The 144,179-nt window shown below is 37.4% G+C and overlaps 6 protein-coding genes across 8 annotated transcripts in view; 2 read left to right on the top strand and 4 right to left on the bottom strand.

The window, feature by feature from the left end:
- Nucleotides 1-41,642: 41,642 nt before the first annotated feature.
- On the bottom strand, nucleotides 41,643-63,550 carry LOC121413554. 2 transcript variants are annotated; one of them, XM_041606411.1, is made up of 3 exons: nucleotides 63,359-63,550; nucleotides 56,141-56,568; nucleotides 41,643-48,324 (listed from the first exon to the last, which is right to left on the bottom strand). In XM_041606411.1, exon 3 carries the CDS (start codon nucleotides 48,290-48,292, stop codon nucleotides 46,652-46,654), a length of 1,641 nt encoding a protein of 546 aa, XP_041462345.1. In that variant the 5' UTR covers nucleotides 48,293-48,324; nucleotides 56,141-56,568; nucleotides 63,359-63,550; the 3' UTR covers nucleotides 41,643-46,651. The 2 variants fall into 2 exon arrangements, with proteins under 2 accessions (XP_041462345.1, XP_041462346.1); XM_041606412.1 differs by lacking the exons at nucleotides 56,141-56,568; nucleotides 63,359-63,550 and adding an exon at nucleotides 51,736-51,849.
- A 4,175-nt stretch (nucleotides 63,551-67,725) lies between these two features.
- Nucleotides 67,726-76,079, bottom strand: LOC121412851 (cell adhesion molecule 4-like). The gene is made up of 3 exons (XM_041605612.1): nucleotides 74,933-76,079; nucleotides 71,797-71,903; nucleotides 67,726-67,815 (listed from the first exon to the last, which is right to left on the bottom strand). The coding sequence occupies exons 1-3, from the start codon at nucleotides 76,077-76,079 to the stop codon at nucleotides 67,726-67,728; spliced, it is 1,344 nt and encodes a 447-aa protein (XP_041461546.1).
- Nucleotides 76,080-82,667: 6,588 nt separating this feature from the next.
- On the top strand, nucleotides 82,668-93,617 carry LOC121412850 (glutathionyl-hydroquinone reductase YqjG-like). Its single transcript, XM_041605611.1, has 8 exons — nucleotides 82,668-82,704; nucleotides 83,325-83,497; nucleotides 86,251-86,323; nucleotides 86,711-86,909; nucleotides 88,793-88,886; nucleotides 89,416-89,532; nucleotides 92,042-92,158; nucleotides 92,961-93,617. The coding sequence occupies exons 1-8, from the start codon at nucleotides 82,668-82,670 to the stop codon at nucleotides 93,057-93,059; spliced, it is 909 nt and encodes a 302-aa protein (XP_041461545.1). The 3' UTR covers nucleotides 93,060-93,617.
- A 4,138-nt stretch (nucleotides 93,618-97,755) lies between these two features.
- LOC121412849 lies at nucleotides 97,756-101,884 on the bottom strand. The gene is made up of 6 exons (XM_041605610.1): nucleotides 101,758-101,884; nucleotides 101,330-101,458; nucleotides 100,010-100,157; nucleotides 99,509-99,628; nucleotides 98,854-99,075; nucleotides 97,756-98,696 (listed from the first exon to the last, which is right to left on the bottom strand). The coding sequence occupies exons 3-6, from the start codon at nucleotides 100,032-100,034 to the stop codon at nucleotides 97,756-97,758; spliced, it is 1,308 nt and encodes a 435-aa protein (XP_041461544.1). The 5' UTR covers nucleotides 100,035-100,157; nucleotides 101,330-101,458; nucleotides 101,758-101,884.
- Nucleotides 101,885-127,740: 25,856 nt separating this feature from the next.
- Nucleotides 127,741-133,844, bottom strand: LOC121413553 (protein DGCR6-like). 2 transcript variants are annotated; one of them, XM_041606409.1, is made up of 5 exons: nucleotides 133,475-133,844; nucleotides 131,039-131,218; nucleotides 130,318-130,478; nucleotides 129,555-129,661; nucleotides 127,741-128,894 (listed from the first exon to the last, which is right to left on the bottom strand). In XM_041606409.1, exons 2-5 carry the CDS (start codon nucleotides 131,176-131,178, stop codon nucleotides 128,676-128,678), a joined length of 627 nt encoding a protein of 208 aa, XP_041462343.1. In that variant the 5' UTR covers nucleotides 131,179-131,218; nucleotides 133,475-133,844; the 3' UTR covers nucleotides 127,741-128,675. The 2 variants fall into 2 exon arrangements, with proteins under 2 accessions (XP_041462343.1, XP_041462344.1); XM_041606410.1 differs by having other exon boundaries at nucleotides 133,756-133,839.
- Nucleotides 133,845-134,105: 261 nt separating this feature from the next.
- LOC121413552 (importin subunit alpha-1-like) overlaps nucleotides 134,106-144,179 on the top strand; it is a 13,684-nt gene continuing 3,610 nt past the window's right edge. Inside the window, exons 1-11 of the mRNA XM_041606408.1 lie at nucleotides 134,106-134,171; nucleotides 138,428-138,609; nucleotides 139,364-139,492; nucleotides 140,298-140,386; nucleotides 140,560-140,655; nucleotides 141,025-141,197; nucleotides 141,643-141,725; nucleotides 142,148-142,342; nucleotides 142,545-142,613; nucleotides 143,453-143,509; nucleotides 144,086-144,179. The exon at nucleotides 144,086-144,179 is cut by the window's right edge and continues 83 nt beyond it. Of these exons, the coding sequence (XP_041462342.1) occupies nucleotides 138,550-138,609; nucleotides 139,364-139,492; nucleotides 140,298-140,386; nucleotides 140,560-140,655; nucleotides 141,025-141,197; nucleotides 141,643-141,725; nucleotides 142,148-142,342; nucleotides 142,545-142,613; nucleotides 143,453-143,509; nucleotides 144,086-144,179 (1,045 nt within the window). The 5' untranslated portion in view covers nucleotides 134,106-134,171; nucleotides 138,428-138,549. The remainder of the gene's footprint in view (nucleotides 134,172-138,427; nucleotides 138,610-139,363; nucleotides 139,493-140,297; nucleotides 140,387-140,559; nucleotides 140,656-141,024; nucleotides 141,198-141,642; nucleotides 141,726-142,147; nucleotides 142,343-142,544; nucleotides 142,614-143,452; nucleotides 143,510-144,085) is intronic.

Here is a 144,179-nt window from a genome sequence, read left to right as displayed (position 1 = left end):
AAAATATCTTTCTACCTCTTCTTTCTGTACCATTTTTACTAGCATATAACTTTTCATAAAAAGAAACAACCTCATTTAGTAGCTCAATTCTTTTCGTGATAATCCTGTTACCTTTTCGCAGTCTAGTAATATTTTTTTTCTGAGCATTTTTCTTTTCTAAGCTCATAAAATATTTTGTATTCCTTTCACCTTTTCTCCAACCATTTGACTCGAGAACGTATACTGGCTCCTTTACATTCTCTTTTATACAAATTATCTAATTCACCCTGAATTCGAAAATACTCTTTTTTAGTCTCATCATCAACATAATTTTGTTCATCCAGTTTCTTAGTTAAGTTTACAAGACTTTCTTCTAACCTTCTCTTTAATTTGTTAGATTTACATTTTTTTTCCAACACAGTATGTTTGCGTAAATTCACGACATTTAATCTTTGTAAGTTCCCATCTTTCACAGAAACTAAGATTCATCCTTTCGATGTTTTTAATAATGTGTCTTACTTGATTTTTATAACAGTCATCTTTAAGGATGTTTGTATTTAATTTCCAATATCCTGGACCTTTCTCTAGCTTACCTGTCAAAACCTTTAAAAAGATGGCATTATGATCACAACGTACAGATGGACGTATGTCACACATCATTATTTTTGACTTAAAGTTCTCATTTACCATCCAATAATCAAGGCGGGATGCCACATCTAAAAACACGTTTCTCCATGTAAACTGTTGTTTTTTTAGGATTTAAATACCTCCATATATCGCATAAATCGAGACGCTTAATAAAAATCTTTAAATTTCGTGGCGTCTTATAATAAGCGTTCGGGTTCTTTTCACGTCTTTGTTTGGACAAAGAGTAGAGTTAAAATCTCCCCCTATTATCACATCGTGATGTGGAAGTCTATTTGATTCTATCCATACATATAATTTTTTAAAGAATCTATCTTTGTGTTTCTTTTCTGTTGGTGCATAAATATTTACAATGCATACATTACAATTGTTTATTTTAGCATTCAACATAATCATCCGTCCTTCTTGACCGTGAATAATATTGTTGACAACAATTGGTAAATCATTTGATATAAGAAAGGCAACTCCTCTAGCGTGGTTTGACCCATTACAACAAAAAAATTGACCCCTCCATTCGTTTCGAATAATTTTCAAAATATCATCTGTCCAATAAGTTTCTTGTAGTAACAGTATATCCGTTTTTTGTTGCTTGCTCCATGAAAGGATGGCGTCTCTTTTCTCTTTGTTTCTGATACCTCTAACATTCAAACTAACCAAGTTGCAGCATTTGTTTTTTTATTCCGTCATATATCTATTTACACTATATACACTTTGCACTGATTAGAAGCAGGCAGTAAATACTGTCTATTTTTTTTGCAGCTTTGCTTTTGGTTTTTGTTTACGTTTAGCACTGGCGAACTTCTTCCCATCTTCAGGGAGTTCGGTGAATCTGCCGACATATCAGAGTACTCTTCTTCAACTTCAAGTGTGTTGGCTTCTTCACTATCACTCTCTGAGTCACACCATCACTCTCCGCATCTCTCTGAGAAGCATTTTCGCGATCTCTCGCCCTTTCTTTCTTTATTATACTTCTTCTTCTTCTTCCTGTTACTGCAGGCAAACTCCTCAATTGGGATATAATTGCTGCAGGCGTGTGTGGCTAGTGGTGAATTTGAATTAATGATGTGCCCCCCGGATGAAAGTAGACATTTGAATTTTGTTAAGCCTTGTCTTAAAACCATCGACCGATTTAGCTTCACGTATGTCTACTGGTAGCAGATTCCATTCTGCCATGGTCCTTGGAAGGAAAGAGTACTTAAAGCAATCTTTTTTTGTTGTTGGTCGGGAAAAAGAGATTGACGATGATTTCCGTGTCCTAACAGAATCTTGAGAGGGAGCTGTTAAGTATCGACCTACGTCGACCGAAGCACTATGATTTATAGATTTTATAAAAGTGTAAGTCTTGAGATAGCCCTTCTATCTTCGAGAGATTTCCATTCAAGTAACTTCAGCATCTGGGAAACACTACTGGTTCTCCTGTGATCTTTACAGACAAATCTAGCGGCTCTTCGTTGAACTGCTTCTAGTCTACTTATCTGGTCTTTCGTGTATGGGTCCCACACAGAAGCACAATACTCCAACTTTGGACGTACTACTAACACTTTATAGGCTGTTTCTTTTACATTTCGGGGGCAAGTATACAAGTTTCTTCGAAGGAGGCCTAAAACCCTATTCGCTTTAAATATGGTAGTATTAACATGGTCCGACCAGGTTAAGTTGCTATTTATCTCGACACCTAAGTAATTGTGACTTGTGACAACGTTTTAGACGTTTCCCATTCATATCGTAGGTGATTAGAAGGGGTTTCCTTTTATGAGTGATGTGCATAACATGACACTTATCGGTGTTAAATCTCATTTGCCATGTAGCTTCCCAATTACACAGAGTATTTATGTCCTGTTGTAGAACTTTCCCATCATCCTGTGATTTTATCTCCCTTCTGAGGAAAATGTATATATATATTATATTCCGAAGGTTCGTATTTCAAAAGGTTTGTTAGTCCGAAAAGGAAATGATTAACGAACCTTATTTCGTTTTCGGACACGAACCTCGGAACAACGAGCCTTATTCCGTATCAACGAACCTTCGGAACATCGAATCTTATTTCGTTTCCGCATTATCGAACCTTCAGAATAACGCCACAAATTTTCGGATTAACGAACCCTTTTACGTTTTCGGATTAATGAACATCGAGGTATATGTTATAGGCAATTTACGTGTTTTGGAATTACGAACCTTCGGAACAAAGAACCTTTCAGGCGCGGATCCAGGAGGGGGCCGAGCCGGCCCAACCCCCCCCCCTATTTTTTGACAACCTGCAGAAAAAAGTGTACTCTTTACATTGATAGAAATTACGAAAACAGAAAGAAAAGTAATAAAGAGGTATTTTACCCATGATGTGTAATTTACAGCCTCGTAACGACTGGCCCGACCCCGAAAGGAACACAAAAAAGGTGGGGGAAGAATTGAAAAAAAGACTTTATATAAAATTTTTCGCTAGTGCTTCGCGCTCGCATTGCCTGTGTAATGTATCCCATTCAAAAGGGTTAAATGACACTAATAAAGATCTATATAACCAATATATATATATATATATACAATATAATAGTTCTGATATCAATTTGCACACAATTTTTTAGCTCGCACATCAAGCTTTCATTATGTTGTTTGATTTACACAAATTGTTAATGTTTATCAAAATGTTCAGCTCGCGCTGCGCGCTCGCATTGTTTGATTTCTGAGAAACCTATGCTCTTTGGAAATTCTTACCAAAATTTGTCAAAATGCTCCTTTATCATGTCAGTATATCAAAAATTTAGCTCATGCTTCGCGCTCGCATTTAATTGTTTGACACACACAGCTTGTTTATTTCAATAAAAACGCGCTTAGACTGTTCATTTTTTTCAGGTCGGAATATCAGAAATTTTGAACTCGCGCTTCGCACTCTCATTAATTAATTGGTGATACTTGTATCGTCTTCATTAATAACTAAAAACAGTCCCAATTGAGTCATTTTTCACGTTACTATGTGATAAAATTTCGGCTCGCGCTTCGCAATCGCATTGTTTAGTTGGATACTTATCTTTGTTCATGATTATAAAAACTGCTCTAAATCTTCAGTTCTAAGGACATAAAATATCAAAGATTTTTAGCTTGCGCTTCGCGCTCGCATTATATATTAAGACCACATGAGATACCTTATATTGTTTATAGCAATAAAAACTAACATATACTTAAAACTTCAGTGTTTAGTTAGGACTACCCCCTGAAAAAAAAAGCCAGATTGTAGCGGCCAATCGAGAAAAATGTTGATCAAAATATTTTTCGGCCCCCCCTATTGGCGAAAGCTGGATCCGCCCCGCCTTTTGAATTACGAACCTTCGGAACTACGAAGTGTAACCAAAAATATTGACTATGAATCTCAAAAGGGTGGCATGGCCGGAAAAGCCCCACCCCCTCTGGATCCGCCACTGGAACTTATATCAATCAAGCATGGGCGGAAATGCCTGTTTTACAAAAGAGAATTAGGGGAGAGACAGATGGAATATTTTAATTAAGCTCTGAGCTGCAGTCATATCAAATCATTTTTTTTTTCTTTTTCCCCCTTTAATGTTCGATGCTATATTAGACCTATTCTAAAAGCATCCCCCCCAAAAAAAAAAGCAAAAGGGTTAGATCTGGGGTTTTTTTCATCAAATTTGATTTTTTTTCCCCCCCCCCCCCCCAAATGCATGGACTTTTATTAGCTCTATAAAATGATACCAATTTTCCATGAAAAAGTGAACAAAAATGGCAAAGAAAAATCACTTTTGTCAATAGGGTTATATCCATTTCCGATTGGTTGCAACAGGGATATTAGATAATTATTGAAAAAATAAATGTATTTCAAAAATTGAAAACAGGTAGATTTCTTTTATACCCAAATTTTTGTTCACATGATAGGGTAGTACATCATGACAATTATTTAGTTTCTCATAAGAATATTGCACTGTGGGAGAATAAAAAACATGATTTTTCTCGGAATGGTCCAAAGTGCAGCTAAGCCCTTTTGCAAACCAATGTCTTCATATATAAATAAATAAATAATAAATTAATCAAATAAATAACATGTCTATAGTATTCAGACGGGTCAGAGGTGCAACTGATTTTTTTTATTGCATGTCTGGAAATTTGCAATGGGCCGTCGCCCGCCACCCCTAAAAAAATACAAAATAAAAACTAAATAGATAAATAAATAATAGATAGATAGTCTGATAGATAGATATGTAGATAGATAGAAAGATGGATGGATGAATAAATAAATAGATAAATAAATAAATGAATAAATAAATAGATAAATAAAGAAACAAATAAATAAATAAATAAATGAATAAATAAATAAATGAATAAATAAATAAATGAATAAATAAATAAATAAATAAATAAATAAATGAATGAATGAATGAATGAATGATTGAATGAATGAATTAATTAATTAATTAATTAATTAATTAATATATAAATAAATTGGAAAGTAAATATGACAAAAGAAAGAAAAGGTTTCCTTGTTTCCTTTTCTTTTTTGTATGTGATATAATTAGATTGAGATACAGCATTCAGCATTCCATTTTGTTTCTTAAAATTATCAGATTTGAATCAGATTCACGGACAGTTTTATCAAATTCGGCTGGCAAATAACAAATTTTCAAAGGTTTGTCTCATATGAAACATTTCTGTGCCTAAATATGCAGTGCTGTAGCTGATGATCTCATCTCCCCGTTTTTGTGTATTTCATTATCTGGATATGTTTTTCAGCTTTTTCCTCCAAGAATGTAAAGATAAAGATTTAATACTATTGAAACTTATTTTTAAATAAGAATTATATATGATCGAATTACAAATTAACCTTCGTATAATCTGATTCACAAATTATTGCTAAAATCAAAATTCAAAAATCTTATTATTTTACAAAATATTTCAGTAAATTTGCGGCGTAAGTTCAGTTGCCCATTAAAGCTGACGCGGCTTTCTCCTTATTACAATGCTGGTTATCATGAATGAAGTACATTTATTTTCCAATAATAAAAGCAACAATACATTTTATAAACTTGAACAAAACGAAGGAGGTAGCAACTCAGAAAGCACAGCTTGTGATGAGTGCACATAATTATAGTACATGAGAGAAACTTATCTACAATACAAAATAAGGGGGAAAGGGGGGGGGCATGCAGGGCAACTTTCTATAAAATACTAGTATGTCGTTTGAATCAGAAAATAAATCGTCAAACCAATCATCCCACAACTAAATAAAGGAAAATCACAAAGTTTAGGGACCAGACGTTATTTTCTTATTTTCTTAAGTTTTGTCTGAAAGTTATTTAAAGTTGATGCATTTCTGATGTCTGTATAGGTAAATTGTAAACTTATTACAATACGTATAGGCCTCCGGTCTGCTAAATATCCATAGTCATGTATAGTTCACCAGAAATAAGACTATAATAATTAACATCAAGCATGTAACGTCGGCCTAATACTTTAAAAGAAATACATGTGACAGTAGCAATAAATGTTTTCTCAATAGGCCTATTTGTTTTCGCGATCAGTCAATGGAGAAAGAATATGTAAATAGCAGCATGGGCACAGAGATACTGAAAATGTTTGCCTATTTACATACCACAGACAGTACAAAAGAAAGTGACAAAAGAAACTATCGACTTTTTTCACTAGAAAGGGTTCATCTGATTGACGTGATGAGGTCTGAAAACTATAGCAAAGCGCATGAAGGTTTACCAAAATATGTAAATTTCATGATTAGGAAAAAAGAACGACGGTTTTCTCAAGTTGATTTTCTCGCTCGCTTCGTTCGTTCGCAGAAACAGAATGGCTTGAAACACAAGTAAATAGACAATTGCAATACATTACTCCACTCAGCGCCCTCACATTTTATTTTGGTTGCCCTTTTCTTGAATCAAAGTATTATGGGGCCCTCTCTTTCTATAGGGATACCCATCATAATTGACTTTCCTGAAAATGGGGGCACCCATAAAGTTTCACGACCATTCAAGGGAGAAACAGTTCTGAAATCAAAGGAAAACTGTGAACTATTTGAACATTTTCTGAATATCATGTCAAATCTAGGTTTAAAAATACATATTTGCTCGATAGCATTTCTCCTCCATCTGCCATATCCACATGTCTAGCCCCTCAAAATGTTTGGCATACTACGTCACTGATTGACTTCGACTGAATAGCGATCACTTGGCGCTTTTTTCAGTTTTATTGAAAATGCAAGTTTGATACCAATATCATTACTTCTTTTATACTCATACAAAATCAAATCGTCCATTCATGTTGGAATTGATTTGCCTTATACCATTTCTCTTTTTCTCGTTCTCCATGCCGCGCACAAAATGGATGCATTATTAACCTCATATATGAACACGTACTGTATATACCGGCACATCGCATGACCCCTCCCACTATTATTACTGCATGTCGTAGAGGAAAGTGTAGGTTGCCCAGCAATACTACCATAAATGTGAGCTGATTATTTACGACACATTTTACTCATGGTATCATATATCTTTGTGAGGTCGTGTGTGTCTTCTTTAAAAATCAGACATCTTTGCTGCTGAATCAATCCGACTTGTCGTCTGCTCCAGATTACACACAAGTCTATCACCATTCAACAACATGGCTTCCGACCAAGGCAAAGACAACGGAGATGTGAAGGGAAAATTCAAGCAGACAGAGACTACATTTAGAATTGGGTGACTGGTGAGTGACAATACAATTACTCGTGTGCAAACAAAATTTGCTATTTTGTAGCCAAATTAGGACGGCACATACTGGCAAGATATTGCACGTACTGTTGTGTATATACACGTTTGCTGTACATGTTGAGTATAGTCACTCTATATGTTAATAATCATGGTAGTATTCGCTGTGGGATGAATGTCATCCGTCATCATCACCACTGATCGCCGTTCTCAGATTCAGAAAGTATGTGAGTACGATCTGGTACAGGTATTAATCCAATTTCTACTATTCACAAACAAAAAGGCCACAATGATTTACTATTCTGTATACAAACTATCGAGTGATTGGGTCGGGAGGGGGTTCGAGATCGAGGAGATGCCCCGGAGATCCCCTGGAAGATCCATGAAACATTGTGACAGTGTATATAGGGGCACACGTACGTTCCCCCCCCCCCCCCCTCATGGCAATGGAATCATGTCCAATATTTTTATCTTATCCCCAACCCATCATCTTTTTTGTATCTTTTTATTTACTTCTAAACTTTGTTTTGGGACGTGGCCATATTTTTTTCCCCATGCAGTTGTTCAATTAGTATCTTATTCATCTAATTATTTTGTATGTTCTTATCTTATTTTTTGAGGGGGTACCATCAAAATTTTAGAAATTTATCTTAAATAGGCAAAGGGAACCGAGCTAAATCATGATCAACATGAATTGTATTTTAGAAAAATAAAATCTTCATTATAGATACATATGTTGATTTAGTAAATATGTTTGGTTTTATGAAATGAATAGCAAGAATGATGTTTGAGGGGTACTTTTTGAATGGTGCATGATATCCCTCACTATATCTGCATTCCGTACCCTGTTTTGACTCTCCAATTACCCCCCCCCCCCATTTGTCTCTCCATTCTCTCCCCCCTCTTCCTCTCACTCTCTTCCCTAGGGGGAGTCCCGGCCCTCTATCTTTGTATCTGACTCTACCTGTGTGTGTGTCTCTCTCTCTCTCTCTCCTCTCTCTGCACCAGCCCCCCCCCCCCCCTCGCGCCTTCTTCCTCCCCTTTTCTCTCTATAATCTAACATTTCCTTAAACCCTTTTTCTACAGTCACTGCCTATTTCTCTTTGCATCTTTGTCTCTATCCATGTTATATCTATTTATATACTAATATATATATATATATATATATAATATATATATATATATATATAATATATATATATATTATAATATATATATATATACAAAATCTCTACCCCTCTTTATCTATATGAGTATATTTCTTTTACTCCACCATGAAATTACCAAGTTCTCTGCTTTCATCTAGTTCAACCAGGGAATTCGAATTTCCAGGTTCGATACTCACATACGCCACATCATTCCAAAATCGGGTCCAGAGCACCCCCACCCACCCGAACTCTGGCAGGCCATACTTGTTATCAGTTATGTTTAGAATATTAGTATAACTCTGATATATTCAATCACTTTCCAGAAAAAAATACATGTTAACACAAATACCATTTAGAAACACTCATTATTATTTTGTACTGATTAAGTTTAACAGTTTGTGGGGGGGAGCTAGTATTGCCGGAAGTATAACAGTGTTTCACAATATAAATAAAACATGAATATCGGAGTAATTGCGGATAATTTTGGTCCATTGATCAAAATACACACTAGATTGCATAAAGTTAGTATTCTGATAAAGAACTCTAAGTTTAGAAACTTATCAACATTGTACAGTATATATTTGAATCGGGAACTTTGTTTTTTTCAATAAAAATTTAGGATTACACAAGCTAGAGTAACTCCGTGTATGTATAAGGGACTTTTGTAGATGACAAGCAGTTTGTTTTGTGTTATCTGCTTCCTTCTTTAAAAGATATTCGTTCTCTTTCGTGCTATTACCTAAGATAATTTTATCATTCATTAAGTTTCCGATTATTATATTTCTTTTCTTCCAATCAAAGAACATGCAGCTCGTATCTAATAACTAGATGTAATAAATATGATATTATAAAATGTCAATATAAATAGTTATCATAGTTTAAATCTGAATTCCATTTCATATTAAATTTGTAATTTCAATTATCAATTGGTACACAGATTTAACAGCTATTGTATGTCCATCGAGTCTACGTGAACCTAATCATATAATTTACACGAATTATATACACAACGAAATATAAACTTAATATTATTTTTCAAAAATTCTTAAAAGATACTAATAAAGAAGATATCACCTAAATACAAGGAATGGTTTAAAGAATTAATTATAGAGAGGTTCCAGCAAAGCAGACATCATTACAAAATTGTATAATCATTGGACTCTACTGTTTCGACTACACAAACTTCACTCCCCGGCTTCACTCTTCAAAATTTCGTCGAGGCGTTTCTGAAATACCCTCTCTCGATACCGGAAGTGCTTTGTTCACACGTCTGAACGGCAGCAGACAACGACTTATAAGGGTTTCGACTACTTTGTCGCCTGGGTTGAGCAAAAGGTAGAGCCAGGGAATTATCACCCGGAGTGTAAATCACCCTTGTACATGCTGCCTGAAGTGATCTGTTAACTTTGATGCGAGATAAACAAATTGCCATGGCAACCAAAGTGAACACAAGAAAAATACCCCCTGTGGCGCCCCCCACGATTATGTACTTATTGCGTACCAAAAGGTTCGCATGAGTAGGGCCCATGCCATGAGATATCGTCTGAGTTTTCATGGTTTTGGGGACAGACAGGTTAGAACTGATTGATTGGTAATGTTGTGTGGTGTAGGCCTATCCGTCTGTTCAGTCGGGGTTGATTCCAACGTTGCCTGTGGAAGGAATGGTATGAATAAACGCTCCTCAAATGGTGAATAAGGAAGGGAACCGGGTTCAACAACCTCTGGCTCAAAGACGGTGATGTTTGAATAGGGCGATGTTGAATTAGTCTCTGGGAGCTGTGTCGTTGAAATATTTGTTTCTGGAGTGGTGAATTGGTTGGTGGAATTCACCTGGTATTGTGGAGTTGAGATTGTTTCATTTTCATTTGGATATGGTAACGTTGTTCCTTCAGGGTCTTGTGGATTGGTGAGAGACTTGTCCGAATGTTCCGGTGGAAGATAGACGAATGCATGAGCCATGGCACTTCCAATTCTGTTCGTGACAAGACACGATATGTCAACGTACATGGACTCGTTACTGAGACTGCTGAGGACCATCTCTCTTCCGCTCTTTTGGATGACTACACGATTGTCAGGCTGTACAGTCCATCGTATGATGACTGGTGATGGGCTCGCATCAATGTTGCACCTGAATCTCACCCCACCATCCGGCTGTAAGTTTTGGGATGATGTCACCATGGAGATATAAACCAGCGGCTTGTACACGGGTATGAGATGCACAACAATGGAGGTTGATGCCATCCCAATTTCATTCGAAGCTTGGCAGGTGATATTGATAAAGTTCTGTGGTGACGAAGCCTGGTGAATCTCTATCTGGTGCCCATGAAACGCGATATTCTGAGGAGGAGTGACTACCCACTCCATTTCATTCGCGAAAGGATTGGCATCAACAGAGCAAAAGAAGCTTATGTCATCACCAGCATAGATTTGTGAAGTATTTGCGAGGGGCACGATATTCGCAATTGGCTTGTACAAGATAGTGAGTGGGGGCAAAGCACAAGTTCTGGTCAAAGTCGGAAATACTGAACTGCGCATCTCACACTCAAAGACATCCCCATCATCTAAAGGTGTTACTGTTCTGTTGTAAACCAAAGTTTTGATTCCTGAACCAACCTGTCCCTGAGTGTCTTCCATCATATTTTCATAGAGGTTTGTTGAAGTCGCGCTTCTAACCCTCCAATTCAGATGAAAGTAATGGACCTCAGTGACACTACAGATGAAAGACGTTAGTGTACCCGATGGGATTGTGGGTTTCCCACCATTTTGTAAGTCAGGTTCAAGAGAACATACCGGTCGTTCATCCGGAAGAACTTTCATTTCAGCCGAACGAGTCGCTCCTACAAACACAGGCACAATGTGCACTCCGCCTCCTGGAATCTGTACCATCACGGAAATGTAGATACCACAAGTGTAGTTCCCAGAGTTCATCTTTGAGGCTGATGGGAAGGTGATGTCGTACTCGCCCAAGGCGGGATTTCCAGTGAGGAAGAATTCCTCAGATTCTGCTGATGAAGATTCTGACGATGAAGATGATACTGATGACAATGATGATGATGATGCTGTTGAACTGATAGATGATGAGTTTATCAAAAGCACATTGTCTTGTTTCCAAGCAACGATCATTTGATGGGTATTGTTGGCGAAAGCAACCAGATTAACTTGACATTTCAGTGTCACAGCATCTCCTGCAAAAGAAGCACTGTCCGTTGGCTCCTGCAGAAACATCTCAGATGATACAGTTTCCATGACAACGCACAGCACATATAAAATCGTAAAAAATCTTGAAGCTCTGTTAGAAGATTCCATTTTTGCTACTCCTTGTATATATTCACAATATGTATGTTTAACTGAGCTCCGTTGCGGTGTGGATGATCTTCGTGGATAGAGCTTTTGGTATAAAGGCGGATAAAGTCCCTTTGGAAACAACTCGGTTTAAGTATCATACAGACAAACACATCTCCTGCTATTATATACTAGTATTCAAAATGTTGAATATGCCAAATGATTTCAGATTATAGTGCTCGTGACTTTTCAATAAAATGCAAGCGTTTTACTCAAGGATTCAAAATTGATTAACCAAGTATCGTAGTTCACAGATCAGTCTCCTCAAAGGGTTCAAGATAAGTGTCCAGTAAATATTAGAAATCTCTCATTATTCTGCTATCCACTGCATAATTAATGATAGAAGCTCTTGCATTCCAGTATATCAAGGTAGTTCCAATGAAGAAGAAAAAAAATCATATTTTTCCATGTTGAATATCCAGGATCAAATTTACTCAGAACAGTTGTAGATTTGAAGATTACGCGGACTTTAACTATAAATTATTCATTCAGATCTGGCGAAATTCTGTTGAGTACATGCATATTGGTCCACGACGGAGAACTGTGTTACTTTCGAACGCCACCAAAAATGTACTGAAACCAATAGAGGATAATGCACCCGTGGTGATTGATGCACGAAAGATTGCTTTTTTGTTCATCAGAGGAAATTTTTAATTGTGAAAATTCGAAGTAGTAGGAAGGAGTGATTATTGTGCTGATTGCAAGATGGACTCGGAGAAAAACAAGAGTCATAGAGGAAATTGGTGTTATAAACACAGCAGGAAACAATTGAAGAGGAAGACTTGGGTGTGTTTGGTGCTTAGATGGATCATGACTATAACTTACGTGTTAATACGTGTTAACGATTTTCTTTTTTATTTGGAAATGCATAAAAGCAAATTACCTTCCACCCCCCCCCCCCCCCCCCCCCCCATACAACAACGGTGTGACATAGGACCTATACGGTATACATAGTTGTAGGTGTAATTGTACGAGATTTGAACAAGCCTATAATACAAACATTAAATCAATGCTTTATTTCTTGCCTGCACTGATTTGAAAAAATTGAGAATTAAATACTGATGCATAGGAGACTGAACATTGATGCGTATAAGGAGGGCATTAAGTGAATACTGTATGTTGTGCTCGATATGTATTGACACTCAATGTATTGTGATTGTGCTTTGGGGAAAAGCCCTCTATTGTTAGGCAGAAAAGATTATTATTATTATCGAGATAAAAAAAACTAAACACAAAACGATATGGTACAGGACGGAGCCTTACGGAACGTTATATGTCAACATACAGCGAAATATTTAATCTTGCAAGTCGACTTATAAAACTTTATATGTCCACATGGCAAGATAATAATAAGTCGACTTGGCGAGGTAAAATATCTCGCCATGTTGACATATAACTTTTGATAAGTCAACTTGGCAAGATAACGTATATCTCGCCATGTCGACATAATAAGGTTATTATGACAAGGCAAGATAAAGTAACTCGCTAAGTCGTCAAGTCGATGGCACTTTAAAGGCTCATTAGTACCTCCATAAACTGACATTTTCTAACCCTTCTCTCCCTCTCTCTCTTTATACAACATTGTATTATATATCCCCTCTTTCTGTAGAGGTGTTGTGGCTCAGTGGATAAGTCTTCGGACTTTGAACCACAAGGGCCGGGGTTCAAATCCCACCACAGCACTAATGTCCTTTGGCAAGGCGTTTATCTACATTTGCCACTCTCAACCCAGGTGTAGTAAAATGGGTAACCGGTATAGGAATTCCTTGAATACTCGGTGCGCCCGATCAGGGTAGCCGTGCTAAAGCCGGGGTAATAGTATGCAGCGCTTAGAAACATTTGTATTAAGCGCTATGCATGATATTATTATTTTTCCCTCTCCCTCTTTTTCTAATGTTTATTGAACTCCTTCATAATTTTGCCGCTCAACATGACACGATTTTTTTTACTCCCTCCCCCTTTCCCGTATATGTTTGTATTATTTTTTTACATTGATACAGGTGAATTGATTTTGAATAGAGTCTTATTATATCATTTATATAGTACCAACCGACCACATCCGAATTTTCAGTCTGCCTTTGGCGCTCAAGGCACAATATTGGTTTCATGGTTATATTATTTCCAGTTCATCACTCATTTTCTTTCTGTAGTAAAGTAAGTGTATCGCACAATGGTTTATTATGCTCATTATTTGAGGTTTTTCATGAAATTTATAAACAGGAAGCACTAATGAGGATGAAGTCAATATCTCAATTGTCCGTACATGGTTGAGTATCTCCCATTCAATGACAGGTTAGCATGTTGTTTGTAAACAATGTTCCTGGCTTGAAGTAATTAAGGATTTGTTTAAAGGAGGACGTGAGGACGCGAGTGGTTTTTTATTATATTTGCCTACGCAAATGTGTACTGAAAGGATAAAAAAATTATAAAAATGATAAATCTTATTGTTCGAAATAGACATGAAATGAAATACTCCAAAAATTTCTTTGCCCAATTGATCGTGGGCCCGGCAGCCGCTGTGCAGCGCCAGATCGACGAGGCTCTATCCCTTTAATTGTTGAACGCCAAACAGGGTAGCAGCAACTCCCATCTTTTAACGTCTTTTGGTCTGACGCGGCCGGGGTTTGAACCCCCGACCTCTCGGTTGTGAGACGGACGCTCTACCAACATGAGCCAACACACCGGTTTTGTTTCAATGTATGGTCATAATACAGAAACAAGAATCAATTAGAAAAAAGGTTTTGATTTCCCCTTATCCATATTTTATTTTCACCACACTCTCTTCCACACACATGTACACGTTCTACCACAATCTATTCTCCCTGTTTTTTTTTTCTATTTGACCTCATCTTTCTCTCTTTTCTCTTTTGACGATTTTCCGCATTTCACATGTCTCGATATTTATTCGCAAAGTTCATACTATAGTCTAATGTGTAAAAAGAATCGTTGAATGAATCATTTTGGGGGAAAAAGCTCTGAGACAATAATGTTATCATACCTGCAATGAGTTTCGGCCGTGAAGCAAACTCTGTAGAGCGAGTAAAAAAAAAAGAAATCAACCAATGAACAGAAAATGATAGCATGACAAAATTTGAACAGTACATGCGTTTTGTTTCAGTTACTGAGAACTGCGTCGCAGCCACAAATTCGTAGTCTGCCACATCAGACGTATCGCTTGCATTCAGCATAACAGCAAAGACAATAACTGCAGCGTCCGCCTAGATTATAGGCTACTGGATGCCAATCATGCAAGAGATGGCAATTGATCTAATAACAGTCAATGGAGAGCTTATATGAACGGGAGTCCTCCCCCCCCCCTCCTTCCCTCCTGCTGCATGCTTCTTCTGTAGTTCCCCTCCCCCAATCGCTGTTTCTCATCCTATCCCCCTTCCATTCCCCCCTCCCCCCTCTGATCCTCTATACCTCCCCTTCTTCACCCCTCCTCCTCCACCTCACAGTGCAATACCCCACCCTCCGCCCCCTTCCATGCACGCTTGTTGATGCTTTCTTCAACTCCATGTTGTTACTCTCATCCTATCATACCGGGGTGGGAGTCGGAGGTGCTAAGATGAGGATTATACCACATCTCCGGTGGTATCAGCATCCCAAGGGGTCGCAGGTTCCGCATCTTCAGTTCCCCCATCTACAGCTCAGCGGTGATGATGCGTGGTAATTATCGCTTGTTTCTTGACGTGAGCATCACACCTCCAAAGATATCCTCATAAATAGATGGGCCTCCTCCGTCTCTCCTCCAGCCAAATTATTAGCAATTCTTCGGGGGGATATCATTGGGCAATGCGAGAAGATGGAGACAACTGGCAACATCTCCGCTGCCGTGCTGTCGGACGCGGGGTCTGACAGGGGTAGCATCATCAGACCCTATAGCTTTGCCCCTCCCTTGGGATGGTGGTCCTATCATAATTATAGAGGATGAAATTAGGCTCCTGATCGAGTGTGAGTATTCTACTCCCATAGGTGCCCAATTTCACTCTTGTTTACATTTCACGGAACGATGATAGTAATTACTATGTCTCTGTCATAGTTTGACTTCTATAACGTGATGTCAGATATCATGCACACTCCAAGCCAGCATCTCACAAATGACTGTCAATGATGAGGGACCGGTTGTAGAAAGGGTTGCGTTTATGCGTAATAAAGAAAGATTAAGCGCAAAAGTACCTAATGCTCGGATCTGATTAGTTGAAAATCAAGTTATAACAAATGTGATATCTCGATTTGAACTTCAGTGCAACTGCTTCTCAATCGGCCCCTGAGCAAGTCGCATTTATGTCCGAACTTATTCAAAGTTCGATTTGATGTGTTATCACCCTCTCCCAGGCTCTTTTCAAACGATCACGATCTCATGTTTGTCATCCAGGAAAAAAATAAATGAACTTCATTTGAACTATAGTCACTTTTGTATATACCTCCCCAAAAAATAAATAAATAAATAAATAAAGAAATAAAGAAATAAATAAATAAATAAATAAAAAAAAGAAAATGGTAATACATATGATACTCAAATTGCTGTTCCTCAACTTATTGTTTTTAACATACAAAAACTTTGGATGTTCTATTAATATCTATTAAACTTAAATGGGTGAATGATTTGACGACAGAGTTGATAATGAAGAGGCAATGAAAAGTCCATGATTATAGTCCAGCATGTCATAACCCTCGATTCCATTTCACTTTTTACGGTATTTTTGTCGATGAAAGAAAGTTCGATGATATCTGTTAAAACTTACAGGAAATTGATTTCAGTTTCGTTTCATTTGTCTTGCATCTGATCATCGTTGAACACGATTTTTCTTGGTAAAAATATGTTTATATCATAACAATGATGGCTTTCCAGCAGTGTTTGGGGGGGGGGTCTAGTTTATGTGTTTTTCGGTTCTTTTGTTTAAGCATATAATGATATGCTTAAACAAAAGAACAAGCTGCGTGGTAAATCTCATTTGATAGTTGGTCTGTCGATCAATTGAAATGTGTGTATCATCTGTATTCTTTTCCAAATAACTGACTGAAATAATTCATGATTTCAAAATTAGCGATTTCCAAAGCAGGGCACAAATATCGAAAGTATAAAGGGAAAAGATGATGTTGGTCGAAATTTGCAAAATACACCAAAATTATCTCATTAATCAACTAATATGACCCCCTGAATCACCTTTTCCGGAGGGGAGGAAAAGGGTGGGCATGCTATATTAAGGAGATTCCTCTGAATGCCTTGACGGAATCAATAGCCCATTTGATGGGTCGTAGGTGTATTGGATTTAACATTGTAGCATGAGATCAAAATAATGAAGTACTTAAATTAAACCCTGGTTAAAAGTTATGGTTTAACTATGGAGAGCCAATTGGCTTACAAATCCCTAAGAGTACACATCCAATTTATCAACTCATATGACACCCAAATTGTCCGGAAATATTTTGAAGTAATGAAACAATATAGTAAACATAAGAAAAATACCATATAAACAGAATTGTTTAATTTTTGGCGCCCCATAATTTTAGCACAGAGTTAGTTCTGACTTCAGAATACGGGCCATAATGTCAAATGAAAGTAAAGTTTTTCTATAAGCATTTATGTTTGGAGGAATGTAACCAAACGGTTATTTCGTCCTTACATACATGCATGACCCCGTTGCATAAAAAGTTACTATCAACTAAATTAATCATCCGATGATAACTTGCATGGAATCCTCGATGTTGATTGCCTGCTGAGCATCGTTGCCATGTCATTTACCATTGGAAGGCGAAAAAGTAACTTTTATGCAACGGGCCCATAATAGTCGCGGTGGCAATGCGAAGAGAGACACAAGAGGAAATGGAAAGAGACGCTACTTTCCCCGGGAGCAAAATTCATCAAGCTAATACACAATCAAGGTCAAGCAGAAAAAAATGATGATTCCACCGTCACGCAGAACCTTCCAACAACCATAGTAATAAAAAATATCAACGAAAATTAATGAAAACTCCTCACACCCCGCGATGTAATTGTTTTCACCGTTTCTCCCTCAGCAATTATTAATCAAATATTGCGGGGGTGGAATTCGAATTTTGTTTGTTTTTTATTATACATGGTCAATTTTTCTCCTCCATTGACCTAAATTTCGACTCCCGCCACTATTTCATCGAAGTGTTTATAGGTTAATAAATAGAATGAAATAGATATCACATTTATTACAAATATATTAATAATTTTTATATTTTGACAATAAAGTAATTTCTCTTGCCCTTATGACTTGTAAGTCTATAATCACATTTCTCCCTTGTCATGTTTATTGTGGTAGGAAGAAAATCAGTCCTTGTACTTTTCAATCAAGTAAAAAAAATCATAATGAAAAGAGAAAAAGAGGATTGTTTTTAAGATGAGAATGTCATTTTTGTCAAGGTTGCTTACCCTGAGTCCTTCGTTTCAGGTCCAAATTCCCTGATGGTGCTTTTTAGAAAACACGTCCAACCTAATACGTGAACAACTCACATTTGAATTATTCAAACACGGCGAAAGAATACCGGGCCTAGCAAGGCAGTCGACCTTAACGTTTGAAATGGGATGCAGCAGCATCACAATAAAGACTATATCCACATTTTCATATCAACAACCGTCATGAATACCAGAGTGTTATATTTGCCGAATCGAATGAATCCGAAATGAAGATGCGATCCCGGGAAGAAGGTTTACGGTGTCGCCCTGGAGGATAGCCATAGAGATACCTGTATCTACCCACCTACGCTATGTAAACATACCCTTTTCAAAAGAAACATTTTTAGGTCGCGATTTGTTTTGGCAGTGATCAATAATTCCAATGTTTTCCCCTCTTCATGCCCATTGCGACCCAAAGGGGAGTGGTAATTTACTGACTTATCTTTACTAAAAATGGAAATTAAATTGACACTATCACTGTCCTGACATCTGAATTGCACTCTTACACTCGTAAATTGGTTAGTCTTTTTTACAAATGAATTCTTAACCAACACTGCACTCTATGCTGGCCATCAAACTATTTGCGATTTACCGCTTTTTTCAAAGGTTGCTTGTATTTAGATGTTTCATATAAATGTTATTCTGCTTTTGTTGCATACTATCATGACTATTGGGAAATATTTTTCTCACTCACTTCGATGGCTCCAAAGTCACAAGTAGGATGGTTTTGGACGCACAAAATTAAAGAAACGAATTTCTAAATTACTATATTAAAAGCAAGGCTGCCGGCAAAGAATATTCTAAGAATGTCATAAATATTTTCTAGAATTCTTGTCAAGCACCTTTCCTTTGTATAGCTTTATTACAGTTTATTAAAAAGTTTAGATTATTGCTTCACTCTCTCCCAAGAGGGTGATTCGTATCACAAGCCTCGGCACAGTCCCGGATGATGTTTTCGCCCCCAACCCCCCCCCCCCCCCCCTCGCCCAACTAATATAATTCGGGTGCATTTTTTTTATATACATATCGGGACGATTACATGCAAACATCATACAACTTTCACTGGTGTACGATAATCATCTACCAAGATTACACTCTAACATAGCAAAACAAACTGACATTCACTGGAGAAAAAAAAGATATTATACAAACAATATGAATTAAAACACGATGCAAGGCTCTACACCTATTATGTAACCCAGCCCTTTGGTAAAATGATATAATATTATCCGGACTATAATATCGGAAACTATTCCTTGAGGCGAAATTATGATTTGGCAAAGTTACATTATCGTAATAGATGGATGAATGGGATTTGGCACCTCTGGAACATACATTTGCAAGATTATTCTTGTGTCTGACACCCTACGTCATCAAAAATTCATTAGAAATAATTAGATTGAAGTAGTGATTTTGGATGTAAGCTCTTTCCGTACCTTGTCTCCATATTGTATCTCACGCAACAACCCAATCTCTTACATGTCTTACCTCCCTTTCTCTGTCTGCATGTATATACCCTCTCTCTCTCCCTCTCTCTCTCCCTCTCTTTCAGTTTCTCCCTCTTGCCATCTTTTATCTATCATCCCACGTGCAATTTTGGTTACTCCAAAAACATGCTTTGCAAAAAAGTCTTAACCATCCAAAAAATAAAGAAGTAAATAATGAATAAAAAAAATTAATGAAATAAATAAATGGCAAAAGAAGCTGCTGAAAACTGCTTATCTAAAAAAAGAGAGCCAATGGAGTAAATTAGAGAGTCAAAAGGGGCCTAAGCTTTCGATCCTATAGCAGAATCTTCTTCGGAGGCAAAATGACAAACATGTAATGGGAACAACCATAATATAGACCACAGACATTCAACATCAACACTGAAAACAGGGAGACAAAAGGGGCATTAGTGAGAAATAATAAGATAAGAATAGATAAATCAATAAAATTAATTGTGCTTGATTCCAGATGTAAAGAGAGTGAAAGATATACGTTTTATTTAATTCTTGGGATCTGATAGGTATTTTGATTGCAATTAATTTGCAGCTCAAAATGAGGTCCTTGGAAGCCTGGCCCACACACAAAAAAAAAAAAACCTTGTCCGTGAATTGTAAACATTTGCATCTCTCACGCTCTGAATATAACACTGTCATGAAACTGCCATCGGATCGCATCCCCTGCGCAGCGGAGCAGGAGGAAAGGCGAAGGAGACAGCTAGAAGGAGGAGGGTAGATAAGAACGCAGCAAAGCATGCAGATGACTTGTGACGGGATAATGGGATAGCTCAACCCTGACGATGAAATTGGAAATTAAAATGAGAGTAAATGATATTCGCTTACTTGAAGGGTTTGGGAGGGGGATATAAACAGTGATGTTCGGTCAAACTATAAAGGAGGAGAATCAAAGAGAAGGAGAGAGGGAGAGAGTTAGAGGAAGAGAGGGATCGGGGATGGAGAGAAAGATAGACAGAGACAGGGGCCGCGGAACGGTTTTCAAAGTGGGGGGGGCTGACCATGCAAAATTATCACAATCATATGGTATTTTTTACGTTTTTACACGGTTTTGAAAAAAAATGGGGGCCCCCTCCCGGGGTCCACCCGCCAGTCATAAGGACCACTGGTCATAATACCCGCTAGTTATAAGGACCGCTAGTCATAATAGTCATAAGGGTCGCTATTCATAAGGGGCTTTGTTCATAGAGGTCGCAAGTCATAATCAACGATGGGGTTCGCCATTCATAATCAAACAAGAGGGTCGCTAGTCATAATAAAGGAAGAGGGTCGCCAGTCATAAGGAGGAAAAGGGTTCGTTGATCATAAGGGTCGCCATTCATAATAGTGGATGAGGGTCGCCAGTCATAATAGTAGAAGGGGTTCGCCAGTCATAATGGTAGATGAGGGTCGCTATTCATAATAGTAGAAAGGGTTCGCCAATCATAATAATGGATGAGGGTCGCCAGTCATAATAGTAGAAGGGGTTCGCCAGTCATAATGGTAGATGAGGGTCGTTAGTCATAATAGTAGATGGGGTTCGCCAGTCATAATAATGGATGAGGGTCGCCAGTCATAATATTAGAAGGGGTTCGCCAGTCATAATGGCAGATGAGGGTCGCTAGTTATAATAGTAGATGGGGTTCGCCAGTCATAATAATAGATGAGGGTCGCCAGTCATAATATTAGAAGGGGTTCGCCAGTCATAATGGCAGATGAGGGTCGCTAGTCATAACAGTAGATGGGGTTCGCCAGTCATAATGGTAGATGAGGGTCGCTATTCATAATAGTAGAAAGGGTTCGCCAATTATAATAATGGATGAGGGTTGCCAGTCATAATAGTAGAAGGGGTTCGCCAGTCATAATGGTAGATGAGGGTCGCTATTCATAATAGTAGAAAGGGTTCGCCAATCATAATAATGGATGAGGGTCGCCAGTCATAATAGTAGAAGGGGTTCGCCAGTCATAATGGTAGATGAGGGTCGTTAGTCATAATAGTAGATGGGGTTCGCCAGTCATAATAATGGATGAGGGTCGCCAGTCATAATATTAGAAGGGGTTCGCCAGTCATAATGGCAGATGAGGGTCGCTAGTTATAATAGTAGATGGGGTTCGCCAGTCATAATAATAGATGAGGGTCGCCAGTCATAATATTAGAAGGGGTTCGCCAGTCATAATGGCAGATGAGGGTCGCTAGTCATAACAGTAGATGGGGTTCGCCAGTCATAATGGTAGATGAGGGTCGCTATTCATAATAGTAGAAAGGGTTCGCCAATTATAATAATGGATGAGGGTCGCCAGTCATAATAGTAGAAGGGGTTCGCCAGTCATAATGGTAGATGAGGGTCGTTAGTCATAATAGTAGATGGGGTTCGCCAGTCATAATAATGGATGAGGGTCGCCAGTCATAATACTAGAAGGGGTTCGCCAGTCATAATGGCAGATGAGGGTCGCTAGTCATAATAGTAGATGGGGTTCGCCAGTCATAATAATAGATGAGGGTCGCCAGTCATAATATTAGAAGGGGTTCGCCAGTCATAATGGCAGATGAGGGTCGCTAGTCATAATAGTAGATGGGGTTCGCCAGTCATAATAGTGGATGAGGGTCGCTATTCATAATAGTAGAAAGGGTTCGCTAGTCATAATAATGGATGAGGGTCGCCAGTCATAATATTAAAAGGGGTTCGCCAGTCATAATGGCAGATGAGGGTCGCCAGTCATAATAGTAGAAGGGGTTCGCCAGTCATAATGGTTGATGAGGGTCGCTATTCATAATAGTAGAAAGGGTTCGCCAGTCATAATAATGGATGAGGGTCGCCAGTCATAATAGTAGAAGGGGTTCGCCAGTCATAATGGTAGATGAGGGTCGTTAGTCATAATAGTAGATGGGGTTCGCCAGTCATAATATTGGATGAGGGTCGCCAGTCATAATATTAGAAGGGGTTCGCCAGTCATAATGCAGATGAGGGTCGCTAGTCATAATAGTAGATGGGGTTCGCCAGTCATAATAATAGATGAGGGTCGCCAGTCATAATATTAGAAGGGGTTCGCCAGTCATAATGGCTGATGAGGGTCGCTAGTCGTAATAGTAGATGGGGTTCGCAAGTCATAATAATAGATGAGGGTCGCCAGTCATAATATTAGAAGGGGTTCGCCTGACATAATGGCAGATGAGGGTCGCTAGTCATAACAGTAGATGGGGTTCGCCAGTCATAATAGTGGATGAGGGTCGCTGTTCATAATAGTAGAAAGGGTTCGCCAGTCATAATAATGGATGAGGGTCGCCAGTCATAATAGTAAAAGGGGTTCGCCAGTCATAATGGTAGATGAGGGTCGCTCGTCATAATAGTAGCTGGGGTTCGCCAGTCATAATGGTAGATGAGGGTCGCTATTCATAATAGTAGAAAGGGTTCGCCAATCATAATAATGGATGAGGGTCGCCAGTCATAATAGTAGAAGGGGTTCGCCAGTCATAATGGTAGATGAGGGTCGTTAGTCATAATAGTAGATGGGGTTCGCCAGTCATAATAATGGATGAGGGTCGCTAGTCATAATATTAGAAGGGGTTCGCCAGTCATAATGGCAGATGAGGGTCGATAGTTATAATAGTAGATGGGGTTCGCCAGTCATAATAATAGATGAGGGTCGCCAGTCATAATATTAGAAGGGGTTCGCCAGTCATAATGGCAGATGAGGGTCGCTAGTCATAACAGTAGATGGGGTTCGCCAGTCATAATAGTGGATGAGGGTCGCTATTCATAATAGTAAAAAAGGGTTCGCCAGTTATAATAATGGATGAGGGTCGCCAGTCATAATATTAAAAGGGGTTCGTTAGTCATAATGGTAGATGAGGGTCGCTATTCATAATAGTAGAAAGGGTTCGCCAGTCATAATAATGGATGAGGGTCGCCAGTCATAATAGTAGAAGGGGTTCGCCAGTCATAATGGTAGATGAGGGTCGTTAGTCATAATAGTAGATGGGGTTCGCCAGTCATAATAATGGATGAGGGTCGCCAGTCATAATATTAGAAGGGGTTCGCCAGTCATAATGGCAGATGAGGGTCGCTAGTCATAATAGTAGATGGGGTTCGCCAGTCATAATAGTGGATGAGGGTCGCTATTCATAATAGTAAAAAGGGTTCGCCAGTCATAATAATGGATGAGGGTCGCCAGTCATAATATTAAAAGGGGTTCGCCAGTCATAATGGTAGATGAGGGTTTCTCGTCATAATAGTAGCTGGGGTTCGCCAGTCATAATAATGGATGAGGGTCGCCATTCATAATCAAACAAGAGGGTCGCTAGTCATAATAAAGGAAGAGGGTCGCCAGTCATAAGGAGGAAAAGGGTTCGTTGATCATAAGGGTCGCCATTCATAATAGTGGATGAGGGTCACCAGTCATAATAGTAGAAGGGGTTCGCCAGTCATAATGGTAGATGAGGGTCGCTATTCATAATAGTAGAAATGGTTCGCCAGTCATAATAATGGATGAGGGTCTCTAGTCATAATATTAGAAGGGTTCGCCAGTCATAATGGCAGATGAGGGTCGCTACTCATAATAGTAGAAGGGGTTCGCCAGTCATAATAGTGGATGAGGGTCGCTATTCATAATAATAGAAAGGGTTCGCCAGTCATAATAATGGATGAGGGTCGCCAGTCATAATATTAGAAGGGTTCGCCAGTCATAATGGCAGATGAGGGTCGCTAGTCATAATAGTAGAAGGGGTTCGCCAGTCATAATGGTAGATGAGGGTCGTTAGTCATAATAGTAGATGGGGTTCGCCAGTCATAATAATGGATGAGGGTCGCCAGTCATAATAGTAGAAGGGGTTCGCCAGTCATAATGGCAGATGAGGGTCGCTAGTTATAATAGTAGATGGGGTTCGCCAGTCATAATAATAGATGAGGGTCGCCAGTCATAATATTAGAAGGGGTTCGCCAGTCATAATGGCAGATGAGGGTCGCTAGTCATAACAGTAGATGGGGTTCGCCAGTCATAATAATAGATGAGGGTCGCCAGTCATAATATTAGAAGGGGTTCGCCAGTCATAATGGCAGATGAGGGTCGCTAGTCATAATAGTAGATGGGGTTCGCCAGTCATAATGGTAGATGAGGGTCGCTATTCATAATAGTAGAACGGGTTCGCCAGTCATAATAATGGATGAGGGTCGCCAGTCATAATAGTAGAAGGGGTTCGCCAGTCATAATGGTAGATGAGGGTCGTTAGTCATAATAGTAGATGGGGTTCGCCAGTCATAATAATAGATGAGGGTCGCCAGTCATAATATTAGAAGGGGTTCGCCAGTCATAATGGCAGATGAGGGTCGCTAGTCATAATAGTAGATGGGGTTCGCCAGTCATAATAGTGGATGAGGGTCGCTATTCATAATAGTAAAAAAGGTTCGCCAGTTATAATAATGGATGAGGGTCGCCAGTCATAATATTAAAAGGGGTTCGCTAGTCATAATGGTAGATGAGGGTCGCTATTCATAATAGTAGAAAGGGTTCGCCAGTCATAATAATGGATGAGGGTCGCCAGTCATAATAGTAGAAGGGGTTCGCCAGTCATAATGGTAGATGAAGGTCGTTAGTCATAATAGTAGATGGGGTTCGCCAGTCATAATAATGGATGAGGGTCGCCAGTCATAATAGTAGAAGGGGTTCGCCAGTCATAATGGTAGATGAGGGTCGCTAGTCATAATAGTAGATGGGGTTCGCCAGTCATAATGGTGGATAAGGGTCGCTATTCATAATAGTAGAAAGGGTTCGCCAGTCATAATAATGGTCGCCAGTCATAATAGGAGAAAGGGTTCGCCAGTCATAATGGTAGATGAGGGTCGCTAGTCATAATAGTAGATGGGGTTCGCCAGTCATAATAATGGATGAGGGTCGCCAGTCATAATAGTACATTGTAAAAAATAAGGTGCTAATTTAGCGCTTACAGTGATTGTATAGTGATTGCACTGGGAGTGTTGGTTTTCTAGTTTAAATTTGAACTAGAAAATCAGCACTAGTAGTACAGTCACTATACAAGCACTGTAAGTGCTGAATTAGCAATTAATTTTTACAGTGTAGTAGGGGTTTGCTAGTCATAATAGTAGATGAGGGTCGCAAGTCTTATTAGTAGAAGAGGGTCGCTAACCATGATAGTGGAAGGGGTTCGCCTGTCAGTAGAAGGGAACTTTGCTACATAATAGCTGAGGTGGGCGCAAAGCGTGAGAACACAAAAAAATGTGATTTTCAAGCCTAATATGTATTATATTGTAGTTCAAAAAGGGTATTTAATTTCGAATAAGAGCACATTTTTATTTTGAAAAATGGGATTTTTTTTAAATCATAACCAGCAGGAGCTATTAAAAATGACACCCTTTAGAAAGATAAATTATCTCATGTTATTGACATTACTTTTGAAAAAAGAGCACATTTCATTTTGCCAAAAGGCTTTTTCCTTTTGAAAAAGGGCATTTTTTTTTACCTACGGCGATTTTTTTTTCATCATAACCAGCAGAAGTTGTTAGAAATGACACCCTCCCCTAAAAAAAAATCAAATTATCTTTAGGCGAAAAGGTGTAGATTGTGAATGATTCCAATAACAAGGAAATCTTCTTTGAATATATGCATTTAAGATAGTGTTGACCTAAACCTGTACCACAGTATTTTCTAAAAGCCTTTTTTTTTAATAGAGGTTTTTTTTTAAGAAAAATGTCTTTTCTATCTATATTATACTTTTTTTTAGTTGATGTTGAATATGATATGAGCATGAAATTATTCCTTCATATTATATATTTCATTTTTTGAAAAGGAAAAAAAACAAATATTCATTGTTTACAGGACACTCATTTTGTAAAGGATTTGGAAGAAAGCATCTTAAAGGAGTGGGAGGAAGGTTTTTTTCTCATATATATCATCTAATGCAATGCTATATTATTTGATAAAAACATACAACTTGTTATTAAGAGAGTAAAATGCGACACTGATGGAAAGTATGTTCCTTATTTCATTGATTTCATTGTATGGGCAAAATGACCCTAAATTTTTTAGATGTATTGAAAGTATCTTATTGGACTATGATGATCCTCATAAAATCCTATGTGGTGATTGGAACCTGGTCCAAAGTTTTGAGTCAGTGAGTTAATTTAGTTGATCCATGGCGTCAGTTAAATCCAAATCCAAAATGTTATACTTGGAGACAGCCCACACCATTGAAGCAAAGTAGAAAACATTATTTTTTTGATATCTTCAGATATTATTTCTTTGGTTAGAAAATGTGATATTTTTATTTATTATTTTTTTTTTTTTTTAAACAAGTGCACACCTAGTTACCAATAATGCATACAGCATTTCCATTTATTTGAAAGCAGGATAAAAGAGCATTGTAGATTAAATGCCTTGCTCACGGGCATAGCTGCTGCGGCCGGGGATCGAACCCCGGACTTTCCATGTATAGCCAGGCGCCTTAGACCACTCGGCCACGGCACCTCCACGATATCCTAAATATTGATTTAGGATATCGTACCGATCACACAATGATCAGTTTAGAGATTGTGTTAGCTAAATGTTTTTACAGTATCTTGATATTGTCTTCATGGTAAAGCTTTTGAAACTGTTAGAAAAGAGAAACTCAGATTTATTATTGATTATCAGTTGTTTTTTTATACACTGTTCATAGGCGGATCTAGGGGGTCCGAGGGGCCCACCCCCCCCCCCCCCCATTGGCGGAGCAAAAATATTAAAAGGGGGGAAGAAAGAAAGAAAGAAGAGAGAAAAAAAAGAAAAAGAAGGGAAAAGAGAGGAGAAAAAAAGAAGGGGAAACACAAGAAGAGGAAGACGAGTGAATAAAATAAGATGAGGGGAAGCCTAGGAAAATGATTTTTAAAATCCTTAATGTCACTATAAAAAAAATCTCTTGCGCTTCTCGCTTGCATTGCATGTAAGGTGATTTACATATCAATATGGAGATTGAAATATTAAAATTTGAAGTCAACATAGAAAACATATTTCAGCTCAGAAATCGTACTTTCATTATTTTGTTTGATTTACAAAGTGATTTTTAAAAAGTGCTCAGCAAAACTTTTTGTTTTATGGTCTGAATTTTTAAAAATTTCGGCTCGCGATTATAGCTCGCATTGATTGTTGAAAATCTATCAACTCATGCATCTTCTTCATAAATCATAAATACAAAAGTGCTTTAAATGTATAGTTTTCAGGTCATAATATTAATAGATTTCACGCTCTCACATTAGGCTTATTAGGTTAATAAATAAGATATTAATTTAAGAATCAAATTGTCCCTTTTTTTCTTATAGTCATAATTTTCATATGATGACACAATGCTCTTGGAATGTCCTGGTCCTATGTCAAAACTCAAAGTAATAATAATGAAACTTTTGAATGAAATTAAAATAATGAAACTCTTTTTTTTTAAATCTCATCCATATCCACCTCACAATTTTTCCTACAAAGTGCTTGAAATACAGAGCTTAAATTGACCCTTTTCAGATCGGAATATCAAATGTTTTAAGCTCGCGCTTCGCGCTCACACTTTATCGATTTTAACGATGACAAAAGGTATTTAGAATGCCCACTCAGATTCTAGGTCTAAATCTGAAACACGCGCGCGTTTATTCAGATACGCAGCTTGTTCTCTGTATAAATCATTATCCAGTTTTATTCCACAATATAAAAAAAATTGTGCTCGCGCTTTGCGCTCAATGTAGAAAGATATCCAATTACTCATCCTTTTCATGATTTACAAAACATGAATGGAGTGTCCCGTTTTTAGGTGTAAACAGCGGCGTAACAGGGGTCGGTGGCCAAGGGGAGGGGGGGGGCAAGAGACAAAAATTTCCCGGTCATATCATGGAATAAACAGGCGCAATGGTGTAATTAGGCGACGATTTCGAAAGGGCAAGACATTGTGTATCAGGCAGAATTTATCTTTTAACCCTATCTAGGCCGGGGTATTTTGGGAGTTCCTATGGCCGGGGGGGGGCCTCCCAGGCCCCCCCCCCTAAGATCTCGGCCGTCGACCGCGCGATCGCGCCGAAAATTGGCACGCGGGTTGCCTGGGGCATAATCTACAAGATTGTATAGTAATTTATTTCATGCGAATCGCTATTAAGTGATTATGCTAATTTATGCGTAATTAGTATGCGAAATCATACTTTTCCCTCTAACTCCCTAAATAAAGCTCTAAATGTACTAATTTTTGGTATAGAAACTCTTTGTGGTGTCCTTAGCAAGCGTACATGAAAAAAATTGTGATATCAAATCATTTTCTTATGTATTATATTGTTTTTTGCAATTTCTTATGTATTTCTTTGTTTTTTGGGCCTTTTGTTTTTCATTGTTTTTTCAATGAAATTTGTTGGGGACTCTTCTGTGATCATTAAAAGCATAAAATGAATACATTTAGACTAGAAAAACAATAAATAATCATACATTTATGAATTTTGGTTGAAAACACAATTTGCATTGACTTTGTACACGAAATCACGTTTTTGAGCAATTTTCGGTCTGACATGCACTTACATAATGTTGCGTAATTTCGGAACCACGTACCCGGGTGATGCAAAATTGGTCTCAAAAGTTGTGCAAGACTTGAAAGTAAAAAGTCAGCGAGCGGTGAGGTCAAAAAATTTCGCACGGCGAAAATATCGCGCGATTCGTTGAGGGGGGGGGGGGGCCTCCGAGGCCCCCCCCCCGGCCTAGATAGGGTTAAAAAAAAGTTGCGAGAGAGCGATGCGAGCGAGCAAAATTTTGACATTTTTAATTCAAAAATCCAATTTTGTGATAGATTTTGACATGATATCCAGAGAATATATTTCACTCTTCTCTCTTTCCATCCCTTTTTTGTGATCTGTACGCCACTGTTAACAGGATTATTTGCGGCAGTAGCGTGCAGAGTAAAGAAAACCAAAATCAAGGGGCGCAGTATGGCGCATGTGCTAAAAAAGCTGCTTAATATAAGTCCCGAGCGAGCGAAGCGAGAAAAAAATCACCTTTTCATGAGAATCTAAATTTGAGATATCTTTTTTTACATGGTAAAACTTTTGGGGACCATGGCCCAACCCTTCCATACTCATATACGGCAGTGCTATGCGTTTGGGGTCTGGGGCGTAGCCCCCGGAACTTCTTGATATCAAAGCCATTTAAACCTCGCAGATTGCCGCTATTTAATCAAATTGCGGGTATATACAGAATATAGCTTTTACACAACACATTTATTCAACCCAGTTGAACCAAATATTTTGAGGGGGCAAAACATAGCAATGTGGGGGGAAGTCGCCAGCGAGCAAGCGAGCTGGAAAAAAATGCCTATTGAAATTAAATTCTAATTATGTGATAGATTTCTCCATTATATTCAGCAAATAACACATTTAATTGTTTCCATTCATTTCATTATACGTTGTCTCCCATAAATTCTTTAATTTCCTCTTGGGAGTTGAACCAAGACCCCCCCTGCGCCTGTACGCCAGTGATTGAAAGTAAAGCTTAATGTAGGAAGGGTCCCTAAAGGGCGGGCGTAAGAGAGCCATTTGAAGGTCATAGATGAAGAGCCCCTACTGCTTGGGGTCTGGGCAAAGCCCCGTAGCTTTTTTTGCATAAAATTTAGCAAGCTAATAGCACAATGTTGTATGCAGTTCCTCTTTCTTCTCGCTCTTTATTTTCTATCCTCGTCAGCCCGGTCGTGTTATTAAGTTTTTATTTCTTGTCCCTTTTCTTTATTTTCCAATTTAGCTTTTGACTAATTCCATTCTACCTTCATTTCCCGCTATTGTTTGCCATCTTTTAATTTATTTCCCATCATGCTATTGCACTATATAGGTCTATTTCAGAATGATTTGTTCTTTCTCAAATGTTTTTCTTTCGTTCTTCCCGCTTTCCTTCCTTTTCCATTTCAAAAAATATATTTTTCCTTGTTTTCTTTTTAATATATTATATTAACAATTTCTGCTCGCGCTTTGCGCTCGCTATATTAAAGGAAACCAAAACCCAAGAAGAAAAGCAATTTCACTTGAAAGAGTAAAATGAAAGGATCAATTTAAAAAAAGTTTCATCAAAATCGGTTATGAAATAAGCAAGTTATGGGAGTTTGAAAACTCTTGTTGTACTTTCTAAGGGCATCCTTAAATTGGCAAACGTGCTTCAATATGGCTGATTTTGTGGACAACTCTCCATTTGTTTTGTACACAAATTTTCAGATTTTCCTCATTATCTTTCAAGTTGCATCTTGCCTCCTTCTGAGCACAACATATGTCATGGGAAAATATAATCCACACAATATATGTCAAGGTCAGGAGGTGATAATGTGAAATATGTAAAATAAAGGGGAAAATCTGAAAATATGTGTACAAAACAAATGGAGAGTTGTCCACAAAATCAGCCATTCAGTCAATTCTGCTCGCGCTTCACGTTCGTAGTAGTTATTTGCATGCACATCTTTTTCAGAAAAAATACAAAGGATTTCCAAAAAATTAGCTCGCGCTTCGCGCTCACATTATATAAATAAAGATGATATTGTCTATAAATGTTCATTCATAGGAATAAAGCTAAGAAGTGAGTATTAGGATTACCCCTTCAAAGAAACCAAAAATTATCTTCGAGTGGCCGATCGGGGAAAATATGTCTGAAAAAAATTCCGCCCCCCCCCCCTATTCAACATTTGTTGAATTGATTCATGATAATGGTACAGTATTGCAAGAACAAACAGACATCTTAAGAGAAATTGGGTCATATAATGAACAGTTATATAAATATAAATATCATGGAAATAGTGATGCTGAAGAACTTTTTTTTATCTTATTAGAGAAGAGAGTTTCCATAGTCTTACAGAGGAAAACGATTCTTCTTTAGGAGAAATATCTTACAGTGAAGTTGATTTTGCATTAAAAAAATATGAAAAATAATAAGCCTCCTGGACGAGATGGATTTACAACTGATTTTTTTAAAGCATTCTTTCAGGACTTAGGTATATTCTTGGTACGAAGTATGAATTTTGCTTATATTTCTGGAAAATTATCCATCTCACAAACAATAATGGCTTGATAACATTAATTCCTTAAGGTGACAAAGTAAGACATTTCATCAAAAATTGGAGATCAGTTTCATTGTTGAATGTTGTTTGTAAACTGTTGTAAAGTTGTATTGCTCACAGACTTTAAAAAGTATTACCATATAATTATTCATGTTAATCAATCAGGATTCTTGTCTGGACGATTTATTGGTGAAAATAGGAAAATTTTGTATTATTTAATTGTGTATATGGAGAAGAAACATATTCCTGATTTCTGATTTTTCATGATTTTTTGTTTAAAACGCTTTCCATTTTTAAATTTGGCAAATCTTTCATGACATGAATAAAAATACTTGATCAGAATGCATTTTCTAGTGTTATAGTCAATGGGCAAATGACATTAAGATTCGTTTTTGTTAAGCGCTAGAAGTCTTGGGTTGTTAATTCGAAATTCACACTCTGCCAAACGAATTTATGTTGGCTTAAAAGAATACAAAGTTCTTTAAAATGCGGATGACACAGTTTATTTCTCAATGGTGCAGCTGCCAGTTTCTGTAATGTACTAAATATTTTGGATTCATTTGCTAAATGTAGTGGGTTGAAGGTCAATACGCAAAATCTACCATATACCTCAGCTACCATTTTGACTGGCGAACCCCTTCTACTATTATGAAAATCGACCCCCATCTACTATTATGACTGGCGAACCCTTTCTTCTATTATGACTGGCGACCCCAATCCATTATTATGATTGGCGAACCCTTTCTACTATTATGAATAGCGACCCTCATCTACCATTATGACTGGCGAACCCCTTCTACTGTTGACTGGCGAACCCCTTTTAGTATTATGACTGGTGACCCTCATCCATTATTATGACTGGCGAACCCTTTCTGCTATTATGAATAGCGACCCTCATCTACCATTATGACTGGCGAACCCCTTCTACTTTTATGAATAGCGACCCTAATCTACCATTATGACTGGCGAACCCCTTCTACTTTTATGACGGGCGAACCCCTTTTAGTATTTTGACTGGCGACCCTCATCCATTTTTATGACTGGCGAACCCATTCTCCTATTATGACCGGCGACCCTCATTCATTATTATGACTTCCGAACCCTTTCTACTATTATTAATAGCGACTCTCATCTACCATTATGACTGGCGAACCCCTTTTATTATTATGACTGGCGACCCTGATCTATTATTATGACTGGCGAACCCTTTCTACTATTATGAATAGCGACCCTCATCTACCATTATGACTGGCGAACCCCTTCTACTGTTATGACTGGCGAACCCCTTTTAGTATTATGACTGGTGACCCTCATCCATTATTATGACTGGCGAACCCTTTCTGCTATTATAAATAGCGACAGTCATCTACCATTATGACTGGCGAACCCCTTCTACTTTTATGAATAGCGACCTTAATCTACCATTATGACTGGCGAACCCCTTCTACTTTTATGACGGGCGAACCCCTTTTAGTATTTTGACTGGCGACCCTCATCCATTATTATGACTGGCGACCCTCATCCATTATTATGACTGGCGAACCCTTTCTACTATTATGAATAGCGACCCCTATCTACCATTATGACTTGCGAACCCCTTCTACCATTATGACTGGCGAACCCCTTCTACTTTTATGACTGGCGAACCCTTTCTACTATTATGAATAGCGACCCCCATCTACCATTATGACTGGCGAACCCCTTCTACTTTTATGACGGGCGAACCCCTTTTAGTATTTTGACTGGCGACCCTCATCCATTATTATGACTGGCGACCCTCATCCATTATTATGACTGGCGAACCCTTTCTACTATTATGAATAGCGACCCCTATCTACCATTATGACTTGCGAACCCCTTCTACTTTTATGACTGGCGAACCCTTTCTACTATTATGAATAGCGACCCCCATCTACCATTATGACTTGCGAACCCCTTCTACCATTATGACTGGCGAACCCCTTCTACTTTTATGACTGGCGAACCCTTTTTAGTATTATGACTGGCGACCCTCATCCATTATTATGACTGGCGAACCCTTTCTCCTATTATGACTGGCGACCCTCATTCCTTATTATGACTGGCGAACCCTTTCTACTATTATGAATAGCGACCCTCATCTACCATTATGACTGGCGAACCCCTTCTACTATTATGAATAGCGACCCTCATCTACCATTATGACTGGCGAACCCCTTCTACTATTATGAATAGCGACCCTCATCTACCATTATGACTTGCGAACCCCTTCTACTATTATGACTGGCGAACCCCTTTTAGTATTATAACTGGCGACCCTCATCCATTATTATGACTGGCGAACCCTTTCTCCTATTATGACTGGCGACCCTCATCCATTATTATGACTGGCGACCCTCATTCCTTATTATGACTGGCGAACCCTTTCTACTATTATGAATAGCGACCCTCATCTACCATTATGACTGGCGAACCCCTTCTACTATTATGAATAGCGACCCTCATCTACCATTATGACTGGCGAACCCCTTCTACTATTATGAATAGCGACCCTCATCTACCATTATGACTGGCGAACCCCTTCTACTTTTATGTCTGGCGAACCCCTTTTAGTATTATGACTGGCGACCCTCATCCATTATTATGACTGGCGAACCCTTTCTCCTATTATGACTGGCGACCCTCATCCATTATTATGACTGGCGAACCCTTTCTACTATTATGAATAGCGACCCTCATCAACCATTATGACTTGCGAACCCCTTCTACTATTATGACTAGCGAACCCCTTTTAGTATTATGACTGGCGACCCTCATCCATTATTATGACTGGCGAACCCTTTCTCCTATTATGACTGGCGACCCTCATCCATTATTATGACTGGCGACCCTCATCCATTATTATGACTGGCGAACCCTTTCTACTATTATGAATAGCGACCCCCATCTACCATTATGACTTGCGAACCCCTTCTACCATTATGACTGGCGAACCCCTTCTACTTTTATGACTGGCGAACCCTTTTTAGTATTATGACTGGCGACCCTCATCCATTATTATGACTGGCGAACCCTTTCTCCTATTATGACTGGCGACCCTCATTCCTTATTATGACTGGCGAACCCTTTCTACTATTATGAATAGCGACCCTCATCTACCATTATGACTGGCGAACCCCTTCTACTATTATGAATAGCGACCCTCATCTACCATTATGACTGGCGAACCCCTTCTACTATTATGAATAGCGACCCTCATCTACCATTATGACTTGCGAACCCCTTCTACTATTATGACTGGCAAACCCTTTTAGTATTATAACTGGCGACCCTCATCCATTATTATGACTGGCGAACCCTTTCTCCTATTATGACTGGCGACCCTCATCCATTATTATGACTGGCGACCCTCATTCCTTATTATGACTGGCGAACCCTTTCTACTATTATGAATAGCGACCCTCATCTACCATTATGACTGGCGAACCCCTTCTACTATTATGAATAGCGACCCTCATCTACCATTATGACTGGCGAACCCTTTCTACTATTATGAATAGCGACCCTCATCTACCATTATGACTGGCGAACCCCTTCTACTATTATGAATGGCGACCCTCATCTACCATTATGACTGGCGAACCCCTTCTACTTTTATGTCTGGCGAACCCCTTTTAGTATTATGACTGGCGACCCTCATCCATTATTATGACTGGCGAACCCTTTCTCCTATTATGACTGGCGACCCTCATCCATTATTATGACTGGCGAACCCTTTCTACTATTATGAATAGCGACCCTCATCTACCATTATGACTTGCGAACCCCTTCTACTATTATGACTAGCGAACCCCTTTTAGTATTATGACTGGCGACCCTCATCCATTATTATGACTGGCGAACACTTTCTCCTATTATGACTGGCGACCCTCATCCATTATTATGACTGGCGACCCTCATCCATTATTATGACTGGCGAACCCTTTCTACTATTATGAATAGCGACCCCCATCTACCATTATGACTTGCGAACCCCTTCTACCATTATGACTGGCGACCCCTTCTACTTTTATGACTGGCGAACCCTTTTTAGTATTATGACTGGCGACCCTCATCCATTATTATGACTGGCGAACCCTTTCTCCTATTATGACTGGCGACCCTCATTCCTTATTATGACTGGCGAACCCTTTCTACTATTATGAATAGCGACCCTCATCTACCATTATGACTGGCGAACCCCTTCTACTATTATGAATAGCGACCCTCATCTACCATTATGACTGGCGAACCCCTTCTACTATTATGAATAGCGACCCTCATCTACCATTATGACTTGCGAACCCCTTCTACTATTATGACTGGCGAACCCCTTCTACTATTATGAATAGCGACTCTCATCTACCATTATGACTGGCGAACCCCTTTTACTATTATGACTGGCGACCCTGATCTATTATTATGACTGGCGAACCCTTTCTACTATTATGAATAGCGACCCTCATCTACCATTATGACTGGCGAACCCCTTCTACTATTATGAATAGCGACCCTCATCTACCATTATGACTGGCGAACCCCTTCTACTATTATGAATAGCGACCCTCATCTACCATTATGACTGGCGAACCCCTTCTACTATTATGAATAGCGACCCTCATCTACCATTATGACTGGCGAACCCCTTCTACTTTTATGATTGGCGAACCCCTTTTAGTATTATGACTGGCGACCCTCATCCATTATTATGACTGGCGAACCCTTTCTCCTATTATGACTGGCGACCCTCATCCGTTATTATGACTGGCGACCCTCATCCATTATTATGACTGACGAACCCTTTCTCCTATTATGACTGGCGACCCTCATCTACCATTATGACTGGCGAACCCCTTCTACTATTATGAATAGCGACCCTCATCTACCATTATGACTGGCGAACCCCTTCTACTATTATGAATAGCGACCCTCATCTACCATTATGACTGGCGAACCCCTTCTACTTTTATGACTGGCGAACCCTTTTATTATTATGACTGGCGACCCTCATCCATTATTATGACTGGCGACCCTCATCCATTATTATGACTGGCGAACCCTTTCTACTATTATGAATAGCGACCCTCATCTACCATTATGACTTGCGAACCCCTTCTACAATTATGACTGGCGAACCCCTTTTATTATTATGACTGGCGACCCTCATGTATTATTATGACTGACGAACCCCTTCTACTATTATGACTGGCGACCCTCATCACCTATTATGACTGGCGACCCTTATGATTAATGTAGCCTCTTCCTTTTTATGACTAGCGACCCTTATCTAGTATTATGAATACCGACCCTCGTTGTTGATTATGACTAGCGATCCTTATGATCAATTACCCTTATGGTCCATTATGAATAGCGACCCTTATCTTGCATTATGAAAATCGGACCTTATGACCCATGGTCCTTATGACCTTATGACTAGCGACCCCTTTTGCCTATTATGACTAGCGAGCTTTTGGGTATAGGATTTTACACGTTATGACTAGCGGTCCTTATGACCAGTCAGTATTATGACTTATGGTCCTTATGACTGACGGGCTTATCCCCCCTCCCGCTTCCGCGGCCCCTGAGAGAGAGGGGGGGGGGTAGACTGGAGATAGCAACATGAAAGAAGTAAAATGTGAGGGGAGAGAGAGAGACGGAGGAAGAGGTGATGTTGTCATGATCGTGGTTGCAGAGTGTCTGAGGGATCATCAAAGTAATTATTTTCAAATTATGACACAAAATGTTCACGGTGCATGTCAATATAAAAACTGTATAAAATAAGAACTATGCCTACATGTACGTTATCATACAAAATACTTTTTATTTACCAGCCGGGGTATAGTAGACCATGGACCTACTAGAGATCCAAGTATAAGTGCGTGAAAGTTAGACAAGCGCCAAATCATAATTTACGGAGAAGCGGAAATATACAGCGTCATCATTCTTTATATCATGAACGATCATAAACATCTTCATCATCGTCGTCATCATCAAGACAACGCCACATCATCCTTATCATCACCACATCTATTTCCATCAACAACATTAACAACGATCCAGTGTATAATAATGTTTAAAAAGATTATGGATATAAACACATGGGGGAATAAAAATTATCTTGCATCAAAGTAGAATGTAAGTGGATGTTATAAAAAAAAAAGAGAGAAAGGAGGCTGGAAAGAGGAACTCGGTGAAAATCGTTATTCATATATACATACTGATGCACGCTTTGCTGTGTAAAGTACACATAAGCGTCTCAACAACTCAAGGCTTGCAGCCAATCCACTAATTTTCATCTCAAATATCGCATCGTTTCACAGGGTGACGAAAATGAGCAATCGAGCCCCCCACCTCCCTACACATAATTTTAAAGTGATGAAACGAAAAAAATGTATGTAAAAAGGATTTTGACGGGTAACTATATCGCCCTATTTCATGAAATTAAAATCAAATTCACTTGTAGGGTGTTATCCCCCTCCCCCCATTGAATACCCCCCCCCCTTCTGTCGTTCTAGCTTCTTTCCATAATCATCTCATATTCCCCAAACAATCTTTTGATCAATTTCTTTAGTTCTACTCTTCAAACACACATTTATTATCATCACATTGACAACATAATGTCCAGCCGTACATTATCATGATTATAGGCTCCATTTTTAACCACATAGCTTGACGGGGATATCTGATAATAATAAATGTGATAAATGGTGAATGATTATGTACCAGCCCCCACAATGCTTTCATTTCCACACAGCTGCATTAAAGGACAAGTCTACCCCCAACAAAAAGCTGATTTTAATAAAAAGAGAATAATCCATCAAGAATAACACTAAAATCTCATCAAAATCGGATGTAAAAAAAAGAAAGTTATGACATTTTAAAGTTTCTCTTAATTTCACAAAACAGTTATATTCACATCCTGGTTGGTATGCAAATGAGGGGACTGATGACATCACTAACTCACTATTTCTTTAGTATTTTATTATTATAAAATATGAAATTTTCTCCCCGTTGTCCTGTGAAACAAAGTATTATACCTCCGTGGACATGCGGTATTACCCTTGTTTAAACATTTCATGGTTCAGTCAAGTTAGTCCTGATTATCAAATCTGTAAAAATTGAAACACCTGTATTGTATAATTCAAACAATAAAAAAAAAGAAATAGTGAGTGAGGGATATCATCGACTCTCTCATTTCATGGAACAACTACTCTCTCAGAGCAGTATAGGTCCATGCTCATTTGCCTGTCACTGAGTTGTGCATATAACTTTTTTTGTGAAAAAATGCGAAAATTTAAATGTCATAACTTTCTTGTTTTGTATCCGATTTTGATGAAATTTTTACCGTTATACTTGTTTGATTTTTCTCTATTGATTAAAATCAACTTTTTTCATGGCTAGACTTGACCTTCAAAATGTAGCATTATAGTTGAAACATTTTTTCTCTGTAAGTTTTCAATTTAACATAAAAATGATTATAATGCAAAGGGCATATATCTCTCCTGCAATGTTTATTGAACGTCCTTGTTCCATAATTAGCGTTAGATTCTAGACTGGATATAGACATTTTAATTTCCTGTATTGTAAACATATTTTCATATTCCATTCATCCTTACGAAATGAATCTGTACACGACATTGTGGTATCTCTCGTCCCCAGTTCACAAGGATTCACCCAGAATGTGAGGTATATATCCTCACAACATTCATGACGTTGCAATTTATAAAAGCATAACGACTCCATGACATTTAATCATGGCGACAATAACATTGCTTATACCTATAGAGCACAAAGCGTTATATAAAACCTTTCATCAACCAAACATTTTTATATCCCTATTCGTAGCATCTCCATTTCTTTTAACCCCCCCCCCCCCCACCACAAACCAGGCAGAGACTTCAGAGAATTAGGAACCGTGTCATGTTTTCAATGTGTTAATGTATTACAGTTTCAAATTTATACGCCTGTATTCTTGCTTTATCCCATTTATATCCAGGGGGCCGTTTCATAAAGCTGTTCGTAAGTTAAGAGCGACTTTAAGAACGCACAAAACCATCGTTAATGAATAAACCATTCGCCATAAGAAAGGATCACCAGTCGTTCTTAAAGTCGCTCTTATCTTACGAACAGCTTTATGAAACACCCACCAGGACCACAAAGTCCTCACTCCCAACAATTTGTCATTATCAGTATGACCTTCATCATCATCATCGTCATCACACTTCCAACCACTGCCAACATTATTGTCATCAGAATGGGTATAATAGATACCATAACTCCAAGTAGTTTTGTCAGCACAAAAATTACCTTAATCTTATTCTCTAACCATCATGATCATCTTCGTCGAGAACTCCATGGCAATTACCACCAGTTTATCATCATCATCACAACCACCAACATCACCATCATAATCACCATCATCATCTTCATCACCATCATCATCCTCACGACCACAACCAGCAACATCACCACCATCACCATCATCATCTCACCATCATCATCATCTCACCATCATCTTCATCACCATCATCATCCTCACGACCACAACCACCAACATCACCACCATCATCATCATCACCATCATCATCATCACCACCATCATCATCATCTTCATCACCATCATCAACCTCATGACCACAACCACCAACATCACCACCATCATCATCTTCATCAGCATCATCATCCTCACAACCACAACCACCACCATCACCACCACCATCATCATCACCATCATCACCATCTTCATCACCATCATCATCCTCACGACCACAACCATCAACATCACCACCATCATCATCTTCATCAGCATCATCATCCTCACAACCACAACCACCAACATCACCACCACCATCATCATCACCATCATCATCCTCACGACCACAACCACCAACATCACCACCATCATCATCTTCATCATCATCATAATCATCACGATCATAATCACCATCATTCTATTCAACCAATGTGTTAACTCAAACCACATAAAATAAAAGTCAGCTATACAGTATCATTTATTTATCCGTCGCCGATTACTCTTCCTTTGTTTGTTCTGTGATAGCTTCCTATCCTCATCCCGGTGCGAGTTCATGGTCATAATAAAGCAATTCAAAATCTCATACATAATTGATCACATTCACGGCTGTTCCTCTTCTGATCTTGATGCTAAAACATCACCTTCGTCAAACTCCCCCGCATCCCTGTCTGAATAAAACAAGAGTCCAACAGGGGAGCTTTTTATCCGACAAGTTTCGCTTCCGACAACTTTCCTTGATTTTGATTGGCTGAAAAGCACTGCTACTATGGTAACTGTCGGGTAAATTGTCTGGCAGGTCTTTTTGTCATGAAATGGCCCCCATACCACTTCATTATTTTTATTTATTGCAATTAAAGGAAATGCGCCTAGAAATGCCCCCTATTTACACAAAAAATTGAAAACTATCTTGTCTATTCATCTTGCCTATGGGTTCGAAAATGATGAGAGGAAATTGTTACTTCATTTTCTTAAATATGCTTGTGGCTGAATTTCTTTCTTGGGACACTTTGGTTTCGGGTCAGCATTAAACAATGATGCCCATGATGCCCATATAAAAGGGGGATGGTAATTTATCAATGTCATTTTGCAAAAGATTAGATACAAAACAGGGCTACCCCTCCCCCTCCAGTTTCAATAACCTTTACTCAGTAGTATTCATTTTATTATCATCTCTTTTACGGTTAACCTCTTATCTATATTGAGACATAAGCATCAAAACCAAATATTGGAAGTGCTTCAATGCCTTCTGATATTTGGCTATTTGTTCTTTTTTTTTCAATTTTTGAATGAACATATTTCAACAGATCAACAAACATACAAAATACCATAATAAATAGAGCTACTCAATGCTACTTTATTATTGAGTGACACCATAATTTACAAGATGTATATTTCTTGTGAGTACAGAATATGCTTTCATTGCTTTCATTTCAAAATCTCTTGATACAATGACAAAAATATAGAAAAATGGCAGTTTGTATTTTGTCTTCACAAACACATCAGTATGTCTACATTTTCACATGAAATAAATTAAGTAAAAAAAACTTATTTCCGAGGAAATAAAAGGGAACAAGATATTTTGTACAAGTTTTTGTCAAAGAAGAATACATAGCAATAAACCTAACTCCATACATGTGATGTACTATAGTACTAACTTTGAATGGAGAAATTCAGTTATTTTCATTTGAGCATTTAGAAGAACTGAACATGATACAAATGTAGTACTACCATCAAAGAATTTCCAGTACCATTAACAAGTATATAATAGCAAGGTTAAGTAGAACATCAAATAATTCAATTTATTCAATAGATATAAATGCCCATGGCTGGTTCCATTTTGAAATTATAGTTTTGATATTTGTTTTAATGTTACAAAACAATCATGCAAACAACAGAATCATATCAAACAAGATCTACACAACAAAACATATTCATTCTTAATTTCAAACATTCTTTTTGTAATGTCCATTTCATAAAGTAACTAAAAGATTTTGACCTGTGTGTGTCTAATAGTAAATCAGGTGGGAATGCTTTGTTTTTGTTATCTCTTGGTGATATTAATATAAATATGAAAGAAGTGTTTTTCACCCACATTCAAGCAACTTTTGTAACAAATAAGATCTTACATAATTTTATTGGTTAGATATCATATATAAATGCCTCTTTTCACCAGATGTAAGAAAACATCCAAATTGTTCATGAGTAAGAGATTTTTCAATATTTACTTAATATGAACTGATACCAAAGCATTGTGTGCAGAGATAAGACTATAACCATCTTAACTGGAATGGACACTACAGTTTATCATGGCTTCAATCTTTTAACTAGATTTATTAGGTAAAAAGAAGTCAAAGCATAAAAACCTGAACTCTTTCTGACATTATCAAAATAACTTTACATAAACTCGGCAAGAATATTTGTTTTTCTTTGAAAGGTCAAATAACCTGCATGCTTTACAACGTTGCCATTCATAGAGATAATGCAAAGTTCCATTCATTCATTCATTCACTGATTTTGTCATCCCCATGGATAGTGGGTCTTCTCCATTACGCTAATGTAGTTGATGCATGATTTCTATCAAACTTAACCACATTATGATCTACAAGATTTAGCGTAGATGATCGGGGCATCTTGTGCGTTCCCATTCACGTCAGTTTCATTTTGTACCGATAAAGTTTCTCTTCAACTCGCGCATCGTTGATTAGTGGGTATAAAATATCTAAAGTACCCTGGCAGTAAAATGCCAGGTTTCATGTATATTAATCATATTTTCATCCACAGGCATTTTCAATTAGCATTTAATGACTAGGATGTATTTATTCTATATTATTGAGATGGAGATGGCTTTCATTACTATCAATTACGCATACTTTCAAATTTGTGGCAGAGCAATTTTGTTGGTTCACTTCAATTAGGACTTGCTCTCTTGAGGCTAATATTCGCTTCCGTTATTTTGGTATACCTTATCAAATTTAATCTGTAAAAGATATACTACTCTATAGTGATGCTTATTTCTTGCATTCACTTTCATTTTGGCAATGTGTGCACACACTAAAAATTTGTCAGTGTACATGGATAACTCTTAGATTTTTTTTTTAAGTGTTAAACCATAATTCTGAATTCTGTTTTATAAAACAATAAAAAAATCCTATGACATACATTTTGATAGGCTAGAATAATTACATAACTTGATTGGGTAAGAGTGCATTTGTCAAAGAATTTCATATCATTAAAAAAAACTAAAAAATTAAATTGAGATTTTGAATCTTAAAACATGAATTCATCACATTTCTTTTCACATACATGTAGCAGCTTAAAAGTGAAGCAGTAGATTTGTAACTCGGTGAACTAGTCCTTGTAGCGTAAATATAATCTATAATACACCTGGTTGCAATTTGTTGTACATGCTTCATAATAGCTTTACAACTGATTATACTATAGTACATTCTGCTAACAGACATTAATCTGCATTACCACTTCCCTTAAAATTGGTTCATTGTAAATACAAGCAAACATTGCATTCTTAGCAGTCAAGGTAAAACAAAAAATGGAGGAGACATGTTTGATTATTTAAATTTGGCCAAATGAAAAAAATTCATTTGCTTTTTGATAAACTTGTACATGTGCTTCTCAACCAAACATTAGTGATATATATTGCTTGCTTGTAAGTACATATTTACAATCAAACCAAACAGAGTACTTTTCTATAGAAATAAATTTGATCCCATGAACGACTTTTTTTATAAACATTGAAGAAAGCATAAATGCAATGAAGAACCCCCCCAAATAAATTTACATACAGTACAAGTCGGCAAACAGCCAGCAATATGAGATGAGACTCTTGAACAATGAACATCCGAGTATGAATTATTCATCAGTGTCACTTGTTTCCCATTTTGTTTTTCTGTTGTTTTGGTTCTATTCAAGAGAGATGAATCATGCATGCATGTTCAATTTTGGGTTGATATAAAGTTTGAATTCTCTGCCCACATGTTTTTACTGGGTACACAAATAGTGTTTATCATAATAAAAAAAAATGGTGCACTTTGCCCACAACCAATAATTCACAATAATTCAAACTGTAGTGTTTGGTTACTGTATGTGTTCAATCTTGAAGTATGCGTATGAGAAATGCAAACAAATGACTCGTTCCATATTCATTAATGTATATTTGAACTTCCTTTACGAAAATGAAAGAAAATAATTTTGAACAACTAACTCTCCAGACTTGAATAAATACTTGTTGGGGGTTTCTTTTCAACTTCCGCAGCTTTGAGTTTTGTAAGGGGCTGCAGAGACAGTTGTACAAAGTTGCACTTCTCACTCCACTAGTACTGAGTAGTACACCTGAATCTATCAATCCAGTACATTAAAAAAAAAATTGTTTTGAATTATTTTTTTTTTAATTGATAAAAAAATTGTAGATAATACAGTACTTGTCGATCTTCCCACCCCCCAAAAAAAATAAAATAACAAATAAAAAAATAAATAAAATCATTCTTAAGTCAATACATCATTAAACAAAATTTTGTGATGTATTATTTTATCTCTTGATAACAATATGAACTAAGTGACAAGGTCTTATCCCTGAATTATTATTTGTTATAACTTTTTATAGAGCTCTATTCAGGAATACAATAAACAAATTCATGAATACATTTTTTTGTGAATCTCAATGTCGAATAAGGGCAAGTAAAGGTCATGTATTTATACATGGGCAAGGGAGAGAGGAAGATATCACTCTCCATGAATACTAAATATAAAAAAATCACATTTTGTAAAAGTTAAATGATTTTAAAACAGCTAATGGTTTCCCATGCAGACAATTGTATGCATGCATTCACCTGTTTCTCAGTAGGAATAAAGTGTAATACCGCAACTTCACAATGTGCAATTTATGTACTAATAATACATGTCCGTACATTGCACTTGCACTATTTGCTGAAATTTTATGTTTGAATCATTATTCTGGCAAATCCTTATAATAGTAAAGTTCAAAGGTTCTGCTCGAACACAAGAATACAGAAGAAAGTTCACAAGGTGACAATAAGTATATTCAAAATAGTACAACAAGGTCTAAAATACTGATATAAGAACTGCTACATATTAGTACCATACATGAAAATAAATGTCCATCTTGTCATAAATAGGACTCAACAACATTCTCTAAATACGCAGTAATGAATAAATTGTACATATATGCGTTATTGTATCTTCGCTTTTAAAATCTGCATTGAATATGTATGTGAACTACATTATTGCTGTAAAAAATGCATTTTCTTATTTGAAATATGCATATGTAATGTAGGTTTAAAAAAAAGAATAAAGGCAGATTGAAACTCCCGCTATTAAAAAGAAATAAAAATAAGTGGGTTCTTGTCTTCCAAATGGGCATGTATGTTATTGCATATACCTTGACCATACCTCCATATACTTGTCCATGTGATTCTGGCCTGTATTTTAATTTCTTTTTCTATTCAACGTTTGCTCAAAATCACAAACACAACAATTGATACATACTGCAAAGTGTTAAAAACTATAGATCAATGCGAAGCTTACCTGTAGAATGGAGGCCTTACTAAAATAGTAAAATCACTTTGATGGATGATGACGATGATGTGGATGAGGATGATGATGATGAAAGTAATGTTGATGAAAACAATGAAAATGATGACAATTGAAGATATAAATAAATAAACAGAAAATATACATGTACCGACGGAACGATGTACATTCCTAATTAGAAATGGTGAATTATTTACACTTTGTCCCCTTTATAAGAAAACATGGTAAGAAAATGGATTTCATCTTAAAATTTGTCTCAAAATGGAGCTTAAAAAGTGGAGTTGAGTATGTAAAACCCATCTCAGGTTTAGATAGAATCAATCATAGCAGATGCAGATCTAGATTATGGACTTTTAATGGGGTTGGAATTTGTCTGAATATTTTGACAAACAAAATTCAAAAAAAGGTCTTTGCACATTTTACAGGGCGTGCCCGGCGGCCTCACATTCCGCCACCCCCAGTATAGGTCAATACATATAAGACAGGGGTTACAAACAACTATCCTGTACACATAAATGGCAATGTATGATACTGTACTTGTATGCTAAAAGAAAAGTACTTGAATATAGTGCACAGAGCGTATCAAAATAATTGCGTATTCTAGTACATCTATAGACATCATTGAAGAAGAAATACTGTAATGTTATGGATCTACGATTGAACAAGGATTTTAAAAAAAATGCAAATAAAATGTCTGACATCCCTGTAATGCACAAATTCTTTTTTGATAGACTTCCTGGTGATAAAGTTCATTGTTCTCCTTGAAAGGCCACCAGGATTAGAATCTTAAGGATCGAAGGGGAGGCACGATACTGGCATACTCTATACTTTCTCTTGTTGTCCCTGGTTTGGCAGCGTTTGTATCACCCCCGACTGCTCCTTTCAGTGCCTCTTCCTCCTCACCCCCTGCACCCTCTGCATCCTGTTCCTCCTCCCCGTCCTTAAAAGCAAGATCAGCATAAACTAAACCTTCTACATTGCGCCTCTTTGGGTCTTCGGAATGGTTGATGACTCCACCATTAGAGTGGATCACCATGTCTTCAGGTTCCCAGGAGATTGTCCGATGGCCACCTGGCTTTGGTGGGATTTCATCTGCCTCCGAAGAAATGGTACCACCCTCTGCAGTTGCAATCACTCGGCCATTTGAGTTTCCATTCTCGTTGCTCTTATGGTAAATGTAGGTGTTTCCTGGGCCGATCTGCATGCCGGCTTCAGAAGATCGCCCGAGGGAAGCGTACATCCTGTCGTTGCGCCTTGAACATCTCACCATTATGAAATACAGGGTAAGACCAAGAATGAGGGTTCCCACTACTGCTCCTATGACAATGCCAATGATCAACATGGTTGGGTTTCCTCTGCCTGGTGGGGGAGCCTGATGGACTATCTGTGTTTCAGTTGTTCCCATAAAGTACCGATTTGAACTATCTAAATCAGTCTTATTAAACACTGTGCAAGTAAGATATGAGCCATTGCTTACTTTGCTCAACCGAAGGTCCAGAGTTGAAATGTCATTGATGCCACTCACTTCTTGAATCGTTGTCTTAGCCTCATCGCGGAGATGCCATAAATAGCGATATCTCCCTGGCACATTCACACTGCAGTTGAATTGTGCATTCTTGTGGTCCAATGTTTTCAGATAAATGTGAAGAGATCTCAATTTTGAGATGGAACATGTTTTAGATTCAAAGTCTGTTCTTTCACCAGAAGCTTCATCCATCTGGCATTGATACATACTAAAATTAAACCCTGTGTGAATGTCATGCTCGAGGCAGTTCTGACCGGTTTCATAGCCGGTTTTAGCTTGCTGCGTGAATCTCCAGCTGGCGTTCTCTCCCCGTGATATCCAAGCCAATGACATCCTCACACTCGATATCTCCGTGCAACATGACAGCACAACAGTTATCTTACCATTTTTCTCCTGTGGACCAGCGCTACATAGAGGATACTTAGGAGGTGGTGTGTACTTCACTGACAGAACTGCACTCCTGGACTCCATAAGCAATTCAGATCCATCGGTTTGCACAGAACCGTTGTACAGCCTGCAGGAGAAGAGTGCACCATGGTCTATCTTCTGTACTGGAGTGATGAGTAAGTTAGCTCGTGGGTACATCCCAACCCCTCGGTAATTAAAATTCACGTCCTCACTTAAGGGAACGTTGTCTTCGAAAATTGGTTTGTTGTTGTGAGTCCAAACAAGATAGGTATTCCCCTTTATCATTTGAGAGACCTTACACTGCAGCATGATGAACCCACCAACAGCAGTCTCTTTGTCCAATGGTTCAGTCTCAAAGGTGGTGGTGGTGATGTTGTCTTGGTTGCTCTGTGCTTCACCTAGCCTTGACTTGTGTAATAGAAGTAGAACTTGGACAGCTACTAACAAGTGACCCATCCAGTGAAAGCCAATAGTCTCCATCTTCATTTGACTTCAGCATCCAATCCAGATTTGAAAATCTAAGAGGGAGAGAGAAAAGAGGTGCAAATAAAAATTCACTTATTTCTGAAGTTGAACTCTACATCGGGTGCCATTCAATTTACTGTTAAAAGTGACTACTGGTAATATCCAGGCAGTTAAATGGTTGACTTGATGGACTGAGGATGACAAATCTTCTCTACTTCATCAAATGGAAGACCACCCAAATTGGTCTTATAACTAGAACATGGCCCACTTAGTGCAGATTACCAGTGGAGTTTTGGGCTTGCCCCATCCATTTGGAATAAGATCAAATTATGTGCCTTTCAAGTCTGAAAGAAAGCAATTAATTGCTGATAATTAGCAAAATGACAATCTGCCTACAAATAAATATTCAAAGTACTACGTTTCTACTGTGGCAACTGTGCTTTAGAATTGACAAAAGGCATTCTACAGAACCGGATTTAACTTAATAAAAACAAATCAATTTACTTTCAAAGCTATGACATTTCAAAATCTTAAACATTGGTTAAGATTTCAATTGTGAGGTACCAACATGCTCAAAGTTCATTGACCCTAAATGACCTTTTACCTTGATCATGTGACCTACAAACTAATGCAAGATGATGATAATACTTGATTACAGCATCACCTGTACACCGTATCAAGTTTCATGAAGTAGATTTATATACTTTTTATTTCTAAGTTATGTACAATGTATAAAGATTTCAATGTTAACGACACCAACGAAATTAAGCAGTGCCTTCATGTACATGTATGTCTCACTTTTTATGCTATGCAATTTAAGACAAATATGAAACCATTACTTTGCACATTCTCAATTTTCATTTCACAACATATACAGTATAAGAAATTTTATGCTATTCATGACAATTTCAATGACACTCAGTATAAAGCTTAGCACCCCTAACATGCGCTCAATGATCTTTTACAAGGAGGCAGTGCGGCTCATAAAGAGTCAGACACATGCTCTAGTGCAAACAGTTTCTCAGAATACCAATGTTTTCACATCCCCATCCTTTTCTTTACAATGTAAACTATATTTACAACCACTTGATAATATAAGGATTATTATTCAATGACATCAAAACTCCAATTTCAAATTTATTCCATTCAGTTTTTCTGTACATTTTAGTATTTTTCAATCAAATACTATACATGTACATCTTCAGGCCATTTTTAGACTGTAACATTTTTTTCTTTGATAAAGGATTCCATCATATTTCCATCAAAACGCAAGTGGACAAATAACCACATGAAGACATGCTATGGCCTGCTTAAACAAAAAGGTGAAAGCCAAACAACCATGAAATTACTCCACAAAAGACTTCCTGCTATTACCACTGAATACAAAAATAATGTGGAATGAACAAAGCTCTATTCAATAGGGTTAACCGCAAATCAATACAGATCAGGTGCCATAGCAAACACTGATATACACATCAAACAAATTAAAAATAAACAAAGATGCTGCACTCATCATACACATGTATATCTTTTTCAATATACATGTATGTGTGTATATAGGCCTACATTGAACCTACATGTACATAAATCTATACTTCATGTAGGTTTACAAAAGTCACAAAAGTTTCATTTCAAAGTTTTGACTTTCATAGGATACGGTACTCTACTTCCCTTGCTGAAAATTTAACATGGATATTGCATTAACGCCACATACATATACAGTGAATTTCCCTTTTTTTAGCTCTACATACATGCGTATGAGTGTAGGCCTACAAGGCTACATGTACATACATGTAGGGATGACACCAGTGTACAGTACATGTAAACTTGAAAGAAAAAAACTTTAGAGCATGGACCACAAACATATTTCAAGGGGTATTCCAGGAGTCCAAGGTGAAAATGATATGATTTGAATAAATTAGGAAAACAATTAGTTAAACAAATTACTGACAATTTTATCGAAATCTGAAAAGAAATAACAAAGTTTTGGCATTTTGAAGATTTGGATTTATATTCCGATGAAATCAGTACTTGGCATGTCTTCACGAATATTCAATCAGCTGATGATGTAATATCCCCACTTATTAATAAGGTTTATTCATTTTTTCCGCTAAGAATCAATAATATTGGATTGACAACTGATTTTAGTGCATTAGATATTTATTACTGTGCAACTTATTTCATAAGAAGACATATTATTCACACAAGTATGAAATAATGAAACAATTATGATTTCATGTAATAACATAGAAAGGGAAAGAGGGGATGTGACATCAGGCATCATCAGCCTACCTAATGAATATTCATGACATGCAAAAACTGTTTTCACGATATATTGCTAAACATTAAAATTCAATAACTTGGCTATTCGTTATCAGATTGATTTTCAGCGTTTTGCTCTGTGAATTTTACACTATTAATAGATGTATATTTTCAGCACTGAGTACCCCTTTAAAGAGTCCTACAGTAGCCTAATCCATAGGCATTTGGTCTATTGTATAAAGCCTCCACTGTACTCTTCAGAAAGTGAATAAGTGATATCCTGTAATTGTGATTGATCACAAAATGAATAGAAGATTACTGAATTAGAATTTATTACCCACTCTATCAAGCACCCAAGGGGGGACCCAACTCAAGCATAGATAAAAGCAGAATGTGTACGAATCATGGATTAGTTCCTTTTTGTAGTACATGTAGGTTCTTGGTATCCACGATCCATGTGTTTTCTCAACCCGATGCATGTACAATGTACATGTATTTGATATACATGTAGTAGACATAAGTTATCATGTACATGTACATGAATGTCCATTTGCCTTTGAGTTTTTAAAAGTCAGATCATGGTGGGATCTACAGTAGCCAATGGACTAAAAAAAGCAGGGGTTCTACATGTAATGTGGCACATTAAGCCTTGCCAAGTGACACATAAACAAAAACAAAGATATTTCCAAATGTTTCGTTGAATTTTAAAATATTTTTGAATTTATAGACCTTTTGGGGGCCAAAATCCAAGGCCCCATATTTAAAAGAACCCCTACCAGGGGCCATTCAGCAGGCCCCATTGTCCCTACAATGTGACTCTTTTGATATACTGTTGCAATACAGATTTCCAATATGGTACCTAGCCAACATCAACAAAACTAATTGAGAAACCCTACATGTAGCCTACAGTGTTGCACAATGTTCTTACCTTTTCACAATGTGTTCACATGCATGTCTGAGGCAAATGATTGAACCAATATCTAAACCAATATATAGAGGTGCCGTGGCCGAGTGGTCTAAGGCGCCTGGCTATACATGGAAAGTCTGGGGTTCGATCCCCGGCCGCGGCACCTATGCTCGTGAGCAAAGCACTTAATCTACAAAGCTCTTTGATCTTCCTTTCAAATAAATGGAAATGCTATATGCATTATTGGTAACTAGGTGTGCACTTGGTTTTTTTTCAAATAAAAAAATAAACATACCAACAACTAGAAAACAGAACAGTTTTCCTTCTCAGAAGTTAGAATGTGTGACAATCCACCCACACCAACACAAGAAGACTAGTGACTCCTGTACAACAACACAAGAAGACTAATAACTCCTATACTCCTGTACTCCTGTACACCAACACCAGAAGACTAAATGACTCCTGTACTACATGTACATGTACTACCAGTACTGGTACAAGATGCAGTTTACATACAGCCTTTTCAATATAAATGGGGTTACTGAGGTCATACCCCTGCCTCAAAGATTTTCCAGTTAAAGGGGAGTAGATAGATGACTCATATGATTCCTAGTTTCTCTTTTGAAGAGTATTTTTCAATGTGGTCAATTTTGGTAATCAATGGTTCTTTTGTGTACTATCCTAATACAGATTATTTGTGAGGATTCTGAAGATGGGTCCAAGGATGTTCTTTGTGTCCGGCATGATGACATCTGAATCAATTTAATGCTATCAGTCTGGATGCTTTTTGTCTGCACCAGTGGTTCATGAGGTTTTTGGCTCCATTTTCCTCTGACAACAGTCAGGCCAACAATTTTACCGGGGAATTGTTTAGTGAATTCCTTGTGTTTACAATGCAAAGCTTGACTTGTATAAAGTGTATTACATGTACTGTAGTACACTGTCTTTAGGCCCACATTGCAAAGCTTGGCTACATTGTGACTGAATCTGAACACTTCGCAAAGTCCTCCAAAATACGGAAGTGAAATGCAATTATCAATTTCATTGGATTTTAAAATTTTAGAAATATAATTTCAAGAAATATTACCAAGATCACAAGTTTGATTTATGTATTTACACTCTTCATGCATGTGAGCCTTTCCTTTTTTTCACTACAACTCCTATTCATCATAGACCAGATATAAACATGGTTACTGAAATGTATAGGCCTACACAACTGAAAATTGAAATATGGTACTTCTAGTCCAGAAATATTTTAGGCCTACAGTAATTTCAAGTTAGGTGATATATTTTGTTAACTTTTTCGTCATTACCCCAACCAGACAGATCCCCTTTATTGTCAACAACAGAACACCTGAAACTAAACACAGGTGCATACATGGTACTGGTAGTTCATGGAGCTATATGGGTAGTTCATGCAGCCTACTCAATAATACAGTGTACATACAGCAAACACAAAGCTAAAAATTTCCAATCAAGACAAGATCCTCATCCTCAGTAGCTCATACTCGGTATATCCCTTTTTTAGAATGACAAATTATTATAAAGTTTCATTTTCCATAGAGTGTTGGGCATACATCGTCTGAAGCGATGTGAGAATAAAAGATTTGAACTCCTCAGTCAATAGACTCCACTCGCCAACCAACTTCCGGAGTCAACAATGTGTGGTGAGGTGCCAATGATCTAGACAAGCCCATGGCCCTGTTCACATAACCATGATAACAATGTCAACTGCATCATAGACCAGTACACTGTACAGAAAATGTGGCCCTGTGGGCTCATTCAAACTAAGAAGCAAATGACTACCAGATAAAGAAAGATGTCTCTATAGTCTACTATGTATTCACATATCACAATACAAATAAATTACCGGTAATCTTTTGTACTATAATCTATATACAGTAAGTGTAAAGGCGCCTATTGCAAAGCATGAAGGCCTATTAAAAGCACATTATGCATGTGTACATGTACACATGACAGTGTTTATATTTGATATGGAGAAATCACAATTTTAACATGGTGTACAGTACAACAAAATTAATGTACTCGAATTGAACGAGAATTAGCAGACCTACATGTACTTGTAACTAGTTCGATCATGTACGTGTACCAGTAATAAACTAGATAAACAAATTTTGTTTAACCACATTCAAAATGAATGAATGGGATGCAATTCAAATCACATTAAAAGCAATCAGAATTCTTATTCATTTCATACACTGTACAAAAAGTTGTATTAAAACTTGAGTTATAACTTTCCATTCCTGTGTGGGGTAATAACTCAATAGTCATTCCTATATTCCAGATGTACACATTTTATTTGAATCTATGCTGTGCACTCCGAAATGATTAACGATCTTTGCTGTGGTCGGAAACAGAACTGGGGTATGACAACATGAAAAGGATAATCATGCATGTCTGCACAATATCAAAGGGGTACTCCAGGCTGGAAATAATTAATAAATAAAGTAAAATTCACTGAACAAAATGCTGAATTTCATCAAAATTTTACAACAAATAATTATCATATTGAATTTTAACGTTTAGCAATACTTTGTGAAAAGTTCTGTGCATGTTGTATGCATATTGTCATGAATATTCATTAGGTGGACAGATGATGTCACATCCTCAAGACAATGTCCTTTTACATCATAATTATTTCAGGGTTTTTTTTTAAGACCTGTACTTGTGCGGATGATATACATGTCTCTCTTATAATATGCATATAAGTTGCAGCAATACATATTTAATACTGTTTTCAGCTACTCCATTACATCAAAGTCAGATTCATTTATTATGAATTACAATTAGTTTTTTTTAATGTATGTACATGTAGAACCATGACAACATGCAGGTCTTACTTTTGTTGGACATAGAGAGTAGCAAATGAGCAAGAAAACTGGGTGTGAAGGGCTGAAAGCAAAAAAGAGGGGATAGGGTGTGTAAAGTGATGAATGGTAGAAGGGGAGAGGGGAAGAGGGATAAATAGAAAGAGAGAGAGCTACATGTATAGACCAGGCATCACTCAAATGGGGAAGGGGAATTCCCTGCACCTGATGGGGTCACATAGAACTTCTACAATGTAGAGCGGAGTGAGGGGTTCAGAATCTGAGACAAAGTTTGAACTTGAAGGAGAGAGAGTAATCTGGGGTTCGAATTGATAAGGTACAGCTGCTTTCACCATACATGCACATAATGTGATACAGGACTGACATGCCACTCAATGCCAATAGTGCTGCATTAGATTCCAATACACATAAATTTGCAATTTTCTCTATGGCTCAGAGGATGTGTCCGAGCCATGATGGCAAATGGTCAATTGTAAAACAAAGAGAAGAGAGCCAGACTGTCCTCTCCCTCGGACAACAGTCTATATCCGGGGAGAAAGAAGAGGAGAGAAAGGGGCAGGGAAAGAGCTGGGGCGGGCACACAATACCTTGACTCTCACCCAGGACTTTACAAAATACTGTAGGGGAAAAAAATTACACAAGCTTATTTTCATAGCTCAAGTTGCCGTGAGCTTCTTAAAATATCATGGATGAAAAGAACTGCTTGTTTATCCAACACCGCACAGGCTTGGACAATCGTAGAAAATTAGGGTAGAGCCAAAGGGTATTGGTCTTTAAAATTAAAATCAAAGGGGTGGCTGGTGTTGAGGTAAGGTCATCAACCCATACATTTCTTACACAGTTGAAGGCGAATTTTAATGGAAGAGTGGTCTGGTGTTTTAAGCAGGCCTACATGAACTTGACGAGTTAAATAATGGAATTTCATAACGTAATATTCTGGAATCAATGTAGATAATCATTTTGGGGAACTCAATTGCTAATTCAAACAATCAGTTCCTTCAAAACAATTGACACATTGAAAAATATACATTTTTGCATCTACAGAGATATTTTCAAAACAATAAATTATACTCTGACCACAGGTCTATATGTAGAGTGAAATTATCTTAAAATATAAATATACTGTACATCATCTAGATTCGGCATTCGCTCGCATGAATAAAAGCAACCATCCTCGTCATTGTCACAGTAGCGACATGGTAATCTACCACAAATACCCCTCAGCCGTATACATGTTTCTAATTCTGTAAGGCCATTTAATTCTGCATTTTTGATTACTTTTTCCAATTAGGTATAATGGCTTGAAGCCTGCAGGTGTGATATTATGATAGTACCATAGAGTGCAAATTACATTCAGAGTGAGACTACTATTTGCATGCTGCATGGGTAATACACATCCCCTTTATCATTATGATTCTCGTGTGGGATTTTTCCCTTTCCTTTCTTAAAAAAATATACATATTTGTCAATTACACATTCATAAACTGTGTATTCATCATCATCATAAGTGTGAGAGAAGGGAAAGTATCTGCAAAGCTCCAGCATGAATAAGTAAACATGACATGCAAAGAAAAATATTGAAAAAACATGAGCATCCCCCCCACACACACCCACACCACCACAGCATCCCTACTGGGCAGCCAAGCCATGAGAGGAGAGTGAAAGTAAAAAAAAGTCAAAGTCAAAATTTTTAGACTTCAAGTTCATCCGAAGACAAGTTTCACACATTTTTGTTTGATTTGGTGAGAAATATGTGTACATGTAGGACTTTGAAGTTTTCTTCATAGTCTGCTAAAGCCAAAATCCATATTCCTATTTATAATCGATGAGACAATTGCAAATAATACTTACAGATTGGAAACATGTATCTAGTGCCTCTGTGAATAGGCAGTTTGTCGCCTCTTTGCTTCGTGATGTCAAATCGTCGGGAGGAATGCCAAGCCTCCTGTCTCGTTATCTCACCCGCTTCCTGATCATAAAGTTGTGTGAGCGATCACGCATGGATGACGCTCCATCGATTCAGAGGGATGGAGCGATACTGAATGGATGAAACTGGTCTGCTTCCCGAGCTGGGAGAAGAGGAGGACTGAAGTAAGCTTTACTGCTAGCTGCCCTCTGATTGGCTGCCTATTCAAGCCTGGTGCAGTGGTGAAGTATAGAGCGGAGTGGGATTTGTTGATAGAAGCACACACATAGGAGACAGCAAAAGAGAGATGGGGAGAGCTTCGCTTGACTTTCATAATACTGTCCCGACTTCATAGGCCGTGAAACTGTTGTCTCTGTGTAGAAAATGCAATTAGATGAATTGGAAACAATACAATCAATTTCCTCTTGGTTAATGAGATTATAGTTGAACCCTCTTCAGCTCCGAGTGAGTGCGCAGTGGAAGGCTTGTGGTACATTTTCCACCTCCTTGCACACCCACAAAAAATATGTCAATGGTATTTTCATTCAGTAATCATTCATTTGCAAAGGAAACACTTTCTATAGGCCTCATGCTGCTCAAGTAATTGTACAATCTCATATCATTATTGCTAAGACTTTTTTTATTTTACAAATTGATTGTTTTTAATATTAATATACTGTACAAAAACTGATGAGAAAAGAAAATGCAATTCTTTCATCCCTGAAATCCATTTCTCCAGAAGAGCCTAAAGGAAAATCAACTCAAAAACTTACTATCAAATTGCCAATTTAATAGTATCTAAAATATCAGGATAACTAGAAAACATGTTGAAAATATTCAAGTCGTCCCATTTTGTGCATGTATGACACAGTTTCTTCTTTTTTCCTGGGTCATATGAAAACAATGTGATGTTATTCTACAATCAGCTGTGCTGTCAGGCAAGCAAATGAAAATAGAAGTGGAGTGGAGGATGATTTCAAAATATGTTACTGTCTCATAGTACATAGACCTTAAAAGCAGAGAGAGACTGCCAGAAGAAAAAAGACGACCTGACGTCTGCTGGAGGTCCAGTCAAATATATTGCTGTACACACGCGTGACAAAAATAACGTCTTTAAAGGGGTGATTTTTCAGTTTTGGATGCAGACCGTGTGTGCACTCGTTAAGGGTATCAAAAACACATGTATCTTTTATTAAAAAGGGGTAGTGTTGAAAGACTGGTCAATCGCTCGGTCAAACGTATTTAGGGTGTGTTTTTTTCCAAAGCTTTTTTTTTTAAAAGACTAGCCAAATATGTGTTTAGGGTATGTTTTTTCTCCAAAGCTTTTTCCCCCAGGGTCATATTCTGGCTACATCTTGTTTAGGGGCCAAATTGTGTAAATAAAGCCTGCAAAAAACTTGTTTACATGTAGGAGCATGGAGCTATGGTAGGAGGTTATTTGCACACAGAGAAAAACTTGTTTAGGGGGTGTTTGTAAATAATTTGGCAATGTGTGTGTACAGCAATACATTTGACTGACCCCCCCCCCCCCTGGGCTTGAGGTACATGTACGTATACGTATGCCTATATATAAAAAATTGCTCAAATCAATAAATTGCTGAAATTAATGTGATAGAATTGGAATCACTGTGGCATGAACACAAGATTAATTATTTTGCTCATATTTAGAGTAGGGCCTATAATTTTTATTTAAAATGTACTTGGAATAATATCTGGCCATACTTAATTTTAATTCATTGGCAGAACGTATTCACACTTTACCAAATCTAAATGTATTTGAATCTGAAATTGAAAAAATCCTGAAATCTTGATTTTCCTGTTTTTTATCAAACTTTTTTTTTATTTTTGTTATAATTGCATTTTGGTTTTCTGTTTTTATTTTGTTTTTTTTGTTTTGATTTTGTTTATCTGTTTTGATTATGTTTCTGTTTTGTTTCATCCTCCCTCTTTGGTTTTGTACACAGATTTTGTTTTACTTATTTTACTTTGTTATGATTTGTTATTCTTTATATTGTTTGTATATTGCACGGCCTCTCTGAAAACCAGCCATTGGCTGATCGAGGGCTTTTTACGTGTTTACCGGTAAATAAAATAAATCAAATAATTAATCTGCTTTGGGATTAGGCCTACACATCATAGTAATGCAAGTTGACAACACCCAACTTTCTCCCCCCTCCCTTCCTGGATTAGGGGGGGGCATTTTATTTGCTCTCTATACACACTGGTAATCAAAAGAAATGGGTGTTCAATTAATTTCTACTATCTTAAAGGTCAAGTCCACCTCAGATAAATGTTGATTTGAATCAATATAGAAAAATCAGACAAGCACAATGCTGAAAATTTCATCAAAATCGGATGTAAAATAAGAAAGTTATGACATTTCAAAGTTTCGCTTATGTTTAACAAAATAGTTAATATATGAACGAGCCAGTTACATCCAAATGAGAGAGTCGATGACGTCACTCACTATTTCTTTTGTTCTTTATTGTTTGAATTATAGGGCCTACAATATTCCAATTTTTACGAATTTGATAAGGACCTGCTTGCCTGAAGCACAAAATGTAAAAATAATGGAATTCCACGTGTTCAGGGAGGAATGAAACTTCATTTCACATGACAATGACGAGAAATCAAAATATTTCATATAATGAAATACAGAGTGGGTGATGTCATCAGTTCCCTCATTTGCATACCGACCGAGATGTGCATATAACTGTTTTGTGAAAGGAAGCGAAACTTTAAAATGTCATAACTTTCTTATTTTACATTCGATTTTGATGAAATTTTCAGTGTTATATTTGTTGAATTTTTCTCTTTTTATTCAAATCAAGTTTTTGTTGGGGTGGACTTGTTCTTTAAACATACAATCCAGGTACTTGAAGGCAGCGAATGAACACCTCCTGCAACATTCACTACATTGCCTATTGTTCAATGTACTAGTACATGGTTCCTGTACTTGGTATTGTACACATGCAATAACTTTTGGGGTGAAAAAAAAATCAGGGTTTGTAAACGAGGTCAGGATGTCAGCTGTAGAGTTTGTATGCAGGCAGTGAGTGGCACACATGGTAAAGAACACTAAAAGCTGAATTCAATTTAAACTGTGTTTTCATTGCTCCTGTGTTGGCAATGACCGTGGGGTACAGTACAAAGGGCTCCTTGTCTGGAGTGAGAATGGAAGCAAGGAGAGGGATTCCAAGCGCTCAATGGACTAAAATAGTTTTATGAGGGGGTGGGTAGGGAGGAGGGTCTCATATACATGTAGATGTAGGTTGAAAAAGGGAGGGAGTGCCATAGTACTAGTGTGGGTGGGGTGGGGTGGGCAGTGTGGGGAGTTGCGTTGGAACAGAGCGAATGAATGGGGGCAATTTGATGGGCGGAGCAAAACTGGTACCCGTAGTATGGTAGAGGGAATGGGGTAGAGAGGGGGTAGAGGATACTGGACTGTGGAGTGAGTAAACATGAACAGGGCAGTGCATGTTACGTGGAATGAGATGGGTTACTACAAATTACATGTAGGAGTGTTGATTGCTGGTGAGATGGGGTGTCTAATTGTCTATAGAGTGATGAGTGGAAGGGGGTACATGTAACCAGTCAAACTGTTCTACATCCTTACATTAGGCAGGGGGATAATTGTGGTGACTGGTCATTGAAGGGAGGAAAAAGACAAATCAGATAATGATCATGGAGAGATACAGGTCTGCAGTGAATCTTGGAAGATGGGCTGAGAGACAAGATGAGGGTAGCTACAATAGAGGAAAGACTTCTGAGGTTAGATGGGGTGAATCTAAGGTTTGATATAGTTAAGGTGAACTATAAACTTTACAGAGGGAATCTGATATCGTATGTATTTTATACCTAGGCAAAAAAATCATTTGTTTATTTTGGGAGCTACATGGCAATTTGCAACATTTGATAAAGCTTTTACATTCCCCAGAGCTGCTTTTTTTAGTTTTCATGGCTCCTTTTAGCATTGAGGAATGAGTGATAGTAACTGTTGGGTCGATTTGTCCTGAACAGGGGTCATGTGCGACAGTCATTGCTCCTGTACTGAAATTCTCTTAAAATCATGAGGAGAGTATCAGACCATAGAGATACTAACTGGGACATCACACACTTGATAGAGGCAATTCATCGTTGTTGTTTTTGTTATCTTAAGTTTAAGGCGCATATCATTCAGACGTGAATATTCAAGCATCCTTCTTCATGTTCAAAGCTATTCTAGATCTTTGTAGCTATTTGTTTGGTGAACCCTGAACTCACTCGTTGCATATGTAGTAGGTAGACTGTAGGCTTTCATGTATGCACACCAATACCAGTCCTCTCTCTTTTCACCTTCTGTTACCAACATGTGGTGAGGTGGGTGTTTCATTCAAGAGCGACTTTAAGAACAACTGGTGAACCTTCTTACACTCTAAATAATCACCAATGAACATTTCATGGTCAATATCATTTCCCACGAGAAAGGATTACCACTTGTTCTTAAAGTCGATCTTAACTTATGATCAGCTTTATGAAACGGCCCCTGGGGCCTGGTATATGACTGTAGGTTTTTCCAAACAAATAACTACAACTAGACTAGTTCAAAGCAGATTATCTTAAAGGAAACCAAAACCCAAGACCAGAAGCAATCTTATTGGAAAGAGTAAAATGAGAGGAACAATTTTTAAAAAGTTTCATCAAAATCGGCTATGGAATAAGCAAGTTATGGGAGTTTGAAAATTCTTGTTGTACTTTATATGGGGCTCCTCAAATTGGCAAACATGCTTCAAAATTGCTGATTTTGTGGACAACTCTCCATTTGTTTTGTACACAAATTTTTAGAATTTCCTCATCTTTAAAATTGCATCTTGCCTCCTTCTCAGCACAACATATGTCATGGGGACATATAATTCACACCACATATGTCAAGGTCAGGAGGAGATAATGTGAAAAGTGAAAAATAATGGGAAAAATCTGAAAATTTGTGTACAAAACAAATGGAGAGTTGTCCACAAAATCAGCAATTTTGAAGCACGTTTGCCAATTTGAGGATCCCCATAGAAAGTACAACAAGACTTTTTAAATGTCCATAACTTGCTTATTTCATAACCGATTTCGATGAAACTTTTTTAAAATTGTTCCTCTCATTTTACTCTTTCCAATAAAATTGCTTCTCTTCTTGGGTTTTGGTTTCCTTTAATACACATTTAAAAGGGCAAGTCCACCCAAATAAACTGTTATTTGAATAAAAAAAGAAAAACAAGCATAAAACTGAAATTTCACCCAATCTGATTTTAATTGCATTTAACAAAGTTTATGACATTTTGTAAAGTTTGGTGAACTTCACAAAACAATCATGCACAATGGTATGCAAATGAGGGAAACAATGACAACATCTACATGTACTTGCTGAATTTTCTCATCATTGTGATGTGAAACAAAATTATATTCCTCCCTGAATAGATGGAATTATCATTGTGGTTTAACCATGTCCTTAGTGTCAAATCTGTAGGAATTGAATTACTGTATAAGCAACAGCGATGACATCAACCGTTTCATTTGCATAAAATCATTGAGTTATGCAGATGTTTTGTAAATGTCATTTTAATAAATCAGATGTAAAGTTTAAAAAAAACTTTATATAGCCACCATTTTCATAAAACAGTAGGCCTATAACACTGTAAATGGGAGAACCAATCTGTCAGATCTCTTGATACTTACATTTGGGGTCTTGTTGCCATATACCTAATGGAAAAACATGGTTGATTCCCACTAGCGTACCCCCCCCCCCCGACGAGCTCGACGAGCTTGAAAGACCTTTTTGCCCCACCCCCCCCCCGACCAGCTTGAAGAACTTTTATTTTTTTGCTTGTCAAATTTTTGGCGGACGTTTTTGCCCCCCCCCTGTGGAAAATCCTAGGTACACCACTGTTCATTCAATGATTCCCCTGCGAACATTTGTAAGTGCCGTGTTAAGATTTTTATCATTCATTCAACTGCGTATAGTTATAGGTTCCTTTTGTATGGAATCTCCAATCATTGAAAGATTCATTTAAGGAGAGTTATACTCAAATTACATGTACTTAAATTTGTAGTAACAGTGACATCATCATGATCATCATCACCATAAATCACTTGTTCACTGCAACCATCCTGCCTGTGGGGAATCTACAGGTACTGTAGGACTATGGTATGCCAATGCTGTACATAGCACACACTTTAAAAAATCATTAAGATATCACTTTTGCGACCAAAATTACCAATTTCCATACAGTTGCAATTTATTTTTCATTAGTAACTTGGGAATATTTTTTGTATTCACCAGAGCGCTCAAAAACTTGAATTTTGGGCATATTTTTGTGTACGCCCTCTATTGGTGGAAAGTAATATGGCAAGAAAATTTTCATTTTTCAATCTCTATTTTTAATTAAGAAAAAAAAATAAAGAATAAAATTTACATAAGAGCCAAGTTATATGATGAATAGCTGTATTGGAAACTGACAGTGTAAAAAAATCAAGCATTTGTCCCATAGAAAAAGAGAAAATAATCCAAACATTGTCGACCTTATTTTGTCACACATAGAGATGTAACTGAGAACAAGGTTTAACCTTGTTCATTGAATGAGTGCCATTACTCAGTGCATCACGTAATATCAGACATTAGTATTCTGGTTAGAAAATAATAACAAAAGTAGCTCTCTCTCTCTCAATTTGCATATGACCCCAAACACTTTCTGTACTGTAATATAAAACCCTGATATACCAATTGATAAACAAAACTATTTAAGACCAAAAGCATCAGTCTTGCCTCTGTATGTATTTGGTTGTTCTGCTTAAGTCAGCTGAGCTTTGTTGGCTTCTCTCACTAGTCTCAGTTAACTTAAATGTCAGAAATTCCCACAAACATGGTTATTCCTGTCTCTTAAACTTCTGACTAGTAAGTGTCAATTCAGAAACAAACCTTGACCATTTAACCTCAATAATTGTCTCCAAATAAAACACACACACATTAACTAGTAACTACCATGATCACTGCAACTGCATGCATTACAAACAGCATTGCCATTGCCCCTGAGGTTTCTTCTGTACGGTATGTGCATAATGAATTAACGTTGTGACCCAAACCAAAGCCAAGGCAAAGGCCCTCCAAAAAGTTGAAAACTTTGGCTTCGAAAACTTACATTCAGCCTATCTTCTGTCAGCTTCAGTTCGCCCTATGATTTACAAGCTTGATCAACATTTCAATATCTTTATGATTGACGGTCTTGAGTCTTGATAAATTCTGTCTGCTTTGCCTTGGATTTGTCGTGCTCAAACAACACGAGCGGACCAGCTCAAATTCTGTCATGTCGTCGTCGATCGAATGAAATGATCTACCCGGACTTTCGGCTGCACTACGTGGATCCGATATCCATGCTCAGATCATATACACGCGCAACGTCTAATGTTTGCTTGGTACTTTGCCTAACTTCTGAATGACTTTAATACTAAAACTACATGTTGTTTAAAAACAAAGTCCATTCATATTGCTTGTTTAGTGCCATACGAATCTACATTTGTTTCTCCAGCAAAATACATTGTGACCGACTTTACGCATGGCTGGAGCCTAGCACCAAGGGGCAATTTTTCAGAAAATCTTGAATAATCCTGCCCCCACTGAAAAATAATTGTTATCATCAAGGGGAGATATTTTCAACTTAAATCTTACATAGCTAGGCAAACAAGGGAATTAGTATATAGGGAGTCTTAGGGACCAAGGGGGTAGTGAGCCTTTCAGAAGCTACATTTTCATTATAATTGAAGGAAATATTCTCCCCCCCCCCCTTCTGTTTTCCCTTTTTTTCGTTCTTTCTTTCTTATTTTCTTTCTTTCGTTCTTTCTTCCTTTCTTTCTTATTTTTTTATTATTATTCTCCTCCTCCTCCTTCTTCTTCTTCTTCTTATTATTATTATTATTGTTATTAATATTATTATTATTATTATTTTCTCATTATCTCGAGTGCGTACACAGTTATTGTTGGGTATGAATGTTACACTATTCGTCCTTCGCTTATCATAAAGGTTTGACAAAGGAAATTGAAATGAACGATTAGGTCTATATATAACATTTTTAGCGCTTATGATGTAATGTTTTTAAAACTTCTGAGGGCAACTGCCCCCAACTCTTCTTTCTTTTCCGGTATTGATCCAATATAAATGGTGTTGTATGACTGTGTTTATCATAAAATTGAATTCTCATTCTCTTCTTTCATTCTCTTTTTCTCCCTCTCTCTTTCTTCGTCGTCTATTTCTATGATGTTAGAAAGGTAAGTAGTTCTCTAGATTTTATATCACGATGACTGCGATTATAAGACATCAGATGCTAGTTTCTAGGTGTATATTATTTTGAATGTCAAAGAGCGTTGCCTTGCAGGAAGTACGGGAAGTGGTGCCTGTAGGGGCAGGTCTGATTTTGACCGAGTTTGTCCTTACAACATGCATAAGACGACAAGCGGTCTTTGACCTGACTGTTGCAAAACAAAATATTTCCAACCTTATTCATCACTGAAAATGAAGGTACTTATTAAAATAATGTACGAATATTAACTTGATAGATTTTTGGATGAATTTATATTCAATTAAGTGGATAGATTAATGTAAACAAATCTTTTAATAAGCATAATTGATGAAGAAATAGGACAATAAAAAGACAAAGAAAGACTGGATGAGAGGGCATGATAATTGAAGCACTGTGCATGTGGGTTCTGACATAAACAAAAATTACGGCAGATAGACAGATTGATTATATTTTAGAGCCCGAAAATTCATAGGGGGCCTCGTTATAAGGCCTAGTTCATTTAGTATTGAGGAGAGGAGGATTTACTGAGAGAAAATGAAAAAAATATTGAGAAAATCATAGGGAGGGGAAGGGATCATGTCGGGTTTTTTTAATAATAAGTTACAGGGCTTATTCATAAATTTATGCATGATAAGTTCCAGGTTCAGCTTGCATCATCGCAATTCACGGTTTCGTAAAGCCTTCTTCAATATGTCCCACAGTCAAAAGCCCCAGCTAATGCATGAGAGAAATGAAAGAAAAATTTCAGGTCATAATATGACTCAAAAATTATTTTCATTTTTATAATAAAGATTATTTTCATTTTTATTTTAAAAAAATCGCGCTCACCTTGTCTGTTAAAGTGTAATTTTTAATTAAATCTGCTCAAGAGTACATTTTAGCTTTGGGGTTTAGGCCTACATCCCGTTTTAAGTTTGTTATTATTCTGCTCTTGATTCGAGATTTTCATTATTTTTTTGAGAGGTACATGCTTTTGTTTATGATTACAAAAAATGCTGAATATAAATTATTTTAAGCTAGTGCTACGCACACGCTTTCATTTTGATTAGTGAAATACGCATTCTGTTGATTATAGGATAGCCGTTTTGTGGGTCAAACTCACGAAAAAAATCAGCTCGCGCTTCGCGCCATTATCATTTATTATTTAGTGCTATCCGTTATCCTCTTCACAATTTCTCTACATTGCTAATTCCCTACATTGTTAATTCGGTTAGATTTTTAAAGGGTGTCAACTAAATGAATTGAATTGAATTGAAAAGCGTTAACAACGTCCAGTTTTTAGGTCGAAAATAAAAACTTTCAGCTCGCGCTTCGCGCTCGCATCAATTGTTTAGTTGGAAATCCATCTCATTCCTGGTTTCAAAAATTGCTTTGAATGTTTGATTTTTAGGTAGGAATCTCAACAATTTTCAGCTCGCATTATTGATTAGTTAGATACTCATCTGATCCATGGTTGCAAAAATTGGCAGGATGTTCAATTACCAGGGCAAAACATGAAATTTCTAAATTTTGTACCTCGCTCTTCGCGTTTTCATTATTCACAGGACTTACGAGATACCTTATCTTGTTTGTAAGAACATGGACCTATGTGATAGGTCCATGGTAAGAATAACGCTAGTATGTTCTCAAAAATTCAGTATTCAGATAGGACTTCACCTTAAAACAATTTTTTTTAAATGATCAGCTTTTAGCAGCCAATCAGCATGATCAAGGGAAATGGGGATGATAGAAATCTGGATCCGCGCCTGCATAAGACATGTAAGACGGCCAACAATTCCTGATTCGAATCAGACACATCCTAATCAGTTTTGTCATTGTGGATAATAATTTTGTTCACACTAATTTTTATCCACACCAAATTGCCCAATGCCGGCAAGTGATTTTAATGTGAACAAGATGTTAACAATATCGGGAGGGGATGGTGGTAATGGTGCTGGTGGTGGAAGTGTTGGTGGCTGCAATTATTATTAAGATTATTAAACATCAATATCAACAAAATAATCGATTCTTATTGATTATTATAATTCTTGTAATCTATGCATATTGATAATTTGGTGCTTTATCAGTTGGTACTAAAAAGCTAAGAACGCGACAAACATGATGGGTCCGATGAGAGCGAAAGGGAGCAGACACGAGACAAACATAAAACATGTAAAACAGAGAGGAGAGTTATTGGATGAACATGAGGAGAGATAAATTATTGGATGTACACGCGGATGAGATAAGTGGCGTAAAGTGCAAGAAAAATTAGGGTTGGGCATATATCATGGATGGCGTATCAAGCCAAACTTATGAAAAGTTGCGAGCAAAAATTTACACGTGTTTGTTACAAAAATCAAATTTGGTGATAGATTTTTATTTGACATATTAGAAAAGAAAATTTGACCGTTCTCTCTTCCCATTACTTTCATTTTTCTTCTTGGTCGTGAAAAAAATTGAGGGCACACGCCCAAAGCCCCCCCCCCCCACGACCACCACCAGCTGGGATGGCGGTTAGAGAGAGGATGAGGGTGGAGGTAGATAGGAGAGAAAGAAACATATATTGGTAAAATGGACAAAGGTAGAAAGACAGTGGATTGGGATTGGAAGAGCGTAATGAGAAAGAGAGAGAGGGAGAAAAATGGGTCTTTATTCCTTATTTCATTAATTTGAAATTCAAAGAATCGTGAGAAGCGCGGAGGCATCTCACTCTTCATTCATTGATGTTTGTTTTGATGTTTTCGAATGTGGTGCTTCTCGCCTTGCCTTGGCGTAATGATGAGAAGATGATAGTACTTGAGCAAGGAGATAATGATTGATGCAAAACACTCCTAGAAAACGGAAATACGTAGGTATGTATCAATAACATCAAAAGCTTGGAGGTTAGGATGAGTGGGCTGCATGGTTTAGAGTACGTACGGTTATCCATTTTAAGTAGGTCCTCAATCAAAGCAATGGAAGGGGTGAACGACTTCGCACAGAGAAAGAGGAATGACCCATTTCGATTAAAAATGCTAAGATAATAATACACCATCCCACCCACCCCCCCCCCTTAAGCACCACAAAAACACCGTTTATGTTCTCAATCCATTCTACTGTTGTCGAGCATTTAAAACACGAGAAGCATCATATGGATCATTAACACCATTATCATAATCAGCATCAACAACATTATCATCGTAATGTCAGCATTATCATCACCACCACTACCACCACCAATTATCAATTATCATCATCTTCCTTCATAGTCATCACCTCCACCACCGCCATCACCATCACAGTCATCATCAATGACATCGTCATCGTCGTCAATACCATATACCTAAAAGTATGTAAAGAGATGATATATCATTTGCTATATTTCCTTTATTATGTCAAGACTGATAAGTTATTAGGCTATCAAATAAAAACCAAAAATACCCCCCTCCCCCCAAAAAAATTATCACCATATTCATCGTCGTCGTCATCATTATCATCGCTTTTCAGGCTAACGTGAACGTCTTCGTAATCGAAAGAAAAATAAACACATAAATTATTAATAATAATAACAGAGCTTTATTTTCTGCGTTTACCACAAAGTATCCGCCATCATAATTAATCGTGTTTAATATTTTGGAGAGATTATAATTCATCATCGTTAATATAAATATCGAACTTCATAGCACTGAATGTTTCATCAAACTTCAAAATCGGAAGATGCACTGCGCACAACTCGGGAATCATGCAAATAAACATGATAAAGGATGGCATTACCTTCGGACTGTTTGAAAATTAGTTTAATTTAATTTAAACAATGTTTGGCTACAGATCCATTTACGCGTGTAATCACTGTTCCAGTAACTTATTTTGATTTATTATTTATGTAACCAAGAGCTTCTTTGTCATCAAATCTACCCGATGCCTACAGCAACATTTCTATAATTAGTGAGTGTTTAATGAGTGTGATATTTGCATTTTGATATAGGATTACAGTTGTGCATGATTAATATGTTGGGCAATATACTTTTCACACAATTGGTTAAAACTTTATCCAATAATATTCTGGGTAGTTTTTAACCAATAATGTAGGCTTTGGGTGAAAACTACATAGTATTGTTTGTAAACTACCCAGAGTTGGATAATTTTTTTAACCAATTGTTATGTGAACAGTATATGTTGCCCAACATTTAAAGAGTGTGGGAGTTTGGGTGGTCCTTTTCAGGACCATCACTTGCCCAAGAAAGTCATATGGTGTACCGAGAAAACTACTACGCTATATCAGTGCATACATAACTGATTTGTGAATTTAAGCACAGTTTGAGATGTTTTAATTTTCTTATATTATATTCGATTTGCATGAAAATTTCAGTGTTCTGCATTTTACTTTATTCTTAACTTACAGTTAATGTGGACTTCTATTTTGGACGTTAATTAAGGACACCTCAAGTTTGTAACATATATATGCTAGCAGATCGGTATTTCGCGCTGTCAGGTGTATAAAATATGTGACATTTCTTGAATGACGTATTTCTGGGAATATACTGATGGATTTCACATTCAAACATATTGGATTATTAATGTTTCTATGCAAGAACGATCAAGTATCTAGCCATGGGATTTCGCTACAACCTATTCTTACAAAATTTAGAAAGTGTTAAATATCTTGACGTCATGGTTATTTGTATTGCGTTTAGCTTCAATTGCGACTCCGTCGTTGCCGAAGAGCTGAAGGAAATGTTTATTATTGGGTGTTGGAGGGCATTTTGATCGAATTACAGTTGCAAATACGATGCAGACAAAATTATTTATTGAGTCTATTTTTAGGAATTCTATTTCCGAATGCCACAAATTATAAACCCTTGCAAAGTCACTGTAGTCACAGTCGACCGAGTTGGAAATAAATGCAATCATAGTTTTAAATCACATTTGTTTTAGCAATATTTTGGCAGCATAGGCCTAATAAAAATGCATGCTCATTCATTTTATTCTTTCTTTGAAGTCATGAGCTATACAGGGATGACAGAATGGTTCAAACGGGGTGGGGCTCAGCCAAACGTGGGGGCTGATCATATAGAAAAAACACATTAGATGGTATTTTTTACGTTTTGTACATGTTTATTGAAAAAAGTGGGGGCTTCGACCCCCAGCTCCCTTCCCCCGGCTCCGCGGCCCCTGAAATAATGTCAAAATAATTCTATCTATCGCATTTAATGTAATGTAACAAAATCTTTCCATGATTTATCTGTAGGTAACACGATTTAACATACAGTGTTTGTCACCCCCAATTAACGCAAACACATGAAATGATATATTTACTGCAACATAATAGTCTGTCAAAATTCGTGTATTTTTAGCAAGAGAGTAAATAGTCGTGAAGTTAAATAAGTTGGGTTATTTGAGTCCGTGAACATATAGTACAGATCATGCAATCAGTAATTGTTCTTATAAAAAACTAAGTAATACAATGATTGATCATTATATTTCGAACATGTTCAATCATGTTCTATCTTTTAGTGAGTATTATATTTCTTTACACCATCCCCAAATACATTTGGACATGTTGGATAGAATAGTTACAAAATTAATCATACATTATTTGCAATCGTTAACTGTAACTAGGAATGGCATACTTGTTTTCTGTATCGTGAATCAAAAGCAGAAAAAGAAACATTAGAAAAATATCATTAAAAGTTTAATTCCCTGTGAATAAAAACCGTCAATTGGGAATGATGAAAAAGTGATAACTTCAAATAGGGCCAACACCCATTTTCTGCAAGTAAAACGATTTGGGATTGTTTTCGTCAAACTTATACACCCAAATACTTGTTTGAATTTTTGCAATGTATTTATATATGTTTGATTTTTTTTTGTTCTACTTTATCAGTTTCTTTTAGACTTCATATGATAATTTTAGAAATTTATGATCACGGAATTTATACAAATTTGTTTAAAAGTGGAATAAATTACTTCTTATCCATACATGATCATAAATTGATATTCTACATTGACATTGACCTTGTAACTGGCAAAATATATTCCATGGTCAGTTTCCGAGGGATGTTCGTCATCGAATCAAATTTTCGGGGATCGTGCTCCCTTATTTAATTTCCTGTATGCTCATGATGCTACGTCAATATTATTTGCTATCCATTTTTTAGGGGGCATCCGACTGATACATAGCTATGGCAGGCCAAACACGCCATAGCCGTTCTCACCAGCAGGATCATACATGATAATTATGTAGCACCTTCGAAAATGCCTAATACAAATATATTTCTCATGTCCTTATTACGAGGTCGTTCATTGTCATTAAATATATCATTAAAGGCTTGTAACACTCTAAATCAATTTGTAGTTATTCTATGTATCTTTTAAACCCCCCCCCCCCCCCCCCATTGGCCTATCTTTGAGCGGTCATCACCAATGAGAGGGGAGTATGGAAGGGGTGTCAATGCGGCGGCAATGAAGTGGAGTATGACGTCGAAATCATAACATAATTTTTATCAATCTTTGTCATGGCTATCACTGACGCACAAGGTTGTATTAACCGGTCTGTGTTTTCATTCTCTGTGTAATCTTCGTCAAATACATTACTAATCGTTTCGTTTTGCTAATCCTGATAAAAATAGATGAATCATCGAATTATGAGCATTTACTTATCATCATATCGATTTTATCATAACTGTTATTGCTAAGGAGTAACTATGAAGTGAGTAGAAATATTCGTAATTTAGGAAGGTTATATGGATGATGGAAAAGTAATAATAAATAAGAAGACGAAGAAGAAGAAAAGGAAGAAGGAGAAAAAGAAGCAGAAGAAGAAGAAGGATAATAAGAATAAGAAGAAAGAGAAGAAAAGGAAAAAGAAGAAGAAAAAAAGGAAGAGGAAGGAGAAGGAGAAAAGAAGAAGAAATGTAATAATGAATAAATATTGCGATAACAATTATTATGGTAATAGCAAGAATAATCTTAAGGATATAATAATAACTGATTTAAATTGGGTAAAAAATACATTTGAAGCAAAAGGTCCGCTCCAACATCTGACACCGATGTCTTCGTTGTTCGTGGGATTTTTTTTCTCTCTCTTTTCCTTTTTTTTACAAAATACTTTGTCTTATTGTGTATCAATTTGAACGTGACACGCAGAGGACCAGCCCCTCGCACACTAACCTTTATCACCCCCCCCCCTTCCACCATATTACGCAGTTGATGCACTCTTTACACCTTCAGTTTTTAGACCGAAGTAAACTTTTATACAGGTAACGAAACAGAGGACTACCATGATACACGTACCGGCAAATATCATATAAATCCATTTCAAAACCTGCGGTACTCCAGTTTTTAGTGACACCAATGAAACAGTTTCCGATGATAGATCAGGAGAACTTGAACACTTGTTTCCTCCAAAGTTTTGAGTCGTTGGCATCTTCACTGCAAGGTCAAACACATCAAGCAAAGAAGGGACGTGAGGAGTGGTAAATTCTAAATGCCTATCAGCATGAGTTGTTGGTTGACAGGGTTTGATGATATGTCTGTTTGATCTTGTAAAATTCGTGGGCATCCAGACAAAATCATCACATTTACACTGGTCTTTTCGTAGCTCCTCAGCGGATGAACAACAAAACACAGGAGACGACAGTCTAAACCAAAAGGTCTGTTCAAGTAGGTGATCTTTGATAGGTGCGCTATAAGGGGGTAGTCTTTCACCCCTCTGGTAGCATTCAAAGAGTCCTGACATAGTGCCAGCTAAAGCCGTACAGTGCAATAAATGCCAACCTCGAACAGAAGACTCTTCTCTCCGATCACAGGATGCCTTATCAGGAGGATAACCAACATTCAGTCTAATCCTTTTCATATCAGGTAAACCACCACCACCCTTGTATACTTGAGCGATATATGTTCCTGCTTCTTTTCTACGAACCGGAGTGATCTTCAGATGAATTGAACACCGATCAGTTGTGACATTGTTCTCTATAGTGAATCTACTTTGAGGATAGGTGGCCAAAGGGATGGATGCAGGATTTGGCGATCTGTAGAAAGGACTTTTATATCCGTGTCTTAAGGTTACTTCAGTGCAGTTACAGTCATATTTAAAAGTTAAATGAGCATCTTCTCCTTCGATCAAATTAATCACATTCCCAGTGCAAATAATAACCAACGTCAAAAATATCCAACTAAATTCAACATGGTTGTTTGAAAATATTCCTTTCATTTTTTTTACAAAAATCTGCGATATGATGATATCCTCTTAAGTTTTGAATTTTGTTTGATTATCGTTTTGATTATCTAACATCCAAAGTCGTCCTAAAAGTACCATCAACAGCATTATCATATTTATGAATGAATGCTGTGAATAGCACTACCTATCTCCATACTTCATGCCCTTTGTCATGTTTGTATCTCAGGGAATTTCCCGAGTTTTCACAACTCAAATTTTAGTTTTACAACATCCCTCTTCCTCCTACTTCATCCTCAATTAAGGAGAAGTTTACCCTGACCAAAGTTTACTGTAAAAATAGCATTTTTTTTAATGGTGAATGTTTTAGGAAAATCCACAAAAGATTTTTTTCTAAATCTATTAGAATTTTGATCATTTGAGTTTTGACGTCATATGCGAGCAGTTTTGCAACATTTTCATATGGCAAAAAATCAATGAAATGTCATTTTCTCCGATGTCATTTTCTCCGAAAACTGGAAATGGTTTTTATTATACCTCCAGTATAATTTATATCAATATACAGATCATTTCACACGCAGTCCTTAAAAGAAAATTAAAAATCAGACATCACGACCCATTAAACATGAAATTTATGCATTTTACATTACAAACATATGGGGCAGTTGTTCGTTTATGACTTCACAAATCAAAAATTTAGGCTGATATGCGGATCGGATAGCCCCCCCCCCCCCCATTTATGTGCTCCTTTAAATAAAATGAATACCATGTTTTGCCAAAAGTTACGGTTTTAACGACTCCGTCAAAACACCTACCTAAATGAACCCATGTAATCCAAATATTACCACCCACAACACACATCCACGCTCCACACACACGCAATTACAGTCATGAACCCCCCCCCCCCCTCTCTCTCTCTCTCTCTCTCTCTTTCTCTATCACACACACGTAAGTGCACACGTATTGTTACAAAACATGAACTCCCGGATATAGGGGGTTATTGTTGATTAAATGTAAAGATGATCAAATCGTATAACAGTGCTATCGACACCAATCAACAAGTGATTGTTAAATATGACTAAGGGTCCTATCTAATGGGAAATTCATATTTCTTTCCAAAAATCTTCACATGTTCTCCCATTCGTTGATAATCAGATTATTCTGAGTATAATTGTAAATTTCCCCTTTCCAAAAAAGGGGTCACTCAAATAAGGTAGACACTCCTAACTTGACTCTGCTCATGCAGATCTTGAGCTAAAAAAAAACAGGAGTCATACAGCCCACTGGGCTGAGCCAAGGGGTATGTTTCATGAAAGGAGTTGCCAGACGTTTTATCGTATATCGTTATCGTACATATCCGACATTTACCATAGTAACACTAATTCTTAGCCCATCAACATCAAGAAAAATTGTCAGATCTTACAACTTGTTGGACAAAACTGTTGATGAAACACTCCCCAGGTCCACAAGACTCGCGGCTTGCTGGTGGAGTTAAGGGCAAATCTTACGCCATCCCCCCCCCAAAAAAAAAAAAAAAAAAAAAAAAAAACTTCATCATCAGTATTTTGGGTTAACGATGAATACTAATACATTTTCATTATAATAATTTTAATTAGATTATTCTTTAAATATCAGAATGAATGCTTACTTACATACTAAGTCAGTCACAGAACTAAACTTATAAAATAATTGTGTTTAATTTTCAAATCGCTTTGCTTGCTCTAAAATGTGTAGAATTAGTTCAAAACTCATCACTTCGAAACCGTTGCCTCATTCAAAAACTGGGCCATGAGGAATAATGCCACGAATCAGTCGTGTGGATTTCAAATATACAAACATAACCTTGGACCAAAATTACTCATCGGTATCTTTCCTTTGGAGAGTGTACCTAGTTAATCTAAGCTAAGATATCAAAGAGTGATTTTGCCTTTTCAAAGCTTTCAGATGACTTGTCCGTTTACCCAGTAGCAAAATTTGGCTGTTGAAGTGTACGTTTCCATGATGGATCTGTGCACTTGTCCAATGCTCAATAAAGTAAAGTATATCGAATCCACATCGATGATAAACGTGACATCTTTTCATATAACACCTGGAATATACACTTAGGCAGCATGTCTCTCCTGTCTCTTTTAAGGCTAACTCGGAAGATAAGCCAATCATTTGACAATCAATTGCGTGTCGTCATTCGACATCGTATAGCTCGCATCGATATGATCTATCTGTTGTATTTTCTTCTGCCCAGTATTCTCAATGCAGGATTTTGATGGTGATTTCAAGCACTTACAAGTCTTCGTTCGACAGCAAACCACGAACACGAATACGAGAAAGAGAATGGCGAGGGCGATCAGGCAAGCTACGATCACGGCATTGGCGTCACTGCATCGTGTGAAAAGGAAGCGATCTTGGTCGTGTTGTCTTTCGTTTGGAGCATGTGGGTCCGATCCCCGAGGACGGTGGGTCTTTGAGAGCGCAACGACTCGCTCCGAGGACGCATTGCCCTTACGATTCCCTGCGGAGCAGACGAGTATGCGGTTATCGTCATGTTCACGAATGCGTACGATCTCCAAGGTTCTGTTCTCATCATAAAGCCGATATCGTGATTTATCCATTGGCGGGATGAACGACCACACGATGCTGGTTGGTTGAGGATTAGCAACGATCTCGCATACGAAGACGGCTTCGTCACCGACCGACGGGACTGCCTTGATCGGTCTGATCGCAACACGCGGCGGGTAAACCACCCGTAGAGGTCCGACATCACATGTACTCGTATAGAATTGGAAATCCGAACTTCTTGCACGGCAAGTATACGTCCTTCCTTCATCAGCTTCCGATACATTCATCGTCAAGACGGCAAACCCTGGGACTGTTGAGTAATCTGTGTGAGTCGCAGGCAAATCATCGAAGGCACCCTGGAGCTCGAGCATCACCGGTGGGAGTCCCTTCTCTGATATACAAGCTGGGATGTTCTCACCAACATTCAGTTCCCTGGATGCTTCACCAAAAGGACAGTAGGGGTACTTCTTGACAGGTGTGTAGTAGACAGTGACCGTGGCTGTCCGAGACTGGGCAGCCACTTCATGAAGGTGGATGCCAGTGTTGTTGTACACCACGCACTGGTACACACCATCGTCCATTCTTGCGATGTCAAAGACATTCAGTTGGTACGACCCCTGGGTGATGTCCTGGACGACACGGTATCTCTTGAGGTCGACGATGAGGTGGTCACCCATCACGTCGGCACCGATGCTGATGGAGATGTTGTTCTTCCTCCAGACGACCTCTTGGTTTGCAAGGAGTCCGTGGATGGCACAGTTGAGGTGGAATCGAGACCCCTGGTCGACCATTAGGTCCTCGGGCTCACTTGTGAAAATCACGGCATTGGTCAATGCAATGATAGAGCACAAAAGCAGTAAAAACTGTAAAGCCATTTTCCCGTCACAAGTTCGATATTGTTTAAGCATGATATAATCGTTTAATTAGCTTTCCCAGGTTTAGATGCTATTGGTTTATAGCCTTTATGTCGGTGCGTACATCCTGACTTCTAACGCAGCAACCATGTAGGTAACAAAATATTTGGTTGTATCACTCTGAAAAAGTTGGCATCGAGAGTGATAATCCGCTTTTTAATTTTAACAACTGCAGGACATAATCACTTAATCCAAATTAATCAGTCCGCTGTAATCTGTGTTAAGTCCATGGATCCTTGTGACGATTCATTCGGATCTCCGTAATAATTGTCAATGCAATTGATCGTCACTGGGCATGATGATGCACAGAACGTCATCCAATATTCATCAAAAACTCATGTTTTCCTATAATCAAACGAAGTTTCCAAGGTATGAAACAGATTCTTTCATCCAATTAGAAACCGATCATTTCTGAATATCTGCTTTGTACTGAATATTGTTTCCAAATGCAGTGCAACCTGCCCATACGAGTGAAGTTCAGGTTCCTGAAGTAGTCATAGTGTCAAAACCAATCAGTGAAGTTGACTGCCGAGGCAGTCTGTGGGTCTGTGCCAAGCAACGGTCTAAATGCTTGAAGTCGAAAATGTCAATGTTGGAGTGATTCAGAGAGGGGGTATATATAGGCTTTGTCCCCAACCATCAGTGTCAGGGATGTACGGATAGACAGTGAAGGGGCAGGGAGGGGTTTTGAACTACCCCCTCTTCTCCAGAAAAGATCAGATAGGTGCCTTTCGACAAGCACCACGTATAGTCTGCAGGCACAGACCCTGATTGAAACTTTGATCAACAAGTGTGTCTCCCCACAAAGACTAGCACATACAAAACTTGCTGTAGGGCCTTCAGTACACAAGGCATGAGTAGGCTGCAATTCAGACCCTTAACTCGAGTGAAGGGTTTGCCCAGCAGACTAAGCACCACGACCTTTAGGTTATTTAACAATATACACACATTTTTTATTATACATTTTGTACATTAAACATTACGCACACACCGTTTGCTTTTCATAACATTAAGCTTTTGTACTTTACCACCACTTAAGTAAAATCACGGATTTAAAAAAAAAGCTCCTATGTAAAATAAAGTGTTTGGTACAACTTTCACTGATTGTATTACTGCTGTACAGTATTATTTAGCAAAAAAAATATATGGGATTGTGCCGGACCGAATAGATGCGTCATGCCGTCACAGCATGAAAAATTATCCCTTAGCCTCCGAGTTATGAATCATACATTTTTTATCAAACAGAGAAAGCAAAGTTGTATGCATTAAACAGGTAGTTATCGCCATCTTTTCAGTGCTGAACATGACTGTTTTACCTTAGACTCGTCACCCCCCCCCCCCCTCCATACCACACCCACATAGGGATGACGACTAGCTAGGATCGGTCATGATCTTTCTTTGTAAATATTATAGTTATTAGTGAGCAGATGCTTTTAACTATATCGTCATGCTTGCTAATGTTCCCTCCCCTTTCTGAACACCCCTTTACCTGCTTTGCCCGGATATGCCTCTGAAAATCGTCCCTAGTTGTGACTAGTATGGAATGCAGGCCAGATAAAGGAAGTTGAAGCTGATTTGAAGTGATGATAGCTCATAGCGTGGGTTGCTGTATATCGTTCTCCTCCTTCAGGGATGGGAGCAGTAACATAACAAACTTTCACTCATACAGAAATGAAAACAATCTGTACTGATTTCTAAGGTCAAATTTTACCAAATTGATTTTAACATTCACTATTCGTAGATTAGTAGTTCATGTCATTTAACAATATAGATATTAAAGAAATCAAGTCCAGCGTAAGAAAAAAAGTTGAATAGAAGGGGAGCTAATAGTGAAAGAATAATGTCTTAGTGTTGAGATAAGCAAAAAATCATTATCAATATATTCATTTTCGTTCTCCAATATACGACATGGTGTGATTATATTTTGTGAGCTTCTGTACTGTAGCTTTAATACCCTCACAACAGGATATGGGAAATTTGAGGGACTTTCCCCCAAAAAAGTATCGTTCTTCATCAAACCAAACATTTCGCCAGTAGATGAATGTTGTCGAAGTATAAATCTATAAATGATGTTTTGTTATTTCATTCAATATAGAATGAATACGATCGATGAAAATTGATTTTTTAAAAATCAAGAGGAAAGGGGAAGATGAGAAGAGAATAGGAGGCAGAAGAATACACAGAAGATTGAGGGAAAGCGGTGCGTACGATGTAAAAGAGAAGGATAAGGAGGAGGAGGTTGAAGAAGAAAAAGAAAAGGAAGGAGAAGAAGAAATAGGAAGAGGAGCAGGAGGAGGAAGACGAAGAAGAAGAGGGAGGAAGAGGGGTAAGACGAAGAAGAAGGAGTAGGTCCCTAGTGACCACAATGACCTCTTGAGGATCGCCTTCAGGAAAGCCATTGAGGGCGAGGTGATGCTACTCGGTTACTATCTGGAACCGTCACGGTTAACCTCAACCGGGGTTGAAACCACCTTCCCTTGTTGAAATACTGAATAAACTTTGACCAGATAGACATCGTCATGGTTAATACAAGAACATATACCGTGACAGTTTTCACCTTATGGGAAAAGCATTGCATAAAGATCGATCGACGAAATTAGGAGGAAATGTACTTGTCATAAGCCTGCACCATCGGGTATATATTATATACGCCAACACCGCCTTTTCTTTTGTTTCTACTTAATTTCTCCCTTCCTTTCTTCATTCTGTGAATGTTAGTATGTCCAGGTATTTTTCAATCTCACTTTTCTTGATCAAGTTTCCTGCACTTTCTGCATGTACTTTCCTTTTCAGGGTGGAGTCTCTCAGAATTCTGCAATGTTTCACTGAACCATCATCCAGAATTATGGAGTACGAAACCGACTAAAAAACGATAGAGAAGTATGATTGTTGAAACACTGTACATGTCATAAAGATGTATGTATATCTCTGTGCTCAACCGACCAAAGTTTTTTTTTTACATTATTTCCAATGGCATACCATGTTGGGTCGTTCTCATTGGTATTATTGTAGAATGACACTTCAGTTATGATGATTGTACGTCTGTCTGTATTGATTACACTGTAAAAACTCTGGTGTTGATTTAACACCAGCCCGGCCGGAATCTGTATATGTCCACACCAGCGAAGTGATAAACAACAACAGTTTCGTTTTGGTCCAACACCAGATAGGTGTTTATACAACACCAATTCGTATTAAAACAGCATCGGTTTGATTCCAATCTGGTGTTGTTTCAATACTTCTCTGGTGTGGACATATATAGATTCCGGGCGTTAAATCAACACCGGAGTTTTTGCAGTGTATGATCATTGTCAGATTTAGAAGGTTGCGGTTTTTGCACTTGTTATCATGTCTTACACAACAGAGATGACAAGGATAAAACGATGTCCCTCAAGATTACTCATATTACCATGTAGAAATAGGTGGTGTAGGCCAAGTCGCCGGTATAAGTCTCAGGAGTACGCGCAGAATACGTCACCGTGCTTATATGCCTTTATTCATGTACATACAACAACAACGACACGTTGTACTTGAAATAAAGGAACATGGACAAATATTGGCACAGACCCCCCCCCCCCCCTGACCATTGTCATTTTGTGGCCAACATTACATGACGATATTTCCAGGGGCCACTTTGGTCAAGATCCATTCCTAGCTATGCACTTCGTGGGGTTTCTTGGCCTGACGACACACATTATGGGAAGAATATTAATATGAGAAATCAACTCTACATGGAAGTTTCAGTAGACTGATATATAATATTGATAATATTCATAACACTATAATACTAGGCATAATGGAGGTTAGATGAGACTCCAAAGAAATTTGGTCATCAAACATTGCGAGGTGACTTGATTTTTCATTGGATAAACACACTACAATCCGACCTCAAACTTCGGTCTGTTTTTCCAAAATTGCAAATTTCTGGTCTAATGCAAAATTTGATTTTATAGAACTTAGAGATCTTACTCTTCTTTCATGGACTTAGAACAAGCATATATGCTATAAAAAATAATTTCAAAAGATAGACAGGCGAGTATTGCTTCTAGAAAAAGTTTGATTACAGTATTAGACTGTCATGTTTTCTTTTATCTTCTTTTTTTTATTGACCATTACGACCCTGTTGACGGGATGTTATATATTTCCGCTTATCCAGGGTTCCATAACAAAAGTCATGGGTGCATTACACTTTCTTGTGTAGGCTCGCTTGTCTTGTTTATGAATATAATCCAGGGAGATATTGGCCCTTGTTTCCATTCCCCGTATCTTGTGAGCCAAAGTTTGGGTAGATATCTGCGATGATAAGGAAACAGAGTAAATTGATGTAGTCCCATCTGTTTCAGAAGTTTGACGTGCCTAAATTGCTACTTGTTTCCTGGATAAGCATCTCTGCATCTGATCGCAATAGACCTCATTCCGGTATATGTTCACACTATTTCGTTGGAGAAATTAAACACATGGTTTGTATTAATATAGCCCCCTAAACATGCCAAACCCTCGGAGAAACATCGGAGAAATTCAGGGGCCGCGAAAAAAGATTTTGAAACGAGGGGGGGGCTGAATCTACAGCAGAGAGCTTGCAGTTTCTGATGGCCAAGATTTTTAGCAATGTCACCAGACACAATCGAGTATAAGTATATTACTATCAAATAAGCAAAAGAATTTTTTTTTTTTCTGGACTGCTGCATGCAGATAACATTTCTCTGAGAGCAATATCATGAACAAATAACCGAGGGACACGTTGGAACTCCATGACGCATTTCAGAAATCTTAATCAAACATTACCTGTCGTTTATTGGATACTTGGCTTGATACTTAACTCGGTCATGGCCATGTTGGCCGTTTCATCCTTCCGATGACTGGCATACAGATGAGGGGGGGGGGGGGCTCTGCCCTTCCGATCAAGTGGGCCAGTGGTCATACGCAGCAGGGGGCAGTTACCCCTCCCCCTGAAATTTTAAAAACATATTTTTCTATTCTTCATTCATATATACCCTCCATCTTGTGGCTGTAGAATGTAGAATTTGCCTCTTGGCACCGAGACTGATCATGCAGAATCGACAGATAATGGTCCCTTCAAAGTCCCCTTATTTTTCTTTCAAACAACATTGACGGGTGTTTAATGTGAAACAAAAATATCTTTAATCGTCAGTCAATCCATTCATTATAGATGATACACATTTCATGACGTATACGTCACCATGGCAACGCCTTAAAATCATGACCAGACAGCAAAATAAAAAGTGTTAAAATTGGTTAGTCGTTTTCTTCTCCTTTTCTTTCCCTGAGCAGAAAATGCCGCAGACAGTGGGGGTGTTGAATCTTTTATTTATTGGCGCAAAGCGCGTGTTAATCTACCCACGATCCTATCAACATGTTGTTATTTTTCTCATTGCTACGTGATCTTATTGATAATTATGGCAAAGATCCCACAAAATTGGGTGGACAAAACCACAGTGCAACTGGTTGGTTAGATGGACCGATTTCACTAATGAAAGGATTTCCTGGTTTTAACACATGAAGGGCACAAAAATGAGATATGATATGAGCAGTGAGATTGAAGAGGGCTCCAGGATTTGACACTTTGATCTTATTTAGATGTATCGATTCCTTTCTCTTTTCCCTCTCTTTTTTCTGTTTTTTGTTTAATGTTTTATGCAACACGATCGGAACAATTATTGTCGCCCGAAGAAATGCCATGGAATTCATTGTGCAGTTACGTGGCCAATGTCTCTTCTTATATCATTTTCTTCCCTTCATTCTTCCCTTTTGGCTATTTTGGGGGGTGTTATACTTTCTTATATTTTTCTTCTCATCATGGAACCTATTTTACAGTTACATGCCCCATGCCTCTTCTTGTTATATCATTTTCTTCCCTTTTGGCTATTTTTTTTTTTTGGGGGGGGGGTGGGTGTTATACTTTATTGTATTTTTCTTCTCATCATACTTTAAAAACCATGGTGTGGCTACCCCCCCCCGTAACAAATTAAGTTAACAGTGTAATTTCTACTCTTATTTGGGTGTATCAACCCAATGACAGTCGTTTTATCAGATTGTCATGTCTGTCTCCCTATCTCTTCAATGTTCGCTTCCAAGATGTCTTATACTTTCTCCTTATTTTGATTGTTTTTTCCCCCAACATCTCCCATGTCCATGACGTCTTCATTCAAAGTCCATTATAACGGAGTAAAATTAGGGTGTCTATAATGAGACTCGCCTTACTTGGAACCAGCAATGTCATGACCGTGTTCATAAGAAATACTTAATACATGTAATACAGCTAGCTTTCCAAATGATAACGAGAAAGCTTTGCATGCATTTCTGTCTTTAATTAGTGTGTTAATGAGCGATGCGTGCCAATATAAAGGTTATGGAACGAACAGGACAAAACAGACCCAATATAGCGCGTTGCCTTCAAGGAAAGGAAAGACTTCGTTAGCAGACGATATCCGTCCGCACGTATCTCCACTGAAAATCAAAGGATTTATATTTTTACATTCATGTTAACCATTTGTAACTGGAGAAGGTACACGTTGCCTGACATATAAAATGAAGGATTTTGTGGCGAGACTGAGTAATGTAAGCTGTACGTGGAGGCTACACTTTCAAGGAAACGCAGTTATTTTTATACATCAAGTTAACGTGATGAAAATATAAATAACAAGAAAAACACCCATTACTGTTGCTTACAATCTATGTTTGAAGACGAATGATCTTGTAAAACTTCAAATATGTCTTGTCCACCCCCACCCCTTCCTCATGATCCAAAAAGTTTGAGGAGCCGGGCATGGTGTATGGGGTGAAATTTCTATTTAAAATTTAATACCCAATTCTAATTTCTAAAAGTTACAAACGAGCGAAGTGAGCGAGCAAATCTTTTACCAGTTTGATACAAAATTATATTTTGTGATAGATTTTGGTATAATATTCAGAATATTATTTCGTATTTTACAATTCTTCCTCACTGCTCTTTGTTTTGTTTTTTTTATTAGCCGTGAAACCTTTAGGGGTCCATGGGCCCAGCCCCCCCCCCCCCCCACCAGTCGGACACATCACCATTTTTACCAATTCTTTCAAGTAGTGAATCACGCGGCTAAATCCGGCTTTTGTCATTTTTATCATGGTTGTTCCTTAGAAAACGCAGATAAACAGCTTTACAAGTTAAGTGTTAAAGAAATATGCCTTTTATTATTTTTGTTTATTCAGCTGACGGCAAGTTTCAACCGGCTAAGGATCGCTACCATCTGTATGTCTCCTTGGCCTGTCCGTTTGCTCATCGCACCATCATCACGAGGAAGCTTAAAGGCCTAGAAGATGTGATAGGGATGACCATTGTAGACTACCTTCGAGATGACAATGGATGGGCATTCACTGATCAGGTATATAAAAAGCGCATACATTCGTAATTCCGAAGCTTCGTTATTCCGGAGGTTCGGATATTCCGAAGGTTCGTATTTCCGAAGGTTCGTAAGTCTGAAAACGAAATGAGGTTCGTAATTCCGAAGGTTCGTTAGTCCGAAAACAAAATGAGGTTCGTAATTCCGAAGGTTCGTTAGTCCGAAAACGTAATGATTAACGAACCTTATTTCGTTTTCGGACTAACGAAACTTCGGAGCAACGAACCTTATTTCGTTTTCGGTTTAACGAACCTTCGGAACAACAAACCTTATTTCGTTTTTGGACTAACGAACCTTCGGATCATCGATCCTTATATCGTTTTCGGATTATCGAACCTTCGGAATAACGCCACAAATGTTCGGATTAACGAACCCTTTTACGTTTTCGGATTAACGAACATCGAGGTATAGGCAATTTACGTGCTTCGGAATTACGAACCTTCGGAATAAAGAACCTTTGGAATTACGAAGTATAACCTATCAGAAGTGTTTGTTCTGGCTATTGAAATCTAATCAAGATATGAATTGATATCACATCACGCGTGCAGTCCTATTTGAAACTTGCTGAAGTCACCGGCCCGTGGCAAAGCTCATTGTAACTGGCGTTTAAACTGGAGGCTTGGGGATATGCCCTCCTATCCCCCACCCCCCCCCCCAAAAAAAAAAATAATAATATTATTAATGATGATGATGCTAGTAGTATAGTAATAATAATAATAATAATAATGATAATAATAATAATAATAATAATAATGATGATGATGATGATGATGATGATGATGATAATGATAATAATAATTAATGATAATAATAAGATTTTAGAAAATAAGTAAATAAGTGAATAGGTAGGTAGGTAGGTAAATAAATGAATAAATGAATGAAAGGTTCCACGGCAAAGGAAAATGAGAAAACAGAATAGAAGAGGGAATGGTTAAGATGTGAAAAAAACTATCAAAAATTACATTTTCATTTGAAAAAAAAAACGGGAAAAAATGTTGCTCTCTCGCTTCGCTTGCTCTGGAATTTTGTGCCCCCTCATATTGTGTGCTCATTATTACATCATTGCTCACTGTCAGTTTCCTGTGTCATCATGCATAGTTTTAAATCTTTGATAAGGACTTAAGTGATTTTTTTTTGCTATTCACCCTTCTGGTTCATTTATTTTATATCAACACAGTGAAAAGTATAATGTATAATTAAATATCAACATGCTGGTTCTTTTCACGTTTGATACACATAGGCCTGTACACTATTACTTGAATCGTTATATATCTATAAATCAATTTCTTATAAAATATTCATTTTCAGGAAATATTGTGAAGCCTAACAATGTCGCCTTTTATCAAGGCTGTATGCATATTGGCTTATTTGAGTGGTATTTATTTTCAGAAATGATTTCAAATTCGTAACAAAAAGAAACCCCAGAAGAGAGAGCGAGGTCATGGATACCAATATCGCATGACATTATTGCCAGTATTGTTAAAATTTTCAAATTTTGTGAAGATGATTAAAAGAAACCTGACGACTGTGATGAAACCTTATAAAAATACCATTTCCAAGAGCACATTAGTAGAAAGAATATTGACCAAATTCTACATTTTTTGCACTATTGAACGGAACATGCTGACCAATGAGTATACGTTTGTTTAAAATGTACCCCTTTTATACATATCATCAAAGAGAAAAAAAAAATATTATCATTTAGAGGAGGGTTTTGCTTCGCTTGTTGTAATATTAGTCAATTTAAATTGGTTCGAGAGCATATTTATATTAGGTACATGAAAGGGATCATTTTCGTTTTAATAGCCTGGACTCGAGGGGGGCAGTGGCGGCATACTGACACCCTGCAACATGCGGCATGTTGTATCACCTTCATGCACAATTTCATATTGAGTCATGGAGATGTTGAGCCTTTGGCGGGAAAACTTGGAATCGTCGAGCTATCAACTGCAAAATATATGAGATGGGGGATGTGGTGAAAGGATGTGTTAAAGGGGATCACGGGAAGGGAAATAATAGAAAATAAAAAAACAGTAAATTGAGTGAGTGGCAGGGAAGAGTAGAAGAGCTGACTACAAAGGGTTGTGATCTCTTTGGACGTACCCCCCCCCCTTCCTTCGAAAGGGTCGCCCCCCCGGATCGAGCTTTACACTGCATGGCCTTACGGAGTCACTTCTAGTGCTGACTACTACCACTCTGCCTACTATGACTACTATACTACTACGGTACTACTACTATATACTTCTACTACTACTACTACTACTACTACTGCTGCTGCTGCTGCTGCTGCTACTACTACTACTTCTACTACTACTGCTATTACAGTAGTACTACTACTTCTACTACTACTACTACTACACTACTTCTGCTGCTGCTGCATCTGCTGCTACTACTACTTCTACTACTACTACTACAGTACTACTACTTCTACTACTACTACTGCTACTACTACTACTACTACTGCTGCTGCTGTTGCTGCTGCTGCTGCTGCAGCTGCTGCTACTACTACTGCTATTACAGTACTACTACTACTACTTCTACTACTACTACTGCTGCTGCTAATACTACCACTACTTTTACTACTTCTACTACTACTACTACTACTACTACTGCTGCTGCTGCTGCTACTTCTACTACTACCTTTATACCATCAAGTAAAAGGGGGAAGAGAATTAGATGAAGAAAAGTTGTGCAATTGATTCTTGTTTTTCCCCCTTTTTCATCTAATCCTACAGCGCCCAAAGACTTCACTAGACACTGTCAATAACTGCAAGTACCTCCGAGAGGTGTACAGAATCGCAGAACCGGGTAAGAATATGTAAACTTACAATCTCTAGACAAATCGATTACTAACTCTTGTAGAGGTTATAATATTAAGGTAGAAAATGAATTAAAATGGGATTTTGAATATTTATTATGTGCTATTTTATAATGATTGATAATTTGTATAATGTTTTCGTACCGCAATTGACTTGGCATTTGCAACGTTGAAATCAATTAACTATACATGTATAGTATTAAAATTGAGTTGTTGTAACAAGTAATTACGTTTTGGATTCAATTCCATCAAAATGTGTTTATTAAAGTTTCGTCTTAGTTACCATAGAAACACATAGCTATTGTCCCGTATAACATTCCTCACGTTTTTTTCCCTCATTCCGTTCTAAACGATTTGGTTCCGTTCATTCCGTTCAGGTTACGATGGTCGCGTTACCGTACCGGTCTTGTGGGACAAGCAGAACAAGACCATCGTGAACAACGAATCCGCTGAGGTCCTTCGTATACTCAACAAGCAGTTCAATGCCTTCTCAGCTACGGAGGAGCAGCGAAATCTAGATCTTTCTCCAGATGAACTGATGGAAGCCATTGAGGATATCAACTCCTGGATTGCTCAGTGCGTGGACTAGTGGCTTTTGCTCATTATTATAACAAGTTTGAAAGAAATATGACCGGCAAATTATGTCCCTTTTTACAACTTGCCATATTTTTCTATTTTCTAATGGTGTGAGAGGCCCGTGACATTGACGGCTTGCCGTAGTTTTCTAGATTATTTTTGGCCCTCCAAATAGCTGAACCAGGATGCGGAAAAGGAGAGAGGGTGGGCGAGGGAGGGAAAGAGAGAGAATGAGGGAGAGAGAGAAAATGAGACAGAAAGCAGCTGCTTCTGTAAAATCCTAGTCGATAAATAGATTGCAAACTGCAACGTAGATGACAGAAATCAGATTGGTCACTACACATTTATGACAAGACCTTTAAAGAAAACAAATATAACGAACGAAATAGAAACAATTTTGAGAGAGGGGAAATGAAATGAGATAGGGAGACAAAAGAAGCTGAAATAGACAGTAAAAGATGAAACCGTTGATAAATTCAGGGAGGAAAAAAAATCATTGTCTCATCGTAATTGAAAACTTTTCCAAACTAAACTCTGTTGACAATCCTGCGCTAATTGACGAGATTTGATTTGGAACGGAAGTGATCAATGAAAGGACCTAATGAAGCAGATAAATTAATTGCGGTTTGGGACATCCCATTGATATACATATGTACGTTCTAATTTGTTTTCATTGAAAATAGAACGCGCCGTCTGAAGGGGGGAATGGGGAGACAGATAATCTAGAATCCCCAAGGTTATAATTACTATTGAGTGAATCTCATGAATGATGATAGGAATTATTTCCTGTGAGTATATAGACAATAAAAAATCTATTAATATAGTATACACAGTGATTTTTTTCAAAAAGAAGTAAAGATACATCATTATACAAATTCGTGACTTCATTATTTTTTCATAAATCATGAGAGAACTATATACTCACGGTGAATTATTGTTTTTAAAAAATATTAGAAATTGACCTATATCATTATATCATAACATTTATTAAGACAAACTGAGGGAACATTAAAAAAAGGAAATACAGATTTCGTATGGAATGTATTTTCAATAAGTTTGCATGGCATTTGAAAGAGACGCCATACAGATAGAAAGAATCATGGGTCGCCTCGTATATTTATTTTCAAGCAAGAGCTTGTGCCAATTAGACCTTAATTACATATAATTGGTGTATGCCCTTTGTTGATTTCGACTTCAAGTTCTCCAAAGAGTTGGTTTAATGTCTGTCATTTGCTTTTAGCAGCTGCGATATGAAAACTGATGCATTTGTCTGTTTCGGTGTTGCCATTGCTTCGTAGTGTGATTTTAATTGTTTTTCTTTTGATTCAGGTCTGTACTAATGGGGACATTTAAAAACAAATGAACAAAGTTGATTTTGGATGACCAGATGAAATCAGATTATTTGTGTCACTCCTTCGTTTTGTCTATTGATTATGAGTTTGGTTTTTTTAATGGTTTTCGGTCAGTTGTGGTCATTATAACTGGTTGTTATACTTGTGGTAATTATAGTTCAGCCATCCATCTGCTATGAATCATTGCCGTTTAAAAAAAAACATTCAATTTCAAGTATATGGAGTTCCATGGTGAGGAAAATCATATTTAATTCTATCTTTCTTTGGTTGAAGCCGATAGAGGAAAAGAGGAAAGTGTAATTTCCACCTTTATATCTGTGTTGTCGAAACTTTTTTTCGCGCGATCCCATTCTGTCATCTCTAAATCTACGTCTATATATAATCATTACTCCTTTGTCTATCATTATCCCCCCCCCCCCACCCCCTCCCTTCTCTCTCTCTCTCTCTCTCTTCTTTGCCCCTTTCCCTCTTTCGATATGCTCTTTTTTTCTTTCTTTCTCACTAATTCATTCATCCCCTTCTTTCTTTCAGAGATATTAACATAGGTGTATACAGTGCTGGTTTCGCCACCACTCAAGAAGCCTATGACCAAGGCGTGATCAAACTCTTCAAAGCTCTGGACAGGGTAAATCATCATATCATCAAGTTCTAAATACTTTATCTCTCCTCAAGAGATCAACAGACAATAAAACACACACACAAAGCAATTATGTAGCAATGTACGTAATATTTACATAAAGTGGAGAAGATAATGATCAACAAGGAATAAACCTTGAAAGAGTCCTAATGAAGGAAAAAAAATACGTGTTATACCTAAAACGACTGTTTAGGTTTGGTATTCATCTTGCATTCAACTCCTTCTACCTCGTGTTATTTGAATAGAAAACAAGGAAAACAAAATTTAATGCGTATTAGAAGTTTTCAGTTCTCTCACTAGTTCATAATTTTGCTTTATATAGGCCTATTATGTAATAAATTATGTACATGTACGTGAATGAAAGTTTAATAATATGTGAACAAAATATACATTTTTGCATATTGCTCCAATAAATTACCAAGTATTTTACCTTTATTTATTTATTTTATAATCCATTCTATTGTATGAATAGAAGATTGTTTTTATAAATGAATTATTTATAAATACTCGTTTATAGGTGGAGGATGTATTGTCTAGGTCTCGTTATCTATGCGGAGATCGTTTGACCGAGGCCGACATCCGTCTCTTCACGACCCTGATACGTTTCGATGTCGTTTACGCTCATCATTTCAAGGTATGTCATATCTTATGAAACAACGCCGTCATCATCATCATCACCATCATCATCACATCATCACCATCATCATCATCACCATCATTATCATCATCACCATCATATTTATCATCATCACCATCATTGTCATCATCATCACCATCATCATCACATCATCACCATCATCATCACATCATTACCATCATCATCATCACCATCATATTAATCATCATCACCATCATCATCATCATCATCACCACCATCATCATCATCATCTCATTATTACCATCATCATCACCATCATAATCATCACCATCTTCGTCATCATCATCATCATCACCACCACCATCATCATTATCATCATCATCACATCATTACCATCTTCATCACCACCACCACCACCATCATCGTCATAACGGGTGTGTTGGATCATTTTGTAGAGCGTCCGTCTCAATATCGGAAGTTCGAGAGTTCAAATCCCGGCCGCGTCAGACCGAGAGTTGCTGCACCCTGTTTGGCTCAGGGATAGAGCCTCGTCGATCTGGCGCTGCGCAGTGGCTGCTGGGCTCACGATTGATTGGGCAAAATGAATTTTCGGAGTATTTCTCTTTCAGATTTCTATTCAGAACAATAAATGATGGCTTTTTATCTTCATTTTCATCATCATCATTACCACCACCAGTATCACCACCATCAACAACATCATCATCACCACCACCACCATCAGCAGCAGCAGCATCATCATCACCACCACCATCATCATCTTCATCAATAACACCACCACCAATTTCCTCTCTTATCGTCAAGTCATCCCCGACAACAATTATTGTCATAATCTCCATCACCACAGTATCATCACCAATAACATCCGCTACAATTATATCATTATACCGTCACCAAATCAAAATCATTCTCATCATCATCGTCATCACTCACCATCATCCTCATAGTCATCATCACTATCATCATCGTCGTCGTCGCCATCATCGTCATCATTATCATTATTATCATCACCTACATTCATTAACCTCATCAATGAACTGCGTCTCCTTTGTCTATCAAAACAGACCCGTCAGGTCAACAGCCGGTACAAAAAGACTGGAGAGGAACACATAAGATAGGTTGCCAAAATATTATAGGAGTGAGGATACAGGGTTGGTTGGATGTGAGTGAGAGTTCCTCCTCCACTTTTACATGTACAAAGACATGATAATACATTTACTAGAAGAATAATAATAATAGGCATTTATATAGCGCCATCTATCTAGAAATATTCTATTCTGATGCGCGTTGTTATTATTATTATTACCCCGACTTTAGCTCGAGCTGCCTCTCAGCGCTCATGCATTCAAGGAATTAATCCTGCTGGGTACCATTTACCTCACCTGGGTCGAGTGCAGCACAATGTGGATACATTTCTTGCTGAAAGAAATTACGCCATGGCTGGGATTCAAACCCACGACCTTCCGTTTCAAAGTCAGACGATTTATCCACTAGGCCACAACGCTCCAGAACTCCCAGATGGTCTGCATCATTATTTTTAAAAGTTCATATGTATGCTAAAACGAATATCATCAATTATTACGGTTGTTCGTACTTATATCCATCTGGTATGATGTTGTCAAAGGAGAACTAGAACGTGATTAGGGGTGAGCAGGCCCGATCCTATTCCAATTTGCTATCTCAATTCTGGCTCCTCATCCCGTCGTTCGTTACCCTGATAACTCGGCTGTGAAATTCCCGAACGTGCAATGATCCTGTCTCGAGTGGCTGCTCAAAATTCATTTTGCATAGGGAAGGTGATTGTCATTTTAATGATACATATCCCATCCAGCGTCATGCCGTCATGTAAGCAATGAATGATGGATGAGGAATAGGGTAAAAGGAGGGTCAGGGATGCGATCATGTCGGCGTCAAAAGGGCGTTACCACCATTGGTTGTGTAGGGGCTAACGTCCTAATGGATCTGAGCGGATGCATGTATATGGTAATATAATATCTAATTTGCTTGTTGCTCATTATGATGACGTAAGGGAGTCGCAGATCATAAGGTGTCTAGTCTCTCGAAGTGATGTTCCCATGTGACCCATTTAATATAGGAGGATAAAGAACAGGAGCGGGATACGACAGAGGCACCATCGAAGAGACAGATGGTGTCGGGATGAGGTGGGCGTGGTTGTTTTTTGTAGACTGGTGTCATTTGAGATGGAGATAATGGGGGAGCAATCGGATATCCATCAGGTCGGGAAAGGGGTGTGGTAATGCACAAAATGTTGCTATATAGCTAGTTAAATGGTATCCAGTTGCAATCCTCATTCCGTATAGCAATTATACTTTCTAAATTACTACATTAATGAATTCCCGGGTTGAAGGTAATTACTTGCATAATCTTTATGCAGAGCCCACTGGGAGCATAATTCATATTGAGCTGAAGTGGGTACCCTGGATAAATACGAATTATATAATTTTTAAGGCCGAGTCCACCTCAGATGAAGCCAACATCTAACAATCTTTGTTTTTAATTTGTTTAGTGTAACAAGAAGCGGATCGTGGACTATCCCAATCTCTGGGGTTTCACACGTGATCTGTATCAGATGCCGGGTATCGGAGAGACTGTAGACCAAGAACATATCCAGAAACACTACCAGGTAAATTTGAATGACACTTTCTAACTTCTTATGTTTCTTTTGCTTTATATACTAACTTTGTTTTTGTATCCTTAAATGAAAAATAGCGTCAGTGGCCCTTACTCTGAAGTCGGTTTTAACTTAAACTCAGATTTAAAGTTGTGGTTTAAGTATGGATAGCCAATTGTTACATAAATCACTACAGGTAGAGATATCATATTTCAGCTCATTTGGCTCTCAAATCATTCATAATTTTCTAGGAAGTACAAATAGATGATTGTCTTCACCATGTTCACCATCGATGAATCAGGAAAGAGCACAGTAAACATAATAAACAAAACATACAACTTAAATAAAAATTTTGACACTTTCGGCTTCCCATAATTTTAGCACAGAGTTAGACCATGGTCTAAGTTAAACCTGACTTCAGAATACGGGCACAATGTCTTTATAAGACTCTTTCTTGTCTTTCATTCATCTTTGCATTTTCCTTTGATTATGTCTGTTCTCGTATACTCTTTCGATTTCAACTCCGGTCCGTACTAGCTTGCAATTTGTTCTCAATCGTTGTGTTGTTACAGTATGGGTTATTTCGAAAAAAAATTGACTTGAAGGTTTGGAACATTACTTGAAAGCATTGATGTGTCTCTGATGTTTCCAATATACTCCACTTGACTGGATGATTCATTTTGTTTACAACTATCATGTTTGGTACATATCCATTTTGATGTTTATAAATTTGACTTAACGAACTTTATGAAGAAAAAAATTTTTGTAATCTATAATCTGTCCTCTCTCATTTTCATCTTGGTTCGTTATTCAGATGGTTCACCGACACATCAATCCTAACGGCATCGTCGCCATCGGGCCCGATCTCGACTTCGATTCTCCACACGGCAGGGATGTTAAATTCCAAAAGTAGAAGGATTGAAATAAGGAATATCCCAAACCATGGAGCAAACACAATCACAGGGACTGATCCAGGTTTTCATGAATAAGGAAACACAGAAAATGGGTCAATATTCTTCAAAATTGGGGGCAAAAGTAGATGTTCTCTGTGCCCCTATAGAATATAGATTCAATACATTTTGATCATCAGATTATTTCAATGATAAAGATTTTTTGAATTGCATGTCTTTTTTACTTTATGTATAATAAGATATAATGATAAAAATACATTCATGTTATGTAGTGCCTTGTTTGTGTGTGGGGGGATTTGTGTGTAGATATGACGTGTGGTAGCTGATAATGTAAACCAATTAAGACCAACTTTTCCTCTGAATGCAACCTATAGTATCCCTGTTAGTTATTTTATTTTTTATTATATTTGCTTGTTTATTATTTGTTCTTGTATACTTGTCTAATGTCATCGTGAATGCCAAGAATCATTTTGAACTATTTGTAATTATTACAATTTTGATGATTTAATTTAACAAAACATATACAAATATATCCTTTTCCTCTGAATATGAGTTAACTTTTTAAAAAGGTTCATAACTCTAACGATCGCCTATGGATGTCACTGGACAATCTTTTAGGATGACTTAATGTAAATGAAGGTGTCATTATTTTTCCATCAGATTAGTTTTCATCCAATATTTTACATGAGTATAAGAGAACTGTACAAACATCTTTTGGTCAATCGTTTTGTCTGCATTTTTATAAACTCGCTTCAAATTATCTTGTAGAGTTGTACGTCTAAAAAGTAAAACACGATTTCCACAAGAACATCTATCCCATAACACTCTGTACGATAAACTGAAGGCCCTTGTTTTGTGTGCATGTTGTGTAGATAACGAAATACATTCATTCCTATTCTTCGGACCAAATTAGAAGACATATTCAAAGCACAGTATGTCACCCGAATTACAGATACTACCAGAACATTCATTGAGGATACAGGAAGGGGTTGAGGGAGACCAACCCTACTTTTCAAAGAGTAAAATGAAGACACGGTGACAAAAAAAAGAGAAGTTGGAAGAAAAAAAATGAATCCTGGCTCTTGTACCTCTATAGAAGAAACAACAACTTAATATTTAGGTCGCCTTGTCCCCCCCCCCCTCCCCTATCAAAATATACTGGCGCCCTCCCCCCCCCCATATAAGTTCATATGGCGATAAAGCATTTGCTAATTTTGTGCCCAAATTATGGAAAATAAACTGCCTGTAACAGGAAGGTCTGCTGACAAGTTTAAAAACGACTAAATCTCGGCTTAAAACAGATTTATTTGCTCATTGAAACTTTTCTCCTTATGATATTTTGGTATTAGTAGTGGTTTAACTATTCATGTTCATTTTTTTTAGTATGGGATGCTTTTGTGAGTTGGTTTTGAATTATGGTTAAGCCTAGGACTGTTGTTTTAGAGCCCTTGTGAGTTATGAGCCTGCCGGATTGCCTTTTGGGCAAGTTCCTTAAACTGCAGGAGAACAGGGCATTAAGATCAAGCACCTACCCTTATATATATTTTTTAAGTGCTATTCAATATAATTTCATTATTATTAGCTGTTCATAAGCAAAGCGTTTTGATCATATTTCTGGAAAAGCGCTATATCAGTACCTATTATGTATATTCATGTATGTACCATAACCATCTTCCATAGTTTCATTATACCAATTCAGGATTACATATAAATATATCATGGGAGCGTTTCATGAAAGAATTTGTCAGACAAGTCCCCTTTTTATCCGACAGGTACTCCAGTAACAAGGTGTCAGGTCTGGAAACTTCCTTGATTTTGATGATCAGTTGTCAGATCCGACAACTTCGGACAAAATGTTGATGAAACTCTCCCCGTCTCACCTATTGTGATAAGACAGAAACTGACATTCTTATTTTTCGACATTGCAAATATATGTCATTTTGGTGCGTATTAAATGCCAATACTCAATCGATATTTTTTTTTGTAGAAGTGGTTATTATTATGGCGAGGAATTGTATAGGCTTCGATTGTAGAGGGCGCAAATGCAAATCGAAACCAGTCCTTTCCTCTGAGTTCGATAGCACAGACATCACTGTTTGGCATTGAACTCCAGGATTGAACTTGGTCGTAAAGTTCTTTCCGTTCAGGGCCGCAATAATAGATATAGTAAGCCATAGACGGTAGAGGAAGAAATAAAGAAAGAAAAAAAAAGAAGAAAGAAATGGACGATATTTTTTCAATCTAAAACAGAAATGTTAAATCGGTGTAAATATTCGAAAGGTTGCCAGTATGTTAAATGGTCGAGTTGGCACTCTACCTTTGGTCATAGAATCTAAGGGACTTTTCGGTCCGACAGTCACAAACATCCACGAATATGACAAAAATTGTTATTTTGACAAATCTTTTGTACTATTAACCGCTCAGTAAAAAGTCTCAGCTGTATGCCGTAGTTAATCGTGGTGGCTGGTTGAATTAAACTAAAGTTATTCCTGCAGGATACATCTTCATTGTCATCTGAAAATGGACTTTCAATCAATGAAGGAAAACTGAACTTCTTCCCTTGTCTTCCCGTCATCGAACAAGACGTTTGCTTCGTCCTGTCTCTTTCAATCAATCCAGTCTTCGACCGGGAAAGTACCTAGGGTTTATAGTTGATAGTCAATTGACAATGTCTAGCCATATGAACAAGAGAGTGTCGTTCTGCTTCTTATGGTCTGTACAAAATTAGAAAGATTAGGCTATATTTTGATCAGGAAACTACAGCAAGACTTGTTCATGCATTTGTAATTAGCAATATTGATAATTGTATATGGTTTACAACACTAAAACACAGTCTTGAGAATCAATTTCTCCTATAAATGTATACTTCGCATGCTTACATTGGTTACCAATCATGCCAATGAAAGATAGATTGATTTTCAAACTTCTTGTAATCGCTTTTAAACGTCAGCATAAAGTGGTCTCTTCATACTTACAGCACCTTCTCATTGAGTATCACCCGGTTATTCAACTACGTTCAAGTAACAATAAGATGTTCATCCCCCTAGATGTAAATACAATTTCATATATGGGCAAAGAGCATTTCAATATTCACTTAATTCCCCAACTTTAGAATAAACTTTCCGATACTATATTAAAGAATGTTCCTTTCTTTATCTTTTTAATTCTACGTTAAAGTGTTACTTTTTTCAAAAATAAGCTCACATTTGTTAATGTTGTATTATGAAGTTCCAATTGTCAAAATTCAGTCTCGAATATTGCTTTTGGTTATGTTTAATGGTGTATTAAGGTTCAATATGATTGTTTTTCCTTTTCTATCTCTCTTTCTTTCTAATACATTCCGTATCAGCAAAGTGTCTTTGAATCGCGTTCTGATAAGTTATAATGACGTGAAAAAAAAAACTATTTCCATTTATTTCGTATTTTCCATCGTGCTACATTGACTTATCTAAACTAATATAACACATAGTAATAATGTATCACATATCAACTCGATCGGTAATAAGCTCTATATCCGATTCTAATTTCTTTAATTCTAACTGCTTAAAATTTATAACCAAATGTTTTATATTTATCAATATAAAGTATTCTCTGCTTCAAATTAACAACTTTCTCCACTAACATCAAGCAACAATTAAAATCACAACATGTGATACGGTTGGTGCATTTTCAATGCGTTACTCGCGTATTTCGAGATCAAGAAAGAAAACATGTACTAAGCCTTTAACGAAATAATTCAAGCTTTAAAAAAATCTGAAATTTCAAGTACATTAACCATGTTAACAAACAACTTTTTGATGGCATTTCAATTCTACACTGTTAGAAAATATCTACTTAAAAAAAGCAAAAATTGCCTGTGTAATGAATCCCATTCAAGAGGGTTAAATGACACTAATATATAACCATTATATATATACAATATATCCAGTTCTGATATCAATTTGCACACAATTTTTTAGCTCGCACATCAAGCTTTCAGTATTTTGTTTGATTTACACAAATTGTTAATGCGCGCTGCGCGCTCGCATTGTTTGATTTGTGAGAAACCTATGCTCTTTGGAAATTCTTACCAAAATTTGTCAAAATGCTCCTTTATCATGTCAGTATATATCAAAAAATTAAGCTCATGCTTCGCGCTTGCATTTAATTGTTTGAGACACACAGCTTGTTTATTTAAATAAAAACGCGCTTATAGACTGTTCATTTTTTTCAGGTCGGAATATCAGAAATTTTGAACTCGCGCTTCGCACTTTCATTATTTAATTGGTGATACTTGTATCCTCTTCATTATTCACTAAAACAGTCCTAATTGAGTCACTTTTCACGTTACCATGGTTACTGTATGATAAAATTTCGGTTCGCGCTCGCATTGTTTAGTCGGATACTTATCTTTGTTCATGATTATAAAACTGCTCTGAATCTTCAGTTCTAAGGACATAAAGTATCAAAGATTTTTAGCTCGCGCTCCGCGCTCGCATTATTTATTAAGACCACATGGGATACCTTATATTGTTTATAGCAATAAACACTAACATATACTTAAAACTCCAGTCTTTAGTTAGGACTACCCCTGAAAAACAAAAAAAAGCCAGATTGTAGCGGCCAATCGAGAAAAATGTTGATCAAAATATTTTTCGGCGCCCCCCCCCCCCCCTATTGGCGAAAGCTGGATCCGCCCCTGGGGGTTATGATACTAGATTAAACGAGAATTTTCCTCATGTAGCTAGGGTCCTTTTGTACCATCTCAATATCCGCAAGTTCTTGCTGTACCCAGGCTGATTTAGGCGGGGTTATCGGCTTCACCGAGGTGGGGGTCTGCTTTAGATAGTAGATGTACATCAACATGACCAAACTGACTGCTGCTATGATGGTAACTACACTTAATGCGCAAGACAGGCCAATGATTACGGCCTGTGCTTCTGGTCCGGTTGGTTCCGTGGCTTTCGTCGTCTCAGGAACCTCTTGTTGTGTTGTTCGCTCCAAAGGCTCAGGTTCCTCGGATACTGTGGTCTCGCTGGGTGAACTCTGTGTATCCGACGATGTTGGTGTGTCTTCCGACGAAGTTTTTATGGTTCCTGGAGCTATCGATTCTGTCTTGTCAAGAGTAGTAATTATCTCTGTCATTACATCAGTTGTTTCTGCTATGGATGTACTTTGGGATCCAGGAAATGTATGACTAAATTCTGTTGTTAGACCTGAGGTTGGTGTTTCAATATCTGAAGTGGTAATCAATGTATCCGACGATGTTGGTATGTCTTCCGACGAAGTTTTTATGGTTCCTGTAGCAATAGACTCTGTCTTGTCTACAGCAGTAATGATCTCTGTCATTACATCAGTAGCGTGCATGGTAGGCATCACTGCAGTTGGTAATGCCACTGGTATGAAACGGATAGACAGTGAAACAATGTTCGACAAGTCCCCTCCATTCCCTGCCTCATCCCAAGCTCGAATACCAAAATAATAAACGATGTCCTCTCCCTTCTGTGGAAGGGTAATAGTAACACTCTCCGTTGTTCCTGAAGCATTGACGTGGGATAGATTGCCGTACAGCACTTGTTCTTGAGAGACCAAATGGCTCCTGTTGAAGTCGTCTCGCACCTCTGAGAAGTTGGTGGAATAGCGAAGATCGTAACTGTATGCTTTGAAGATCGAAAAAAAATACGATGAATGAAAAGAGAAAGAGCAACACTTCTACTATGCTTGCATAGTTTTTGTAACATAGAAGAAATGAAAAACATGATGGCAATGCAAATCTTGACAATTCATCTTACTGGATAAAAAAAGTATTATCATTACCAGTTCCTTGGTCCATGTCATCTCCTACAGCTGTCCAAACCAGAGTTACTGTGCTATTGTCATAGGAGAAGGACTCTGAGTTCAAGTCTTGAATACGAGAAGGCGCGATGGTATCTGAAGGGTTGGCTGTATAGCTGTGGACTTTAAAGACTCCTCCAGATGCTGTTCGCATGAAAGATGGCTCATCTGTGGTCTGGACTTCAGCGGAAGTTGATCGTCTTCCTGATATAAAGAGCACAATATTGTAAGAATAACATATTTTCTTTCAAGAATTCCTCTCCAGTCAGTTCGAGAATTAATGAACACCGAAAATTACTCTTCTGAAAATGTAGATTCACATGTTCTAGGCAAAGTGTGCTCATGAGCGCAGCTCCATGATGAGCGCGTATGAAGACTAGATTCGGAAAGAAACTGGGACATCTCTTATCATCAAACAATAATTAATTTCTGTATAGTACTGGTGAAGAATCGTACCAAATTAACATAAATAGCTTATTGGTGTCTTTAGATTTACACAATGCCCTGTACTATTTTTGTATATGATATTTCACACAGAACAAGAAGAGAAAGGAAGATATGATGCGTGATCAAGCGAGAGAGCATGGAGAGGGAGGGGGTGTATGAAGAAAAGTAAGATTTTGAGTACTGAACTAACTTCTTCGAATTTCTGAGACTTCATAGCCGATGACATTGATCTTTACGTTATATCTACCATTGGAAGCGAAATCAAGGAAGAACCCTGAATATGTTCCGTCGTCTTTGAATAGATCTGAGCCTGTGTGGGATGTGCCAGAAGAATAGACACAAAAAGAAAGTAGGGAAAGAAAAGAGAATGGGATAACAAAAAATAGAAGAATCAGATATTTGAATAAGTGATGAACTGACAAGAACTAGCTACTAGTATAATAATCATCTACCACATTATCTCCACCCTGTACATCACCATTTAACAACGATTATCACTACTCGCATCATTTTTCACATCGTCCCCATCACCAGATCACTTATTACCATCATTTTGTCCACCATGTACCATTATCATTATTATCACCAGTATCATGACGAGGCTTTATTAATATTCATTACCATCATCATTATTATCATGATCATCACCACCACCACCATCATCATCATTAACGAAAAAACATCCATTTACCTGAACCACTATCCAGCAATGGCATGGTCGTTGTTACAGCATTGGCGTCTGAGATGATAGCCGTGACGTCAGCATTAAGAACTGGATTGTGATCCTGTTGTACCCGAGCATAGATCGCTAGTGCCGGAGTCTGAGAAAAATCCACCTCCTGGTTCATGAATCGTCATCATCATTAACAAGAAAACCGTTATTAAATTTGATTCATTTTAAAATAATTGAAGAAAGGAAATAATAAGAACGATACACGAAGTATTAAGATCAATCTAAAAAAAATAAAGCACCTTTGTTTGAACGACATTTCTAGTTTTAATGAGATATACTAGCCGATCGGTTGCTGGTAAATTAGTTTTTTACTAATTTAGTAAGCGTGACTTATGGAAGCATCGTGGTGTAGTGGTTCTGACTCTCGCCTTGTAATCAGAGGGTCGTGTGTTCGAATCCCACCATGGCCTATAGCGTCGTTTGGCGAGGCGTCAATCTACAATTTGCCACACTCCACCCAGGTTTTAAAGGGGTACCCGGTAGGATGCGAAAGCCTATGTAGTACGCCTACTTTGCCTTGTAATTGAGTCTTGAAACTCTTGTTGGAATGCTCCCCAGGGAGTGGAGAAAGTGCATATATTGTATGCGGCATTAAAAAATCAGATGGTCGGGGTAATAATATATCTGTAAAGAGCTTAGAGACGTCGTTCGGATGTATTAAGCGCAATAGAAATGCGGAATTATGCCGAAACGGCAAAGCACAATGGTACAGCTAGTGTATAGAGTATCAATGAAGTGCCACATGAAGCTTGAAATCAAAGGAAATGCATCACTCTGGCTATACCATGTTAACCCTATGTAAAACAACCCCTGATGTAAAAAAAATCCACTTCATTTGAATAGACCTACAGTATTATATAAACAAATACAATTGTCCAACCATTCAGTACAGCAACATAACAAGATGGTCACTCGTTGTTCCTTAGATAATACATAGTTTTCTGTGCACGACGCATGGAGGATTCAAGAATATAAAATATCGTATGAACAAAGGACAAGCAACAAGAATTTGTCATAAATCTGGTGAATGATAACAGCATTTTCGTCTTGGACATACGACATAGGTCCTTAATTATTTTTCGTCAGCATCGAAACCGAGGATGCTGTTCTGGTTCACAAAATTTCGGCAAAAGCTCCCTAGCTGTTCTTTTTCAATTGAATGGCACTTTGGTTGCATCCGACTCCGAGGATGACATTCACTATTTTCTTGAATTCATCGGGCATCAGTGACAACTCCCTAATTCAGATTTACAAAGCTTGAACAAATACAGTGCTTACCCGTGATCCGAGAAGAACAGTGACTGTAACTGGTTGATATTCCTCCTGACTTGGTTTAGATGTTACTGATACACTCGCGTGCTCGGTGACTCCTTGGGTATTGTATATGGTAACGTTCCATCTACCGGCCTTTGAGGAATGAATGAAAGTTATTTACTCTGGTGTATTGTCTAGCCAATATCTTAAGACACACATTAATACAAATCGTAACTCTATTGCATATAGTTTACTACAGATTTTCATTCTGAAATCAATTTGTGAATCGTAAAGTTTATTGATTAATTTGGCGAAGGATATCGAACTGAAGAGATTACAAGTATTCCCTGAAAGAGCCTATTCTATCGTTTTCAACCCATTAATTGAAGATTTTAACCAATTACCTATACAGCTTGGAGACTCAAAGTTAGCTAATAAACCAATAACTTTACCTGGGCGAATGGTAGGTTAACTGTCACGATCTTCGTGCTGTAATCAATATGATACCTTGGGTCGTTTTCATCAACCAGAGTACCGCTTGGTCCAGTCACTACGACCGAGATCGATGAGCTCGTGGTCCATATCACAGTAATCACTGTGTTATTACCCAATGCAGCGTCAATGATCATAGGAACGATCTCGAAACCAGGATAGCTATCAATGACGATCTCCGAGCTATAGATCTTTCATGAAAATGTAAAAAAAGTATATCGTGAAATTTCGCCCGAAATACATTTTCTGAAAAATTAATCTCTCGATGTATTCCTTTTGTCTCTATAGGTCACACGGGCCTATACAACTGGCAGGCAAAAAATATTCATTCGACCCAACCCTTTCTCAATTTTTAAATTTGATATTGCTGATTGACAAAAATGAATGAATATGATGATTCTAGAGAGGGTATACCTATTCCTTTTTCCAAATTGGAAAGATATATCACTACTTTGGAACTACTTTTTACTGGCGGAAGAATTAGGGCCACGTTACTCTCTCACGTGATGAATTTGATCCTGTCAGGTGTAGTCTTCATAAATGCCGATTTATTTTTAATTTGAGCCGGTCGAGGTACCCTTTATATGGTTAGATATGGAATGTCAGACATATATCCTGTCCACTGGTAGTAAACATTCAACCCTCGAATTTCCTCCTTATTTTTTATGATTTGTTTTCCATTGCCACTTTAACACACGAGTCTACGGGAAATGAATAAGGCATGTGATACCCATATCCCTTTTCTATCATGTATACCTTCAAATCTGTAGGAGGGCAGTATATAGGATCATCTTAATCGAAATGAATGGCAAAGGATTTCTGCCCAATTCACTTATCACTGTGAGAAAAATTATTTTGGCGAAGTAATAACGCTTAAGCGTATATAAATTTATATCGCTCTCTTTGTACGTTTAGCAGAGTATCCAGTATGGGAAAACCCATATCTAGTCTTTCCATTAATTTTGCTCTAGCCTTTTGATAAGGCCTCGTGACTTGGCAATAATTTCGTCAAGTAGCTGAAACGAGACAATCGGTCGAAGAAGAATTCTGGCGAAACCCCGGTGAACGCGAGATCGAGCGACTTATTCGCGAGGCCTTTTGGAATCTGGCTTTTACTGCTTTCTATAATATTTATGGGCATGCCGATGCGCGGATCCAGGAGGGGGCCGAGCCGGCCCCGCCCCCTATTTCTTGACAACCTGCAGAAAAAAGTGTTAATTTAACTTGATAGAAACTATGAAACACAGAAAGGATAGTAAGAAAGAGATATATCATACCCATGATGTGTAATTTGGAGCCTCGTAACGGCCATCCCGACCCCGCAAGGAAACAAGAAGGTGAGGGGAAGAATTGGAAAATAGACTTTATATAAAAAATTTCACTCGCGCTTCGCGCTCGCATCGCCTGTGTAATGAATCCAATTCAAAAGGATTAATGGCACTTATATATCCAGTTCTGAAATCAATTTGCACACAATATTTTAGCTCGCACATCAAGTTTTCATTTCATTGTTTGATTTGCACAAATTGTTTATATATATCAAAATTTTCAGCTCGCGCTGCGCGCTCGCATTGTTTGATTTGTGAGTTACCTGTCCTCTTTGGAAATTCTTACCAAAATTTGTCAAAATGCTCCTTTATCATGTCAGTATATTAGAAAATTAAGCTCGTGCTTCGCGCTCGCATTTAATTGTTTGTGAACACACAGCTTGTTCTTTATTTAAATAAAAACGCGCTTAGACTGTCCAGTTTTCAGGTCGGAATATCAACAATTTTGAGCTCGCGCTTCGCACTCTCATTATTTAATCGGTGATGCTTGTATCCTCTTCATTAATCACTAAAGAACAGTCCTAATTGGGTCCCTTTTCACGTTACTATAACAAAATTTCGGCTCGCGCTTCGCGCTCGCATTGTTTAGTTGGATACTTATCTTTTTTCATGATTATAAAAACTCCTCAGAATCTGCAGGACTTCGCGCTCGCATTATACATGTATATTAAGACCACATGAGATACCTCATCTTGTTCAATTATAACAATAAAAACTAACATGTTCTTAAAACTTCAGTCTTTAGTTAGGACTACCCCCTGACGAACCAACAAAAAGTCAGATTATAGCAGCCAATCGAGAAAAATGTTGATGAAAAAAATTTCGGCCCCCCCCCCCTTTTGGGCGAAAGCTGGATCCGCCCCTGATGCCGATGCGCCAATCAGCACTTTCGATGCCTGATAACGTAATGGGACCTGTACGTTCGCTTCTATGGTCCGGGGTCATACATGGTTCATGTTCGCTGATTGTTCGCTGATTGGTCGCTACCTCTCAGGTATCAGATTCAAGCAGGCCGGAACAGTGGTTAAAGTGATTGGTTAACATTGGTTTGACTTTTAAAAAATCTGAGCTAGAAGGTCACACTTGTCACTTGTATCTGTGATATGTTACAAAAATGAAGCCCAGAAAAATTGCGTTCGACAATAATTATTTAGTGCTTCAAAAATTGAAATATAAAGTGACCGGAAACACCATTTTAATTTCATCCCATACACTTATGTGTACCATTTAGGTGTCTATAAGACGCCTATTTACAAAATCGGGGTTTGCTTTGTAGTTTTAGCTTTTCATTCTCAATAATGGTTGTTTTCAGGGTTTATTAGTTCTTATACATGCACTTGTGCACATGTTTCATCTTGGTTTGAGAATTTTTTTAAATCGGCTGCTCACAAAGTTAAACAATACCTTTAAAATAAGAAATCCAAATCAGCTAGGTTCTAAAGGCCATGTGGATGGCTTTTTCACCAGGGTTTGCGCGACTAGTCGCTCAGTAATTTATGAAATCAATACACGTGATGTCAGACACGGAGCCTTGAATAAAGGCTGCATGTGCTCCTGCATTAATCCTGGACCCGCCCTTTCAATACCTACAATAATACTTTAAAAGAATAAGCTTTCGAAACTGCATTGGAAAGGAAAGACGACGATGGATTCAGATAATCATGCTCAGTCCTATGAAATTTAAGACTTATCATGCGCTGTTATTACACTCTAAAAAATGAAGTGCTAATTCAGCTCTTAAAGAGCGTATATAGTGACTGCATTTCGGAGTGCTGATTTTTCTCGTTCAAATTTGAACTAGACAAATCAGCACTCCAAAGTGCAGTCACTATACACGCTCTCTTTAAGAGCTGAATTAGCACTTCATTTTTTAAAGTGCATGTAGGATTGGTCAAAATAACCAACATATTATGTGCAAGTACAGCCGAGCCAGTGTGTACCACCGCTTGGAGTCGAAATAGAAATTTCGTGGGGCAAAATAATAGTAGGCACCCCCCCCCCCCGGCCGGGTAGTGGCACGCATTTGACGACTAGGTCACGACAGGGACTCATACTATTGCGCATAGGCTACGCATACTTCACGCACGGTTCGCGAATATGAGCAAAATTGTGCGTGCAGACCACGTGATTAGTGTAAAGCCAGCCTGAAACTTGCACGATTTTGTGTCACGCATTGGCACGACTCGAGTCGTGCCAGTGCGCAAACTAGTCGTGAACTGGCGTGAAGTGTGCGTAAACATGTCGTACGTGACACGTCGTGACTGCGTGCCATGTCGTGACGAGAATTTTGAAATGTTCAAAATTTTGGTCACGACAAAATTTAGCGACCGGGTCGCGAACTATGCGCAAACTGTTCGTGAACTCGTCGGGACGATGCGGGAGGATGCGTGCCAGTGCGTGGCAGTGCGCGCCATGCCACGACTGTCACGAATAGTTCACGAACAGCTCACGTCGTGTTCACGAATAGTTCAGCACGACACCGTCCGAATTGCGCAAACTCGTCGTGCCAATGCGGGAAGTGCGTAAACTATGCGCAAACTATGCCTGAATTCGTCGTGCCAGTTTGTGTCAATGTGGACACTGACGGCCACGCATTCGTAAACTATTCATGAACTCGTCGTGAGCTTGTCGTGAACAAGTCGTAAACAGGGCGGGAGCCTCCAGTTCGTGCCCCAAAAATGGCACGACTTGCCACGACAAAATCGTAGCCAAAAGTCGTGCAAGTGTCAGCCTGGCTTTAAGACTTGTAAGTGGTCCTGATCAACGGTGTCAACACCAGAACTTTAGAATGTTTAAACTTGCGCAAGATATGTCACAGAATAGGGTGTCGAGTATATTTGCTGACAGCACGTCGGGACAGCGCATGCACACTGCGTGAACTTATGCGCAAGCGATACGAAAACATTTCGCAACTACGCGTACACTAATATAGGTATTAAAGTCGTGCCATAAAATGTAAAATATCCCGCACTGGCAAGCATCAATGCGTGGCAATATACGGGCACCACAATGCGTGCAAGTGTCCACCGGGCATTAGTCAACCCATTCATAGGTTGGTTTCACCCGAATTTAAATTCAAGTTTTATCTGTTGGACACAATCATATTCAGCAGCAGCTTACTTTTCCCAATCCTTAATTTCAGCGTTTGTTTGACGCCCTGGTTCGTGTCCCGGGGTCCACTTCTATTGACGAGTGGATACCATGCGCGACCACGGGGTCTCGAAAAGCACCCTAAACACTAGAGCAAAAGCTTCAGTCTCTGTATTTTGGTTGTTCCGCTGAACTACGTTGGCTCCACTCACCATACATATGAATGGGGATTACAGTAAAATGTCAGAGATTGTTGAATAAATCCCCAGAAACGACGGTTATTCCTGTCTACCTAAACACGGATTTTCCATATTCTGAAAATGCACCCCTTAACAAGTATTGGCGTGTGAAACCCTACCCTAAACAAGTATTGGAAACAAAACGATACTCTTGCAGTAACGTAGCTACGGGGAGGCCTGGGGGGCACGTGCCCCCCCCCCCCCAGAAAAAAATTGGCAGAGCAAAAAAAAAGAAAAAAGAAGAGGAAAATAAGAGGAAGACGAGTGAATGAAATAATGTGAGGGGAAGACTAGCAATTAATTTTTTTTTTGTTACTAGGCCTATATAAAATTTTTGCTGGCGCTTCGCGCCATAATTGCCTGTTCGATGGGATTCACATCTTGCTCAATAGGCTGATGTGGAGCAAGTTTTGAAGTCAATATGCAAAACATATTTGAGGTCGGATATCGAGCTTTCATTATTTCTTTTTTCATTTACAAATTTAAGTGCTCTGTAAAATGTCCGTTTTAGTCGATTTGACATTTTCCGAACCTAGAAATGTTCTTTCCGATGAAGTTTTTTTCTTGATTCGTGTTCCTATGGGGTCCTAGAACAAATTCAGCTTGGTTGCCAAAAGTTGCCGTTTGGGCAATTTTGCTAATTTGCATAAATCCAAAATGGCCGCCAGATGCCATCTTGAAAACCTAACTTTTGAACCCCTTTCCACAAAATGATGAGTAATGACTCGTTTTAGGGGTTTAGAGATGTGTAGAACTGATTTCTGTAATCATTTTTGCAATATAAGGTCATCTTTAGGTCAAATCCAAGATGGCCGCCATATGCAATCTTGAAAAATTGACTTGTGTTCCCCTTGCCCCAGAATGACGAGTAATACCTCTATTTAGGGGTTTTGGGGTGTGCAGAATCCATTTCTGCTTTCTATTTTGCAATATAATGTCATCTTCAGGTCAAATCCAAGATGGCCGCCATATGACGCCATCTTGAAATATCAATTGTTGAACCCTTTGCCCCAGAATCATGAATAATAGCTCCATGAGTCATTAGGTATGTTGATTCAATTCATGTAGTTATTTTGCACAAAAGATAATCTTCAGATCAAATCCAAGATGGCCGCCAACCGCCATCTTGAAAAATTACTGTCTGAGGCTTATACGTGTTAGAACTAATGTAAAGGGATTTCAGTAAGAATACTCATTTCTTTTATTAATTCTCAAGTTCATTTCAACATTAATTGCTCAACTTAGAATGAATCCTCTTTAGGTTTGGGCTATCCATTTCGAGTGTATTTTTTTAGGTCCATTCATACCTTTGTACTGAAGAGGCTTTTAGGGTCTTATTTCAATTTGAAAGTGTTTTATCAATATTATTTTTCTAAATCAATGTGTCCAATGATTGGTAGGCATCAGTTCGCCTTAAAAGACGATGGTGTAGCGCTAGGCCTTACATTTTTGAGAGTGACTATAGAGCTCCACTCTAGAGTGGCAGTCTCTAGAGCAAATTTTTACAGATGAAGGAGGATGGCGCTGAGACACGTTTATATAGAGATGCTGCCCTAGCCTTCCTCCTAGGCCTTTGGTCTGCCAATTTAGCATTCCGATTATTTTCTGACGTCTTGACCCCTGTACTTAGTAGCTCTCCATAGAATGGATGGCGACTATCATCTACACCTTCATAAGTGTTAGTGTCTATGCCGGCAAGTTTTATGTCATATTTGCATGTGTCTTTAAAACAGAGGTGTGATCTATCGATGGGGTGAGACCAATCACACAGCTTACCTTACCTTGGCGAATCCAAGAAGGGATTCGCCAAGGTTTCATGGGGCAAACATGCCCCAACCACATGAGGTGCCTTTGACTTAGGAGCGAGAATAAGCTTTTGATGCTAGCACGTACGCTGAAGGGCCTCTGTATTTTTCACTTTGTCCTGCCATTTAACGTGCATGATACGTCCGAGGCAGCTGACATGGAAGGTGTTTAGCCACTTTTCTTGGTCGGCGTACGTTTTCCAGGACTTACTTCCGTGCAGGAGCTTGGCCATGACTGTGACAGATTTTACAATCCTGATGCTTATATGCTTGTCCTGTGAAAGGGGACAAGAGACATATAGTCGGTCCAAGGTAGGTGAGGAGTCCACCACAACCAGACGAGTGTGTGCTGTTGATATACATATCTGGAGGACAGTCGGTGTCTTAGTCTATCAGGATTTCTGACTGTCTCAAAGTCTGATGGATGGTCCAAACCTCTTACATGCACAAGACAGGCAGCTGTTATGTATGACTAGGTCTTGTACTCCCTCTTCTTGAGAGGCAGGGGCGACATCGTTTCCGTAAAACATTTCACGAATGAGAACAATCCTAACCGTGGAACAGTCTTGGGGAGCCTATCTTCTGCAGGAGGCTAAAGAGTGCACTCCTGCTGACCAAGTCAATGGCTCTTGTCAGGAGGAAAAGTCCAATAATAATTATATAGGAAGTTAATAATTAAATCAATTTTTTTGAAAAAAAATACGGAGAAATCACTTTTTAATTCAAATAATACTTTAAAGTCATTTCACTGGAAAAGTATGGTTGCACAGAAATAAAAAAGGGATCAAAACTCCCGAAATCATAGCCCAAACCTTGAATGGTTTAATTCTAAAGTAAGCGGTTAATGACGAAATCTATCAACCATCTGACCACCTTAGACATGACTTGACCTCGAACTAAAAATGGAGTGATTAAAAGAAATGAATCATTCTCACTGAAATCCCCTTACATGAGCTCCAATACATAACAACAACCTTATTAGGGACAGCACTTCTTCAAGGTTCAATAGTCTCGGAAGTAGTTTTTTTTATTTCTTAATATGGCGTTTAGTGGTCATGTTGGATTATTTTGACCTGGAGATGATCCTACATTGCAAAATTATTAACAGAAATGGAATCAACATACCAAATAACTCACGAAAAGAGGGATATTATTCATGATTCTGGGACAAAAACTTGAGAATTAATAAAAGAAATGAGTATCTTACTGAAATCCCTTTACATTAGTTCTAACACGTATAAGCCTCAGACAGTAATTTTTCAAGATGGCGGTTGGCGGCCATCTTGGATTTTATCTGAAGATTATCCTTTGTGCAAAATAACTACATGAATTGAATCAACATACCTAATGACTCATGAATAGAGTTATTATGCATGATTCTGGGGAAAAGGGTTCAAAAATTGATATTTCAAGATGGTGTCATATGGCGGCCATCTTGGATTTGACCTGAAGATGACATTACATTGCAAAATAGAAAGCAGAAATGGATTCTGCACACCCCAAAACCCCTAAGTAGAGGTATTACTCGTCATTCTTGGGCAAGGGGAACAAAAGTCAATTTTTCAAGATTGCATATGGCGGCCATCTTGGATTTGACCTGAAGATGACCTTATATTGCAAAAATGATTACAGAAATCAGTTCTACACATCTCTAAACCCCTAAAACGAGTCATTACTCATCATTTTGTGGACAGGGGTTCAAAAGTTAGGTTTTCAAGATGGCATCTGGCGGCCATTTTGGATTTATGCAAATTAGCAAAATTGCCCAAACGGCAACTTTTGGCAACCAAGCTGAATTTGTTCTAGGACCCCTTAGGAACACGAATCAAGAAAAAAACTTCATCGGAAAGAACATTTCTAGGTTGGTGTATTGAGCCTATGAGACTGTCAAATCGACTATTTTATGGTCTACATATCAGCATTTTAAGCTCACGCTGCGTGGTCACATTGTTTGATTTGCCAAGTTTATATTGTCTACGTGTATTCCATAATGTTCCATTAAACAAATGTATTCAGAATGCCCAGATTTTAGGTCTAAATATAAAACATGCGCGATAGCCTGCATGTTCTTTATATTATCCAGTTTTACATCAGAATATCAATAATTGTCTGCTCACGCTTCACGATCGCATTATTAATGATACCCAATTGACTATATCCTATTTATGACTTACAAAATATGAATAGAGTGTCCCGCTTTTAGGTCTAAAATCTCAATTTTCTTCCTCTTGCGCTTCGCGCTCGCATCAATTGTTTAGTTACATACCTATCCCATTAATTAATACAAAAAGTGCTTAGAATGACCATTTTATTTTAGGTCGGAATGTCAAAAAATTTGCTCGCGCTTCGCGCTCGCATTGTTAAAATATATACCGTCTTCGTGGGTAACTGTAAGCAGTCCTTAACAGGTCCCTTTTCGATAATGCTAGAACAGTTGATAAAAATTTCTGTTCGCGCTTGGGGGTACATACGAATCTTGTTCAGGATCACACATAACATTGCCCAGAAAATTAAATTTAAATTCAAGTTTTATCTGTTGGACACAATCATATTCAGCAGGATCACACATAACATTGCCCAGAAAATTAAATTTTCAGGAAAAAATACATTAAAGTAAAAAAAAATCGCTCGCGCTTCGCGCTCGCACGTTTTATAAGGCTTATGAGATTATTTTATGTTTATGTTGTTTTGTAAGAATAAAACTAAGAAGTGACTGATATAGGTGAAGATAATTTCGGGCCCCGTCCCCTATTGGCGAAAGTCGGATCTGCCCTTGTGGACACATACACACACACCGGAAAAATGGCCGGTGCCCCCCCCCCCCTGAAAAAGCAAGGACCCCCCCCCCCCCCCCGGGAAAAAATCCTAGCTACGCCACTGTACTCTTGGCAAATATTCCCTGAATGAACACCTAAACAAGTACAGGAATATTTCACGGGTCCTTCGGTCGTTGGTTCTGCCTTGACACATAATTTGGTTTAGTACGACCCCATGCACCTTCCACACCTCGCGCAAATCGGACTCTAAACACGTAGTGTTGGGGCGAAAAGGGCATCCTTCATAAAACATTTTAATTTGTTATATCATCCCCGCAAATATGACCCTAAACACGTAACTTTCCTCGCGAAAAAGATACCCTTTTTTCATTATTTTTGTGTATTTGACACCCTTATCACGTTACGTACGTAACGTGCCCTATCGTGAAAAAGACATCCTTTTTACGTTTTTTTTTGGTCGCGTATGGTATCCACTCGTCAATGTAAGTGCCCCCCCCCCCCCGGGTTCGAAAGATCCCCGATACCTGTATAGGGACGGTCTCCATACCGACATCTGGTCTCTCAGTTATCGTACTCTGAAAGGCCTGAATGAGACATGTTCCAGTTCCGCTATCAGAGCAGAAGGTAGAGATGCCAGAAGTCATGTCGGAAAGATCTTCCAATTTTTGGTCAGCCAAGTTGCTTATAGTGATCGTATCCATTATGACCCCAGAGTTCTCGATTTCGTCATAGGTGTCTTGAATGTATGGAGATCTATTCTCACCGCCATCACTAAGAAGTAGGATGTATCCTCCTTGTGAGTATGACCCAAGAACCTGTAAAATACAATTTGATGGATCAATAAAGCCACTTTATACTGACAGCCGAAATAACCGGGGGAGGGGGGGTACTTGGATTATGATTGGACGGGGTGTGAGGCTCGGGCTTGAAACCCTCATCTACAGGTACCCATGTCAAAGGATTTTCTTTAAAATATAGACCCGTTTTCCAGATTAATTCCCGGGTAAGTCCCCTCGCCGCGGCTGCATGGGTATGATATCCATGCAACCCATGTGCAAACTGCATGGGGTCGGCCTAGTGTAGATATGCATAGAGTGACGTACCGTAGAGTGACGGTTCGACCGGAATTAACAAAGACATTTCCGACACTTTCCCTTGGGATTCTTATAAGTATTTTGGGGGTTTTCTCAGAAATAGATCCATGTCTATGGATTTCTTGCAAAAGCAAGACCCATGTTATAGGATTTTTTGGCAAAAACGACCCACTGAAGCGGCACAGCATTCCCGTATGCGATATACATGCGAGTACCCCCCCCCCCCCCCCCTTGGCAGCCGAAGTTGAGTTACTCTGGAGTCCAGAAAAAGTTACTCCACTTTGGACTACATTATGAAAATCTAGGATTATTTCGATCCAGATTCAAAGCGGAGTACTCAACCCACTTCGAGAAGGGGGTTACAAACGGAGTTAGTCTATCTCATTCATTTCGGCATGGCGGAGATTCCGCGCGCAGACGGGAACTCGCTTGGAAACCACAGAAATGACTGCGGATACTCCGCTGCGGGTCTAACCGGTTTGGAAGGGGTGTAATGTCGGTCCGCAATATAATTAAACGTATCAACTGAATCCGGAGGTACTCCGGAGTAACTCCACTTCGCCTTCAGTGATGAAACGGCATTTAAATTTATCCTTTAAGTCACAATTTGCTGATTTCAAAATAATTACAAGACAAAGGACACCAATGAACATTAAGTTTGCTCATATCATAATTATATTTCATTTTTTTCCAAACAATCAAATATTGACATTTCGAGTCGTTTTTTTTTCTTCTTTTGAATTGATCAATTTTATCAGACCATGCTGATCAATTCCTTTTTATTCATCTTTCTGCTGTGGGTTGCATTGGCATTTGTCGTCGCCCTGCAAAACCTTTCCTACAGACATGCATGGGTTTTTTTATCATATACATGGCTGCACCCATGGCACGAGCACATCAATAAGGCAATACAGGTCCTCCCGTGTATAGCGCTTTTTTTTTATTTGGTATTTCATCATCATCCACGTACGTCTTTCTTCTTTTGTTTTTAAATTTTGCCTTGTGGTCCGCACCTGAAAGTGATAGAAAGATACCGAACTTGTTCCCATTGTGTCTTTTTTTCATTCCATAGCACAAATAATCCTTTTTTCAAATTTTTTGCCACGAAGCCCTGGTCCCTTAAACTTACCTGAATGCCTGACAGTATCCCACATCCAATACACGTTGATCCTGTTGTGCGCGGTGGCAATGTATTGGTTAGAATTTGCCTGGACGTTGTATCTGTGACGTTGGTGAGACTTGCTCTGATTTGTGAGGTACTTTCGAAGACGACTATTCCCAGCTTGCTACCTTCTGGAATGACGTTCATGATGTAGTCAGTAGATGATTGAATCATACGGTCAAACCGGTTTCCCTGAATGATGAGGTGTCACAGAATGGAAATACAGTTTCTTCAAATCATTATTGTTTCAAGGATTTATTAGATGAGAGATAATATACCAAGGTGGTAAGTAGAATACAAAAGTGGTGGAACAGTCCTGACTGTTACTTGCCAATTTTTGCCATCAATACTCCAATTTAAGTCTCATCGCCTTCTAGTGTAATTACAGAAATGCCCTACATACGTTTGAACTCGCAATTGACCATTAACCAGTCAAACTCCCTAGTGCAGACACCGAACGAGACCGAACCGGAAACCACTGTTAAAAGCGTCAAATTGACCCGTCACACCACACAAATAGTCAATAACGTCAGTCTGCCTGCTGAAGATCGCTAAGTTCAGGCGTTCAGATCTTCAATAGCTATATAGCTTCACACACACTCACACACAAATAGATATATATATTTATATATATATATTATATAAATGTGTGGAGTTAAACATGTACAACAGCTTTTATTTAAATATTGTGTGAAAAAAAATGGATGAAGAGAACAATGGTAGGCGTAGCTTAAATCAAGGTTCCCCAGAGCTATCTACCCCCCCCCTCTCTCTCTCTCTCTCTCTCCCTCTCTCTCTCTCCCTCCCTCTCTCTCTCCCTCTCTCTCTCTCTCTCTCTCTCTATATATATATATATATATATATATATATATATATATATATATGCATGTATGTATATTGTTTTAATATAAAATTTCTTGATACTCGATAATATATCATCCTAGCTTTACTTTTTCAGATACTCCATACAAGAGAAAAGTAAGGAAATACGTAGCCTAGCGGAAATACAATCAAATTTTGGCGCAACGACGCGTCGTCACGTGATGTTAAAGGAAAATGTTATGCCAGCAAGCGAGCAAGCATACCAACTCTCCTACTCGTTTTATATACATGTATCTTACCTTTCTTTTCCTCGTTATTTCCTCGAATTTAGGAGGGTGTAATTGTACAAACCATACCCCGACGAAGCTCCTTGCCCCGACTAACATATCTGGGGATAATACACTGGTAAAAGTATAACAGCCAGGATGCACCCGGTAGGAGGGCGAGTCCAATGATTACAATTGAGCTTTCAGGTCGAAATAACAAAATTATCAGTTCGCGCTTAATTAGCACTCGCATGTTTGGATTGGAGAGATTCTATTCATGGATCACTGCGAGTAATCTTTAACGGGTCTTTTTGCAGGCCAGTAGATTAAACATTTCAGCTCGCGCTTTGCGCTCGCATGAATCGTTTAGTTAGATACGCATCTAGTTCAGGAAAAGATGAAAGGCTGGATCTGCCCCTGGGTATGACGAAAGAACATGTGACTTAGGATAATGGGGAACTCTACCATGATTCACGGTCGTCGGTACCGATATTATTTTGTTGGTAATCAGGGCCTTTATACCCCCCCCCCCTCACTAGAAAAAGCCTAACGCGACATCCCTGCCTGCATGCACGATCGACTCTGAAAGCTATTGGCTAAACCGAAAAGATATTTGTGAGTTCAGAAGAAGTAGTTCATTCCAGTCTATTCCAGTCTTAATTGGTTTAAAAAGAGGTTGTCTTACCCCCATACTTCCACTTATATCAAGCACTAGCACTACACTCCTAACAGTAGATAGCTGAAGAAGTTCAAAAGAAGGAGTGGTGTTCGAAACAGGTTGGATGCCAGCTATGAAGTCACCTGTTCGTTCCATTACCGTCCAGGCACTTCGCCCATTGCATTTATTATTCATCAGGTTTGGTGCCAGCGGGTTATGTAAGCTGTGAGGATCTGATACATCGTCACCACAAAATTCCTCTATCTAGAATACAAATGAAATCGCATAATTTAAATCAATTAAAAACGATAATTTTCGAAAATTAATGTTTTTAAAAATAGATGGTTTTAAGTTCTACGTTCTAAAACTATCTTGAATTTTATGAATCAGCTCCTTTAAAAAACGACTTTGGATATGATCGATAATGCATGCAACATTTTCTAAGTTCTCTTTCCTTCCAGCAGTTGTGTTGCGTCTCCCTGCCCTTGAGTAAGTGAGTCAGAAGTCTTTTACAATGATGCCATAATAAGCTTTATTTGGTCAACGACTATACACTTTCTTTCTTTTTTCTAAATGATATGCCACCTATTGTGTTACTGGTAAACGTTACAATTTGATGTCAAAGTAGGTTACAAATTAATGATGTGAAAATGGGGTTCATAGTACGTGGTCATTGCTCGCTCATAATGTATCCATATAGAAAATTATGATTAAACACAGTCCATTAATCAAGACTGTGGATCCCGGTGTGGATCTGGTGACGAACACACAACCAATTCTCTTTAGGAGCTATTTTCCGAAATATATATATATATAACCTTGCTTCCGAGTCTCAAAAACATGCAAACTTTAAAACCTCACAAGTACATTTAGGCATTTGGGTTTTTTATCTGGTATTGGAGAATCTATCGCATTTATTATCATCATAATATCGTTATTGAATATGTGTTGATTCACTGTTTGAGCCTCGTATAATTATTCATATTAACATTTCGAGAAAGATTCTTAAAAACAATTCTGTTGGGGAGTGGTCAAGATTCTTATTTTTTTTATTTATTCATTTCATTTATTTATTATTATTATCAATATTTTGGGGAAGTGGAATGGCTCCTATAGTGGTGACTATGACCCCTTTTTGGCTCGGCAGAAGATTTTTTTCACAACTGCGCCAAATAGGCCTGGTCAATCGAACCTTGCGTAATTCCTCTCCCTTGGAAATAAAAAACGATGTGGGGACTCACGGAATGTACGGGAGCATTCCTGGTTCCAAATAGCAACGAAGCGGTCGCTGTCTGCCCTACAGTATCTGGAACGAATCTACAGGATGGGTCGTAACCGCTGTTAGGAATTTTCCGACACGGACGACCGTCGGCCTGTAAAACTTCTCCCTTGATCTTGAGAGAACAGCGGGTTCCTTCAGTACCTCCACCGGGTATATCATAGGCAGGGGCGCCAACCTCTCTGACGTCATCAGGATCATAATGTTCTTTGAATAGTCCCCAGCGAAGATAACCCCAGTTTCGAACCAAGACACTGTCTGGTTATTGATTAACGAAAGATGAAGTACAAGAAAGGGGATACAAAGTGAATTGATCGAAAAGCCATATGTAGAATGTGATACACAATGCAACTGTCAGTGGAAGAATTAAAGCCAACGTGCCAAATAAACGTTCTGATTTTGGAGGTAGGGTGATCGACATTTCATGAAATTTCAGAAGTTAGGGGTTGTAATTCCGTTGAGTGAAAATCGATGATAGACTGTAAAGTGATTGGTTAACATTGAATTGACTTTCAAAAAATCTGAGCTAGAAGGTCACACTTGTCACTTGTGTCTGCGATATGTTACAAAAATGAAGCCCAGAAAAAATTGCGTTCGAAAATAATTATTTAATGCTTCAAAAATCGAAATACAAAGTGACCGGAAACACCATCTTAATTTTATGCCATACACTTATGTGTAGTATTTAGGCGTCTATAAGACACCTATTTACAAAATCGGGGTTTGCATTGTAGTTTTAGCTTTTCATTCTCAATAATGGTTGTTTTCAGGGTTTATTAGTTCTAATACATGCACTTGTACACATGTTTCATCTTGGTTTGAAAATTTTTTAAATCGGCTGCTCACAAAGTTAAACAATACCTTTAAGTAAAATTACCTCCCAGTTTATCTCGCACCTCTCATCTCATACTTCGCTCTCTCGCATGCACATACTCACATACACGTTATGATGAGGCTATTCGAGGACTTGCTTATAAAGGAAAGTATTTTACGACATACCCGATGGCTTGGTCTAGTCTAAAATCTTGTCCTTCTACGAATATGTTTTAGAAGCGAGGACACAGGCTGTGTAGTTCAAAAAGTAGCGTATACGCAGGGGGCTGGTACAGGGGTTCAACCTCCTTCCCTTAACTTTTTGGATACCCACCCCCCCCCCAAAAAAAAAAAAAAATGTGAAGACAATATGCAATGGACCTCAAATATGGGACGCCCTCGGTTCGCAGTTTCCCTTGTTTAAAATAAACTTGTTTAAAATGTGAAGTTTATTTGTGCGTACTAGGATACCAGTATAAGTGCGTGTGCGCGGGTGTGTGCAGGGTATGTTTGTGGGGGAGAGAAAGTACGTGTACACTATCACCCAAGAACACCTACTCACATGCACATGACCCATGAACACACTCTTGATCTTGATTCGGGCCACGTGTATTTGCGGTTTCATGTACACACACCCTCGCTCACAAACACACACTCACACACGCACGTACAGGCATGATCCACCAACTGGCCTGAGCAGGCGGTTCCCACCGCCAAACTAAAACAACTTCAATTTAATTAGCCGAATGAAAGAACTGGTTTAGATTGTTTGAAATGAGATGAGGAATTGATTTGCATGGTTATATCAGGCTAGGACCAGAGACGTCATCGGTTTTAAATGTAAAAAAAAATGTCCCGGAAGTAACCTCTCGCACAGTCATATACATATTCTCTTCTCCTCCCTCAAAGATGTTGTTATGGGTTGTTATCCAAAATAATCAAGTGCTCACCGGTAGGGCCATATTTGCCTTCTCGGTACATTTCTTGAAGAATATATCTTGGTGTAATGTGCATCAGATAACCTTCTTTCCCACATCCTGCAAAGTTATCCACAAACGGTTCATCATCTGGAAAGTCGTGCACTACGATGTTCGCCGACTCTAACGTTTCGGTCCGAGCAAATTGATATTGGCTCTGTACGGACCAGGTGTTTGGGACAAGAATCTTGATGTGTTTCCAGTAGACATGCTGCTTGCTGGCGAGGTATAGACGCTGAGATGCTGACGTAAACATCGTCTGAAAGAGGAGAGGATAAATTGAAAAGAACGATGAATAAATTGATATAAACAATAAATCACATTTTTTGAAATTCACCATAATTTTCGATGGAAATCCCCCGTCTTCGTAAGTTTTCAATGGGGTATCAAATTAATAAAGGTGCAGCACATCTTCAGACAGCTATGTTTGTTATTACATGGACCTACTACTCTGAGGACATGGCTATAACTGACTGAGGGTGCATGCCCTTTATATAGATAACCATAAGGGTGTGGTAAACGCGCGTAAAGCAATAAGAAATAAAACGATTTTTTCAACAGAAAAAAGAAAATCAAATTATAAATAAATATTTGATATATTCTTAGAAGAAATAAAATGGAGAGCAAATATAAAAATAGTCTTTTTGAAAAAAAAATGCAAAGAGAAGATTGGAAAGTCAAATTAGACACTATTTTTGCTTACTACAGTACTGAACATCGATGTAGGATCTATCTAAAATTCTTTCATGCTATACTTACATAATGTTAACAACTTTTTTATGTAAAATTTAATGTGTATCCTGCTTTTTTTGTTTCATGTTTTTTGTTCAATGTACAGTGACGATGTAAATAAGTACGTACAAAAAGGAGCATTTTACAACCAGAGTGAATGCTATGAATGTTATCTTCTACCAAAATAGGGTAAATCGGGTGCGGGGGGGGGGGCTTCAGTCCATGCACCCCTGTTGCAGTCAGTAAGGGAAGCTTGCATTAATTACTGTTGTTGTTGTTGTTGTTAATTGTCATACGTCAGCCCAGCCAGCTATTCCATATATATGTTGCCAATTGTTAAAAAAGGTCGTAGGTATTCATTTACTTAAGAATTTTTATTCGTCGTTCTATTACCTTTTTATTATACATTTTTATTTCTGCTCATAAATGTAATTCACCCTTTACCTTCGTAATGATACTCTAATAAGATCAAGTTAACATTCTATGCAATAAAAAATACAAAATAAAGATTTTAAAAATAAGTGGCAAATGTTGACTTTAAAGGCAAACATCATTAAAATCAGACAAATATATTGTAACATAGACAGATAATTTCTGAGCGATCAAAATATTCAGAAAATTATGAAATCGAGGGAGATATATATGATATAAAGAGAGAGGGAGAGAAGAGAGAGAGAGGGAGTGAGGGAGGGAGTAACTATAATGTTAATTAGATTTTTATTCGTCATGAGGTCGAAATAGATGGTCGTTACTTTTCATTCAGTGTCGGTTAATGTTGATGAAGTGAATTATTTAGATAAGATGTCCTTGATAATCTTGATCATAGACATCATGGGAATAAATTTAGACTATGACTAAAGTGATTATTACAATGGTAATAATAATCGTGATGATCATCATGATCATGATGAAAGGCAGTAAGTACGAAGTGAGTTTGAGGCACATGATACAGCTTGAACATTCCTCAAAAAATTTCAGACGATTTTCCCGAGATTGGCTTACTCAAAATTGCACAATGAGGCACCTTAACTTTTACAGCAGGTACTTTTTTCACTTGAGAGTTCATTGTTTGTTTTTTATTTTAAAAATTCATGTGAAAGTTTTTCGTGGGAAATTTTGCAAAATTACTCAAAATTTCTGCAACTTTTCTAATAAATTTCAAATCAGTCCGGCAAGAATTTTAACAATGCCAGTGAGTGTCAATTTCACGGCATTTACTTGAAAAATCATTGGTGATTTTTTTTTTCTAATGTGTAAACAAAATTTATCCGAAATTTCTGCAAAATTTCATAAAGTTGCCATCAGTAATTATCACAATGCCAATGGCTGTCGATTTCACATCATTAACTTGAATACAGATCGGTTTATGTAGAAAAATATCTATGGAAACTTTTCTTAAAATTTTCGCAAAATTCCGACAAGAATTTTCACGATGCTATATCGGGTAACAATTTAACAGCTTTTAATTGAAAATTCATTCGTGATATTCATGAAAAAAATATATACATAAATTTTGTATACTAATTTTTCGTAAAATTTCTGACAAGAAATCGCACATGCGGCTTCAATTTCGCTAAAGGTATTTGAAAATTCGTTATACAGTATGTGTTATGAAGGAAAACTGACCAAAAGGAAAGAAACAAATGGAAATTCCACAAAATGCTCGAAAATAAAATTTGCAAGTTGCAAGTTTTATTAGCATTTTGTGAAATTGCAACCCAAGAGCGTAAAAATCTCAAAGCAGATTGAAAATTCATTATTAACGTTTTGTAAAGTGAAAATAATGGGAAAAAATTACTTGAAAATTCCGAAAAATGTCCTACATAAAAGTATACAAAGCAAATGTGCTTCAAATTCATACCAAGTACGCCCCCCCCCCCCGCTTCAGCCGCCTATTATTAAAAATTATAGTTTTGCTAATCGGGGCTATTGTTCTTTCTTTTTACGGACCTCCTAATCAGTAAAATATCCTAGGTTGAGATCTGATTATAGCCCCAACGAAAAAGATTAGGTGCGAGAGACAATAGGCTCAAAAAGGAATAGGAGAGGGATGAAACAAGATATGAAAATGGGTCGACAGTCGAAATGAAAATGTGTTTGACAGAGAGAGAGGGGGAAAGATGGGGGAGGGGTGGAAGAGGGCGTGGGAAGAGAGAAGTGATATCACAATAAATCAGGCATCATTTCATCTCGCCACCATAGAATTTTCACAATCCCCTAACTGAAAAAAAAATCAAGAGAACAATTTAAGAATTGCATGATATAAATGTTGTCTCAGTTTAAATCACGAACGACTTTCCTTCAAGTTAAGATTGCCCAAATCGTATTTTCTTTTATACATTTACAGCCATAATTTTGAATTGTTACAATAAAAAGCGATAGATTTTTTCAGCACATTCCCGTTCCTGAATTATTTAAACCAGCTTTTTTTTTACAAGATAAGCAATAATCCGTGTCTTATGTTTATATTGTGTTAATATTCTAAACCTTTTACATTCTTGTGCATGAAAAAAATTCAAAGCCCTCTTTATTTGCGATAAAATCACGTCTCAAAATGAATATTGATGGGGCATGATAATTGCATTGTTTTAGGTTTGTTTGTTTTTTCTTGGGGAAAACCAAAATCATATTCCCAGAACCAACACAAACATTGAGTTAATAAACTCAAATGGCATGATATAGGGGGCCTTTCATGTGTATTATCAAGATTCTAAAAACATTAATGTGGCAGAATAAAACAAGTCTACGATTGCCTTGTTTTGAGTCAATCGCGTTATCATGGTTATGATGTGTACGTGTGTAACTGATTTGATATCAATTTTGATCAATGCCCCTATTTGCTTTGCTTTTTGTTGTCGCATTTTGAAGAAATCAAATACCATCTGGGCGTTAATCTTTTTATGCCTTAGTGGCGGCGCAGGAGACTCGACTTTGATGTGGGCTTTTTAACTAATTGTTTGCGAGAAAGATGAGCGACCAAGCAAAAAAAATACATTCACAATGGAAATTTTGCGTTTTAAACATATTATTGTAGATATTAACACTCACTCACTGACTGATCTATTAATGTACACACACACACCTACCCACACATATTTTGTGCCCCTATATGCCTCTTTTTCGAAGAAAACTATTATTTTGCCTATAATTATAGATCGGACAAGCTTAACCATGAAAATTAATTTAAAATCAGGTTAAGATAAACTTTTTAATCAATTTCACCTTTTAAAATGCTTGTAAAGTTAAAATATGTAAAAAAAAAGAAGTAAAATCGCTAAATAAGTCCAATAAAACACATTTCTATTTCATATCATATCCACACCATATAAGTTATAAACTTGAATACTAACAGGATACTTGAGTGTGCCCAAAACTTAAATTCCTCTTAATATCTGAATATATGAATGGACAACATCGATAACAAGCGAATGAAAGAGTTTGTGAAGTCTCGCACTCACTATTTCTTTAGGAGTTTATCATGAAATATCAAATAATTATTAATATTACATATTACACTTATTGGCGATATTTCACATAACCAATAAACGAATCATTGCAAATAAAATCAATCAGTCTTTGTGTTTTAAATCTCCTTGTATAGAAAAGCTGATTAATTCTAAACGACATCTTTCCTGCTACAAATCTAAAATTTCAATCTATCCAATCTCCATAAACTTAGATATTGATCTATAAAATGGAATGAATTTCACATTACTTTGATGTTTTCAATGATGTTAAGATCTTCAGGAAGACTTGTGTCTATGGCAATGAGAAGGTTTGAGTAGGCCCCATTGTTCAAGGTGATGATGTTTTTCTGCTCCGCTACTACTCCTAGAAGAAATACTTCAGAAAGCAGCGTTACCGAAATCAAAATCTTGTAATTCATCTTTCTCCTGTTCTCCTACGCCGAGCAAAAGTCCTTTTCTCTGATGCACAACAAAGATAACGTCTTAGAGGTTGTGATTAATAAAGCATAAACGGTTCCCAATATAACCTAGGAGGTAAATGCGATTTGAGTCGTAAAAATGAATATAAATGACGACGTGATAACTGCCAGTTTAGAGAAGGAACAAAGTTCTTGTTTCAGATTGATTAATGAACCAGGATGTGGCATTAAATTGCCGACCTTGATTCGTATTTCGTTTTTAAATCTTTCAGATAACGCATAAAGAAAGACGAAGAAGACTTTTATTTACTTTTCAAAGTAATTTTTTTTTTCATTTATAATCAAAATTTCACAAATAAAAAGATGTAATCAATGATGCACTTTACACCAACAACGATCGTACTTCAACCATTGTTATATAAATAACACGTAACACATGTAACACAGCAAGCATTGTTAAAACAAAATTAGCATAATAAATCAATAACAGTGATAATTATTGATGAGAAGAAGCTTCAGAAAGAGGGAGATACAACAATCAATGCATAAAAATATATATTAATACAAAAAATATATACTTAAATTAACCATATTTTTATACAATTTAATCATCTGAAATAAAAAGTATATAAGACCACTCTTTTCAAATAAACCAAATTGTTTATACGTTATGAAACTCAAAATCGATGACTATTTTTATTCTGCAAAGCCAAACAGGAATAAGATCGAGGAAACGGGATGTGCGATACTGCCAATACAATGTACATTTGAAACTGACAATGAGAAAATTTGAAAGGCGTACAGCCTCCCGACAACGACCCCTTGCATGTGGAATCAAGTGTCCAATATCCGTCAAAATCAATCTTTACTTCAGAAAAAGACGCGAGAGAAGATGATGAAGAAGATCCAAATTAGCTGGTTGTATTGAAGAACACTCGATGAAAAAATGTAGAATAGTTCTTTTTTCATCACACCAGCCACAAGCCGAAGAGATGTCCGGGTTTACATGGTTAAGACGATGTAAACGCTAAGTGACGTGAGAAAACTGTGGAGGAGTTTGTATTGTGAGTCTCCATCTTTCTTGTATGATAGAAAATGGTAGATTTCAGTCCAGTTTACTTAGATGATGAAAGTATTTCTGTGCCGTGCGTGTGTAATTTCTGTTTTGGTAAGGAATTGACGGAGCCGTTGAGAATTCTGTAAGTTGTCTTGCTGGACATTGTAAGCATATTGGGGGTGTCCTTGATAAATGAGAAAGGAGACAATATTGAATTTTTTGTTTATGAATAAAGGACAACCTTGACTTGACGTATACCGTTTTTAAAGGAAAAGGGCGTTGTCAGTGAACCGCATACTTTGATTACGGCCTCTACGTCATTATACAATAGTTGGATGAAACATGAACATAGGGACGTTATGACATAATAAAAAAAAAATCAGCTGGTGATGGCGCTACGCTATCGCATTATTTGACAGGCAAATTTTAGTGAGATCTAGATACGTAGGCCTATGCTCTTCATGAATTACAGCAAATCGTAATTTAAGTGTTCACTTTTCAAGTCAGTATATTACTTATTTTCATCTCGCCCCTAGCTCGCACTCGTATCTGTTTAGTTAAATGACCATCCTGTTCATTGTTAAAAAAATGATTAAAATCCCATTTTGGGAGCGGAATATAAAAAATTTTCATCTCGCGCTTCGCGGTCCCATAAAATGTTTTGTTACATTCATGGCTACAAAAGTACTTAGAGTGTCCAGTTTTGGGTTGGAATACAAAAAAAATCAGCTCGCGCTTCGCACTCGCATAAAATGCTTAGCAAAAGAACTTAGAATGTCTAAAGTTATAAGGTCAGAATATAATTTTATTTTTCAGCTCACGCAAAGTTGATTAGAGATGTGCAATCATACATGTACATGGTCACAAAAAGTACATAGAATCTCAAGTTCTGGGTCGAAAATTTCACAAATTGTCAGCTCGCGCTATGCGCTCCCATAAAATGTTTAGTTAGATACCCATCCTATTACCAAAAGTGCTTAGTATTTCCAAAATTCAGGTCTGAATATCAGAAATTTTCAGCACGCGCTTCGCGCTCCGATTAGTTATTTAGAGAAGTACCCAATCCTGTTCATGGTCACAAAAATGATTTGAATCTCAAGTTTGGGTCGGAATATCAAAAAGTGTTCAGCTCGCACTTCGCACTCACGTAAATGTTAAGTTAAATGCTTACGTTTATGATTGCCAAAAGAGCTTAGAATGTCCAAATTTAAAGTTAAAATATCACTTTTTTCAGCTAGCGCTCCGCGCTCGCATCAATCGTTTGCATAACATCGATACCCATCCTCTTCATGGTCACAAGAATCTCAAGTTTTGGGTTGAAATATCAAAAAAATTTAATTTGCACTCGCATGAAAAAAATAAGTTTATTTAGATACCTAGCCTGATCGAGTCAGGGGTGTGCCATTTTTCGAAGCACCAAAGTCAGGTCGCACCACGGAGTGCAAAATCCTGGATACCCGCCTGCCTTATCAAATATTTCATCTTGTTTGTAAGAAAAAAAATAGATGTACATGAGATTTCATACGTAAGTGGGGACTAACCCCTAATCAAAAATCTAAAAAATCAGCTTTTAGCAGCTGACTGGGAAATATGTTGGTGAAAATATTTGTTCCACCCCCTCCCCCCCCCACGATGTATCGTCGCCAATATGCAATAGGATCATGTCCAGGAATCTCTCATGATCAAGATTTTTTTCTGTTAAATTCACATACATGTGTACTTGAATGAATCTTCTCCATGTGTTTTAATTTACCATTTTAATCTTCTGTAGATGGGCCTAGAGCACAAACATTGAATAAACATTAACATTAAATGTTATTGTTTTGCATGCAATTGGGGATTCGCATACATTCGTAATTCCGAAGCTTCGTTATTCCGAATCCGAAGGTTCGTTAATCCGAAAACGAAATGAGGTTCGTAATTCTGAAGGTTCGTTTATCCGAAAACGAAATGATTAACGAACCTTATTTCGTTTTCAGACCAATGAACCTTCGGAACAATGAACCTTATTTCGTTTTCGGATTAAAGAACCTTCGGAATTATGAACCTCACTTCGTTTTCGGTATATCAAACCTTAGGAATAATGAACCTTCGGAAACAAATGTTCGGATTAACGAACCCTTTTTACGTTTTTTCGGATTAACGAACATCGAGGTATAGGCAAATTATGTGCTGTTGTCGCTGTCATCTTTAAAGGGGAAGTTCACCCTGAAGAAAACTTTGTTGTAAAAATAGCAGAAAAGTTAGTAAAAAATATTGGTGAAGGTTAGAGGAAAATCCGTTAAAAAGAAAGAAAGTTATTTGAGTTCAAAGTTTTGGATTTGTGACGTCATAGACGAGCAGTTGCCCATGTGTTATGTAAATATAAAATGCATGAATTTCAAATTTTGTATGGTTCCTGATGACTTAATTTTATTTTCTATTCATGATCGGGTGTGAAATGATTTGTCTAATGATATACAAAAGGTACAGTAAAAACCATTTTCAATTTTCTGAGAAAATGACATTTCTTTGATTGTTTACCATTCGCTATGTATGAATGCTGCTCGCATATGACGTCACAAATCAAATAATTGAAATTGTAATAATTTTTTAATTATTTGATGAATTTTTCTCAAACCTTCGGCAATATTTTTTATTATTTTTTCTGTTATTTTTGCAATAAACATTTTGTCAGGGTGAACTTCCCCTTTAACTACTTCCCCATCTTTCTCTGCCCTCTTACCTCCTATTTCCAGCACAGAGAGAGAGGGGAAGAGAGAGAGGGGAGAGGGAGAGGAAGGAGAGGATGAAAAGGGGAAAGGCAAGACTCGCACGTTCCAAAATAACAATTTTTACATGCTGTCATCTTATTTGCAGTCTCGAGTTTATTTTCCTCATTCACTTACGACCTTATCTCTTCACGTTCTTCCCATTCTTTATTTTATGGTCCCTTATATCTGTATAAACAGGTATTAAACGTTTAATGGGGAACTACCTCAGGTCGAAAATGATGATTTGAAAAAGAGTAAAATGAAATGAGCAAACAATCTGAGTTATTTCATTTTTAAATTTTCATTATTTCGCAGTTAATATATGTACATGTATGTATGTCTTCATGATTATGCCATGAACAAACAGATGTTAACGCCCTTGCTTTCTTTTTTTTTGGGGGGGGCACAAATAACTTTGTATATTTCTTCTCTTCAACTTTTTTATGTGTATGAAATTCTCTTCAAAATAATTTAGTAATAATACAATTTGAATAATTTGATATCATTTGACAAAATACCAACGAAACAGAGGGGAGAAAATGACATAATCGGCTAACTCATTGTATATTCTATTCAGGATATCATGCATATATAGATGACACGTTTCAGCAAAATAACACAAAACTTGATTTGCCATGACTTCATTTTCGTCCAATTTTGAAGTAAGTTTCTTCTTCTTTTAAGGGGAGAGGGAGGGGCTTAGGCCTACTCATATTATTCAGAGTAGCTGGGAGGATACTTCTATTGACATTCACTCAAATACCTCCCCCCTCCTTTTGTCTTTTTCACTTGGTATTATTTGTATAGTGTATTATTTACCCCCACCTCCCTCCACCTTTTTCATTCATGCTCTTATAGTTTTCTTTTAGCACATCCCTCTCTTTCATGTTTTTCCCCACATTCCTGTCTCTCATTTCTCTTGCTCTTTCCTTCTCTGCCCCTCCTAGTTGTATTTTATCACATATCCGTCTATTACGTCTGTTATTTCATTTTACTGTCTCTCTTTAATTCCCTCTCTTTCGTCATCTAACTCTCTCTCCCCCCCCCCCCCAATTTTTGTCTTCTATCACCATGGACAAGGTCCCTGCTTATACATTCTTTTTCCATAACCCCTCCTCTCTTTCTACTTCAAAGACATATTGAAATATTATGTATGTTGAATGTCGCATTAACTCATTTAACTAGCTGATATATTCATTTTTTAACATTTTATTCATATTCCTGTGCTAATGTAACTTGAATCAACATAAATGATTTATTACCCATAGTAGCAACATCAGCTTCAAAACTGTTCTTCCAATAGCCCTTGCATATTAACGCAATGCTATTATTACCCTTCTCTCTCAACTTAATGAGGGCTAAACTCGAAGGCAGAATGCCTCATTTTTAACAATTGTTGGTATGACTCCACTGGGATCGAACCCAGGACCTCCTTTTCTTGAGGCGGGCACTCTACCAATAAGCCATCATTCCTTGTTGGTATCTGTATGTTTTAAAATGCCATAAAAGAATATTGCACTCCTTTTGTACAATTATTTGCTTATTCAAAAACACAATCTGAGTTGCTTCAAACAAGGAAAAACAGGTATAAATATATACTTCAAAAATAGTCCATTGCTTTTATTGAAGATGACTGTAGCAGAGAATCTCTACCATCTCCACTCAGATCAGCTTGGTGCTGAATTCTATATGCAGTCTACACACTCTGTAGAATGACACATTCATCCTGAACCAAGAACTCCAACAGCTTTGTCCATCAGTGGTTTCAAAGGCAACCACTCCATGCAAACTGCCAGGCTCTACCACCTACATCCTGTGCAGCTTCGTGATTTATTCCAAAATGTACTTCTGGAGTCTTCACTCTGCAGAAGCATGAGTTCTTCTGAAAACAGAAAATCATGCTCGATCCAGAAAAGTTTGTCGCAAATAGTATCAACAAATCATTCAAGATCATGCTGTCTGGCAGTCTTTATCATCTTCCTTCAGTGTCTCTTGGCAATAAATTCCATGATGTACAATTGCAGTCTACACTCTTTTGAAGAATCCCTGAATCATCCTATACCACAAACTGCAACAGCTTTGTCCATCGGAGTTGGTTTCAAAGGCAAACATTTAATCAAATCGATCATTTCATACCATGCTAGCTGCCAGTCTCTGCCATTTCCATCCTGTGGAGCTTGGTAATAAATTCTAGAATGTACATCTGCAGTTTACATTCTGTAGAGTCATGAGTTCGTCTGAAACCAGGAACACCAGCTTTCTCCAGTGTTGTCTGTTGTTCTGCAGCACAGGTGTCCAGCTCTATCAAGATTCTCTCATCCATTCTCTTTGCTTCTTCAAATATTTTCTTATCCAGTGCCTGTTGTGAAATGACAGGAATTATTGAAATATTGAAACAGGTTGAATCTTTTGGGACAAAAAGACATCTGTCTCATTATTTTAGTCTGGAAATTTATTTCAATTTAGGCAATTAGATGTAATTTAGTCATTTTTTTTATTTACACAAGGTCAACTCATGCCTTAACTTCAATATAATAACAATGAAATAAAAACTTCACTATCAAAATTGAATTTTGTAACTATTGCCAGGAGTGTCATGGAAGATACAACACTTTGAGATTTGCGCTTGTACATATGCAAAGACCCGATTTTAATTTTTACTAGGAGTAACTTGTATGAAATTGGAAGCCGGTCTAAAATACTTAATCCCATTATCCTGTAATTTATTTTCAGAAATCTGTCGTTTTGCTAAATTTATTATCCCCCACCCCTCTGACAGATCTCGAGGGCCCAGGCCTATCATGGCATCTCTGATCAAAAAAAGATATAATACACGTCTACCATTCATAAACAGCAAATATGATATGAGCTAAGTTAGCTAACATTTCTATGTGCTTCCAAATGCTCACTGTGCCTCCACAGTGCCCCTTTCAGGAACTCACTCACTTTTCATGAGTTTAGTGACACATTATTATTCAAATTGATAAAAACAACAGTAAGATTACACAATTTTACCCACCTCTTTTTCTTTCTCATTAGTGGCCTTGATACGTGGAATATTATGTGGTCTGCTCTGAGAATCTTGAATGGCTACCTGGTGTTTCTTCTGCATCTGGTATTTCTGGGCTGAAAATAGATTTGATAGTACATGTACATAAAAGTTAAATTCTCACTACTTTTGACAAGCTATTTTATATCTGAGCTAGAACTATTTTCTTTGGCGTAATAGGACTGGGTCCAGTTTCATAAATAATAGCAAACAGTCTGTTGGGACCACAAATATTTGCCCATCTTTGACTCGGTACATGAGTAAAAAACACATATTTGGAATCTTCTGATCTACTAATTGCTACATCTTTGGTGATCATTTGGCTTATTGAAGGTCACCTAACGGCCACCACACACCACGATCCGATTTTGGAACAGATCACATTTTGCTCATTTTCTGAAAGTGTGAATAGAAAATATCATTTCATTTGAGGTTAAAATTAATTGAAAGAATGCTAATATCACCATTATGAAAGATTGCAAGCCTTAATTTTGAAGTAAAGGCCAAATTGGTTTCAAATCGTAGCCAATTGTACGACTGCTATGATGTCACTACGACTAGATATCAAATTTGCTTTTATTCTAAGAAGGATGCGATGATCAAGAATATTACACAGTAAGACATTTCATGTTTCAATAATAGCATCAAATTCTGCTACATTTTATTCCAAAATCGGGTCGCAGACCAATCGTAAGGTGTGCGGTCGCCTTTAGGCAGGGACAACTGTACTTACATTTGTGACTACTATGGAGTCTTGCTCTCTGTTCCATTAGTTTTCTCTCCATCATCTGTTGTATCTCAGAGAGATGTTGGACAATCTCAAAGACAGTTCCATCCAGCAGAGATAAAGCAAGGTTAGAAATGGTTGTGTAGGGAAGTCGCTGCTGAAAATTCCTGTTTATAGAAACAATTATTGCATACCTGAATTGTGTATCCTAATCCATGATCCATTCAAATAAAGTAAAATCTGCACTTAAGTTGATCTTTTGGGACCACAGAAATCTGACTTTAATAACACATGTTTTGCATTTTCTATTGTCTGAGAAAATGCTTCAACTTAGGCCATTATTCAAATCAAGGAAGGCCCTGTAACAAAATAGCAAATCAATTGTAAATATAAATCATCAATGTGTGTCTAGATGAAATCCATCCTCAGAAATACAACTGACTATAATAATTCTTTTTACCGGTTAATCATCTAAGAATCATTCATATACTAGAATTGCCATTAATAGTGATATTACATCTAATAGATTGATTGGAAAGCCCATTATTTCTGAAAATTCTGAAACATGCTTCCTTTTATTTCAACATTTTAATTTCACAAATTGAATTAGCATCTTTATTTCAGCACAATTTCTTGGAACAGAGAGAAATCTGTTTGACTTGTATGACCTAAAAATTGCTTGAACTTAAAGAAGATTGACTAAGACAGACTGTAGTATGGTACTCACATAGGAATCTGCCGAGCCATGTCCTGTAGCTGACTTAGCATAGTATAATGACGTTCTTGCTTCTGTCTTTTGATATCCACTTCTGATATCATATAAGCCCCTTCTTGAAAACTCTCCTGCCCTGCATCCCTGGGGTCCATCTTTATGAATGGCCTTTTGTCTATGTACACTGTTGGGATACTTGAATTGAAAGGCAAACAAGCATACATATTGGTAACACGCAAGACCAGCAGGAAGCTTTTCCATACACATTAATGAATGATGCGCTTGAACATGTCACCTCCGAAAGGGACTTGGGTGTTGTAATTGATGATAAACTCAGCTTTGAAGAACACATGCAATCAAAAATAAACAAGGCCAACAGGCTTATGGGCTTGATCAGACGAACTTTTGTTTATCTTGACAAAAATAACTTTGCTCTGTTATATAAGTCGCTTGTCCGACCACAAGTTGAGTATGCCCATGCTGTGTGGAACCCTATACTGAAGAAACATATACATGCATTAGAGAACGTACAAAGAAGGGCAACAAAATTAGTCCCTGAATTAAGGAAGCTTTCCTATCCACAACGACTTAAACGGTTAAAAAATCCCAACTCTGGCGTATCGAAGAGTTAGGGGTGATATGATTGAAACATATAAACACTTTAATAGTTATGATCAATGTACAAAACTTAATCTAGAAGAAAAATATAGTGAACATACCAGGGGTCACAGTAAAAAATTGTTCATACCAAGGACAAAGACCCAAAAATATAGGAATTCTTTTTATGTTAGAATACGTAAGACATGGAACAGCCTAAATAATGATGTTGTCACTGCCCCAAGTGTGCACAGTTTTGAAGCTGCCCTGGATAGATGCTGGAAAAATGAGCCAATAAAATATGACTACGAAAGCCCTGTTCCCGGAAGTGAGCCAGCCATCTTGAGGAGGAAAAACCTAGAACTGAATACAGAGGCATAACATGCCTACATTCAGAAACTTCCCTAGGTAACCCTAGGTATCACTATAAAATGCATATCAGGTGTAAAATACAAAAGTTATAAATGTAAAATATTTTATTTTTAAGAGTGATGAGCACAACAAATGTTGCTGCCCTCTATGTCTGTTGATCAAAACACACCACAATTATCAAGTATACATCCAAAGTACTCACAAGACTAATGCGACAGATGTTAGTCATCAAAAAATAGTTGTCATACATACAATAGTTTATTCTGTTAGCTTGGTGCACTACACAATCAAACAGCTAGGGCAAGAACTATTGGCATGAGTATAGCCTTGTATGACGGTCATTACAAATCACTGTCATATAGCTTTATTTTATTAGCATTGTGTCCCTATCGTGATCAATAGCTGGATGGAGCTCGTATGCTGCCGCACGAGCACGTACATGTACGACCTTGAGGCTACAGAATAGCACTCTCGGGAGCACTCTATGACACAATTCACAAAATAACAGTACATGGGGCCATATCAATGCTTTAAAGGCCAAGTCCACCACAGAAAAATGTTGATTTGAATCAATAAGAGAAAAATCAGACGAGCACAATGCTGAAAATTTCATCAAAATTGGATGTAAAATAAGAAAGTTGTAACATTCCAAAGATTCGCTTATTTTATATGAACGAGCCAGTTACATCAAAATTTGCCCCGGGGACCTCGACCAGTAGAGGCGCACGGCCAATATTGGAGACTGTCTCCAATGTGGGAGATTATCTCCAATATCAGAGACTTTTGTGAAGAATTTGGGTATCCAATTTCAGAGACAGTCTCCAGTTTTGGAGACTAATTTCCTTTGTTTACATTTGCGGCAAAAGGATTACCTTGGCGGCAAATAAAAATGTGATAAGCAGATTCCTCATGAAAATTTACACCTTTTCACCGTCTACTTTAAAAATTCACCGTCTACTTATGTTTTGATAAGGATTTTTGTTGTCATCCACACACAAAACAAATGGGCTTCTGACCTCAGCGAGACAAACTTTTGGGTGGAAAAAATTGTGCTTTTGTTGGTGTTGTTTCTTTTGTCCTTTTGCAAAGCAAGTCTCCAATGTGGGAGATTGTCTCCCCTATTGGAGAGAGTCTCCCCTATTGGAGAGAGTCTCCCATATTGGCCGTGCACCTCTACTGTCGACACGTCTTCAGTACGTGTTCAGGCTGCCGCAGTAACATCAAAATGAGAGAGTTGATGATGTCACTCACTCACTATTTCTTTTGTTTTTTATTGTTTGAATTATACAATACATATAATTGAATTGGCCAAATCGTGGTTTAGGGAACCACTCGTAGATTTGTGTACGCGCACTTGTGTACAAAGTGAATGGAGGTGGAAATAGGGAACCGTGCGTGTGACTGAATAAAGCACTGCTGTATGAAGTGAACGGTGGTTCCCTATATCACGATAATGCCATTGAATTATATAATAAATCCTACCTGTAGATTCCCCACAGGCAGGATGGTAATGAACTCTTGGGTGGCTAGGCTAGCTAGCTCTGGCAACAGGCATCCTAGCGCGAATTGAATGAAAAGTCCCCCGAAACTCCCGGCGGCCTCATCTCAGACGTCGCCCCGGTCTTTTCATGCCAGCGTGCGCATGCAGAGCTCAGTCAGATATTTGATGATACTCGCTCTCTCATACTACTCAAAATTGTATAATCAAAATTAATAAATCGTTTGAATTTTCTTTTGTGTGTTTAAATAATAAGTGACCTCACAAATCTAACACAACTTTAGAAATGCCTGAGAAAAAGACACGTCTTGACTCCGGCTCTTTCTGTTTTCCTTTCTTGTTTGCGCATGTAATCTGAATGGTATCGATCATGATTATCGATATGCAAATTAATTATGCACGAACCTTTAAATTTGAAAATCGGTATGAAAACTTAGTTGGAATTCTATTTCCATACATCAAACTCAATAATATTTGCTTTTGAAATATTATGTAGCTATTTTAACGAATAATTCTACAAATATGTAGCTGATTAGTTTGTTCTTAAATAATAAATCTTATGCAAATTTCCCTCATGAATATTGTTATGATGATCAGCCAATGAACAGCTTTCTTTTTCGGCTCTTTAAATACGGCGCATCATTGGAACTTCATTTCAGAGTTCGATATCGGCACGAGCAGGTGAGCCTCTTTGTCTCCTTAAATTTGTTTCATATTTTTACTAAAAAGAAAAGAAAATTGATACGAATTAGTTTGTTTTGAGATTATAGAAACTACTGTAAATAATATGTTGCTTCATTTTTTTGTTTTTTTGATGTGAAGTCAATGATTTTGATGATGTTTTCTGGTATAGGGTAGGAATGATCTGTGTGTGTCAGAATTGCAGAAAGAGTGTGACTGTGAGTGTGCAATGCATGTCATGACTGCGATGACTGAAGACATAGTTGGGCAGAGTCTGAGAAGTGAGAAAGTTTAAGTTCATCTTTATTCATCCATATTGGAAATTTGTTTTGTTAACAACTTAAAGTTAAAAAAAATGCTTTTCAAATATATTAAATTAAACCACTATTCATTACCTACCCAGTTGTGTATCCGGACGGGTTGTGTGTGTCCAGACGATTCAATTTTAGAATGTCATTTGGAAAAATTTACAAGCGAAGTTTCATCAATTATTAGTACAAAATGTTAGGAAATATTATAAAGAACAAAATAGATAATGATTACAAGTACCGTAATGAATTTATTTTTTTAGTGTAATCCACAGACAAAAAAGAAGGCTTCAAAAAGATAAAGTATCCGGACACCCGACCCCCCATCCTATTATAAGAACAGTGAGTGACAGTGTCACTGTCACTAAAAAAGTGTCAGTGAAACTAGGCCTAAGTAAAAGTTAAATTCTGGATCAAAGTAAAAACCATTTTAGAAGGTCTATTCTCAATCTTGGTATCTGGTACTGTCTGTACTGTAGGAATGGGGGGTTGGGCGTCTGGGCACTTCATATTTTTGAAGCCTTTTTCAGTTTTTGGCTTTGGATGAGGGGTCTACACAAAAAATATAAATTCAATCGTTATCTTGAGTTTTGCTCTGTAGACTCTAATATTGCTTTAAGTTAAAGGGCAAGTCCATCCCAACAAAAACAAAAAGATGATTTTAATATAAGAAAAATCTAACAAGGATAACAATTAAAAATTCATCAAATCGGATGTAAAAAGAAAGTTATGACATTTTTAAATTCAAATTTTGCTTGATTTCACACCAGTTATATCCTGGTCGGTATGCAAATGAGGGGACAGATGACATTACCCACTCACTATTTCTTTTGTATTCTGTTACATGACATATGACATGTCTGATTTTCTCCATATAATCCTGTGAAACAAAATTTTATTCCTCCCTGAACATGTTGCGTTGCATTAACCCCTTTATTAACTTTGTTTAACATGTGGTTAAAGTCAAGTTTTACATTATTTGCAATTACAATGTATGTAAAAATTGGAATATGCCTAATTGTGTAATTCAGACAAAAAAACAAGAGAAATGGTGAGTGATGGACATCATCAACTCATTTGCATATCACTGAGTTGTGCACTGTTTTGAGAAAATAAGCAAAACTTTAAAATGTCATTTATAACTTAATAATATTTTACATCCAATTTTGATGATATTTTCAGCATTTATGCTTGTTAGATTTTCCTCTATTGATCCAAAAATCAAATTAACATTTATCTGGGGCGGACTTGACCTACAACAGCTTCTAAATACTAAAAATTTATAGAACTTTTCCAAATGGCTGTTTTTTTTTAAATCAGTTGTTTTTTTAAATCAGTTGTCTGGACACACATTAACTGGGTAGATAAGATACCCCCAAAATACGCAGTGCCCTTTTCTCGACATTCACTTATATGGGCACTCATATTTTGACAGGGATGTGCATGCCTCACATTAAAGGGGTGCTGGGACTTGGGTTGAAAATATTTTTAGAATAAATAGAGAAAAAAACACAGCAAAATGCTGAAGATTTCATCAAAGTCTTATATAGTTATATTGCATTTTGAATTTTTATTCAGCAAACTGTTTAATGTTGTATGTCATGAATATTTATTAAGTGGGCTGATGTCACATCCCCTGGGGGCGTTTCATCAACATTTTCGTCTGACAAGTTGTCAGATCTGACATCTTTCCTTGATTCTGATTGGCTGAGAAGCACTGTTACTATGGTAACTGTCGGATAAAACAGGACTTGTCGGATAAAACGTCCGACAAGTCCTTTCATGAAACGCTCCCCCGATCCCCACTTTTTTCTTTATTACATGAAATCATTGTTTCATTTTTTGACATGTGTGAATGAGTATGTCTCTCCAAAAATCATGAAATAATTTGCAGCTAGATGAATATCTTAAAGGACAAGTCCACCCAAGCAAAAACTTGATTTGAATAAAAAGAGAAAAATTCAACACGCATAACACTGAAAATTTCATCAAAATCGGATGTAAAATAAGAAACTTACGGCATTTTAAAGTTTTGCTTCATTTCACAAAACAGATATATGCACATCTCGGTCTGTATGTAAATGAGGAACTGATGACATCACTCATTCACTATTTCTTTTGTATTTTATTATATGAAATATGAAATATTTTTATTTTCTAGTCATTGTCATGTGAAATGAAGTTTCATTCCTCCCTGAACACATGGAATTCCATTATTTGAACATTTTGTGCTTCAATCAAGGAGGTCCTAATCGTCAAATTCGTAAAAATTGAAATATTGTATAATTCAAACATTAAAAAACAAAAGAAATTGTAAGTTACATCGACTCTCATTTGGATGTACATGTAACTGGCTCGTTCATAACTATTTTTTTTTAAATTAGCGAAACTTTGAAATGTCGTAACTTTCTTATTTTACATCCGATTTTGATGAAATTTTCAGCATTGTGCTTGTCTGGTTTTTCTCTATTGATCCAAATCAGTATTTTTCTGAGGTGGACTTGACCTTTAATGTAGATCAGTTGTCAATCCAAATTTTTTTAGTTCTTAGCTAAAAAATTGAATAAACCTAATTTAATATAAATGAAATATGACATCAGATTGCTCATTGATATTCATGGAGATATGCATAACCGTTTCACCGGAATAATGCAAAATGAATCTTATTTAAGGGGTACTCCAGGCTGAAAAATAATGACTTAAAGAAAGAAAAATGATGAATAAAAGAAAGAAAAATAATGACTTAAAGAAAGAAAAATAAGACAAATCACTGAAAATGTAATCAAAATTAGCCAAGCCCAAGGAATAACAATTTTTTTTAAATATTTAAAAAAATCAGTTTTAAATGCTGCCTATATCCTTTGTTTTCTGATCACCATTTTAATGACTTTGTTGCTATATTGCTATTCCTCATGCAATGATCACATGATACAAAAGTACATGTAATAGGCCTATTCATGAACATATGATTAGATATGAAAGCATAACTTTCCAATAATAAAGTTTTACTTAAAGGACAAGTCCACCCCAACGAAAACTTGATTTGAATAAAAAGAGAAAAAATCAACAAGCATAACAATTTCATCAAATAAAATTCATCAAAATCGGATGTAAAATAAGAAAGTTATGACATTTTAAAGTTTCGCTTCATTTCACAAAACAGGAAGCATATCTCGGTCGGTATGCAAATGAGGGAACCGATGACATCACTCACTCACTATTTCTTTTGTATTTTATTATATGAAATATGAAATATTTTGATTTTCTTGTTATTGTCATGTGAAATGAAGTTTCATTCCTCCCTGAACACGTGGAATTCCATTATTTTAACATTTTGTGCTTCAGGCAAGGAGGTCCTAATCGTCAAATTTACTGTTTGTGAAATGAAGCGAAACTTTAAAATGTCATAACTTTCTTATTTTACATCCGATTTTGATGAAATTTTCAGCATTGTGCTCGTCTGATTTTTCTCTATTTGATTCAAATCAACATTTTTCTGAGGTGGACCTGACCTTTAAATGTTTTTCATATTCACGATTGTTCTCAGATGAAATCAATGTTGGGGGAAAAAGATACTATTTCTAAAATTTAATAACAAAGTAGGACAAGTCCACCCCCAATAAGTAGACTTCGATACATGTAGATAAAATGGAACATTTTCAATTGAAATCAAATTGTGTTTAATGAGAAAGATGTCGGGGTTCAACAAATTTTCCATGTTATGCTATTTTATTGACTTTGATTTTTTTTTTGTTATTCATTCAACTGCCTTTTAAATAAATTGTGCTATATTTGTACATATTGTAGATCTACATGTACATGATGTATGGTACATTGAAGAGCAGTTTGGCAGGTGACATTGTGTCTGTATTAATCATACAATGTTTGGAAAATGGGTCACATTTTATGGGAAAAAATCTATAATTTTTTTTTCTATTTTTGTTGCAGATAAATTTCAGCTTTGAAAATACCACCAAGCAACTAAGGTCTATTTCCAAACAGAATCCAAGGTCTGAATTCATTCCTGCAATCTTCTTCCTTTACTCGCTGAGCTACATAACTGAAACAACATGCCTGGAATTGAGAATAACAGGCTTAAGGCCTTCAAGAACAAGAACAAGGATACTTCTGTAAGTGAAATGTCATCGTTGACAACTTCAAAGCTTTGAATTACATAATGTTCAAAGTTAAAAGTAGATAATTGGCAGTGTAATAGTGATAGTACAGTTTAATAGTTTCATGGGTTTTTTATATTTGAAATTCTTTGATCAGTAGTTGTAGGAAGTATAATATGGAAAATTAGAATGTTATATTTGAGTCACTTTAGTAAAAGTTAGTGCTTAGTATTTGTAAGACATTTGGGGTACAGTATTATTTCAATTCCAAGGAAAATTACACGTTTGAAGTTTAGATTGTACACACTGCACTGACTGCAGTGTACTTTCAAAGTTGTTAATTCTGAACTTATTTCAATGAATGGATATTTGGGGGAGTCTGCTTGTAAAATCTTGTGTACTTACTGTTGTAAAACTTCCATAAGTTGGTATTCTGATAACTAAACCTAGGTTTAAACCTAGTCTAAACTAGAATTTTAAGTCACACACATTTTATGGAATACTGGACTTCATGGTATTCCATATTTGTGGCAAATGAAATTCATTATGATTCATGTATATTTTCATATTCTGCCCATTTCACGACTTGAATAATTATTGGACAACTTTTTGCAGCAGGATAAAAACAATTATCAATTAGTAAATAACTTGACAATGACTTTAAAATGACAACAGTCCATTTTAAACCAGGCCTAACAAAACAATGTTTATATCACCCATAGACTTTAAATGAATGTTTGCTCTTACAATGGTATTTTATGATTAATAGGAACTACGAAGAAGGCGTAATGACATGAGTGTTGAGCTACGCAAGGCCAAAAGAGATGAACAGATGCTCAAGAGAAGGAATGTTAACACAGAAGAAGAGCCAGTTAGTCCCTTGCAAGAAAAGAAACAGGTTATTCATTAAGATACTACTTATAAATGATGCATGCAGATTAAGATTTCAGAAGTCAAACTAGTATACAAATAATGCATGCACATGAGTTCATTATGCGATCTATCCTCAATCGAGTTCGTTATGCGATCTATCCTCACTCGAGTTCATTATGCGATCTATCCTCACTCGAGTTGAGGCTCTGTTCAATCAATTGCACAAAGCCATTAGGCTGAGTGTGATGGGTTGAACAGAGCCTCAACGAGAGTGGATGGGTCGCATCATGGAAGAATGAAGACATGTATCAGTTGGTTTGTACGACTCTTCTAGATTGTGTTATTTGACAAAATAGAGAGAAAATAATTCTAAAGCAGATGGAATTAAAATATTATTTTCCTTTGTCTGGCAACTCAATTTTCTCTGATAACGTTATTTTCCCCATGTATGAAAGCAGTTAATTATTTTCATTTTTTTTGTGACACGCTTTGATTAATGAATTTAAATGCGCACAGTCAGCCTTGTTTACTTCGATGTGCGCAAACACACACACATACAAATACAAAATGTATGTAGTACTATGTACACACACCCATGCTCAGTGGTACACACAGAGGAAGAGAGCTCATCAACCAACGGAAAATAAAAAATGCATTGTCGCCGTGCAATGGAAAATAAAATTTGCATGCAGCACAAAATGGATCAAATATTGAATGGCTTTCAACCAATCTTTGTACGAGCTGTATAATATTGTTTCTTGATTCTGCTGTGTATTGACAAGAGTTCTGTATTGAATTAATCAAATTTTTTATTTAAAAATTACTTCCAGCCCACTGTTCAGATGACCATTCCAGAAATCTGCAAAGCAATTGCTTCAAGTGATTCCACAACACAGTTCAATGCAGTACAAACAGCAAGGTAAACCCACATTTTTTCTCCAATGTTGTGCATACATATATACTATGAATCTTAAGATCTTTTTTTTTTTTATAATAGTTGCAATGATCTTTGCCTTGAAACATTGATCAATGTGTTTTTCATCTCTGTTTGTTTTCATATGGAGTTCATTTATTTACTGTTTATGTGAACAGGCGAATGCTGTCTCGTGAACGTCAGCCTCCAATTAATCCAATCATCAAAGCAGGACTAGTGCCTAAATTTGTCAACTTCCTTGGCCACAGTGATAAGTAAGTAATATCATTGCCACTAGGCCATTTAGTCCCTTTCAAATTATGCAAGAATATGTTTATTTTTGCTTATGTGTATTATCACAGCATATATTTTACTCACATTCGAACAAGTTTCATGAAAGTAGGAAAAACATAAATCAACAACAATAAATGTAGCTTGAATGTTACTAGTTTGACAGTGGTTAATATCTTTGTGTATTTTTCATAGAAAGATTTGATCCATTTGATTGACTTGCATTCATTAAAAAGAATTATTTCTTATTTCTCTGCATGTGTATAATGTAGGACTATGTTCATGTATTCTAGTTTGAAAAGTTTGAAGACTCAAAGTTATCACTGACTTATGTTTTTGTTATTGATCTCTAGCCCAACAATGCAATTTGAAGCTGCATGGGCCTTGACCAACATTGCCTCAGGAACCCCAGAGCAAACCAAGGTTGTTGTCAGTGAAGGTGCTATTCCAGCCTTTGTCAAGCTTCTATCATCATCCCATCAGAATGTGTGCGAGCAGGCTGTTTGGGCCCTTGGCAACATTGCTGGTAAGTTGCAAATTTAGCTTAAGTCTGCATTCTTTTCACTCAATGAAGTGATGACCCTTGCAAGAAATGTTTTTTTTTCTTTTAGTCTGTTCAAGTCGACCCTTTCTTTGATAGTTCAAATATTCTGCTAATTTGAAGCAATTTTTCGGGCCAGAACATGCAGAGCATGCTTTGATTGCATCTTGAAAAGAAGAATCATAATTTCACCTAATTGGAACAGATTTCTGTGGTTCTAAGAGATTTAACTTGTGCAGATTCCCCTGTAGTTGTAAATTATAATGAACTTTACAAGAAACTCTTGGTCAGATTCCAGTAATCCCTGTATAAAATTTACTACCACATGTTTTTCCACCAAATTTTGTTGTACTATAAAATCTATGGACATAAATGTGGTCACATAAATCAAATGCAACATGATTTAATCAGTTTTTCTTTTGTACACCAGGTGATGGTCCAGAAATGAGAGATGTAGTGACACGCCATGGTATCCTCCAGCCTCTGTTGGAGCTCTATCAACCATCCACCCCTGTAAGTTTAATGTTATGATTTTTTAAGGTTTTTTTTAAGCTTCAACAGTTGTGTGTAAAATATATATTGCACATTTTTTGTTGTTGGGGGTTGTGTATCTTAGACCTCTTCCAAATATTTGAACAGTCTATTTCCATTAATAACTTTGATAACCACGCAGAAATTGATTAATACCAAGAAACATAATTCCTGATCTTCCTGTTGGAATTTTGTACAGAAAATTAAGACTAAAAAAATAACATTAAAAATTTAGCAAGACCCATCTGAAGCAGATGTCTTGAAAAGCTTTTGTGTTCATAATATTTTATGAAAGATTGTGTATTGCCTCCTTTGGATTGAAAACTTTTGTTCATTTGTGTTGTATGCATTTATGATGTATTTGTAAATTAAATCCTATACAATATTCCTTTATATACTTACAGGTTCCATTCCTGCGTAACGTTACCTGGACATTGTCCAACCTCTGTCGCAACAAGAGTCCACCCCCATGTGATGAGGTGGTGTCTGGTGTTCTCCCTGTACTTCAGTCCCTCATCCACCATTGTGATAAAGAAATTGTTGCAGATGCCTGTTGGGCTCTTTCTTATCTCACAGATGGCAGCAATGATAGAATTGAAGTAAGTGCCATCCTAATTTTTGTTGTAATTTCACCATTCCTTTTATGAACTACTCATATATTTAGAAAGACAGAATAATCTTCCAAGTATCGCATCGCACTTTGATTCCTTATGCAATATAGTAGCCAAATGTGAGCTTATGTTAAAATTATGCAAGTTGCACAAATACTGAGTTTGATTTTTGTCTCTCGTTTCCCTACAGCTTGTCATCAAGGCTGGTGTTGTGCCTAGAGTTGTTGAACTTCTGAGGAGCAATGAAATCTCAGTAATAGTGAGTATTCTTAGAGTCTTCCTAGTGATTTGGTGCCCGTTGCAGAAAGAGTTGCGATCAAACACAACTCAAAAAATCTTGCTAAACTTGATTTGCAGCCAGTGAAGCACCTGCATTTGACACAAAGTTTACGTTTAAACGCAACCCTTTCTGCAACAGGCCCCAGTTCTTTTTGATTAACCAGGATAATTAATTTTTCATGTATACAATGTTAAAGTGATTGTTTAACATTGGTTTGACTTTTAAAAAATCTGAGCTAGAAGGTCACACTTGTCACTTGTGTCTAGGATATGTTACAAAAATGAAGCCCAGAAAAAATTGCGTTCGAAAATAATTATTTAGTGCTTCAAAAATTGAAATATAAAGTGACCGGAAACACCATCTTAATTTCATCCCATACACTTATGTGTACTATTTAGGCGTCTACAAGACGCCTATTTACAAAATCGGGCTTTCCCTTGTAGTTTTAGCTTTTCATTCTCAATAATGGTTGTTTTTAGGGTTTATTAGTTCTAATACATGCACTGATACACAAGTTTCATCTTGGTTTGAAAATTTTTAAATCGGCTGCTCACAAAGTTAAACAATACCTTTAATGTACATTTTGGTTTCCAAAGTCTTATAAATTGTATAATTGTATTCTTCCTTGAGCCCTGAGAACACTATATTTAGACTTGCACCATGTAGTGTTATACAATTTTATTGATATTTGTAAGTAATATCACTACTTAGTAGTATCACTAGTGTAACTTCCTAGACTTCAGGTAGATTTCAGCCTTGTTTGTGCTAGTGTATCTTTCATTTTCATGCCCTTTTTTTTCTCAATTTCTCCGTTGTAGACGCCTTCTCTAAGGACAATAGGAAACATTGTTACAGGAACTGATGAACAAACACAGGTAAGACTGTAGCCATGGTCCAGTATGACACAGAAAAACAAATGTCAGTGTAGAATAGATTTGTGTGTAAATGTTGGAAAAACAGCAGTTGTGTTTGATTCAATTTTTTTATTGTTTTAGTCATTAGATAGAGTATTGACGTTAGTTGTTGAAAATCTAGGTAATGCAATTTGTCAAAGTTAACCCTATCTAGCTCGGTATTTTTGGAGATCATATTGCCAGGGGGGGGGGGAGCCCCCCCAAAAAAAAAGTTGTGCAAGACTTGTTGGTAAAAAGTCAGCGAGCAAGAAGGTAAAAACAATTTGTGTGGCGAAAAACATTGCGCAAATCATTGAGGGGGGCCTCCAAGCCCCCCCCCCCCCGGCCTAGATGGGGTTAATGTCTGTTATTGTTGATTGCAGAATTAATTTTTAATCACATGTATGTAATTTTTTGGTGTAGTGGCTTGTACCCAATATCTTTGGCATTCTCATTTATTTCACTTTTTGTGCCGCACTAGCTCTTAGATTCATAATATTGTTCACTCTCCAAGTGATGAGAATAAATAATGCATTTTCTTCATTCATATCTTGGCAGACTGTAATTGATTGTCAAAGCTTGCCAGTGTTTGTCAGCCTCCTACAACATCCCAAGCAGAACATCCAGAAAGAAGCTTGCTGGACCATTAGTA

This window comes from Lytechinus variegatus, chromosome 4, assembly GCF_018143015.1.
Source record: "Lytechinus variegatus isolate NC3 chromosome 4, Lvar_3.0, whole genome shotgun sequence".
Lineage (NCBI taxonomy): Eukaryota > Metazoa > Echinodermata > Echinoidea > Temnopleuroida > Toxopneustidae > Lytechinus > Lytechinus variegatus.
This window is presented reverse-complemented; position numbering and strand designations above follow the sequence as displayed.

Bases quoted from the DNA above. Each gene is read 5' to 3' on its own strand.
- LOC121412851 (XM_041605612.1), bottom strand. From the start codon at position 76,079: ATGGCTTTACAGTTTTTACTGCTTTTGTGCTCTATCATTGCATTGACC. The intron at 71,904-74,932 runs GTAAGTGCTTGA...TTGACCTTGCAG, and splicing joins TTGCTGTCGAACGAAGACTT to TGAAGATGCCAACGACTCAA. The intron at 67,816-71,796 runs GTTTTGAAATGG...ACATACTTTTAG, and splicing joins TAAAAACTGGAGTACCGCAG to GTATATGGTATTGACGACGA.
- LOC121413554 (XM_041606411.1), bottom strand. From the start codon at position 48,292: ATGAAGATGGAGACTATTGGCTTTCACTGGATGGGTCACTTGTTAGTA.
- LOC121412850 (XM_041605611.1), top strand. From the start codon at position 82,668: ATGAAGGATTTTGTGGCGAGACTGAGTAATGTAAGCT. The intron at 86,910-88,792 runs GTGCGTGGACTA...TCTTTCTTTCAG, and splicing joins ATCAACTCCTGGATTGCTCA to AGATATTAACATAGGTGTAT. The intron at 89,533-92,041 runs GTATGTCATATC...TAATTTGTTTAG, and splicing joins TTTACGCTCATCATTTCAAG to TGTAACAAGAAGCGGATCGT.
- LOC121413553 (XM_041606409.1), bottom strand. From the start codon at position 131,178: ATGGACCCCAGGGATGCAGGGCAGGAGAGTTTTCAAGAAGGGGCTTAT. The intron at 130,479-131,038 runs GTGAGTACCATA...TTCTATAAACAG, and splicing joins ATGGCTCGGCAGATTCCTAT to GAATTTTCAGCAGCGACTTC. The intron at 129,662-130,317 runs GTAAGTACAGTT...ATCTATTTTCAG, and splicing joins ACTCCATAGTAGTCACAAAT to CCCAGAAATACCAGATGCAG.
- LOC121412849 (XM_041605610.1), bottom strand. From the start codon at position 100,034: ATGCCATTGCTGGATAGTGGTTCAG. The intron at 99,629-100,009 runs GTAAATGGATGT...CATCCCACACAG, and splicing joins ATTGCTGGATAGTGGTTCAG to GCTCAGATCTATTCAAAGAC. The intron at 99,076-99,508 runs GTTAGTTCAGTA...TCTTTATATCAG, and splicing joins AGTCTCAGAAATTCGAAGAA to GAAGACGATCAACTTCCGCT.